Source organism: Arachis hypogaea, chromosome 3 (assembly GCF_003086295.3).
Source record: "Arachis hypogaea cultivar Tifrunner chromosome 3, arahy.Tifrunner.gnm2.J5K5, whole genome shotgun sequence".
Classification (NCBI taxonomy): Eukaryota; Viridiplantae; Streptophyta; class Magnoliopsida; order Fabales; family Fabaceae; genus Arachis; species Arachis hypogaea.
Window position 1 is genome coordinate 460,500 of NC_092038.1, and position 136,284 is coordinate 596,783.

At 32.0% G+C, this 136,284-nt stretch overlaps 12 protein-coding genes and 1 non-coding gene across 16 annotated transcripts; 8 read left to right on the plus strand and 5 right to left on the minus strand.

The window, feature by feature from the left end:
* Nucleotides 1-8,722: 8,722 nt before the first annotated feature.
* On the minus strand, nt 8,723-12,040 carry LOC112784853 (probable 2-carboxy-D-arabinitol-1-phosphatase). The gene is made up of 9 exons (XM_025828187.3): nt 11,466-12,040; nt 11,029-11,134; nt 10,693-10,909; nt 10,469-10,587; nt 10,219-10,317; nt 9,952-10,005; nt 9,785-9,883; nt 9,500-9,607; nt 8,723-9,334 (listed from the first exon to the last, which is right to left on the minus strand). Exons 1-9 carry the CDS (start codon nt 11,798-11,800, stop codon nt 8,963-8,965), a joined length of 1,509 nt encoding a protein of 502 aa, XP_025683972.1. The 5' UTR covers nt 11,801-12,040; the 3' UTR covers nt 8,723-8,962.
* A 3,023-nt stretch (nt 12,041-15,063) lies between these two features.
* On the plus strand, nt 15,064-21,583 carry LOC112784860 (nucleobase-ascorbate transporter 12). The gene is made up of 10 exons (XM_025828198.3): nt 15,064-16,614; nt 16,716-16,813; nt 16,975-17,145; nt 17,360-17,460; nt 18,170-18,305; nt 18,430-18,480; nt 18,603-18,890; nt 19,568-19,802; nt 20,107-20,393; nt 21,001-21,583. The coding sequence occupies exons 1-10, from the start codon at nt 16,107-16,109 to the stop codon at nt 21,220-21,222; spliced, it is 2,097 nt and encodes a 698-aa protein (XP_025683983.1). The 5' UTR covers nt 15,064-16,106; the 3' UTR covers nt 21,223-21,583.
* A 77-nt stretch (nt 21,584-21,660) lies between these two features.
* Nucleotides 21,661-23,781, plus strand: LOC112784870 (arogenate dehydratase 3). The gene has a single exon (XM_025828208.3). The coding sequence runs from the start codon at nt 22,410-22,412 to the stop codon at nt 23,688-23,690; it is 1,281 nt and encodes a 426-aa protein (XP_025683993.1). The 5' UTR covers nt 21,661-22,409; the 3' UTR covers nt 23,691-23,781.
* A 900-nt stretch (nt 23,782-24,681) lies between these two features.
* LOC140181380 (uncharacterized) lies at nt 24,682-25,959 on the plus strand. Its single transcript, XM_072224931.1, has 2 exons — nt 24,682-24,816; nt 25,090-25,959. Exon 2 carries the CDS (start codon nt 25,090-25,092, stop codon nt 25,705-25,707), a length of 618 nt encoding a protein of 205 aa, XP_072081032.1. The 5' UTR covers nt 24,682-24,816; the 3' UTR covers nt 25,708-25,959.
* Nucleotides 25,960-27,842: 1,883 nt separating this feature from the next.
* On the plus strand, nt 27,843-29,911 carry LOC112784886 (uncharacterized). The gene is made up of 4 exons (XM_025828226.3): nt 27,843-28,408; nt 28,511-28,950; nt 29,064-29,138; nt 29,229-29,911. The coding sequence occupies exons 1-2, from the start codon at nt 27,979-27,981 to the stop codon at nt 28,861-28,863; spliced, it is 783 nt and encodes a 260-aa protein (XP_025684011.1). The 5' UTR covers nt 27,843-27,978; the 3' UTR covers nt 28,864-28,950; nt 29,064-29,138; nt 29,229-29,911.
* Nucleotides 29,912-35,026: 5,115 nt separating this feature from the next.
* LOC112784895 (large ribosomal subunit protein mL43) lies at nt 35,027-36,582 on the plus strand. 2 transcript variants are annotated; one of them, XM_025828238.3, is made up of 4 exons: nt 35,027-35,151; nt 35,633-35,796; nt 35,959-36,065; nt 36,182-36,582. In XM_025828238.3, the coding sequence occupies exons 2-4, from the start codon at nt 35,717-35,719 to the stop codon at nt 36,352-36,354; spliced, it is 360 nt and encodes a 119-aa protein (XP_025684023.1). In that variant the 5' UTR covers nt 35,027-35,151; nt 35,633-35,716; the 3' UTR covers nt 36,355-36,582. The 2 variants fall into 2 exon arrangements, with proteins under 2 accessions (XP_025684023.1, XP_025684032.1); XM_025828247.3 differs by having other exon boundaries at nt 35,035-35,151; nt 35,603-35,796.
* A 13,809-nt stretch (nt 36,583-50,391) lies between these two features.
* On the plus strand, nt 50,392-52,010 carry LOC112784899 (uncharacterized). Its single transcript, XM_025828256.2, has 2 exons — nt 50,392-51,265; nt 51,364-52,010. Exons 1-2 carry the CDS (start codon nt 50,857-50,859, stop codon nt 51,549-51,551), a joined length of 597 nt encoding a protein of 198 aa, XP_025684041.1. The 5' UTR covers nt 50,392-50,856; the 3' UTR covers nt 51,552-52,010.
* Nucleotides 52,011-52,880: 870 nt separating this feature from the next.
* Nucleotides 52,881-55,311, plus strand: LOC112784938 (histone deacetylase HDT1). Its single transcript, XM_025828310.3, has 9 exons — nt 52,881-53,327; nt 53,467-53,543; nt 53,617-53,825; nt 53,991-54,034; nt 54,126-54,167; nt 54,251-54,429; nt 54,564-54,623; nt 54,722-54,815; nt 54,960-55,311. The coding sequence occupies exons 1-9, from the start codon at nt 53,315-53,317 to the stop codon at nt 55,094-55,096; spliced, it is 855 nt and encodes a 284-aa protein (XP_025684095.1). The 5' UTR covers nt 52,881-53,314; the 3' UTR covers nt 55,097-55,311.
* Nucleotides 55,312-56,153: 842 nt separating this feature from the next.
* LOC112784915 (splicing factor U2af small subunit B) lies at nt 56,154-59,161 on the minus strand. Of its 3 annotated transcripts, none has more exons than XM_025828289.3 (3): nt 58,241-59,161; nt 57,501-57,951; nt 56,154-57,372 (listed from the first exon to the last, which is right to left on the minus strand). In XM_025828289.3, exons 1-2 carry the CDS (start codon nt 58,771-58,773, stop codon nt 57,519-57,521), a joined length of 966 nt encoding a protein of 321 aa, XP_025684074.1. In that variant the 5' UTR covers nt 58,774-59,161; the 3' UTR covers nt 56,154-57,372; nt 57,501-57,518. The 3 variants fall into 3 exon arrangements, with proteins under 3 accessions (XP_025684074.1, XP_025684084.1, XP_025684065.1); XM_025828299.3 differs by having other exon boundaries at nt 56,154-56,404; nt 58,241-58,859; XM_025828280.3 differs by having other exon boundaries at nt 56,154-57,951; nt 58,241-58,960.
* Nucleotides 58,907-58,989, plus strand: TRNAL-UAA (transfer RNA leucine (anticodon UAA)). The gene has a single exon. It is a non-coding gene; the product is annotated as a tRNA-Leu (tRNA).
* Nucleotides 59,162-59,759: 598 nt separating the features above from the next.
* On the minus strand, nt 59,760-64,020 carry LOC112784906 (glucomannan 4-beta-mannosyltransferase 2). Its single transcript, XM_025828269.3, has 7 exons — nt 63,299-64,020; nt 63,082-63,180; nt 62,727-62,979; nt 61,656-61,903; nt 61,469-61,582; nt 60,555-60,982; nt 59,760-60,419 (listed from the first exon to the last, which is right to left on the minus strand). The coding sequence occupies exons 1-7, from the start codon at nt 63,632-63,634 to the stop codon at nt 60,266-60,268; spliced, it is 1,632 nt and encodes a 543-aa protein (XP_025684054.1). The 5' UTR covers nt 63,635-64,020; the 3' UTR covers nt 59,760-60,265.
* A 22,032-nt stretch (nt 64,021-86,052) lies between these two features.
* LOC112784946 (AT-hook motif nuclear-localized protein 11) lies at nt 86,053-94,438 on the minus strand. The gene is made up of 5 exons (XM_025828325.2): nt 93,854-94,438; nt 87,601-87,668; nt 87,411-87,533; nt 87,171-87,335; nt 86,053-86,474 (listed from the first exon to the last, which is right to left on the minus strand). The coding sequence occupies exons 1-5, from the start codon at nt 94,230-94,232 to the stop codon at nt 86,085-86,087; spliced, it is 1,125 nt and encodes a 374-aa protein (XP_025684110.1). The 5' UTR covers nt 94,233-94,438; the 3' UTR covers nt 86,053-86,084.
* A 6,527-nt stretch (nt 94,439-100,965) lies between these two features.
* On the minus strand, nt 100,966-108,949 carry LOC112784950 (AT-hook motif nuclear-localized protein 11). The gene is made up of 5 exons (XM_025828337.3): nt 108,371-108,949; nt 102,551-102,618; nt 102,358-102,480; nt 102,118-102,282; nt 100,966-101,424 (listed from the first exon to the last, which is right to left on the minus strand). Exons 1-5 carry the CDS (start codon nt 108,747-108,749, stop codon nt 101,035-101,037), a joined length of 1,125 nt encoding a protein of 374 aa, XP_025684122.1. The 5' UTR covers nt 108,750-108,949; the 3' UTR covers nt 100,966-101,034.
* Between the last annotated feature and the right edge of the window lie 27,335 nt (nt 108,950-136,284).

Sequence of the window (136,284 nt, forward strand, 5' to 3'; positions counted from 1 at the left end):
ACTTCTATACTTGTTTGGTGAAGAATGAAGAAACTAGAAAAAAGAGATATTGAAAAGTTAGATATGCTAAATTTTCCATTACTAGGGGCCCCTCAAGTCATCAACCGTGGATAAAACTCTCTCAAATTTGTTGATATTAAGTTGGGAGGGTTCATTATGGGACCATTGAATTGAAGCTAAAAATGTGATAGGGTATATAGATTTGTCATCCCCTTTTCTTTCTTTCTGGTGGCTAAAAAAAACTTTACCTCTTTCTTGTAATAACCACCAAAACAATGCAATAGGGAAGCCATGAATATGTGATGGTGATTATTGGTCCCACAAAATAAATTTGCTAACTCCCCCCTCCTCCCAATGCAAACTCATATGGGAGCATATTTCACTAATTATAAATTAATAAATAATTTAATTTTATTTATTTGTTTCTATCATTATGTCACACGCCTATGATTGATAAGACTTGATCTAATCTTATATTTATTGAAATCAACAATAATGAAGAAACCAAGGACGAAATATTTAATGTGATGCATTCTAAAGAGGTGTGACTATTTTAATTGGTTTCCGGTCTGCTCTCGTTACACTCTTTAATACATAAAAAGAAAAATCATGTGGTTGCAGTTGGAGAGAAAAAAGATAAAGAAAAGCATTTGGAACAAGACATGCCCATGCATGAATTATTAAAAGCTTAGGTCAACACATCCAAGTCCCCCTCTTTCTCCCTATTTTAAGTAGTTTCTCCAACCAAAACCATATATTATAGATCCAACATCATCACTTCTTCGCATAAATAAAAGTTGAGTACTAGACAATTTTATTGGCAAGACTGAATTAATTAAGTAATAATGAAATTTCATCACGTCTATAAAATCTTACTTAGGGATAGTTATACCATTCGAACTCGCAGATACGTATGTATTTATCTGTTTTTATCTGTTTGGGACAAATTTTTAGTAGGACGGATTTTTGGGGGTGTCGGAACGGGGTCGAATTTAGATAATATCCGCTCACTATATATATAATATATATAATTTTAATATAGAATATGTTTAATATATGTAAAATAATTAGTAAATGATTAATAATATTATATCACATATTTAAATTTTTACTTTAATTTATGTTATGTATGTGATGATAATTATATAAATTTTAAAATTTAATTTTATTTATTGAATTTTTATAATTATAGAATCGAATAGAAGCGGGACGGGTACTCGCAGAAACAAATTAAAGTTTAACATTTTACTATTCGCAAATAAAAGTGGCACGGATTTTATACAAAAAGTCGAATAGAGAAAAAACCTGCCCCTACCCGACCGATGCCACTCCTAATCTTACTTAACAATCCTTTTTGTTAGAGAGGACTGGTATGTATGTAATTAAGCTGTGTAGTTTAATTAATTAGAGGGAAAAAATAAAAAATAATCCAGAGAGACAAGATAGGGATGAAAGAGCAGCACACAAGGTGTTATCGTTATTATTATTGATTGAATGCTTTCTCTTTTTGAGGTACAAAGCAGTGTATGAGGGCATATTGTTTAGGTCATGGACCCCATAAACTAAGGACTTATGGTCCAGTTCATGGGGCATGCATGCTCCTTCCTCATTATTCATTTCTCACCCTTGCTTATGCTAAACGTAACTGCATCTAGTACCAATAATCACACTAACCAAAATTATTAGAGACAGAGCGAGGAGGGGTAAATACAAGAAACAAGTGGCTAATAATATTGTGTGCTTATGTTTTAATTATATTTGCACTATTGAGGTTGAAAATTGAAATTAGTCGGTGCTCCTATGCACAAGAAAATTGATTTTTTTTTATTTTAAGAAAAAAAGAAAAACCACATATATATAAATAAAAAAAAAAGTGAATATGAATGCATGGTGCTTGTGAAACTTCCTGGAGTGTAAAAGAAGGCATATGCTAACAACTTTTCTTTTCATTTCATTTCAATATAATTGACAGTTTTTAACTTTCCCCAGACAAAGTGGAATAAATTAGATTCCTTATTCCTTCCCAAGTAGTAACATGTTTCTCTCAAATTAAATTAATAAAAACAAAAAACCATGCATAATCAATTTCATAATTTCATCAGCAGCTTGTGAACCAAGCTAAGCTAATAGCTGAAGCTGATGGCAATGCAAACACATGTATATGTTTTTCACTTCATCAATAAACCATGAATTCATTCCTTCACCCTTTTCATATTACGAAAGTTCGTGGTGGTGCAACTAGCTAGCAACTAATATATTATCGATAGAGACTAAAGATTCATGGTAGGGACTGGGACCTAAACCGCAATCACATCAAATACATCTATCATGCACGATTAACTTAACGTACTATGATCTTAAAATTTTAATTATATATATCATATTAACCTATCTTATAACGGTAGAAATTCAGGTGAAGTCAACTTCACGTGAAGTTGATCCTGAGAGCCGTTAGATAATTTTCCTTATTTGACTAAATTTTCATCAACTTCACGTGAAGTCGACTTCACCTAAGTTTTCATCTCTTATAATATCAATATGAAAAGTCAAGAAATTAAATAGTTATGTGATAATTTACCCTAATTGTAATGTCACATAAATTTATACCGTTACAAAAACAACTTTAATTTGTATGATATAGACCCCAGTAGTCCCTTCACTTTAATTTATTCATCTTTTGAATGTTTTTTTTTTCCTTCTTATTTTCCATCCTATTGGTGTAGAGAACAAAACTTATAGTTCTAATGGATTAGAATTGAAACGGAAGGTGAGGGTGACAATTCAAAAGGGTAGAATGGAATCCAACTGAAAAGTGAAACTCTTTGTGTCTTGGCCTTATGTAATACCCAAGAAATTCTCCACAACAAAAACTGGGAGCATATTATCTTTTACTGAAAGAGAAAAAAAAAGGTTGGTTAAATTCTTTTTTGATGTGGCCATGAGAGTTTTAGAATCCTTTTTCCAATTTCATTTGTTGATGAAAGTTGAAGGAAGCTTGGTACTACCGCGAGAATGTGAAATATCACATGTTGGACCAGCCAGCCAGCTAGATAGATAGATCATCTTCACAATCAATAATAATTAATCTTTTCTTTCTTTTTCTACTTTTTATTAATTCTTTTGTTTTTAATAAGGGACCTATGTTGTTCAATTCAAACTACTTCAAATAAAACGGTGTTCATATCCTTAGCTCTTGTTCCCAAACCAAATGTATGCTAATATATTTTAGTGTCTAATTTATTAAAAAAAAATTAAAAGTTTATCTTAAAAAAAGTTAGACAAATTTGACACTAAAATGATCAAATTGGCCAATATATTTAATTACTACGAAAATTTGAAAACCACAAGTAATTGTGGAAGTAATTTTGAGATGGGTAGAGAAGTAAAAGACTGAATAATCCAGTTTCGTGTTTATTTTGATATTTATGGTTGTTGAATTAATGTAACTAACAATCCTAGACGACTACCAATGAATTCAGTATTAATATTCCATTTAAATGAACTTAGATTATAAATATGCATAGTATTTAATGTCACCACTATTGCTATATGGACCACATTCTTTTAATTTATGAGACGAAGGTTTCGGTCGCAGGTGGCTAACAATATCCACAGTACATGAAACTAGCTATACTATTATTAATCTACCTGTCTATATATCATGCCTGCTTTTTCCATTGAAGTATATATAAATTCAATAAAGCTACGCGTTAAAGTTTTTTTTTTCAAAATTTATTTAACTAAGTCATAGCATGTTTCTTCTTTTCTCTTATTATTATTCTTCAACGTATTATTTTCGTCATTTTATTCTTCTTCAACGTCTTTTATTTAATTTTTTTTCTTTTATTTTTTCTTTCTCATCCTCTATTATTATCATTTTTTTTCTATATATATTCAAAAAATTAGTACATAAAATTTTTGATTCGCCATAGCACAGAATTTTTTAATGAAACCACATATCCAAACGGAAAATGCTATGTGTCCTTTAAAATTCAGCCTTTATTCAGCCTTTAAATTTAAATAATATTATTTAAATAAATTTTAGTTAAAAGATATTCCTAATTTGTAGCTAAACATGTTGTAATTAAAATTAATTTAAATTTTAAATACCAGAATTTCTCTAACTTCCTACCTACTTCATAAAATAGTTATTTTATTAGTTTTTTATTTATTTGCACGTCCTCTTCCCCTCTCTCGTGTACGTTCTTTTTTTTTCTTCTCTCTTCTTTACAAAAATTTTCATAGAAGAGTATTATTTCTCTACAGGTAAATTTATTATTTCATATTTAACATTTTATTATTATTATTATTATTATTATTATTATTATTAGATGAGTCGTGCTATTTTGTTTCTATTTCGAGTGACTTACATACTAACTCAAAACTCATTCATCATTATTTTAATAAGATTATATTAATATTTGAATTAAATAATAAATAATCAGTGTATATATCAGTATTCTTTTCTTCTTCTTTATTTTTTTCTTTCTTTCTTTCTTTCTTTTATTTTTTTTTGAATTTTTTCATTGCTTATTTGAATATTAACGCTTTTAAAATTATTAAAATGTATGTTCGTAAAAATTAATTTTTTTCAATTGTAACACATCTAAAATTATTAAATTATACATAAAATATTTTTAAAACACATCAAAAATTATAAATCTAAAATTTAAATTTAAACATTAAAAATAAAATTAATTTTTTATATCTTATTCGAGAAAAACTCATCTAATATTTCTCTTTTTTTAATACTTAGATTTTTTCGTTACTTATTTTAATATTAATGCTTTTAAAAGTATTAAAATGCTTGTTTGTAAAAATTCGATTTTGTTTTCAATTGTAACACATCTAAAATTATTAAGTGATACAAAAAATATTTCTAAAACACATCCAAAATCATAAATCAAAAATTTAAATTTAAACATTAAATATAAAATTAATTTTTTTTATATCTTATTCGATAAAATTCATCTAATATTTCTCATTTTTTTATTATTTGTTGAATTTTATCGTTACTTATTTGAACATTAATGCTTTTAAAATTATTAAAATGTATGTTTGTAAATATTGGTTATTTTTCATTTATTACACATCTAGAATTATTGACTTATATACAAAATATGTTTGAAACACATCCAAAATTTTAAAACGGTTTAAGATTTATTTTAAAATTTTAAATTCAAAATTTTGAATTATAACTAATTTGATTTTCGGATGTGTATTTAAATTGTAATTATAATATATTAATAATTAAGTATATTAAATTTAAAATAGAAATTTAAAATTTAAATTTAAATTTTAAATTTCAGTTTTATTTAGTTTGTATTTTGAATGTGTATTTAATTTTAAAAAGACACTAAATCTATTTAAAATTTTTAGATATGTTTGTTTTATTTTTTTAAAATTATTGTAATAAAAGGCTGAATATTGTACAACTTTTAAAGGATACCTAGTTGAACTGTATCCAAACACATTTATATCCAACTAAAAAAATAAGAACAGTATAAAAATTTTAATGTACAATACAAAAAATTTATTATACAATACAAAAATTTTAGTGCACAGAACAAAATTTTTAAAAAATTACATATTCAACACATGAATATTCACAATTCAACCAATAAAATACATACAAAAAATTCGGGTGCACAGTATAAAAATTTTTTAAGCACAACACATAAATTTTTGTATGCGCAGTACAAAAATTTTTAAAGAATCATATGTCCAAATAAAGTATTGACTCACCTGACTAACAAATCACATTCGTAACAAAAAATTATGTGTTATATGCAAAAATTTGAGTGTTATGTATAAAAATTTCTATACTATATTAATAAATTTATACTTTATGCAAAAATTTATATATTAGGTCAATAAATTTGTGTATTCTCCAATAAAAATTTATGTGTTAAAAAAATACAAAAAAATGATAATATATACACACTTTTTTTTAAACTTATACCAACTTAATTAAATTTGATTAAAAAAATTTGTAAATATAATATCATCTATATAAATAATAGGTTGGCAATTTTATTATTAGGGTAAAGCTATACTTTCAAAATCTTTATACATACTTTTATCCCAAAACAATTACTACATAAAACTTTTATAAATATATTTGCCTGTTATTTACCAGAATAACTCACATACTACTACTAATAATTAAAACCAAACTCTCATCCTTTTAGAATATAAGATTTCTTACCGATCATATATACCAATCATTTTTGTCTAATCATGAGTGTATATGGAATATATAAAAGTAAAACTTGAAGGAAACTAACTCTTTATTTGTGCTGTGTCAATAATAATGCTAACTGCTAAGTTTTTTCTTGATTTCATTCTTCTATTATACGCTTGTCAGAAGGATATTACCGACATAATTTGGATACTATAGCCAACAGCTTATGAATATGATTTCTCAGAGAGAAAACATGTGATTAATAAATAAGCAATTAAATTAAATGGATGTGGGTGAACAAAAGAAGCCAGAGCAATTTCTTTTGATTATTTATTTTTATTAAGTTTAATGCATGTTTGTTTGCATATGGACACATATGGCTATTTGACAATTACATTATTCTAATCCTGCTTGCAATTGGTGATTCTGACAAGAGATTTTGCTGAATTCATTATTTATGGATATACATAAGGCTTTTGACCTTATAGCCAACTAAGGAGTGACAAATAATTTCTTTTTGTCTTTTAAATTTTCTTTTCCTAAAATATTAAGTCCAGACAAAGGAATAGATAGAGTAAAGATATATGGTAATACAAAAATTATATATATAAAGTCAATTGACCTGAATCTCTTAAACTAATTTTTTTCTATTTTATTTATTGTACTAATATTTTCTATTTTCTTTATATGTATTTTCTTAACTGTAATTACTAAATTGTTAAACTAAAAAATTCAAATAAACTCATAGAATTTAAATAAGTTTGAATTAAAAAACTTTACAAATAACTAAAAGCAAAAGCACACGGCATAGCATGTACAATACAACGACTGCTTGGGGGTAAAAATTCAACTGAAGTCTACTTCATGTGAAGTTGATATCTCAGAACTGTTTGATGAAAATTTAGTCAAATCAGTTAAATCATCTAACAACTCTCAAATATCAATTTCACGTGAAGTCGACTGCACCTGAATTTCCACCACTACTTCGTCTTCTAATTCAATTTCTTACAAAGACGAGTAGAAAACTGCTATATGCACTAACATTGTACTAGGATAATCTATAAATATGAAAATTTAAGAAACATAATCTTTAAAACTATGACATGAGATTTGGCATGGCTTCTTGGAAGTTTGTTGAAGAGTCCAATTTCAGCATTAGAGGGAAAATTTTAATTTTGAGTTTGAATTGATATATCTTCTACAAATTCTTGTGTCAGCACAAAAAGAAATAAAAAAATCTACATGTAATAAGAAGCTGACAATGTCGGCAAGTTCAACAACCAGTTCCGTGTGATGGGATAGATCAAATGATAGACATACTTGATCATTGATTTTTTTTTTCTGAGTTTGTGTGAACTTCCCAACCATATATATAGTTGAAGTGAATTCCTCTGAAATTCTAAGTTTACCAGTTAAAATTGAAAGAACAATTGTACCGTAAGTAAATGAAGATGTTTCACGTCTAATAATAATAATAGAAGATGCGCAATTTGCGCATCATGTCTACTCTGCCACACTCACATGCAGCATCAATGGCAAATAATTCCATTATTTCATATAAATGGTTGGTTAGTAAATCCTAAGGCTACCACTATTATCCAAAGTCCAAACCTTATTATTAGAAATTTAATTAATTGAAGATTCATGCTGGTAAGAAAATTCACCATCTAATTGCTGTAGCACTGTGTATAGTACATGATAAACAGATGAAGAGCTAGTGGATAAGATGGTCAGATGCCTTATCAGCTTTGCTTTAATTAAAAGAGTGCATGGAATTGCTAATATAACTATTCCACCATAAAAGAGCAACAATATCATATCTTAAAATGAAAGGGGGAAAACAGTGCCATAAAGTTCTTCAAGACTTCAACTATGGGATTATATGTGTCACCTTGTTAATGCTTAGTATCTTTGCAGATTTCAAGTCATTATGCAAATTTTTATTGGCGCCCATAATTTTATTGTATGGGGATGTAAAGGAGCTCAATTGACGCAATCACTAAACCTACTTTTTCATTTTTTATTTTGAGCTCCTTTTCAAGTTTCTGGATTTAATCCAACAGCTGTTTGTTTTCAGCACAAAAAACAAAATAGCAGTTTGTTTTGACCTGGAACACTGAGCACTCATCGTGCAAACTTTTGTACTAATATTTTGCAGAAAAAAACTCAGATATGATATTCTTTTTATTCAAAACATATGTACTATTTTTAATCAATCAATTTTCTTTTTATAAAATAGTGCATATCTTATGTTTTTATTGGAAACTAAAACTTACAATAAGTATAAAATAGATGACACAGCCATCTTGAAGTGATACGTATTAACATGGAAACAGTTTTTTTTACAAGAAAAGAATGTCTAAGTAGACAATATGATTATTAAAACAAAATAACGTAAGTAATTATATTCATAGAAATAAGTATATAGAAATTAATTTAAAAAATATAAAGACTTGAGTGTATGATATAAAATTGATTAAATAAAAATATCAATAAAAAAATAATTAAAACTTAAACCTATCACATTATTAAAAATAATTACATATAAAATCATTAAATATTTTTTATTTTATCAATCACATATCTCATATATCTACTTCTTTAATTACATACAAAATCATCCAAGGGCTTAAATATTATTTCCTGTTCAGAGATGATGAAGAGTCTTTACATTATTTTGAATATTTAACCATCTTTAATGCTTGAAAATTTGGATGCTGGGGACATGGGGTCACTTCAGCTTGATAAATGGAATGATGCATTTGCAATAGTATACAGTTAAAACTCTTCACCATCCTCTGTTGATCTTGTAATAGGGATGGACCATCTCCCCAAATGTGCAGTATAATTTATGCACCTTATGACACCTCTTCCTTTAGGGCCATCAGGAAAGTCAAGGACACTAACACTCCCTTCGTCAAGATGAAATGACCCTAACCATTCCTTGGTCAAGTTAAGGCAGTGCCCCATTAGTGCTATGTGGATTGCTGGATGAGCAACCGCGACCAAGACTCCTTCGCTCGATTCATCGGATATTTCATCTAACAGGGATTGCCATGCCTTTTCAGATTGATCCCATAATGTTGTTCTCAACCCATCATCAATCCTATTTAACCATCCAGGCTGAATTGGGGGAAAGTTGGATAGATCCTGCAATAAAGGAAAACTTTAGAGTTTAGACAGAACATACCGATAATGAAGCATAGTTATTAATTATGTACATCAAGATTAGAAGCAACCATCAGTACCATACATTTGGTAAAATACTTTGCTAGTTCAAACACTTGCTATTTTGGTGAGGTTTTTGTTGCTTACCATTTTGGATTGCTGAAAGATTGTTTCAACATCTAGGCTACCGATTTGCTTCAACTCAACATAGCGTGGCACACAGTCTGCACCCAAGCAATCTGCAGCTTCTTGTACCTAAAGTTATATCAAACGAATTAATAATGGAAATCGAAATCGACTAGTTCAGGAATGCAATGCAATACACATATTATAACTAAGTTGGTTCATTAGTAGATATATATACTTTCAATAAATCAATTTAAACAGGAAATAGGCATATGGTTGATGAAACAGGAAATAACCGTAGCATACCTTGGAGATGGTCATGGCAGTCTCAAAACAAGCCTTGTTAGGACTACTAATTATGGAACTCACTTTCAAATCAAGAAGTAGCTCTGCAGATTTCTGGGACTGTTAAATATTTGAAAGGTCAGACAAATAACTTTCTAACACCTAGTTCTGATGATTAAATATAGTACCTGTATAACACCAAGCATGTTCATTGGATGATCACCAGCAAAAGGAAAATCATTCTGTTCAAAATAAGCTAGTTTGTTACAAAACTTGACATGAAAAACGTACTTAAAATAAAGTTTATTGCAAAGTTTTAAAGTTTATTCCTCTGCATATCACCTGCAGCTTTCATAGAAATTGGAACAAATACAAAAATCAAAGTTTTGGGATATTCACTGATAACATTTGGCCAGCTACCTCTATCAAGATAAATTTTAGCCTATGGTTTATACCTCCGTATTTCCCTGTGTAGATCCATTACAAACAAGTATGATCCGCTTATTTGTATCTCTGCCTCCAGATTTTCCACCAGCCACTGGTGAACCAGGGGTCTGCATTAATAAAATAGTTTGATAACAATCCTAAATACAATCTCAAATGTGAAGAAATTCACATTTTCTCTAATTTAAAGCTTTGTCACAACCCAGAACCACAACCACAACCACAACCAAAGGTCCAAAGCCAGTCAAGACTCGGACATACCTGATTTAAGCGATCGAGGCAAATGTCCGGAGATCCGCCCTCAGGCCTAGGAATGAAATCCAGCACACTTACACCACAATTGCTCTGAAGTAAACATCTAAAATACTCCACCCCTAAACCTAATCGTTTGGAACAAAAGAGAAAAGGTGAGAATAATGTTCCAGTTGATAAGATTCCTTTTTTTTCCATCATCAGAATTTTCTTAGAAGGAGAAAAACAGGTACCAATTGCTGTAGCAACAAGAGCCTGATTAACGGCATTGTGAGCAACCACAAGAACAGACCTGCTATCATGTGCTAAGATTTTAGTCCAGCAGTTCCTAGCACGTTCCCATAGCTCTCTCACCGGATAATGACCATCGATGATGAAATTCGCAGCATCCAGCTGCCATTGACGATAAGCAGAACCATATCTCTCTTTCCCCTCATTCTTCAACAGACCCTAAATCACAATAACAACACAAGCTGACCTAGATCAATCTACAATGGACTAAATAACAATCAGATAATGAAAAATTGAATATGTTTTTCATGACTAAATTACATTATTCTAAACCATACTTGAAATGAGTACAAGTCAATCTCCCTCAATTCATACTCTGGAATTATTGGTTCTTTACGTCCTCCCCAAATGATCTCCGCTGTTCTCTTGGACCGTTCCAAAGGACTACAAAAACGAAAAACCACTCTAAACCTTTTATCACAGCTCTCAAGCAAATGACGATCGCTAAATTGTTCACAGTTCATGTTGAGAAATACATCTAATATCAAGTGAGCTGAAAAAATTGAGGACCAAAAAACAAATCTTAAGTTTACTCAGAGATCACCTATAAAAAAATTCAATGCTCAAAAGTCGACTTCACTATATTTATATACATACAACTTTGTCAGGAATCAACCACTACTTCAGTGGCTAGTAATAACTATATGAACTAAGTACAGAATCTGAACTAACCTCTAACAAATTGAAGGAATCCGTAACCGTAACTAAGTGATACCTTGCAAAGCAAGCGTCGAAGTTGTCATCAATGAGCATCTGGCGGGAAGTCTCGGCCTGAGACTCGCCCTTTTTGGTGAGCACAGAGAAGTTAGAGCTCCCTTGGATCCTCCCCTCTGCATTCCACGTGCTCTGCCCGTGCCTCACCAGAACAACCCTCTTCGCTACCTTTAACGGAGGCAACGGCTCCGATGCCCGGAGATCCGAGCTGAGCCCTTCTCCGGGAGGCTTCTGTATCTCCTGCACGCTGGAGGAGCATCGAACGTCGCCGTACCTTGGGGGACTGCGATAGAGAAGACAAACAGAGGAAGAAGAAGGTGTTAGAACCGAAACCATTTGCGTTTTCAGTACCGCTAAGATTGTTACTGCATCTTTTTTTTTTTATTCTATGGTTTCGGTTCTTTCTAATATCACAGTTTCCAGGAGCACGCAATGGGAATGACACGTGGCCCAACAACCAACAAAGCTCTATCTCTAACACAGTAACCATGTCTTTAAAATATGTGAATGTGATTTATAAAATAAAAAATATTTAGTGATTCTATATGTAATTATTTTTAATAATGGTATAGATTTAATTTTTAATTATTTTTTATTAATATTTTTATTTAATCAATTTTATATCATACACTTAAGTTCTTATATTTTTAAATTAATTTTTATATATTTATTTCTATGAATATAATTATTTATATTATTTTATTTTAATAATTATATCGTTTTGTAAAAAATACTAAGTTTTCTCTAAACTTATATGGTTAAGAAAAAAATTTATCTTACTTTTTTAATGATAATTTATTTTAACTATAATTTTATTTTGAGAGTTGTATTTTATATTCTATAAGAGTATTACTATTTTTGAAATAATTATAATTTATAAATTATTTTTAAAATTTTAAAACTTTTAAAAGAATTTAGCTTAATTAAAAGATATGTAACAATTTCTTTATAAAATATACTATAAAATATTGATATCTTATAATTTTATAGAGTACTATGGAGTACTATGTAATTTTTATATAAAAAAATTATTGAAAAAAAATTCTATATTTTTTCGATATATATTGATAAAATTTTTAAAAAAGAACTATTCACTAGTTACCTATTATACATAAATTTATATAATAAAAAAAATAACAAAAAATAATTAAAAAATTTGTATAAAATTCGGTACCGTATATCAAAATTTTTAAATTTGTGTTTGCTAAATATTACAATATATCCTCCATGCTCAAAATTATTGTTTCAAAATTCCTACCATTCAAGAATTCACAATATTATTAGAATTTAATTTTTATTCACTGTGAATGTAAAAGAGTTTTTCATGTATTTTTATATTAATATAAATAACTAATTTTTAAAATTTACTTAAAAAATTATATAAATATATAAACGTAATCACATATTTTGTTATGATATAATGGGCTTTCTTCAGTAAAAAAAATGTAGCGGGCTACTAAACTGCAAACAACTTAAGGCTAGCCTCCTCTCTAATTCTCTATCATTGGCCCATAAATGGATGTCAGAGAAGCTCAGAAAGCCCAGAAAACAAAAAAAAAGACTAAAAAGCTCAGAAAATAAGGCGTATACAATTTCATGGCTCAGATTGAGTGTGTAAGATTCATATAAGTAAATTTATTTATTTGAATTTTGTGAAACGACATGAGATAAATTTGTTTGAAGAATATTCACTTAGTGAGATTGATGGTTGATTATTCCAATTTTGTTAAAGAACAATGCATGGTGTTGATCAATAATTGTGGTGAAAGGCACTAGTGCGGAAAATGTCATGCTTATAGATGCTCCCCATTCTTGATTCGCGGTTACAATGACCAAATAACAATCGATGACCCCTTTGAATATATGTATATAATACTGGTTTTAATGGCAATCTGGCTTGCTACTTCTCCGATTTCTGCTCTTCTTTTCTTAAGCATATCAATGGATAAGTCAATTTTATAAGCCTGAATCTTATTGCAAGCTAAGCTTTAGCAGAAAACCAGAAACAACAACATTTCATTTGAGCTAATACATTTTTCTTTAATTTGTTGTTAACTAATAATGAAGTTCCAACCCATCTACAATGACTGGACGCTGACTCATCATAATGCACAAAAATCAAACCTTAAGCAAGGTTCAAAAATATTTTAGTCACATTTATTTAACAACAAAAAACAACTGAAATTCTCATGAAATGTTAATTCCGATTATATCCAAAATAATAATTATTATGGGGGTTTGGAGGATGTCATTGTTAGACAGATAGACTTAAACACAGTCCCACAGATGTTGCTTTCATTCTTCAAACGGCTACTTGTGCTGTAGTTTTGGGTCATATCCATAACACTCTCTCTCCAAAAACCTCCAAAATTAGCCGTTCCTTTCTTCTAATCCTTTGCTCTTTGCTTTGCACCATTGTTTACAGCTAGCATTTTCTATTTTCTATTTCTTTCATCATTATTATTAATATTATTGTTTACTGTCTTATTTATTTGGGTGCCCCTTTTATCTACTTTTCTTAATAATTAATTATGGTGCCTGATGCATGTCTTGTGAAGGGAACCCCCACACCATTATATATATCAGCCTTTCATTTTCAACATGTGTCACTTGTGACTCATCACACATTAGGAACCCCCCCCCCCCCTCTCTCTTTTCTAAATTCTTCTTAATCAACCACAATTGAAATTACGATGTGTTAGTTTGTGAACTAAAATTTAAAGAGTAATGATAATGATAATATCTATTTTTGAAAACCAAATAAATGGAGTAATACAATGTCATATATACTAGATAGGGAGATAATAATTCTGTTTGAATTTCAGTCAACTATATTAAACTAAATACTATGTCACCAAAACAGAAAAAACTACATACTTTTTCTCATCAGGCTGTGCGTGCAAATCAACAAGCAAGGAAATATATAAAATATAATTCTCTCTCTCTTTAAGTTAGAGAAATTATATTGCAAGATTGTGGGGAAAATGTAGGTTAAACTAAACAATAGAGTGACATTTCAACTCAATAAAAAAAGAAAAGAAACAATGACATTACAATTTTAGTTCTAGATAGGATTATTTATGTTTTTTTTTTTTGAATAATCACTATGTTATTGTATAGAGTTGTAATTTAATCCATTTATTACTCTATGATCACGTAATAATTTTTGCTAAGTTGTGGAGCAACGTAACTAGCTGTGGAGTAAAGGTAAACCTTATTTAACACAGGTGAAGTAACCCATTCCCATCAATTCTCATCCTGTGTATATATATATAATATATAGTAGTCAAGAATAATTCATATAATATAGTTTTTCATTAAACCAATTTAATTTGAGCTTATTAGTTATATCATTCCTTAACCTATGCAGTTGTTGCATGAGAGTGATTTTTGGTACAAAGTGTTACGTAATGAACAATTGCTACCAGTTGAACTGATACTAATAGTTATAGAAAATTATATGTACAGATAGTATAAGCACAAATTAAAAAATGTAGTTAGTGATGTTAAAGGAGTTAATTATCAGTTTGTGGCTAATATTTATTCTCATGTCTTAATGACATGTATATAAGGCAAAATTACCTCTACTTGTGAGTTTTGTGACTTTTATCATTAAATACATTAGGTCTCTCTTGCACTCTTCTTTTCTCTTCCTCTCTCTCGCTCTGAATTCACACTCTAGCTATTCTCGTTGCACCTTCAACCCAAATAATTCTTTATAAAGCAAGTGGTAAATCTCAAATGACATACTCATTTTCATTCACCACTATGCCTAGTAATTTCTACCTAGATGTGATATGTGTATGCGAAAATATTTGGTAACCAAAGAAAATCAACAAAAAATAACTATAACTTACTTTATTTAGATAATTAATGAATACTAAATAAGACAAATTCTGCCTATTTTTTTTTGTTTTCTTAACATTATCTTTTTCTTCCCATATTAAAAATAAATACAGTCTCAATGTTTATTGCTTGAAAAATACAATAAAATAGTAGCTTTTTTCCAAGTCAAGCTATATTGATTACATTTAATTAAATGAGTTGCTGAAAACTCCATTTTAGCTTACTCTTGAGTCTTGAGAAAAGGTAGTAGAACCTAAACATGTAACTGACTATCAAAACTTTTTTCTGTACTTTTGCATATTTCTTCAATTTCAATTGATCTATTTTTAACATAAAATATAAACAAATTAACTAATGAAATGTTGAGAAATTTATGTATTTTGAGTTAATTTATTAAGTAGTTAATTAATATAATAATCTTCCCCAAAGTGACTCCGGGAGCTGAGGGCAGCAGGAATTTAAATGAATTTGTTGAATTCCAGCTTATACTTTTGTGGTTCCACCGTTTCCCCCGTGAGATACAAGACTACCAAACACGAAACAAAATTAAAACACTTAATCATAACGCGCTTTTCAGCTCCAACTAAAAAAAATCTCACCACACACACTCACTTCACTTCACTTGGCAGCTCAAACATACTCTCATTTCATCGCCATAACTTTCATTGGCGCGGAAAACAAAAAACCCTAAAACAGCAACAAGAAAACCACTTCTTGTTCTTCTTCTTGCTCTGCATTGCACCTCCGCTCCCAGATCTGCAAGCTATGCTTCACTGACCTTCTTCTGCTTCCCAACATGTCCAATTCTGATCCCAACCACCGCAACCGTCCTCCCTCGCCGGATGCCAAGCCATTGCCCCCCTCTTCGTGGGCCAAGAAGACGGGATTCAGGCCTAAATTCTCCGGCGAGACCAATGCCACCGACTCCACCCAGCTCGCGCTCCCTCCCAGGCCCTCACAGCCCGCACCCGCTATCGCGGATCTAGAAGCGGGCCGGCCTCGGGCTCCGGCAAACGGTGTAGCGCCGGCCACCGATAAGGTACCTCCAGCGGCTCCTGTTCCGGTTCCGCCGAAGGATCAGACTCCGAAGAAGCGGAGAGATTCCGACGGCGGAACCAAGGGGTCAGTGCCAAGCACCAACGGCCAAGCTCCGCCACCGGCGACGGCGGCTGCTGCGCCGGTGGACCAGCCACAGCATGCTAGGAGAGCGTCGAGGCATGAAGAAGTAGTGGATGTTGAAGACGACGGGTTTGTGCCTCGGCACTCTCACATGAAGTACGAGCTCAGAGATTCACCTGGTCTTGGTAAATTCTTGTTTTGTTTACTCTGTGGAATTATTAGTTTTTTTTAGGGTTGATAATTTGATATATTTTGACGATGATGTTAATTGTTCTTCTGTGTGTAGTTCCAATTGGTGTGTACGGTATTCAGCATTACGTTTCGATATTGGGTTCGTTGATTCTGATTCCACTTGTAATAGTTCCTGCAATGGGTGGCAGTCATGTGAGTGTGATTTGATTTCAGCTTTCAACTTTAGACTTAGTTGAATTCTTTACTTATTTGTTTATGTTTTTTTCTAAAAAAGAAAAAATGTTGAAGTCTATTTGTTTTGCGGCGAAGTTGTTATATGGGGTACTGTTATTCTGATGTGTTAGTGGTTTTAGGAGGAAACTGCTATGGTGGTATCAACTGTGCTCTTCGTTTCTGGTGTCACTACACTCCTGCATATTACTTTTGGGTCCAGATTGCCATTGATACAGGGCCCTTCTTTTGTATACTTGGCTCCGGCTCTTGCTATCATCAACTCGCCAGAGTTTCAAGGATTAAATGGAAATGTATGTATCCTTTGTCCATTTCTTTATGTTTTAAGATAATTGTGTCTGTTTTCTTTTGTACAATTGTTCGTCCAATGAAATTGAGTAGTTTCTACTTTATAGTTATATATAGTTATTGAGGAATTTGAGTTGTCTTAAAGATTTTCTGATGGAATAGTTGAAACAAGTTAAAAATGGCAGCTGATAAGGTTTCTATTTCTATCTCGGTTTGCAGAAGTTCAAACACATAATGAAGGAGCTTCAGGGGGCTATAATCATTGGATCAGCTTTTCAAGCTCTACTGGGATATACAGGGCTTATGTCGCTTTTAGTAAGGTATGCACGTGTTTGTGTATTCTTTTGCATGTGTGTGTGTGTGTGTGTTTGGGTAAGGGGGGGTCTGTTTGTCTTTTTATGAGTACATGCTTCATCGTCTGACCAAGCAGTATGCATTGTTGTGGATTAGGGCTGTGTGCTATTTAGTTCTTAGTTCTAAAGCCTATAGATTTATGAAATTTGAGTAGAAGCAATTATAGAGGATAATCTGTGAAGAAGAATGCTGTAAGAATAAGCAAAAACATTTAGATTTAGTGATGTCATATATATAGTTGATAGTATTCTCGCGGGGGATATTTGAATTGGGATTTATGTTGCAGTTGCAGACCTAAAATTATTTGTCGCCTTCCCCAAAAAATGTTGGGTTGGTTCAATATCATAAATCTGGTTGTCATAAAGGTGGATAAGTTATTTCTTAGGTTGGTTGTCATTAATTAAGGTTTATAATTGATTTCTTAGGTTAACAATATATTCTAATCCAAAATCAACAAGCTGTGATTAATTTAGCTTATCTGATTAATTTTTCCACTTGGCTCCTTCCCGTCTACATGCATCACTCTTCCTAATTTTTATATTTTTAAATAAAAAATATGGAGCTATGACCTGTTACTTTCCTAAGAACTTCAATCACTCTTCCTAATCATTTTATGTCTTAGATTTTCTGTTCTGTGTAGCTGATAATGAACCTCATTTTATGATCTCCTTTCAGATTGATCAATCCTGTAGTTGTATCCCCCACTATTGCTGCTGTTGGACTTTCATTTTTCAGTTATGGTTTCCCAATAGTTGGTACATGTCTTGAGATTGGTGCAGTACAGATATTGGTGGTGGTTGTTTTTTCTCTTGTAAGTTGTTGAGTTCATCTTGAATTTTTATATCGTTATTTTATTATTACTTCAGAATCCCTGTGTGTATGTTCATGTTATTGCTTGAGCATTTTGCCAATATATTATTTCTTGTTCTCTGCAGTACCTTCGTAAAATATCTATTCTCGGACATCGCATATTTCTAATATACGCGGTAAGCTCAATGTTAAAATATCTTTCGGTTACTCTTCAGTAGTTGAAACAAAAGTTTGTGCGACTGCAACTGACTTATTCTAAACATGATGCCTGTTTGCTATTTCTCCCTTTAACTGCCAGGTTCCTTTGGGTCTGGCAATTACATGGGCATTCGCTTTCATGTTGACTGAGGCAGGGTTGTACAACTACAAAGGGTGCGATATAAATATACCTGCATCAAATATGGTTTCACAGCACTGCAGAAAGAATTTTTCAAGGATGAAACATTGCCGGGTTGATACTTCTCATGCACTGAGATCCTCTCCATGGTTTAGATTTCCTTATCCACTACAATGGGGTACACCTGTCTTCCACTGGAAAATGGCTCTTGTGATGTGTGTGGTTTCTGTAATCTCATCTGTGGATTCGGTTAGTTTCTTGTCTCTTTTTAGCTCTGGTTCCTGGTCTGTATTTTGTTATCTTGATTTAGATTAACAATGATTACAATGCCTTTAACCTTTTATTGGGGTTGTCTATATGAATCAAATGATATTGTCCTATCTTAACTTTGAACATGTCAATAGTTTAACTTTCTTGTGTTAAGTTAGAAAAACTAACCATCCACTAGGTTCTATTACTGCAGTGTACTAGCAGGTGATGAAAGTTGCAATTGCTATTCAATTATGTGTCATTTCATTTTAGCTGCAAGCTTTTACAACAATGAATGTAAATGGGAAGGGGAAAAAAAAGAAAGACCAAAAGAGCCTGGTGGTAGGCTTATAATTTATCAGATTGAAACTAGAAAACAGGGGTTGTCAATTTGTAAGGCATTTTTTCAGTCAGTCTCTATTTATTAATTCCTTATTTCGTTCTCATTTGTTTAAACTATACTGAAGAGTAATGTAGTGCTTTCATGGTATGAAGTGTTAGAATTCACAATGTGATCAGTCAAATAATAAGGTGGTACTGATTTATCAGATTAACAATACAGTATATCAAAATTTTACTGTTCTTTTACTCCCCCCCCCCCCCCCCTTTTCCCTGTATACAGGATTAATAAATCATTATACTGTGGTGTTGATATTCATTTGCTTTAAACTTTGTAGGTTGGATCATACCATGCATCTTCTTTACTGGTGGCATCCAGACCTCCAACTCCTGGAGTTCTAAGTCGAGGAATTGGTTTGGAAGGTCTTACAAGTGTCTTGGCTGGTCTCTGGGGAACTGGAACTGGGTCGACAACTATAACTGAAAATGTCCACACAATTGCTGTGACTAAAATGGGAAGCCGCAGGGCAGTTCAACTGGGCGCTTGCTTTTTAATAGTGTTGTCTCTTGTGGGTAAGTCTTTTATCATATTGTTCTTAGATCTAACCTTCACGAAATGTACATTAAGCCATCTCAGAGGCTATTGGTTCTGCACATAAATAGCCTTTTAAGAATAATGTTCTTTGAGAAGCTAATCTTTGAGACTGTAACTATATATATTTTACTCTGGAAAGCAGTTTGTTTTAGTTTGAAATATTCAATGTATCATGTTTGAAATGATGTGCATATAAATATATAATATATATATTTTTTGTTGTCACTTGTAGAACTTCTTTTCATGCAATCTGTGTTTACCTATGCTTATGCTATACAACAGGTAAGGTTGGAGGTTTCATTGCTTCAATTCCTGATGTCATTGTTGCTGGTCTACTCTGCTTTATGTGGGCAATGCTTACCGCATTGGGCTTGTCAAACCTACGGTATAGTGAGGCTGGAAGCTCTCGGAATATCATCATTGTTGGGTTATCATTGTTTTTCTCTCTTTCCATACCTGCCTACTTTCAACAATATGGTCTCTCTCCAAACTCCAACATGTCAGTGCCGAATTATTTCCAGCCTTATGTTGTGGCTTCTCATGGACCTATACAGAGCAAGAATGGAGGGGTATGTCTTTCTCATGTTTTAACAAACCTTATGCTTGCATTCTTGGTGTCAAATTTTGTGAAAAAGATATTCAGAAGTGTCATTGTCTATTTCATCTGTTGGGGTTACTGCAGTAGATAAAATTGTTTCACTGCCTAAATATCTGAGTGATTTGGTGAATGGAAGTAAACTAAAATAATTTTCAATAGGGAATAGTTATTTGCAGTTTTCTGTTATTTGGTTTTGACTGTATATTCCGCATCATTGACATTCTCCTGCCTCCTCTTATTTAATTAGTACTTGCGGCATAATCATCTTTTCTTTTTTTCCTTTTTTATTTCATTTTTATTTTACTGGTACTGCATTACATCTTTGTATATGTTTATATTTTAATATGTGGGTTCATGTGACTTGTGAATTCAAGATGCGTGAAAGCTACTATATATATATATATATATATATATATATATATATATATATATATATATATATATATATATATATATATATAGCTTTAATTTTGCAATGGGCCTGTTCGTTTTGCACTTGAATGCTTTCTCTAAACTACTATGTTCCAGTTCTTCAGGGTCAAGTTCCTAAAATAACACGATATTGGTTCATTTTGCAGCTGAACTATGTCTTGAACACCTTGTTTTCACTACACATGGTGATAGCGTTTCTTGTTGCTTTTATCCTGGACAACACTGTTCCTGGCAGTAAGCAGGAACGTGGGGTATATGTTTGGTCAGAGGCCGAGGTTGCTAGAAGGGAACCTGCTGTTGCGAGTGACTACGAGTTGCCCTTGAGAGTTGGTCGGATTTTCAGATGGGTGAAGTGGGTTGGCCTCTGAAGAACGATGATCTCATGGGCTGAGATTTTCAGTCTTTCAAATGGCTCAACTGAGTCTAAGATTCACATGGTTCTGTTGGGCTAGTGATGGATATTAGTATAGGTCATGTTACAAAAATCAATTTGTGTACATTGGAGATCTCCAGAGGGATCTATCCGTGTTGTAATTTATTAGATTAATCATTGTATCTAGTTTTGATTCATCAAAATCTCCAGCTGGGTAACTTTTTTGTTTTGTTCTTGAAGCGGACTATAACAAATCATTTTGAATGTATATATACACATTTTTTTTTGCCGGTTTCATCCAGCTTCATTGTAATTCCTACAGGAAGCAAGGTTAATATTATTGTTGGGTTATCGTCTCTAGTGGAATCTGGTATATTTGAGGTTCATTCATGGAGCATCGAATGCCGTCTTATTGGATGAAAAGTCACTAAAATCCTCTGTTCTATTTCTTATTTATTGTTCGAAGAATGTGATAGAGGAAAATGTTGACCACACATTCAAATCATAAGCGTTAACTTTACCATTCTTGAATTTTGGTGTAGTTTCTATTTTGTTAGGTGTCGGCTTTCAAATGTTCAAATAATACTGATAATAATACTGCTCCAATCTCCAAGTGATATATGTGACATCACACTAATCACCAAGAGTTCATGTCATCAATAAGCACCCACAAGCCACGTGAAATCCCTTCATTTGTAGAAGAGCCATGTGTGTTTTTATGCTATCAATTCCTAAGAGAGTTTTACACAACTATGATTGAAATCCTGGAATATTTCACCAAAACATTTTGCTTTTTCGTTTCCCCTTTTTTTCCTGGTAAAAGAGGAAACATCCAAGCTTGAAAGCAAATATAAACTTCCCATTATAAGTCAATATAAAATACTTTAAAAAATTAACAACGAAGGGGACCTATTAGTAGTAACAAGGAATAGAAAAGAGAGAAGAGGGGGGTAGGTGTGAGATTGACCAAACCACCTTCACACGCACACACCATACCCTCAAAATTTGTCACGCACCAATATTTAAACCCTGAACTCCGCATCCATTCTTTTCTCAGCTTGAAGTTCCCTTCTCCTAGAGAGAACTCCAAGCTAAAGCTACCTTATTCATAAGATTATCACCTACGTTAGATTTTCCATTTCACCCCTACTCTTTCTTCTTAAGTACCAAATTGGAACAAAAATGCACACTCTCTCACCGCCGTATTCCAACGCACTCAGCTACCTCCACCGGGGGAGTGAGCCCACATTTCGAGTCGTTCCAACCCGAATAACGGTTAAATGTGGTTACGGGTTCGAATCATCAAGCTTCTCGCAGGGAGTCGGGTCAACCCGAACGGACTGGCAGCGCGCATGCGCCATCCTATCCAGCAAGGTCGACTCTCAGAACGAGGATTCAAACCCCGCAGCTGCCGGAGAGAACATAGCCGCCGTGAACGGCCACAAATCCGCAGTAACAGACCTGAACCTAGTCCACGTCAGCGGCGAAAAAACGCTTCCTCCAAAGCCGCTCACCATCTCCGACCTATCGCCAGCACCGATGCACGGCTCACAGCTGCGCGTGGCATACCAGGGAGTCCCAGGTGCGTACTCCGAGGCTGCCGCTGGCAAAGCCTACCCTAACGGAGAAGCCATACCTTGCGATCAGTTCGAGGTTGCTTTCCAAGCCGTTGAGCTCTGGATAGCCGATCGCGCCGTTCTACCCGTCGAAAACTCCCTCGGCGGCTCGATCCACCGGAACTACGACCTCCTCCTCCGCCACCGCCTCCACATCGTGGGCGAGGTCCAGCTCCCCGTTCACCACTGCCTCCTTGCCCTTCCCGGCGTCCGATCGGAGTACCTGACGCGCGTGATCTCTCACCCTCAGGCCCTCGCACAGTGCGAGCATACTCTCACCAAGCTCGGCCTCAACGTGGCTCGCGAAGCCGTAGACGACACCGCCGGCGCCGCGGAGTTCGTGGCCACCAACAACCTCCGAGACACTGCGGCAATCGCCAGCGCACGCGCGGCAGATCTGTACGGTCTTCAGATCCTGGCGGATGGGATCCAAGATGACCCGAATAACGTGACCCGGTTCGTGATGTTGGCCCGAGAACCAATCATTCCTCGCACGGACCGGCCTTTTAAGACGAGTATCGTGTTCGCGCACGATAAAGGGACCTCCGTGCTCTTTAAGGTGCTCTCGGCGTTTGCGTTTAGGAACATCAGTTTGACTAAGATCGAGTCAAGGCCGCATCGTAACCGTCCGATCCGGATTGTTGACGATGACAAGAATGAAGGGACAGCAAAGCACTTCGAGTACATGTTTTATGTTGATTTCGAGGCATCTATGGCTGAGGTCAGAGCACAGAATGCCCTGGCTGAGGTTCAAGAATTCACCTCCTTTTTGAGGGTTTTGGGTAGTTATCCCATGGATATGACACCGTGGAGCCCTTCTGCTTCTCCTTCTTCTCGGGGAGAGTAGAATTTAGCAATTTCTCTATTATTTTTTTTTCATAAAACGTAATTGAACACATAATTGTGCCATATGATTATATATTTGATCATTGTCAAAATTGTGCAGATAATCCTTTAATATTTTGGTTCGATTCGATTTTACAGTATATATTTTTGAATTATATTTGACTTTTGTGTTTCTTTGTTTGAGCAAACAATCTTAGAATTTGGGATCTGAAATTCTTAGTAGAGCTTTTAGAAAGTGGGTTGTTGAAGGATTTAGGAGAGAGTCATTGTAGATTTTCGTCAAATAATAGTTGTTAGGTGAGGCTATGTCCTCCTTATATGATTTTGATGAAAAAATGCACTTGTCAACTAAGACAACCTACATTTTAGGTGGTTGATTATGTTTGGGATGAATACTCAATATTTTATGTTTGGACATTATTGAAGAACAAAATGTAAGTCTAGGCGAGTTGGTCTAATATAACTAAAATTAATTATAGTTAGTATTATTTTAAATTTTATTATTTAAATTAATTAGATTTAATTCATAAAAAGTCTTAGATACGTAATATTATATATACATAAAACTAACGTAAAAGTTTTATGTTTAGGTTAGGGACTGTATTTGTTTGAAATTTGTTAAGGCCTAATTAATTGCTAATATATTTTCTTGAGAAAAGGACAAATAGGTCCCTAACCTTTTGCTTCGCGGACATTTTTGTTTCTGAGCATTTGAAAATACTTTTAAATCCCCGACCTTCACAAATCTTGGACGGATGAGTCCCTCCGTCGAATTGCCCATGCCAGACTCGCCGGAGAAGTCTGATGTGGCTCTCGTGCGGATGACGTGGCATGACTGGTTGACACATGGACTGCTGACTGAAAAGCTACATTACAAAATTGGACAAATAAGTCCCTGCACCCCTAAACTACGTCATTTTGATTTCATCCCTTACAAAGTCCCTTACAATATCCATTACACCCATACCATCCTTTCTGAATTACATAAAACCCTAAGGATACCAACGATCATCATACTTTGTTTCTCCCTCCAAAAATATCACTACCCAGGCTGAGACATTTGCCGTGTGCAGTGATCGTCGAAGAGGCCTCCATTGTTGTCTGAGTTGCTGTCTTCGTCACCGAAGGTAAGAAGTTTGTTGTGTTGCTTAGTTAGTGGATTGTGATGTTAAATACTTATGCAAGTATAAACTCTGTTGTGAAAGGACTGATCGTGCATGTTGATAGAAGTTGTCAAAAAAGTATTGGGGTTTTTCGATTGAAATTGAATTACTATTAGGGCAAAGAAAGCTTCTGCGGTGATTTTTCGTTTCTGTATGTTGAAGGTCATTGCTTGTTAATATGTGAAAAGAGTAATTCTTGATCATTGTTTACAATTTTTTGTTTTTCTTTTTTTTCAGATGGTTGATGTGTTTGTGGTGCCTGTGTTCTACCATGGAGGTAATTTTGTGAGAGAAAGTAATGGCTCTCTGATTTACAAAAATAGAAAGGTGGAGAAGTTTCCAGAAATGGACCTGGACTTCGTTAATTTCGGAGACTTGATCACACTGTTCAAGGGGCTGGGGTACCAATCATACAAGACAGTTTATTGGTATGATCCAAGGAGTCCTGATATTGAGTCTGGGCTGCATATTTTGACAAGAGATGCAGGGATTAACGCAATGCGAGAGAACAAAATGAAGAATACAGAGACGGATGAGTTTTACCTATACTTTGACCACCCTGTTGATGAACCTGAGATTGTGGAGGATGTTGGAAAGCAAAGTAACAGTCCTGATGATGGAGAGATTTTGGTGGATGATCAGAGTTCGTCATCTGATGATGGGTACGAGAGTACGGAGGATGAGCCCTACAAACCTCCACCTCCCGGATTTGAAAGTAATAGTGATGATGATCATACCAGTGCTGATGAGAAAGGTAGCAAAAGGCAGAGAGTAATGAAGGGAAAAAAGAAAGTTGTGTCTCCAAAGAAGACAACTGCAAATAAGACAGGTGCTAAAAGAAACAGGAAGACGTGAAAGAAGATGGGACAAAGTAGTGGAGCCAATGAGCAGCAGACCAGAAAGAATGTTGGGCTTGATCCTAATGTGCAGCCCAACAGAGGCCCAGAACCAAACAGGGACCAACATGTTAGGTTCTATGTGAGCCTGATCTAAGATGATGATGATGACCCGGTATATGATTATGAATCTGAGAATTTACATACACCTATTTCATCAGATGATGAATCTAACAAGCATAAATTTCCTGAGTTTGATGATGATTATGAGCATGGAGAGGGGAGGTTTGAGTTAGGGACTAGGTTTGCCACCATAGAGAGATTTAAGGAAGTTGTAAAAGACTCATTCATTGCTGAGGGTAGGGAGATTTGGTGGATTAAGAATGACAAAGAGAGAGTGAGGGTGGGATGAATGGATGATGAGTGTCCGTGGCTGGTTCATTTATCATACAATAAATCTCTGCAATGCTACCAGGTGAAGACTTACAAAAATGACCATACATGTGCAAGGGACATGGGAAGTAATGCGGCTGATCAACATTGGATTAGTTTGAAGGTTGAGAAGAGAATGGGTACACAGCCTCATATGAGGACAAGTGAGGCTATTGACTTTCTCAGAGAAGAATTCTCACTCACTGCACATCAAAAAATGGTTTACAGAGCAGTTAGAGATGCAAGAGAGAGAATCATGGGTAATGAGAGGAAGCAGTATAGTAATGTTAGAGATTACTTATTTGAGATATTAAGAAGCAATTCAGGGTCTAGGGCAGAGTTGTGTGTCACTCCTGTACCTCAATCCCCCTTGTTTTTAAAAATCTTTATATATGCTTAGAAGCATGCAAACAGGGGTTCAAGAGTGGGTGTAGGCCATTGATACATCTTGATGGCTGTTTTCTGAAGACTTATTGCGATGGACAGCTCCTCACAGCAGTGGCTCAGGATGCAAATAACCAATTTTACGTGGTTGCCTACGGAGTAGCTAGGTCTAAAACTAAGGAGTCCTGGAAGTGGTTTTTGACTCTGGTCCAAGAGGATTTGGGGGATGTGCAGACTCATGGTTGGAACTTTATGTCCGACCAACAAAAGGTAAACTTGATAACTACTTTATGTCTTGCCATAGTGTTATGTAATTCTTTAATGATGAGTGTTATTGAATACTAGGTATTTCTTAGTAGCTGTATACAACTACTGCTTTACTTAATATGAATTAGTGTTGTTTAGCTTAGTATGAATGTACAACTACTGCATAACTTGATATGAATTAGTGCTGTTTTACTTGCTATGTATGTACTACTGCTGCATAAGTATAAAAATTTATAGAGATATGAGTTAAAGTTATAATCAAAGGAAGTTACTGCTGCATAACTTGATATGAATTAGTGCTGTTTTACTTGCTATGTATGTACTACTGCTGCATAAGTATAAAAATTTATAGAGATATGAGTTAAAGTTATAATCAAAGGAAGTTACTGCTGCATAAGTATAAAAATTTATAGAGATATAAGTTAAAATTATAATCATAGGAAGTTACTACTGCATAACTTGTTATAACTTGTAAGAATGTACTTAATATGAATGTACTACTACTGCTGCATAACTTGTTATACTCGTAGTGAAGATTATTGAGATAAGAGTTAATGTTATAATCAAAGCAAGTTAATTAGTTAGTTACCAATCGTAAGCAAGTTAATTAGTTAGTTACCAATCGTGATATGCTATATATGTTGACTTCTTGATGATATAATCAAAGCAAGTTAATTAGTTAATGTTATAATCAAAGCAAGTTAATTAGTTAGTTTCCATTATAACTCTGCTGCACATACTCTCTCTCTCTATATATATATATAGCATGTACTTCTAATTATGTAACTTCTACAATAATTCAATCTATGTAATCTTTATTAGTATATTCCTTTTTTGTACAAACTCTCTGAACTCCTATCAAATAAAATTGTATCGATTAATTTAGATATTTATGAAAATTTTTAATTAATTATATATTATAATTAAAAACTATCTAAATAACAATTAGGTTTCATAAAAATTCAATTTTTAATACTATGTTAGTGGGTAGCAAATGTATCATGACTATTGTGTTACTTGATATGATTGTGCAACTGCTATGTAGGGATTGTTACCTGCATTGAAGTCAGTTATGCCAAATGCCCATCACCGAAACTGTGTGATGCACATTTGAAAAAAGTTTATCAACCGTTTTAAGGACCTCTATATTCGGAAGGTGGTTTGGGACTGTGCTAAATGCACCACCATACCAGAATTTAAGGAGCAAATGGAAAAGCTCAAGCGAATTAACCGGGGTGCATGGGAGTATCTATCGAAATTTGAGCCAGCAACTTGGGTGAAGGCCTATTTCTCACATGGACCAAAAGTGGATAACCTCACAAATAATATGTGTGAGGTGTTCAACGCGAAGATAGTAAACTATAGAATCAAGCCTATTCTCACAATGTGTGAAGAAATTAGGTGCTATCTGATGAGGAGGATGGTCAAACATAAGCAGTTACTAGAAAATTATTCTGGAAAGCTCGCACCTGTTCAGCAGAAAAGGCTGGATCGTCTTATAAGGCCCAGCAAAAAGTGGCTTGCAGAGTGGACAGGTGACGAAGAACGTAAGAGATTTGAAGTGAGTCGTAAGAATACAAAGGTAGATGTGGATCTCATCAAGCAAACTTGCTCATGCAACAAGTGGCAGCTGACTGGTTAGTTCTAATTATATGTTAAATCTGTTCTGAATTATATGGTTTACTGTTCTAAATTATCTGGTTTATTGCTAACTGGTGCATGATATTGGTCTGTTTTAGGCATGCCCTGTATCCATGCAGTAGCAGCAATCAGGAAAAGACATGATCAACCAGAAGAATATGTTCATCCATGGTTATGCATGGAGTCAATCCATAAGACATATTCACATTCTATTCAACCGGTGCCTAGTCAGGAATTTTGGACACGGAGTGAGTATTCAAGACCAGATCCTCCCATCATAAAGAGACCAATAGGCAGACCAAAGGTACACAACAGACAAAAGAATCCGACTGAACCAATGATGCAGCAAAGTGCCAAGCTGAAGAGATCCTTTAAGGTAACTTGCAGTAAATGTGGCTCAGAGGGACATAATTACAAGACATGCAAGGGTGCTCCATCTAACCCCAACTGAAAACCTAAGACCAAGAAGTCCAAGAAAGGTGGGACAAGTCAGTCACTAGTTGTCCTTCCACTATCACAGTCAGCGCCAAAAGATGATGTTAGTATTTTATTTATTCTTAGTAATCTGGATATTTGGTGTATATATATGTTTAGTTCAATATTTGAGGATTTATATAGTAATGATCAACATTGGTCAACTTAATTGGACAGGATGTTCCTAACACCCAAAGTGATCCATCTAGCCAGGCTGCTTCTAGCCAGGCTGCATCTAGCCAGGCTCCAGATGTAAGTTTTATATATTATTGTGAAATGTTGACCCTTTAAACTGTTATTTATCCTAAATCTCATGAATATCGTCTTATGTATCACAAACAGGTTTCAATTGCTGTGGCAGCAACACCAAACCCTGTAGCACTAGCTCCCATGGCAGACCAACTCAGAACCAGAGGTACACCATTTAGGCCTCCACTTCAAGTTCCATCCACAGCTCACTAAACAGTTCAACCAAAAACTTCAAAAATCAGGCCCAAACAGAAGATATTCAGGCCACCTGCCCCACTTTGCCCCAGTTCACTCCCACCTCCAAGTCAGCCTGCACCACCACAGCTTCAACCACAAGGTGCTCCACATAGCCCACAACCATCTCAAGTCAGGCCAGGATCGAGTACAGCAGCTTCCAAGGAGACATTGGCAGCAGCAAGCACAGCAACAACAAGACTGTTCAAATTCATTCCTAATCCACCATCCATCAATCCAAAGACATGAAGAAATATGACACCTTGGGCATCCCACTATGTCTTGTAATAGCATTTAGGAAACTTGACTGTGAGAACAATGTTTTTTTGTGAGAATTGGTTTTTTTTTTTTTGGAGAAGCTCTTAGGATTTTATAAACTGTTGCAAACTTGTTAGGTGTTTGAGGCTTACTTTTGTGATGTTAAGCTTCATAATACTATACACTTGAACATATTTGTTCTTTTTGGGCAGCTTTTACAAAATTTAACTGTCGCAAAGATGTTTACATAACTTTCCATATATGTTATGTGTTCATGTATACAACTTTCATCCCTACTTTCCTCAATCATTTAATGCTTCTTTAGATATTGACAACATATTTTCAACAACCTACAAATATCATAACTTTAATTGCATTTAGATAGATAATATGATACATAAATTGCCTAAACAGCATGTTTCAATACACAACAAAAACCAGGATCAACACATTTTCCTACTCTACTTTCTAAAATTCATTACTCAGTCACTAAATACATAAAAAGTAGCCACAACTGCACATACAATTATAACAACACAACAAGCTTACGGGTTTTTTTTCTTCTCTAGCACAGTAACCTTCTCCTCCAGTACAGCCATCCTATCACGAAATTCCTCTTCCTCTTCAACAACTTCTGCCTCTTTCTCAATCAGAGGTCTTTTATCAAAGATGCAACCACTGCTTCCAATTCTAACAAGATGCTCATCGACCCAAAGAAAAAACTTGCAATGCAATTGGTTTCCCTGTCAAAATTCCCAAAATAATGTACTATATCAAACCATTCAAAAACAGAACAAAATTCCCAGGTTTTTTTATCTTACCTTATAGAATGGGCAACCCAAAAAGACTCTGTTTGGGTTGCTAATCGTCTTCGACATATACATTATCGCATAAACTTCACAGAAGCATCTCGGGGCGACATCGTCCTTCAGGTCTCCGTCGTGCACAACACAAGGGTCTGAGCTTCAAGCAGAATTTTCTTCTCTTACTCCTCTGCGGCTTCTTCTCGACGTTACTGATGCTCCATTAGCAGCCATGGTTGATGCATGTTGAGCTCCTCACACTGGCCTCCAGAAAGAAACGCAATCAATTTAAGGATTAGGGATGAAATCAAAACGACGTAGTTTAGGGGTGCAGGGACTTATTTGTCCAATTCTGTAATGTAGCTTACCAGTCAGCAGTCCAGCTGTCAACCAGTCATGCCACGTCATCCGCACGAGAGCCACATCAGACTTCTCCGGCGAGTCTGGCAGAGGCAATTCGACGGAGGGACTCATCCGTCCAAGATTTGTGAAGGTCGAGGATTTAAAAGTATTTTCAAATGCTCAGGGACGAAAATGTCCGCGGGGCAAAAGGTCAGGGACCTATTTGTCCTTTTCTCTATTTTCTTTTGGTAGAGAAGAATTATAGAAAAACTACCAAAAGTACCCATGAAGTTTACGAATGCTGACAAAAATACCCATAAACTAAGGAAATTAATGATGTACCCATGGAAGATGAGTTTCGTATGACAAAAGTATCTAAATCCTAATTTTTTATTAATTTTTTTAATAAAATTCCCAAACTATCCCCACCCTCAACCTCAACTCACTTTTTTAATCTTCCATAACTCAACATGCACCTTTAAAACTTGCTATGGAATCCAAAACTACTCCTACGACAGATGAAATGAACATTTTATGGTGGAAATTTTGAATAATAACGCAACAGAGGATTGCAGCGCCAAGATTAACAAAAGAATCAATCAATACCGATGAAGAATCAGAGAAAGAATCATAAAGGAACAGTTTTTAATCGTTTCATTTGTTTTTTCCTTTTTTTCTTAATTTGAGGGCTTTCTTTGTGTGAAGGGATTGGCGAAAAAAATGGAAAAGAGCTCACCATACTAAATTTATCTGCTAGGAATCGGTCGAAGTCCTCTACCACCACCACCACCATTGATTTTGGCCTGGTTTATTATAGGAGTAGTTTTAGACTCCATGACAAAGGTTTTAAAGGTACAAGTTGGGTTATGGAATGTTGAAAAAGTGAGTTGAGGTTGAGAGTGAGGGTAGTTTGGGAATTTTATTAAAAAATTAACAAAAAAATTAGGGTTTAGATACTTTTGTCATACAAACCCCATCTTCCGTGGGTACATCATTAATTTTCTTAGTTTATGAGTACTTTTGTCAGCGTTCGTAAACTTCATGGGTACTTTTGGTAGTTTTTCCGAAGAATTATTGACTAATATCTAAGCCAACATGAAACCTCATATAGTATTGCTTTGGCTGCCTCATTTCAAATTAGACACTTATTTTAAAGAACAACGTAGCACACCATAAACAGGTAGTGATTTTTTTATAAACTGTAGTTTCACATGTTGATATGCCATTTTTTTTTCCATTTCCACATGATACATGTTAGTTGTTAGTACATGGTAGGTCCTCTGAAGATACAGCTAGATTATATATATTGTTTACATCCATTCAATTTATCAAATCCTACCCCACCACGAACAAATTCAAATTAAAAGCACATTGAAATAAGAAAAAGAAAATGAAAATGAAAATGAAAAGAACGTATCATAAATCTTTTGTCTTTTGTTACAATAATTGTTTAGAAAGCCATAACATCAAACACTACCCTCTAGTTTCATTTAATTTTCAAGTCAATTCATTCTTGACTCTTGTGTGTGTGTATACACTCTAGACTAAGCTTCTGTTTCTAAGCACAGACTACTCTCTTCTCAGTTATTATTGTTACTGTTGTTGTTGTAGGCTTGTAGGTTGTAGCCAGTTATTATAACTATTATTGATTATTAATCACATTGATTTGGTGCATGAAGATAACTGGTATAAAATTGTCACACTCAAGTTAATTAGTACGGTTAATTGTCACACTCAACTTACACACATGAAAGCAACTTGTATGTTGTATAGTTTATTATTATGGAACGTCATTAAGCGTCTAATTAATAAACAGTGCATATAGTTGTAGAACCATTAATAACTTTTTTATTCATTATGTATTGCAGAACCATTAATTATTCATATACATGTCCAAAGTTTCTGCATTACTAATAACTTTTTTTTTCACTATGTATGTAGTCAATTTTTTTACACAAATGAGAATATGTTTGTCTCGTTTTTCTTTTTAATGTTCGTCGTGTAGTGTGACTCTTTATCCGATTTACAAATTAGTTAGGTGAAGGTAACCATGCTTTATTTAAGTGCGCTTGTGTTTAGTTTTGTAAACCGTCTGAAATTGACCTTATGATTTGTCAATTTGTGAAAACTTTGTCTCACCTAAAAGCTTAATGCATATAGAGACTAGAATTAATATATATAAAGTTTAATTCACAATATCTTTTTAACAAAAAGAATTTTTAAAACCAGGCTCTTTCAGTAGTTTCGTATGAAGTATAGTATATATAAATTATTATACTAAGAGTTTGATCTAGTAATATTCTTGGGAAATGTTACTGAATTTTAAACTTTCGGGGCAAGTCATGTCTAATTATAAAATGAAACAAAATATTTTTGTTTTTGAATTTATGTTAACTAGTTACCTTTGATAAAGAGAATATTTTGTAAATAATAATAATAAATTAATAACAGTAATAAATTATAAGTACTAAATTATCTACCTAGCACATGCACGATTTTAATCTAAATAATACTCGAAAATAGGACAAACCTATATACTAAGTTTATAAATTTTTCAGAGATCAAGTAATATCAACATAATGCATGTAAATGAAAGACCAACTAACGTATACGTAAACATATTCTTGTAAATAGTTATAATAGTGCGGAATAAAAAATAATATTAACTCCTTCAATAGAAATTCTAAAGAAGATCTCGGCTAGGTGTTCACCAACCCAAGGTGATAGATGTTCACATTTCAATTCTAACAATTCAAAATTGATTGCTGAAGAGAAGTAGCATAATAAGTCGAAACCTAAAATGCTTTAAGGACTTGTCTTTCGTGAGTTGATCATCATCATCGTTAATTTCTTACCTTTGTACCAACCAAATGCACTTTTTCTTATTCACGCTTCGAAACTATTTTTTAAATCTCACTATATGTTTGAAATGTTAATTACTCTATTTGAAAAGATTTTACGACATGCATCATTTCTCATGCTTTAATTTACTGCTGTGAAAGTTTTATATATGAAGACTTTGTATAATAGCTAGGGATATATTTTAATAAATAATTTATTGGATCTATTAATGCTTGAATTTGAAATATCAACCCATATATAATTAATCTTTTTATACCATTTCTTTTGTTGGGAACTCATGATTTAAATATGTGTGTTCTATTATAATTGGTGGGGGCGGCAGGGTGGGTCGAGAAAGAGGGTTTGGTGAGCATGATGATGAAAATGGTGGTAGGTGAGGGCATATGTGTTTTTGTTATTTTCATTAATGAGCACGATTAAACTCTTAAATCTTAATTAATTATGTGACGGACACGCTCCCATTACCTTCCGCTTACGTATATGCAGGTATCTCCACTCTTTAATTTTCCCTTATTTCTAATTTTCTATGTACTAATTCGCCTTGTATATAAATTGGGTGGATGATCTTTCATAAATAGCAGCAAGTGAAGTTATTATTGTTTATGATGGGACAACGATATCTTATGATTCTTCATGGGTTGTTGTAAGTGTTCAATCCGCAGAAGATGACCAATAAAGAACTCATGATAGTTCAGTTGGATTCAGTGTAATGTATAGTTTATAAGATATGCCAAGGTTATATTACGATGATGTTTCAAGCTGAATGTTAAATTCTTAATTGGATCACCCAATCATTTAGTATATCATATTAATAAATCAAGACAATTGTACTACCCTTGACACAAATAAGAATTGAAAAGAATATATAAACTAAATATAATATGCTATAAAGAATATATAATATACGTCCTAAAAAAAAAAAAAAAAAATATATATATATATATATATATATATATATATATATATATATATATATATATAATATCTTAGAATTGTACACATATTCTTGGACCATAAAATAATATATATTACCTACTAATTAGTTTTTCTTATAATATTATCTTCCAAATATATTTTATCATTATATTGCACTTCAAAACATTTGGTGACAATGACAAAAAATGTGGTAGTCAGTATATCATAACTAATCTCTTATAAGTTATAAATTAAAACTATTACGTAAATTACAGATAAATAATTTCATGTCTAGTACATCATAAGTATTGGCTAATAATAATGCCCAACATAATTATTGAAACGTCAAAATGGCAAAAGTTTTAACCTTAAGCCCACCATCACAAGTAATGGGCCCAGACCAAGACATTTTGAATCTGAGAAAACAAACCCAAAGACTTGACCAAAAAACCAAAAACTCTAAAGAGAAACCCAGCCCAAAGACCAAAAAAAGTAAACCTAATTCATGAATGAAATCCCAGGCACTGCCTCTCCTCAGTCCTGTCTCCTCTGCCTCTTCTCCTTTGCCGTCGCCGTCGCCGTTGCCTTCCCGTGTTCCCGAGGTACGTCCTCTACTCCTCTTTGATCTCTTTGATCCCTTGCTGTGTTTATTTGCTATGTTCTAATTTGAGTTTTTGGCACAATGATATGTTACTACTTACTTTCAGCTAGAAATGCTACTAAATAATTAGTGCGTGAATCATTACTTGTATGCTGATTGCTGCCTCTCATCTCAACAATTAACTTAAAATTAGTATTATGTAAATTATCCGATTATTTTGTGACTGATTTATATTACGAGATGTAATTTATATAATATCATCTAAATATTATTCAATATATAAGTGAAATTTTGCTATGCTGTTATTGTTGCTGTGTTAGTTGTTCTTGTTATTGGTTATTAGAATTAGATTTAGTTATGATTTTCATTTTCAGTTATGGACAATATTAATAATCAAGCAGCACATGTGGATAGCAATGCATCTTGTAATAATTTGGTTGATAATTCTCCAGATTCCAATATTGGCTATTTCCACTTTTCAGAATATTCATCCCTCGCACAGGAAGAGACACACTAGGACTAAGCTCTGATAATCTCATAGCTGTGTTCATTCCAGTTTTTGTGTGATGGCTCTGAGAGGAGTATGGCAACTTCAGAAGCTCATTGTTAGCTATTGCAATTGGGGCGGAAGCAGTAGAGGTATAAGGTACCCTCCATTTCATCCTTCTTCTTCTTCTTTCTATTCTGCATTTACTAACATAACATGCTGCTTTCTTTCGTTGTTCCTAATCGAAAATCCCTGATTCCTATCACTGTATAACTGTTAGGTTACAGAGCCGATTCTTACTTTTGTTTTAAATAATAATAGGGCTTTTATGGAGTCGGAATTGCCTGTGTTTAAGGAGAAGAATCCTCAATTAGAGGTTGTTACTGAACTCATTCGTGGTCAGCATCCACATTTGAAGGCCTTTTACAGTAAGATTTCTTCTTTGTTAATTAATTAACAATAGTTGGATTGTACAACTCACTCTGGGGATCCTATCTTAGCTAATTACTAAAAGTTGAATGAGTGATTGTGATGGGAATTACAGAGAACAAAAACGAGCGAGTTATATGCGTGAAGAACATGGATCCAGAAGATGTACTTCACCACGCAACGAGGCTAAGGAATGCGTTGGGAAGAAAGGTGATCAAACTGAGGACAAGGCATGTAACCAAGCGCCCTAGTGTGCAAGGTACATGGACAACCGCTCTTCGATTTTAATTTTTAAGAATAATAACAAGTGCAGAGTGTAGTGTTCCAAACTTGTTCTTTTCTTTCTGATGAATTTACCAATGTTGTGTAAACCATATCTGAGTATAAGTCCTCATGCTGTTTGTGGCACAATTTTTATTTTCTTCTTCTTCCTTGTTTGCTGCCTCATGAAGAAGCTAATGAGCAAAGTCATGTTCATAGTTGTTAATAGTGGCAATGGATCGTGTTATAGATACAGATCCTGTTCGAGTTGTTATCTTTTTTTCTTCTTTATCTAAAAATAAGATAGGATTAATGATCAAAATAGCCTCTGAAAGACAACTATCAATTTGGTTATCGAAGAAATTGGTCAGATATAACAGTCAGTCTATGCAAAGACCAATAGGTGGTATCATTTTTTAGGGTTCAATTTGAGGTTCTTGATCTTTCCATGAGAATCAAGACAAAGCATGTATGATTTTTTAAGGATTATTTTAACTATTAACCATCCAAATGATATGAATTAGCATTATGTGTCATCATGGAAGAAAAATGGCATAGGTGCAATAATTTAATTATGTTTAGTGTCCTGTTTACAGTTGAATACGAGATTGTTTCACAGCATTGGTAAGAATATGCTACACTAGAGATCTTAGACGATGCAGAGAAATCTCTTAATACTAGTAGTGCGTTGTAAACGTATTAGGAATAAGAACAAGAAATGATAAAGGAAAAGGTTTTATAAACTGAAGCAACATCTATGCTTATTTACATCGTGCACTTTTTTTTTCTTTTGGGCCAAGTTACATTTGGATACTAATATCTATGAATAGACTGCACTTGCATTTTTTTTTTCAAATACATTATTTATTTTATTCATAATTTGGATACTAGACTGAAACGGGAAATCATTTCTAGAACCCTAAGACTTTGTTTGGTTGGAAGGAAAGAAATAGAAAGGAAAGAAATAGAAAGGAAAGAAGAGAAAGAAAAGGAATTGAGTGGAATTTTATTTTTCTTAGATATGTTTGGATGAAAGGAAAATGAGGAGGAAGGAAATAGTATATAATATTATAAAAAGACAATTTTATCCTTAGATATTTTAAAATATATTAAAAAGTAGAGAGTAATATTGGAATATTGATACAAAACACATTTTCCTTCCATTTTCCATCCATTATTGGAAGGAAAAGTTTTTTAATGGGTCCCACCTATTTTTTTACACTATTCATTTTTTTCCTTTGACTTTTCTATTCAACCAAACAAAAGAAAATAGTTATTTTCCTTCCAATTTCTTTCCTTCCTATTTCCCTCCTCCCATTTTCCCCTCAAACGAACACACCCTAAACAAAGAAACGGTATATTCGGGGAAGGCCTTAACTTATTTATCACTTTATTTTTAGTGGCCTATTTGATAATACTCGTTAAAAGGCCACGAAATGACATCCAATGAGGTTAATCCAATTAAAAGGGGATTGAGTTTTAATCAAATTTTATTAGTGAAGTTAGGAGTTCAAAACTTAGAGGATTTACACTTTGTTTCTTAAACTTTATTATTTAATAATTAATTAATAGATACAAAATTAATGAATATGCAAGAGGTAGTAACAAACTAACAATAATCAACCTCCATCAGTAGACGGTGGACTGTCCCTTCTTGTGATGATTATCAGCAAAGTTTTCTTGACCTCTATCCTCACTTCATCCATGTGTCTCCATTCTCCTCCTAAGATCAAACCATAGATCACAAACAATTTCAATGTAAATACGCAAGGATGTGATCAAACTCCAAATGATATCCCTTATTATTGGTATTATTTCTAGCCATCCAAAAAGAAGAGTCAAACCGACTAAACAGAATTGGTTTTGACGATTAGCATCATCTTTTTGAGAGTAAGTGGCATGTCCATATAATAAATAGTACAAGTGTAAGACACCAAGACATTAAGGTCCACTGATTATATCCAACATTCTGTCCACATATGTTGTTGGGGTCCCAAAGCACAGAGAAAGCATCACTGCAAGAGAAGAATATTCAATGGCCATGAATCATTGCATGTAGTTAGTGTTATAGGCTTATTATAGCAAGCAACCCATGTTCCCAATATTGTAGGAGTGATAAGGATTCAATGCATCCAACTACACTAAAGCTGAAGAGAGTGACCTCTTCAAACATAATTACATGGTTGTATAGCAAGTAGCAACTCGCAATGTGAGTTTGAGAATTTTAGGAAACCAAAATTTTTAGTAAAAATTAAAAAAAAAAGAGTGATTGACTAATAATAACTCAAACATAAGACAGATTTAAAGATAAAATATTGATTAATTACCCAAGAGTTGTGAAAGCAAATTAGGGCATCATATGTGATGTGATGGTATATATATAATGGCACATAAATATTTTTAACCAGCTCATTAAAAACACTGATTTGGATAACTTGGAGCAAGTTTTATCCTTCATATAATCCCAACTTTTTTTTTTTCCCTTCGGATCAAAACTAGTGCCCTTTGAAAATTTGTCTTTAAAACTATGATACGTGGCATATTTTTCTTAAACCAAACAAAATACTGAATAATGACGAATAGTAATGCTTGACTTCCTTGTTATATATTATTTATTTATTTGTTACTTGCATACATGAGAAGGATGATGTAAAATTATAGGTGACATGATCATATAAAGAAGCATGCAATATATTCAAATCCCAAGAGCCATTTGATAAAAGAATAAATATTACTAGCTATAACGCAAGCAAATAAATATAAATAATTGTTTATATGACTGACCTTTCATCATGATATTAAGAGATGGATGTAACGCAAATTGCATACCACGTTCGTTAATACGCCCGAAGGCATATTAGTTATTATTTATGAACAATGCTAGGAAATCAAAAGGGTATTAGCCAAAAATCAACCAAATATTTTTGAGTGAATCCAAAATCTTTATTAGTTAATATATATTAATGTTTCTTCTGCTAAGTATTAGAATGTTTCTTTTTCATACTAAATAGATGTTCTTTTATATATTTTTCGATTTTTTTGTATTGCAAATGTGAATATCTCTATTTTCTTAAGAATTTCATATTTTTTTAAAATTTTACAGATATCTAATTATTTTTGCTAAAATATAATTGAATGTTTCTTTTGTTAAATAATAAGATGTTTTTTTATATTAAATAAATATTTTTTTATAATTCTTCTCATGACTATTCTAATGAGAAGCACGGAAATATGAATGTGCCACCCTGAAAGAACACCGGTAACGGAAGCTTGGAGTTCTGATCCAGTGTTTTGCGGGGTAGGTAGATCCTCGCCCATGTGCCCTTTGATTTGTTGATGGGGAGCTCTTTGGAGAGAACCTTGGTGGGGAGGTTGGGATCTGGTGCGGGAGGGCTCTCTGGGGGCACGGGCCCGTGCCTGACGCTGCCGTTTCTATTCAATACGAAGTTGAGTTGTCTATATGAATTTTTATTGCGCTTGTTGAGGGCGTCCCGGAGAGCATGGAAGTTGTCGGCGCTTCCAGCAGCATTGGTGAGAGAGAGGTGTATGTGTGTGATTGTTGTAGGTGGGTAGGTTAATGTGAGAGAGAAAAAGAAGACTTTTATAGATTTTAATTAGATTTACTTAATTAATTTTAAATTTTTTAAATTTTAAATTCTATAAATTTAAAATTAATAATTATTAATATAAATTAATGTGGTTTTGTTTAATTTTTGGCTGATAACCTTTTGGTTCCATATACTTTTCCATTATTTAATTAAGTTCCTTGTTAAGCTTCACTTATTGAGATATCATAAATGAAGATTCTCATAAGCTTATAACTAAAAAAAGTCTAACAACGATATTTTTTACTACGAATAATGCATGCAAAGCTAACCTAATGTTATAATCATACATTTTAAACAATAAATTATGAAAAAGTATAGAGAATTAACTTTTTTTTAACAACGAAAATAATAAGTTAAAAAATAAAATATAATTTTAATTTTAAAATTTAAATTAATTAAATTTATTTATATTTAGTAAACCTAAAATATAATTTATTATTCACATTGTTCACCATTTCTATTATCTGTCTAGCAGAATTGTAAGTTAATAATAGTATGGTATTTTGAATTTGCGAAAAAACCAAGTTTATAATGACCCTACTCATATAATAGAGGCAAATAGGCAATTGAATGTTAATTGAATATGTCTCTTGCATTTTGCATGCGTCTTTTTCATAGACCCTACGTAACAGATGCCGTCACTTCAATATTGCGTTTTAATTTAGTTTAAAGCTTATGATTGGCTACTGCGTTTACTTAATTATTCAAATGCTGATGGATCGATTCGAAGAACATTACAACAACGATGGGAAAGACACACTTTATAATTTATAGAGTAATGTATATAAATAGAGTATTTGTACGATATATACAATGAAAATTTAAGGATATTCGATTCAATAGGATATCGAATGGTTATTATCTCCTGGTATCCGAATGGTTATTCTGAATAGTATGGGTGTATTGTGTTTGAAAAATTAGTAATATTTTATTCTGGATGTTTATTTTTTAACTTATATTGGGCCAAATAAATAGCCCATTGTACAAATACTTCATTGATTTCCTAAGGAAATTCATATAAATATTATTTCACTTTTTGTTTTAAATAATTCAATTTACGGTTTAATTTAAAATATAAATAAATGTATATATATCTTTTAACATTTTATTTCACAATAAATTCTTTAGATAATTCCAAGATAATTATATATAGCATGTGTAAAAACTATAGTTATACTGCTTACATATTTTTTTAACTATTGAATTATAATTATCTTTGTGTTTATTGTGCCAAAATATAAAGCAAAAATAGTTAATGTTCATTCGGATGTTAATTAGTATAATAAAGAGTATTATAGATTATTAATTCAATATTATTATAATGTATGAATGGAAAATATATGAAAAGAGTTAACGAAAAAAGTTATTCAATTGCTTTGTCCATTATTTACGCACATATTAAAGAGATCTAAATTAAACTCATTATATTTAAAACACAAAGCAAACCAAGAGTTTCACAGTAAGAAAATAAAAGCATCGCTTTAGAAGCACACTTGCTTATATATACAAATAAAGCCTTGATTTAACGAATGGCTCTCCATGCATATATCATATATGAATATGATAAGGTTGCGGTGATTCTTTCTAAAAAAATTAATCAGAATTCATAAGTTATTGTGATAGTATATATAAAAATTTTAACAACTTTGGAATATTCATTTATTATATGATTGATTTAGACCATTCTGGATTAGGCCACTGTATTTAATTTATATATAGCAGCCCTACACAGTGACATCTTTGTCTCATTTATAACCGTCGCTACAGCAACATTTGAATAAACTACGCATTCATTTAGAATTGTGTTTTTTGTTTTTATGTATAAATATATAGGGAAAAAAAATCATATTGCCTGCCTCGCATATTATTTTTTGTGCGATAAAATATAAATTAATTTAAATTAATATTCGCACCTAATAACATATATAAATAACAATTTTCCACTTAATCAATCGCCTTGCACAGCTTGTCTATCTGAAATAGTCATTTATCATAAATAGAGTACACGATACCATAAACCCCACCAATAATTGAGGCTAAGCTTTTTTTTTTTTAATGTTGATTAAATTAGTCATTATTGTGATGAGATACACGGCAAGTTCAATTTTAGTAAACAAACCTATTTATCAAAGTAGCATAACTTATAATCAATTAATCAAGTCCTCAAAAGACATAGTAATTACGAGATTATGGTTAAGTTAGGTAAATTATATATCTCACACACGTGATATGAGAGAATCCAAAGTTTGAGACCCTTGCCAAACATTAATATCTTAAAAATAAATAAATTATGGCCAATACGTATCACAATTATTTTCCCAAAGTCCCAAATAATGCTGCACAAGATATCTCGGTAGCTGGGAGGATATGATTGTATAAAGCATGTAGAATTCTGTATGCTTCCGAAAAAGATATCCAACCAAAGTAAGAACGAAGTTGTTTTCTAATGAGTGTGCATGATAGATAAAGAAATAGGTTATTTTTTTTAAAGTATAATATTAGGTGGAAACTCAAGTGTAATCGACTTCATGTGAAGTTGATAGCTGAAAGCCGTTAGATAAAAATTTAGTCAAATCAGTCAAACCATCTAACGGTACTTAATTATCAACTTCACGTGAAGTCGACTACACCTGAGTTTCTACCATAATATTAACCTAAATGAATTTAAGATATACTAAAATAATATGTACTTTTTAACATACATAGAATTCAGATAAATAGAGGTACCAAAACCAATTAAAAGCATTGGGAAGTGATAGGATTTGAAGAAAGGGAACAAAATAAGAGCATATTTGGATTGTATATTATTAGTGTGGGACAAATTAAACAGTGTGTGGTTGTGCAAGTTGTTTTTCTTTTCTTTGCTATTATGCATGCCTTGTATTTTGCTCTGCTCAATGCTCAACGTTCAACACTTGGAGCACCTCACAAATTTTAGTTGTAGCCTCCCCTATAACAGACAAATAGGCATGGAACTTATGTTTATATTTTTTGTGCTATATATATTATTATTTTACAGCTATTTATTTATTTATTTTTAAGAGGATATATCTTTTTATCTAATAAGTGAAGTGGAGCTACGTATTTGGTGTTAAAACCCAAGAATTTTGGTTAAGCTAAATTTGTTCCTGTAATTGACTTCGATTGCTTATTAATTAGTATCTTAGGTTTATCAAAATAAATAAATAAATGAGAGCATGCAAATGGTTGTATATATTATCTTCAACTACCAATTAAGTAAGGTAAGATAGCATGTGAATCTTTTCCGTTCACCAATCATGTTGTTTTGTTTATTAAAAGCAGAAACGTAAGAAAAATCGTTGAAGTTACTTCTCGTATAAAACTTACAATCTTTGTGGATTTGTTTATCCGAAATTTTGTGATTTGAAAGTATTACATGTGCCACATAGTATGCTTGAAGTGTAGTACTATCCAACCGGATGGCTAATAACTCTGATTAAGAATAATGCTATAAATTTAAATCATTTTATTAATTAAGTTTAACTAACTTAAGTTAATATAAAAAATAGTTATAATTAATATTATTTTAAGTTATATTATTTAATTTAGTTGAATTTGATTTATTAAAAGATTTGATATATAATATTATTTGTTGGACGGTTGTGAAGAATTTTTAATCACCGATTTTAAAGAAAAATCAAGTGAGAGAACATAAAATGAAGACACCATATCCAATTTAAAAATTTTAAGGTAATAAATTAATGAATTTCTTATTTTATAAATTCTTTTTTTTATGTAAGATTAATTTTATACACTTATCACACTTGCAACATAAACATTATTCAACCGTAACTTTTCTTTTTTTTGTTTTTTTTTAATATATATTTACTTTTTTTTTAGGGTTAATATACAGATGTTTGGTACTTCGATCCCTCTATTCTGCTCTTTTCTTGGTAAGTCTGGACCCATCACGAACCATCCTCATTTTTTGTTTTATTTTTTTTATTTAACAAACAAAAATCCACTTGTTCTAATCCATAAAATTCACTCCACATAAATAAACACGTTTTTCTTTTGTAAGAATATATTCCTTTCTTTTGTAATTAACAAACGAATCAAAATTAAGTAATTAACAATGATGTAATCGATGTATTTGTAAAAATGAAACTATATAATTAATATTAATGTAAATTTCTTTATTTAATTATCTCCTTATCATTAACGCACAAAAGAATTTCGCTATCTTAAATGTTCTAACAATGTATAATTTTCAACTAAAAGGTATATTCTTGTTATTTATTAATTTAAATAACACAATTTTACACAACATTAAAATTTAGCAATTAACTATTTAAAGTTTTAAGATTTAAAAGGTTAAAGATTATGGTCTTTTTCATGAGGATACCTAAATTTCAAATGTTTAATCTAAAAATTAACTTAAGGTTTAGTTCAATCTCAGTCGCTGGTGCCCTATTGCGGCAACGTTTGTTACTTCAGCGCATGATGTCCTTCAATTTTTCTAACCTCTGAATACCACAATGCCTATGATAATTTAGGGACTTAATTAACCTGTCAATTTTCTATTTCCATAAAAAAATTGGTGAGTTCTATGGTGCTTTTTATTATGGTGTCTAAATTGTCTAACTTATTTTTAAAGATAAAAAATAAAATATTTAAAATAAAAAGTAAAATATTTAAAATTTATTAAATATTATGTATTTACCTTTTTTGATAAGTTAGGCACAATGTCAAAGGTACCATAACATTCACCAAAAAAATTTTCATTTCTATTTTCAATCTGTTTTTTGGATTGGATTATCATGCCTTGGCTTTATGGCCATTTTATACATTCTCTTTCTCAGTCAATGGGTAGAAAAAAAAATTTCGGGGCCGGGGTTTGATCTAATTTTATTTAATTAAATATGAAAATAGATATTATGAATTTAACTTTAATTTGTAATTGTCAAATTCAAATATAACATTCATTATGATTGGCCGACTTCTCCTATTTTAATTGTGACTTAGAGTAAATTAGAATTTCATAATAATTCATGATATTTACGTGATTACTTAATACTATTTTTGATATTCTAATTTTATTTTTGTAGTTTTCTACTTAGAATTTCTGATATCGTAATAATCCTAAGCATCATTTCAATGATGAATTAACTATAGAAGTCCTGATATGGCATCACTTTGTCATAGAACATTTTCTTCTTCTTCTTTCTCTTTTTCTTCCTTCCGCACCAAAGTTCCATGGCGACAACCTCTACAACTTCTTCTACTTCTTCTATCTTCCGCTCTTCCTTCCCTTTCGCACCAAAATTGCTTCTTTCTTCCTCTTTCCCTCTCTCCCGCGCCAAAGTCCTACGATAGCAACCTCCTATTCTTCTTCTTCCCTCTCTCTCGCACGAAAGTATCATGACAGCAGTCTCCACAACTTCTTCTTTTTCTTTCTTTCTACACCAAAATTCCATGGCAGTCAAAGTCTCATGGTAGCAATCTCCACAACTTCTTCTTTCTCACTCTCCCACATCAAAGCCTCATGGTAGTAGCCTCCACAACTCATACTTCTTATTCTTCATCCTTTCCTTCCACGTATACAAATCTTACTCTTCTGACACCACTACGTGCGTCCTGTTCTCGTTGACCTTTTTCATTATCTTATTTTTTTTGTCTTTTTACACTCTCATAATTCTCATTGTTTCACCCTTTAAGAAGAATAAAAAATAAATAAATAAAAAAAAGAAATTATGCAAAATTTTATTTAATTTTTTGGTTTATTCTTTTCGACAATAAATACAAAAGTTTTTAAAAGAAAAATATATAACTTTATAAATATGAACAGAGAAATTATGCATGAAAGAGGAATAAAAATAAGAAGAATAAAAAATAGTTGCAACATTTTATTTTATATGTCACGGTTAAAAAATTTTAGTGATATTTTATAAAATCTAATCAAACTGTAATTAATTAAGTAATTAATTGAATATGGGCAACAATAGTTAGAAAAAATTCGCAATAAGAATTTGACAATTTAAATATGATATTTGGATTCGATGGATTTTTTTGAGAAAACACACATTGAAAATTTGATCGGCAGTACCAGTTGAGATCTATCCTGTATTGCAGATGAAAAAATAACTTATGAGTGAGAAAGAAAAAATAGTTATAATTTTTTATTTAGAAAACAAAAAAATCTAAAACGCACTTTAAAACGCTAATCTTAAATGTTTTTGACCTAAAATTGGGCCAACGAGTCATATATGTGAACCGGGTCCAAGCGAGACCCAAACCCAAGGTATATAAGCATCATTTATGACATTGAAGCTCATTTAACCCTAAAAATAAGAGGGAGGGCAAATAGATAGAAGAGAGAAAGAAAACTTAGCTTTTCAAATTTCAAATCACTATAACTTTCTCTCTGAAGTTTCGATTGACGAGCCGTTTGTGACCACACGTTTCTCTTTTCATTCTCTTCAATTCTATCTAGGTATTATAGTGAGTATTTTATTCTCCTCTACCCAATTTTTGTTTTTCCTCGTAGTTTCGAGTTTTGCTTTAGATTTTGAGAAAATCTTGTGATTTTGGTTATTTATGAGTTCTCTAGTATAAGCTATTGATGAGTTTCATCAACTATTTTCGTGAGTTAAGGTAAGAATCCTCCAAATCTTGTGATTTGTGAGATTTTTTAAATCCTAACAAAATATATATGTGAAATTGGTTATGTTAGTGTTCTTGGGTGAATTTGGCACACTGTGAGAACTTGAATTGTTTTGTGGAACTCTTGGTGAAGCTTGGAGCTAGTGCTTGGTGAAAAATTTGCAAGAAAAGGGTCAAATTATTGTGACTACAAGAGGTACAGTTTAAGTTTTATTTAAGTACCGTATGGTGTGGTGAAGATTCCTTGGTTAGATGCCTCTAAGATTAGGTTTTGATTGTGTAATTAGTTGGTATTGATATATACAGTTAATATGTTGTAGAAATTAATGATTGGATTGAGAATTGTGTGAATTTGTATGTTTGGGTGTTGAAATATTTGATAAATTGAATAATTATTATTGGTTTGTGGATTATGTATTAAATTGTGAATTTTGGGCCAAAGGCCAGAAAAAAGGTAATGACGGTAAGTGATGATTGAATTGTGTGATGATGTACGTAATTGAATGAAAATTGATAATGAATGATGGAAAAGTAGGCATGATTGCTAGGAAATTGGAAATTGAGGTTTGAGATGTGAAATTGGTGGAATTTGAGTTGAATTGTATAATTGGAAAAAGGTTTGAATTTGGTTGAGTGTAAAAATGTGAAATAGGTTGGTTTGTGGTAAAAATTGATAAGAAATAAATTTGGCTTGTGAACAATTGGAAGGATTGATAAATGTGTGTTTTGGTTAAAAAAAAGATTTTGGGCCAACTTCGGCGAGTTGTAATTCAGTCCTCGAAGTTGGAAAACTTTCAAATTTAGATTTTTATGAAAATTCATTTATCGATCTTTTCAACGGTTCAAAAATGGTCGAAAAAAATTTTTGTAAAAAAAGTTATGAGGTTTTAAAAATTGGACTGAAAATTTAATTTTTGCAACATATCAGATTTTCTTTATATATATATATATATGGATGCGTACGCGGCCTTTGACATGCGTACATGGGCATTGGTCTCTGCCAAGTTCTCCCGCGTACGCGGACACTGCATGCGTATGCGGTATGATTCAAAATTGGGTGTATGCGTACGTGGACCTTTATATACGTACGCGGACACCCAAGTTTCAACCTGTGCGTACGCGTACCACATGTATGCGTACGCAACACCCAAATTTTGAAAAAATGGGTTTTTATGCCTTTCAACCATTCTTTTAGCCTTCTAAACCTTTATAAATTTTGATATGAGCCTAAAGCTTGTGGAATCGAGGATGAACGAGTTAGGGATAAAGTTAAATTGAGTTAGTAAAATTGGGAGCAATGAACAAGATGTTAAGTGATATATGAAAATTATGAATGGATAATGATAAATTAACTTAATTAAGATTGAATATGAATTGAGATGAGATTGATAATGAGGATAATGATGATCACAAGATTGATAACGAGGATGATGGTGAAGTGTGGCAGGAACTATATACCGGGATGAATAAGCGAGTTGAGGTAAATGATTCCCTCTCTCGTGTTGCGATTATAATTAAAGAGGTAATAAGATTTGCGTTGTGAGGACGGTGGTGTTATCCCGCTCACGTAAAGACAAGTTGAGATTGAGGATTCTCTCACTTGCTGTGATAAACAAGTTGAGGTCGAGGATTCTCTCTTTTGTTGGGGTGGGCAAGTTTGAGGTTGAAGATTTTCTCACTTGTCGCATCAGAGGATTGGATTAAAGGTCGAGAATTCCCTTCGGTTTAACTCTTTGATTATTAATTTGAATGTTGGGAAAGGTAAGTTGAGATAGAGGATTCTCTCTCTTGCTATGATGAACAAGATGAGGTTGAGGATTCCCTCTCTTGCTATATCGGGAAATTGAATGGAGAATGTTGAGGATTCCCTTTGATTTGATTCCTGGCTGTGGTGTGAATAAGTTAGGTTGAGGATTCTCTATCATTACATCACAGTCTCTCTCTAAAATGGGAGGTTGAGGATTCCCTTCGTGTTGAAAGATGATATCTAAGTTAGTTACCGGGTGTGTCGGGTTGGCTGTATAACCGACGATGAGCTCGTTGGCTATAGGACAGGTATACATGATTCACATATGTTTGATTTGTTTGGGTTTACTTAATTATACAAGTTTGCCTAATTGAATATGTTACATGCTTAACTGCTACTTGCTTACTTGCATTAATTGTCTTACTTGTGTATTACTTGTTTACATTGTTTGTATTTGTACAATTGAGAGGTCCCTCATGCTGATATTAGTTGATGTTGAGGGTTGTCTTTGTTAAAATAAAATGATGAGATAACTGATTAACAATGATAAATACTGAAAGAGATTATTTGAGTTCCCTATGTAGATACAGGGAAGTGATTTCACTTACTTCAAGTAAAAATGTGAAGTATTGATATATAATCACTGAGTCGAATTAGTTGGTGTTGGTTCTGGTCACGGTTCTGTAATGAATTGGAAGTTGAAAAGTTTAGAAGGTCAGAAAATATGAGAGATTGAATTAGATTTAATATCCCTTAGGACAATTTCCTAAGGTATGGATTAGTGAGAACCTAGGGTGAATAATTGATGAAAGGGATATTAGGATACTTAGTGAGTTCATATTATAGTGCATTATATTTATTTGACACTTTTACCGTACTGAAAACTCATGGGTCGGAAGTTCTCATTCTGTATATAATCTCTGTTTTTCAAATGTAGGTTCAGGTGCTTAGCATTGAACGGTGGTTTATCTGAAAAATAGCAAAGATCATTGGATTCTCTGCTTATTTTATTTAGATTTCTCTCCATATTCATTTTGAAAAAACTTATGCTATGTATCTATTTAATCTTTTTAAAAATTTACCTATAGAGGTATTGATGTATATTTTTTGAGAGATAGAAAAATTACTGTTGTCAACTGATTTTATTACTGTACCTTAATTGGCCTAGAATCCTAGACTCCGCAGGTTGCGATTAGTGGCTATTATTTATACTCATGTCTATATACATATATGTACCTTGTCTTTATTCTATTCTTCCTTATTGTTATACCTTATCCGAATACATTTTATCTTCTTTTCTTCAATACGAGAGTGTTTCCGATCTCGATTTTATTTTGCTCATTTTCGCTTCTCGTTAATTAACTCCTTTCAATTATATATATATATATATATATATGTATTATAATACACTTTGAGAGTCGTACCACCTTACTATTATTGATTTATGACTTGAGTTTAAGGATTTGAATATTAGAATGTAACATATTTTATGTTTTATGTTTTTCTCAAAAAAATTCTTTCTCTTCCTCTTTCTTTTTGTTTTCACAGTTCTTTTTATTTCACATTCACACAATTTTTATTATTTTATCCTCTAAAAAAAATAAAAACAAAAAAATAATAATAATAAAATTATCTAATTTTTTATTTTATATTTTAATTTATTTTTTTGATAATAAATACAAATTTTTAAAGAGAAAACACATAATTTTATAAATAAAAACATGAAAATTATGCATGGAAAAAAAAAAAAGCAAAAAAATTACAACATCAAATTTAAAATTTTAAAAATTTTAGTGTCAAAATAAAAAAAATTATGTTAAAATTAAAAAATTTTTGTATCACAATTAAAAAATATTATTGTTATTTTTCGTGAAAATAAAAAATGTGATTTCACATGTATGTCTGTAAACAATTTTTGTTGATAAAAATATTTAGACGTAAAATAAGATTAAAAAAACAACTGAAATGATGAACTATAAAATTTATTATTATTTTTTAATTTACATTGGTTCATACTATAATATTTAGTATTTTTAAACTATATGATAAATAAAAGTAGTCAATTGATAGGTTATAAAGTGGGTAATAATAATAATAATTTATAAGAAAAATAAAACAGCAAAAGAATAATAGTAACCCAGTGAATCTGGTCCATACACGTGTAGCAGGGTTGCCTAACCCAAGAGTGTACCCAACCTAAACTGGCAACACACGATAATTTCTTCATTTTTTCTTAATTTAAAAACAAACTCAACTCTTCCATAATTCCTCATCTTCTCTCTCTCTAATCTATCTTATATAAACCCACAGAATCTATCTTAAAGCCCGCAAAACTGTACCTCACTCTTCTTTCATCGTTCTTTCAAGCTCACTCTGGCGTATTTACGGTTCTACCCTTCTGGTTATGATAGCTCCCAACCACGCGCCGCCTTCTCCCTCCCTGGGCTTCCCCCGCCCCAGATTCGTTAGGTACCGCCGATTGAGGTAACTGCTAACCAACTCCAACCAATTAACCACAGTCGAAGAAAAAACAAGCTCTTATATTCCATCATGAAGAACCAGCGGAGTGCCCACGTCGACTCTCACCGCCGTGGAAGGTTGTTATCGGAGAAATCTTCTTCTTTTCACGTTGCGGCCACCGCGTCCCCTGCTACCATGTCCGCTGGGGGACAGATTCGGAGGCCGAAGACGATGCCGGACTTAGTGTCACACAGGAAACGTGCCGAGGCGACGGCGACGGTGCCTGAATTTGTTCGAAGAGAGCCACCGAAGATGCTGGTGAAGGTGACGATGATGGGGAGCCTTGGCCCCGTGCAGGTGGTCATGCCTCCGGAATCCACGGTGGCGGATTTGGTTGCGGTGGCGGTCCGACAATACGTGAAGGAAGGCCGCCGCCCAATCCTGCCATCCCACGACCCGTCCCACTTCGATCTCCATTATTCTCAGTTTAGCTTAGAAAGTAAGCAAATTATATATTCCTCCTTTTATCTTCATTTTTTTTGGAGTCCATAATAAAAAGTGAATATAGTATTTATTTATGATTATTTTGTGGTTTAGGTTTGGAGAGGGATGATAAGTTGAGGGAGCTTGGATCTAGAAACTTCTTCCTTTGTCCCAGGAGGTGCGGTTCTGGCATCACCGTGGAAACCGGAGGGAAAACGGCGTCGTTTGGTTCGTGTTCGAAAGAGGTTCAAAAAGGAGGAAAGGGGGGTGGTTGGCTTAGGTTCATTGATTTCTTGTTCTGAAACCGTTTCCTTTTTTGGTTGGTTGGCTCAGAACTTGAGGAATGCTGTTCATTTGGATTTTTTGCAATAAAAAATCTTTTTGTTTCCCCTTGCATAATAGAAAGTATCATATATAATTGGCTGGTTGCTTTGTAAAAATTATTAAAAAATTAGGTCGGCGATTTAGTGGGGTGCTAGTTTTAGATATGTTGGCATGGGCATGCCTTTATGCATTAGCACAAGTGAGGGAATGCATTATGCGTGTATGTCTGTTAGATTCATAAAAAAAAAAAAAACTATTTAGTTCATTAGATTCTTTTCCCTTTTGAGTCACTCTTTCTACTTTGCATTTTTTTGTTTTCTGTTCTTTTCCTTGGTGCCAAGTAAAGCCCATCTTGTAAGTCTTTGTATTATACCATCTACTACTTTGGTGTATTTTACTGGGATTGTAGTAACATAGTTGACAATCGCACTTGAACATATTAAGGTCTATTTTGCAATGGTAAAGGTTTATTATTATTGTGAGAATTCGTACCCAGACTATATGTAACCTCCGTTGGGAATTGGGATGTGTGGATCTAATTTCAAGAGGAATAATGCTTAACAAACAACTCTAAACATACAATTACCTAAACAATTACGGTTTTTAATTTGTATTTCACCTACTTTCAATTACAATAATTCAATGGTAAAAATTTACATATAATTGTTTTCATGTGAAGTTAATAGTGAATAATCATTAAATGATTTGACAGATTTGATTAAATTATTATCTAATCATGATCGATTATCAATTTTACTGCATGTTTGTGAATTTTCGCTTAATTCGATACCTCTCTATACTTTTCAACTGTTTTTTTATTATAAAAAAAAGTCTATAATAGTTATTGAGACTGAAAAGAAAGTCGACATAAAAAAGAACCCAGTGAAGGCATATGCTAATTCGAAAGATAAGAGGCCCTCAACTTCATATATTTATCATAGTTGTTTACCTGCATAGCTAATTAGCTATTATAAATTTATAACGAGCAGAACTATAACTGCCATAAGAAATACCATAAAAGATACTAGATTATCTATAACAAGAGTTGTTGTAAACTAAAAGAGTAAGAGATAAACGATGATTTGAAGATATATATCACCAATAAATTTGTTTACACAAAAAATCGTGTACACCCTACTAGTACTAGTGTAGAATATGTATTAAAATATAAAATACATATTAAAAATGAATTAAATTATATATATATATTTAACTATTTATATAAAAATATATTGTGATTAATTTTAATATATAAATAATATTTTTTTATTAAAAATACAATCAAACCATCTTTGTTATAAGACAAGTTTTTTTTTTTTTTTTTATATTATAAGACAAGTTTTTAATTTTTATACTTCATACACATCCAAAATACACGAATAAAAAACTTTTTTTGTTGGTTTTTGGGCTATGGAAGAGTATTCCCTCTAATTTTTGTAAGCCCACTTATTGGTATCACCAGCCAGCAATGAGGAACAAACTCACCCACCCAGGAATTCAACAAGGCCCAACTACGGAACAGAAAGAGAAAAAAAAAATAATTGATGTATTTTTTAAAAGAACAAAGAAAAAGGAAAGAGGCGGGGGGAGGAATAGAATGAGAAAAACCCTAGTAGCTAGCAAGACCCTATAAATACTAAACCCTTAACTCCATTTCTTGTCTCAATTTTTCAACCATCACATATTGCCGCTCCCCCCTCACACTCGCTCCTCTTTATCACGCGTTTCAATTTCAATTTCAATGGAGTTCTGGGGTAAACTTCTCTCTTTCAATGTTTTGTGCTATGATTTTACTTCAAAGCCAACCAAAATTCATTTATAAACTGTCATAGATGAAACGTTTTATGTTTATGGCACTGTAATCTTTGTTCTAATTTGAATAAAATAAAATAGGTGTTGAGGTTAAGCCAGGGGATTGCGTTAAAATAGAGGAGTTGGAAGTAGCTAATGCCTACATCCACATCTCTCAGGTTCGCTTCTTTTCATGGTTATTGTTTTCTCGTGTTTTTTGGAATAAATCTTCTAAAGCGTTTCCCCTCTCAGGTTGCGCTGGGAGAGGCCTCAAAGAATGAGAAATCTAAGGAACCTGTGGTTGTCTACCTCAAAGTTGGAGTGCAAAAGCTTGTTTTGGGAACTTTGAACAGGGAGGAAATCCCCCAAATACCCTTGGATTTGGTTCTCGACCAAGGGGCTGAGCTTTCCCACACTTGCAAGAGTGCCAGTGTCTATTTCTGTGGATATAGGGCTGATCGATATCCTTTACACCACTAGTATATGTTAATTTATTCGTTGTTTTTGAATTGGTCTTGGTTCCCTGTCATTAGAAAATTTTGAATATGAAAAGTGCAAGTTTGAGTGATGTGTGTTGTTACTTGTGAATGTTTTTTCCTTGACTTTTGATGTGTTCCCTGTGGCACTGATGAGGATGTACCTGGTGATTTTGGTTCTGATGACTATTCAGGTATGGCACAGACCTATGTCTTAAATTTAATGAATTGTTATTGATTTATGATTCACTTGCTCAAACATTGTTGCATGTTTGATTTGTACAGAGAGTGATGAGGAAGAGGCTGCATTGAATCTCAAAGATAATGGTTGATAGTTCTGATCAATCCAAAATGTACTATTTACTTGTGCATTCTATGATGTGAGTAACTAATTATTAATCTTCATTCAGGAAAAGTTGAAACCAAGTCTGAAAAGGTAAAGATTGCTGAACCAAAAAAGGATGTGAGTGGTGCCCCAGCAAAGAAAGTCAATGTTGCTGTTCCAAAGAAAGATGAAGAGGACGAGGACTCTGATGATGACGACGACGATGATGATGAGTCTGATGATGAGGATGAATCTGGAAGTGAGGTAACACAATGACTTTGTCATCTACTCTCTGTTGCAATTACTTTTTAATTTTATTTGAAACTTAATGGCAAAATAAAAACACTGCGCTTCTTTTCAAGTATTAATTTTGTGGAAACCTTTATTGATAATTGTAGATGGATGCTGATAGTGATGAGGACGGGAGTGATGAAGATGAAGAGACACCTGTGAAGAAGGTAACATTACTGTGTGGTCCTGTTTCCTCATATATTGTCTTGTGTTTATTATTATTGGACATTAAAAACTAAATGCATACCTTTATGTGGTCTTGAAGGTCGACCAGGGCAAGAAGAGACCAAATGTGTCTGCAACAAAAACTCCAGTTCCTGCTGCTAAGAAAGCTAAGAATGTAACTCCTGAAAAGTCTGGTGAGACTATTAGCTATCTTTACAATGCGATATTGCATAACTTGGTAGTGTTGGAGGAAAATAGTCGATATTGCGACATGTCATGCATGCTCACTTGATAGCATTCCAAGTGCACCATCATATTTAATGTACTTTGTGTTGTAGGTGGCAAGAAAATTGCACATGCACCAACCCCTCACCCCGTGAAGAAAGGTGGAAATCCGAACAGCGCAGGGAAGTTCCAGTCACCTAAAACTGGTTCACAGCAGCAGAAAAAGGGTGGAAAGAAGGGTGGTCGTTGATCATGAAGTTTCTAATATGTACTAATTTTTGCTTTTATTGCATTGGAATGTCGTAATCGGTGTAATGGTTATAAGGTGAACGCTTGGATAGGATGTTTACTAAATTTTGTTTGCTAGAGGCTACTAGTTCGATGAGTTGAGTTCTCAGAAATTTTGTTGGACAACTATTTTGTTTTAGTTGAGTTAAAATATATTAATTATCTTTATTATTCAAATTTGAGCTACTCTCTAATGCTGACAACGTCCATGGCGCACCACTTGTTTTGACTATTTTCTGATTCCCCTTGATTTTCATAACGCAAACTACATGATTTCTATTTGTTTTCTTGGTATTTCTAAAGACAGTGTTAAGGCTATTTTATGCATTGAACAATGAAAGATGCTTTGTGTCAGGATCAAAACTTCGTTTTAAATTTGGGCCTTAATCTTATTGGGATTTGGAACTTAGTTGTTTAAAACGACATGGACGTGAGTCTCGCTCATTTGGAAACGATATTTTGGGGCTCGCATGGTAGTGAACCCAATTCTACACCATTCAACTCCAATATTGTGATAGGCAGTTGCAGCATGTATAGGGTTCTAGTTTTTTGGATAAATCCAAGTATTGGGAGGGAGAGAGAATACGCTGTACTGTTTTGAATTTTATTGGAGTTTTTTTGGGTAGGGCCTGTTTCAGGCCTTCTCCATGACCAAAAAAAAAAAACTACGGAACCGTGGTTAGATTCATATTTACATAGTTACATTCATTGTCTTCCTTTGGCTCCCTCCTTCAATATCCTAGTTTTTTTCCCTTAAAATCTTTTCGTTTTGTAAACCACTCACATGAACTAATCTTCATGCTTGACCTTGCATTGAATCATCATCACCATCATTAACGAATGCCACATAAACTCGCAAACTCTTCCTAAACTTGCCAGTTTAACCTAGTTTTGATCAAGTCTACTTAATCTAGTTTATATCCGAGTTAACTCAATTCCACCACCTAATACGAGTACAAAGTTTACAAATTAACTCACTGAGTTTGACAACAATGCCTCTCTACCAATGCAAAAACAAATAAAAGGGAAGCTAATCATACATTTTAACCATCCACGGTAATTTACAGTCACAACATAACGAAATAATTAAAGTTCGAAATCCAGCCTCCAATTGAACTCTGAACCATATATATCCTAATAAGCTAGGAAAATAAAAAGCCATTTCAAATAGCCTGCCATTACAAGAAACCAACATGCCAGTAACGGCTTCACCCGAGATTGCTTGTTGAAAAGATCACCAAACCAGGAACCTGCAGCGCACTCCAAGAACCTGTACACAATTCCACGGTAAAATTGCATTAAATCAATGGTTCGGTTCATAGAAGGAAGGATACCCTGAACCTGCAAAACTTGTAAATAATGTAAGAAAGTGACTTTTTAGAGAAAAATAAAGCTTTATAGAATACAAAATCCATACAGAACCATTGAATTGGTCGTTCACTAGCCCTTCATGTATGATGGAGATCAGTCCCTGACTGTAAAATAAAAGAATTCATGCACACATGCAAATCAACCATAATAACAAGCATACATGATCAACTGAATGGTAAAACTAATAACCGATCCCTTGTAAAAAAGATATTTAGGTTGAAAGAAAGAAAGGAATCTGGTTTTGTAATGAAAGGTTTTTAAAAAATAAAGAGGATATATCTTTAACATGACAAAGTATGTTTCCATTTTACACTAACAAGATCCAAGGCTTAACAAGAACTTGTGTTTGTTGGGAGATGAGACTGAGGGGTGTCTGCTTAATTCTTGTGAATATGGATTAAGAAAGTAACTCTAAGAACATTGGACAAAATGAACCAAATCGAAATAATTGAGATTTGAGACGAAGGTAAAAACAAAAAGGGGGCCAATAATTTGCGACAATCTTGGACAGAGTGTATGAAAATTTGTAGGAACACAAGGGAAACAGGAAATGTTTACACATCATTTACCTATAGAGCTACCGAGTACATACAAGCAGTGTAAACAAGAAATAGGGGGCTCCCTATGCAACAAAAAGCAGCTTTGATAATGTTTTTGGGAGATTAAAAGAAAAAGAAAAAAAAGAAAAAAACACTTCAAAAAGAATTGTGCTGAATCAAGGAGTTAGTAGAAGTTGCTGAAAAACCTAGCATGAAATAGAACAAGCAAACATACAATCAAATCAAGCATCATGTATACAAAATGAAAAAGGGGTGGGGGATGAGAAGAGAACACATTCCATATCACAGAACAGTGCACCTGTACCACCTGCACAGTGGAAAATGGGTGATAAGCTACATTTATTTTGTGGGTGGTCTAGTTTCGAATTAATTTTTTTTTCCCTACTGCTAGGGCAAGAGAACATGCATAAGAGAATTGAGAGAGACGACACAAACCATAACAGCATCAAAAGTTCAGTATCCATATCCTTCGTCATGGAGCTGTTGCTCATGCTGTTGATGTTCACTACTACCATTCTGAATGTGGCCACCATTATTTTCTTCAGAATTAACCTTGCTAGGATTCTCTTTCTGTTCCTTCTCCCTGTTCCATTGCTCAATTCTAGCACGCCTCTCTTCACTACTATCTCTAACTGGACTGCGCTTCCTCCTTCCTCCGGGACTTCGGCTTCGAGTGTGGCTTCTCCCCCTCCTATGTCCAGGGCTGTTGCTCCGGTGTCTCCTGCTTCGGCTCTCATAATAGTGATCCCTTTCATCATACTTCCTGCTGTGGCTACGGTGGGACCGCTCCTCATGGCTCCGATGCCTAATAGGGCTCCTGCTTCTGCTTCTGCTTCTGCTGTGCCTGCTGCGGTGGCTCTTACCAAACAATTGACGCCTCAAGTCCCTGATGGAAACAAAATCTCATCAGAGTTGAGTGGACTAACTCACTAACCCAATCCCAAAAAGCTTCAGTAATAGTGCAAAATAACAGATACCAACTAACTTATATGTCGTCCTCGAGGGACCTAATTGACCTATGTGCAATCTTTCAAAGGAGCATTCTGATCATTAACCTTATTTTACATAAAACTAATAAGATTATTCTGATCAAGGGTATGTATCATAGTCATGGCAGGCTATGTCCTAAGCAATGTTAAACTCGATAGATAGCAAAGGCAAACATAACGAAGTACCTGCTGATTCGTTTCAAGTGCATGAAGTTGCAATAACCGCCGCGGTTGCAAGTGTTCTCCTCATACTGCCTGCAAGTGGCCTCACGGAAGTCGGTGACAGGAGAGAAATCGACGATAATGGGGCGGCCGGCATAGAACCTTCCGGTGAGGTTGCGGAGGGCATTAGCGGCATGCTCTTCCTCGCGAAACTGAACGTAGACGTTGCCAACCATGTGATCGGCGAGGTTATCACAGACGTTGAGACTCTCGATGTCGCCGTACTTGGAGAGCTCGTCGAAGAGATCCTCGTAAAACTCCTCAAAGTGCTCCTGGATCTTGCGGGGGTCGATGGGCTGGCCCTGGGCGTCGACGCCGGGGGTAATCATGTCGGGCCTCTGGTACATGTTGGAGAGCAGCAACGTCGGGCTTATGCTGGGCTTTGTGTGCAAACGGGAGCACCTGTCGCCGTGCCTGCAGGCCCCTATCTTGAAGTAGAAGGGGCAGTTTACTCTGTCCTTCTCTGTCCCGAATATCGATGCCAGATGCTCCGCCATTTCGATCTAGGGTTTCTGCTGCTTTCTTCCCTGGCTTCGGTTAAGAAGACATCGCTGCATGCACCTTCTAGAGCCTTCGAGTTCTAGTTCATTTAACAGATTCTCATTTTATCTTAAAAACACTCATCAGTCAGCTGGTTTGCCCGAGAGGTTAAGGGGGAAGACTTAAGATCTTCTGCACATAAGTGCGCGTGGGTTCGAACCCCACAGCCAGCATTTTAAATCATGTTCTTCTTCCAATCCTCTTAAGAAATTTATTTTTATGACATCCATCTTGTTATACTAATGTTATGATCCAACTTTCAAACTGGACATTAAAGAGTAGTGATTGGCTCAAGCACGTTTTTACTAGGGTCACACTGTCCTGTAAGACGAAATTTGAGGATACAAAACTAAAATCAAGAATGTTTGGATTAGTATTGCATGTGGGGACAAATATTTTTCTTCTTATTAACAGAAAGTTAAAGCTACCTAAAGAGAAAATGAAAGGTAAAGTTGATCATACAAAACTTTTGTATTAAGTAACCAAAAATTGACAATTCATGATACCCGGGATCACAAGTGTCATATGATTGGGCACAAGGCATGCTAAGATACGCAAGAATGTCGCCAAAAGGTACCCTTTTTACCCTTAATTAGCTTAGCTGTAAAAATTAATACCATGCCTTGATTAAAAAACAAAGGGGGTGTTTTGTGATTTTGAAACAAGGTTGTGATGGAGTTATGATTGAGCCTTTTGCATTGATAATATTGGTCAGTTGATGCATAAGTCTAATGATGATAGGAAAATATGATTGATAGTAAGGTTTAAACAACAAAACAAAGCAGCACATGCTCTAGTTGCATCTCATCCCTTATCTTAGTGTTCACTTTTCTAAGGAACAAAAATTAAAAATATAGTATCCCATGCTATTCCTTCACAAGAAGAAAGTAAATAAATAAAAGAGAGAAAAGGTAATCTAAGTAAATATTACCAGATTATAGCATATATAACAATAAAATTTCATTTCTTAGGGAATCAGCAATGACAAATAGAGAATAACAAGTGCAACCCCTCCTTTTTTTTCCCTATTAGATTACTAACCTCAATCAAACTAAGGAAAATTTTTAAAAAGAGGATCCCTCTTCAACTATATAATAACTGTAAAATTTCACAAAACCTATGAATGAAAATCACACTATCTATTTCTTGTCTAATACTAAGACTATTAATTTAAGAGCTTTTTGACTAAACTTCTTGTCTTTCCTCAAGACACTCTAATGCAAATTCTACTAATCACATCACTTTTCCCTGTGATTTCTCTGGATCTTCTTTGACAGTGAAATCATGGGAAGAATTTGTCTTTTACAAAGTGAAAAATGACTTTCCTCTAGAACTAGCTCCAGCTCTGGTACGCCTCTTTGTTTTAAATCAACCCTCGCTTTATGCAATTCTTTTTAAGGAGCAAAACTAAGTAACTAACAGAGATGTGGACACAACAGTGTACATTTTTTACACAATGGTGCCAACATAGCCAAATCCTACAATGGAGAATGTTATGGTCTGAAGGAAGAGGTATATGAAGTAATTGTTTTTGCCATGCACAAAATCATAGCATCCACATATGAAGAGGAATGCTGCAAATCCCAGCTCCAATGTATTAAGTCTGTTCATGTTCAAACAAGATTATAAAAAATATATTAGATGAGGAAACTTTTCTAACCAAGACCAAAACAGAAATTGATACAATTATTTTTGCAATGAATATGGATAAAGTTAAATAATAATAATAAGAACAAACCTTTCGACAAATTTGGATCTAGTTCTTTTGGGGGATTTGACATTAGTCTTCTTAGCAGCATCTCCTGCTGTTTTGTTCTTGTTGTTGTTGACAGAATCTCCAAGTTTTTCAGTGACAACCCATTCATTGGCTCTGCCAGCTTCAAGCAAACCAATAAATGTAGCCTTGGTTCGGTGCAAAGACATGACATTCTCAAAAAGGATCCAATAGAACAACAAGTGAATGGACCTCGGTGTTCCTACTGAATTGAGGATGGTGATGATGGAAGGAATATAAACAGCACCCCAAATTGGAACATGAACCTCAGGGACCAGAATTGTCAGGGGAAGCACCACACAGTAGAAGAAGAATGTCACCATGTGAGCTATGATCTTACGTACAAAGAAGAAGCTGTATATCACGTACACTTTCTTCCAAAACTTCACTCTCTGCATAAATATTTAACTAAATTATCATCTAACCATTCTCAACTAAGTAGTTATGACTCACATGAAGATATCGGTATATATGAAAGGTTAAATTATACAGTTAATCCCTACACTTTTAGTGAAATTGCAAATTTTCCCACACTTTAAAAGTTTGTAATTGGATTTCTAAAGATAATTTAAATTTACAATTTAGTCCCTGTCGTTCAAAAAATATTTTATTTAACAGAATATTCTCTGTATATTTTCTATTTTAACAGAATATTCTCAACATATTCTGAGAATATTTGGTTAAATCAACATTTTTTGACCGGCAAAAATTAAATTACAAATTTTAATTTTCTTTAGGAATCTAATTACAAACTTTTAAAGTATAGGGACCAATTCACAATTTTACTGAAAGTGTAGGACCAACTATGTAATTTAACCTATATGGAATTATGGATGGAAAGAGAAAAGTTGAGTGCAGGTGAATGGAAAAAAGGCAACCTTGTTTCTTACTATCTCCATGACCATTTTGCGGAAGAGATTAGCAGGACCACAAGACCAACGGTGCTGCTGGAATCTAAAGGCTCTCAAAGTACTTGGAAGCTCACTTTTGGCCTGAATGAGTGTAACATACGTGTGATGTAAGAGACAGAATGAAATTGGTTACAAGAGAAATGAAGGCAGGTACCTGAAGGTCACCAAGGTACAAGAATTTCCAGCCCCTAAGACTAGCACGAACAGCAAGGTCCATATCTTCCACAGTGGTCCTATCTTTCCAGCCACCAGCCTCATTAATTGCTGCTATTCTCCATACACCCGCTGTCCCATTGAAACCAAAGAAAGCATGTGTTGCTGACCCAACTTCTTGCTCCACCGTGAAATGGTAATCCAACGACATCTCTTGCATTCTTGTCAACAAACACTCGTCCGCATTCACTGTCACACATTTTCATCACCCTTTAGTACCATTCTACTATACTTCTTGTTATTGAATTGTAAAATGTAAAAGAAGATAAATAGTCAAGTGTAGCAAAGTTTATTAGTCATAAGAATTTTTGAGTTATGGTTACTGGTTAGCGTGCATGTGACGTAACAGTGATCATCCACATGCTACTACCGTCTCTTGTTCTTCCTCTGAGAAAGCACGTGGGAAGTGAGCTTTTTGGATTTGTAGCTACGAAATTTAGCATCATTTTATTACTATTTTTGAAAGTTGAAACGACCAAGTTGCCACTTGCCGCTGCCATAAAGTCTTGGTTTTTCTTCTTTTTCTTTTTTCACTTTTTATTTTACTTGTTTTGGGGGTGGTCCCTACCCGTGATTGAAGGGTTTGTCTACGTGGGTCCCTCTTTTCTTCTTTTCAATGCTAAGTCAGGTCAACCCATCATAGATGAAAAACAAGTCCACACTACTACACAACTATCGAACTTGAAATTCCACAAAATTATTATTTCATTCAAACCACTTTACATAATGATATGCCACCGACACTATCAATACAAGGATTTCATAAAAGAAAAAATTGTGTGAATAATCTTAGAATATTACTAGTTAGTAAAAAGAATAGTGAAGTCTTTAAGTCAAAGTGAAAATCAAGGGAAGTAAAAAATGAACCATGTGACCTTTTAACTTTATCACCATTCACCAGAACAATAAGTACGTTCAGGTAGTTATTAACTTTTGACTAACTAAATTTACTAAGCAACTCATTCCAAAAGGTAATTGAATAAAGAAAGCATGAGTTTGGGATTTTATTTACCAAATCTCCAACGAGCTTGAACAAGAGCTATGTCAGGATTGCCAACCAAGAAGGGAATGGCTCTTCTCAAGAAATCAGGTTCAGGCCTGAAATCAGCATCGAATATTGCAACGTATTCACAGTGTTTGACATAGCTACGCTTTAAACCTTCTTTAAGTGCACCTGCTTTGTATCCTGTTCTGTTCTCTCTTATTTGGTATGTTATGTTTATGCCTTTACTTCCCCATCTCTGGCATTCCATCTCCACCATTTGCTGCATTATTTTTCATTTCTTATTAGCAACACATATTACTTTCTACTAAAAAATCACACAATTTCTAATAAAAGTAATTTACTATATCAATAATAAGAGTACCTTGATTGCAGGGTCAGTAGAATCATCAAGAACTTGGATGACAAGACGATCAGCAGGCCATGAAAGATTACAAGCTGCACCAATTGACACCTTGTATACCTATATATACACACAGAAAAAGAACTCAAAAAACCAACCAAATTTCACAGAAATAAAACAGAGGAGGCAGAGGAAAACAGAGAATAGAGATAAGCAAATGCAAGCAAATTAAGAAGACCTCTTTCTCATTGAACATTGGAATCTGAATGAGAACTACAGGGAAATTGGAGCTTCCAAGTTCAAGATCATCTTGGATGGGTTCATACTTGTAACGCTGCTCTGGTTTCTTCCAGAAGAGCTTGACCAAGATGATGACGATTCCCATGTATAGTCTCTCCATGAACAGCATCAGCGACATTGCAAGGCAAATGTACACTCCAAGCTTCAGCATTGGCACTATCAATGGCGCTTTCATCACTTCCCATATCATCTTTATCTGCCCAGCTATGTCATAACTCACCCCCTGGATTCTCTCTGGGATCATGAACTTCGGCTGCAAATCAAACTCACCCATTCTTAAAGCTACGTTTATGCTGCAGAGTGCACCTCTCTCTCTCTCTCTCTCTCTCTCTCTCTCTCTCTCTCTCTCTCTCTCTCTCTCTCTCTCTCTCTCTCTCTCTCTCTCTCTCTCTCTCTCTCTCTCTCTCTCTCTCTCTCTCTCTCTCTCTCTCTCTGGTGCCTAAATCTATATATGGAAAGAATAAAATGATTTTGGTTCTTCCTCTTTCTTTGTAATGTGGTGTGTGAATTGGAGTAACTCTTTTTTTCAGAATTGGTGCAGATGAATAAATGCCATTCTCTTTGTTGAAACAGAGAAAAACAGAGGCATTCACTCTGAGACAGAGAGAGTGAGAAAAAAAGAAAGGGGGGGGGGGGGGGTGTGATTTGTGAAGGGCAATAAATGAAGAGACAAAGGGCTTTCTTTATAGTCCCGTCTTGGTTACACATTTTCCTTTCTTACAGGTGAAAACTAGATAGTTAAAAATAGTTGATAATTAAGAATAATTACATGATAATTTAATTAAATTTGTTAAATTATTAATAATTTGTAACTATAATTTTATTTAATAATTTTTAATTATTAATTTTACGTAAAAAAAATGCATGTGAAATTGGAGTATTTACGGGTTTTTCTTTCTATAACAAGAAAGAAATTGCCAAACTTTTTTTCTATATTAATGAAAGAGTTAAAGAGTTTTATTTTAAGTCATCCAGCCAATAAATTCAAAATACTTTTTAGCAAAATTTTTATATGACAAGTATAATACATAAATTGAGTTTATGTAGTTATCCAAAATAGTTTGTTTGCTTGAGTTGATAGTGCATTACTATTACTTTTATTTTCATTTGTAATTTTGGTTAGATGCACAATTATAAAAGAGATGAAATATTGAAATAAAGTATAATTTAAAAAAATTTATACACAATAGACTAGTAGAATAGTTTTTTTAAGACTATTGTAGTAAATTTCTCCAATCATATTTCATAGTCTTCAGGATTGTAAAAGCTACTTAGAACACAAACTTTCATAGCATGCATATTATGTTCATTACTTTACACTGAGCTGAAATCCTGCACATTACTAATATGATTATTGTCGTTTTAATATTTGGATAATGTGGTAGCAATTATGAGTTCAATTAAGGAATATTTATTCCTATACTCTTCGGTCTTCACTATGTGTCTAGCTAGTCACACTGACCAATGGCAATCTGTCATAAGAGTTAATGTCTAACACAAAACACTACTTTAGTACATTATTCTTTTAAATTAACTTTCAACTATGTACTAAATTCGTTTTTTTATGGGAGTAAAAATGGTGAAGTATTTTAATATCGTAATTTTTGATATTTTTAAAATTATAAAAAGTTTACAAATTAAAAAATTTAAATTTTGTATTTTAAATTTTTTAATTTTTTAATAGAAATCAGACAGTCGATTTCTGCACCTCTATAAATCGAATAATTTAATATTTATATCTTTAATAAAATAGACTTATTTAATTTTATATTTAAAAATAATATTTAATAATCTACATTTTAAAAAAATATTGTTACCACTCCAATATCAAAAACAAAAGATTTACTAAATTCAATGTATAAAGACAATTAATTATTATGTTTTTTTATTTAAATACATACTTATCTATTGTTATATTATATATGGTCCTAATGTGAAAAATTAAGGGTGTGCTAGGATTGTGTTTTTATTTTTAATGTTTTATAAGAATTTTGTAAAAGAAAAAAAAAGATAACAATAAAAAATACCATTTATTATTTTGTAATAGTTTTATCAGTGGCGGAGTCACGTTAGTGGGAAGGGAACAATGCCTTCCAAATTAATAATGTGTATATACTAAGTCTCTAATTTTCCGTTTGGTCCCTTTTAAATTTTCAATTTTTTTTAATGTATATTTTCATGTTAGTCTTTTTTAAAAAAATTTCTAGTTCTACCCCCTGAGTTTTACGTTTTTCTCGTAAAATTTTAAAAATAAAAAACTCTAAAATAAAATTTAAAAATTAAATTATAAACCAAAGAAAGTATAAAGATATATGTATTTGCTTTCGAATTTCATGTAGGTATGGTTATTTACTTATTTTAGATTTTTAGTTGCATGGAAAGGGAAGAAATTCATGTAGATGCAATCGCTCCGCGTGTAGTGCCATTCTATGAGGCAATTTTCCCATATTTTATGCGTTATAATAATTCCAAAAAAATCAGTAAACTTGAAACTATATAATTGATAAATTCTCATCTTAAAACCAGGGAGGAAAAAAGTAGCATGATTCAACGGTGAAAAAAAGAAGGTCCTGTTATGTGATTGTGGACGCTTATCGTAATTTGACTTCACACTTGAGACTTGATATGTTATTTCAATAGAAGTAACAATGGAATATTCCCAAATATTATTCTACCTAGGTCCCTAAAATAATAACTCTCAATTTATTAGATTGCAATCAATATTATATTCTTTTTGTTCATTCCGGCATTTCATTAGAACATACACAATTCTAATTTTGGGATTAAATCATTAACTCTTCGCATGTTATCTTATCCAAACTGGTTTTGTTTTGCACAACTTAGATGTTATATGCGACGATGATGTTCTAAAATTAAAGCCAATTTTGTGCACTTTAGCATATAGTCGTATGTACACAAAGTAATTTTAATTAGCTCATCTCATTTTTCTAATTACTATATATATATATATATATATATATATATATATATATATATATATATATATATATATATATATATATATAACGAGTCATAGATATCAGGCCCATGCACAATGCGGGTGTTAACTTAATCTTAATTATTAAATTATATTTATATATGCATATTATATATAGCTAGCATGATGAGTCAATTACTAGCTACTAGTACTTGTTTATTAGTTAAACTCAGTCATTTTAAAGGAAATAATACTTACCTACTTCACAAATGCAAGTTAGAAGAACTGATTAATCACGTGAGGTTATTAATGAGTGACATAAAATTTAGCGCTCTAGAAGATTAATGTTAAGTAAAATACTCCGTATTGAAGTATTGATTTTTCAAATTATGGACCTCTCTATCTAATTAGGTAGGCATATTCACCTCACAATTAATAATAATCCTTTGATTAAGGAACTATGTCTATCATCTTGTCAAAGTAGTTAATTTTGTGCTTTTTTTTTATGATTATTATTGTCTCCTTTTAGCAATATGAGACAATCATTGATCGGAGATATATAGAATATTCTGTTATTTTGCGGCAGTTTAAAATTGCCATGAATTCATAAAAAAATTATCGCAAATTTTCAATCTCTTTGCAATGCTGAAAAAGAAGAAAAAATTACTTTCATTGCAAAACTAATGAAATATAATGGCCAAATTACAATTTTAGTGAAAAGTATATTTTAGTGAAAAATAAATATTATTGTTCTTTTTACAGTAAAAAAATAAAAACATCATATATAATACACAATATTTTAAACATTTTAATTATAATTTTTACTTTTCACTTAATTTTACCTTTAAAATAATTTCTAAAATTTAAGCTTATTTTGCACAATATACCAAGGTATAATCATGCCCTATTTTTTCCTTCTAAAAGGTAGTAGGGAATGTCTAAATAACTTTTATTATTATTATTATTATTATTATTATTATTATTATTATTATTATTATTATTATTTAACCGAGTCCCAAATTTGGGGGCGGGCAGGCATTTGAGCTTAGTGAAAATTATTTATACATTTTGAATTTGTATATTCTAATATACCTAGAAACTATAAAAGTATCACTTCTATGTGGTTATTTAACCTTTTATTTGGCATCTTAATTTTCGGCTCTATTGTTGTTCATCACAGATCAGATGGTAACCATATATAACTAATTCATGTGAAAAGAAAGATTAAAAATGTGACCTAGCTATCGCATTGAGTGTGGACTACACTATACACATCTATGGATCTACCCTACCTTCTTTTAATTTGTTTCTTGCATTCTTTTCCTTAATTGGAGTAGTAGTCATCTTCTTCTTTTTTCCTCCCCATGATATAAGGGGGGAAAAGGGTATATATATTAAAGCTAAGAATTAGTCAATTTCAATCTTAAAAATTATTAACTCATCAAATTGAAGATAAAAAATTATAATAAAAGAATTATTTAGCCTTTATCTATAAGAAATATGAGATTCTAATACATTACCAAATAGATTAAATAATATCATGTTAATTAGAATTAATTAAACAAAAATATATGATTGTCAAATATTATTTTTTTAGGTTAATACTTAATCAATAATAATTTGTACATATATATTTACAAAGATTTATACACATCAAATATATAATTTACACATATATTTATCAGAATTTACACATATGAATTAACATAATTTGCATCCTACAATTATCAAAATCTACACGCATAAATCAATAATATTTATTTATTAAAGATAATTTAGTATTTATACTAACTAATTACTGATCAAAATTACTAAAAATGATTGGTCGCTAAGATTTTCTATTAAGTAAATCTAATATAATTTTAAATAATCGTTCATAATTAATTTTTAGGATCGGAGACTCTAAACTTATAAGACAAATAAGCTAACTTTCTAATGTGAAAATTGAAAAATGTGAATGAAACAACGTTAGTCAAGGAATAATACATGAAACAAAGTCATCTAAATCATGGGTTTTTGTCCCCAAAGTTAACACTCAAAACAAATATCGAAATGAGTTAAACCCTACATACAACCCTTCTTGAGTTCTGATCCTTTGAACTATATCAATTTATAATCCTACCTTTTTTAGACCCCAAACTTTGCTTCTTCTTTTTTTTTTTCCATATATTCTTATATAACCTTTCGGCTTAATGACCACGTTTACCATAAATATCCAAAGTTTGACGAATATCAAGAAAATTTGGAACAAGAACAACTTTTGCAGTCAAATTGGACAATTCCATTCTTCTTTTTCTAATAATGCTCTTTTCTTTTTCTTCTCATAAAAACTAGTAAGAAATATAAACGAGACACACAAGTTATGGCTACAGAGTAACTAGTCATGATACACCAAAATACAAAGAAAGGCATCGCTTTCAAAACAACAAAAAACTTAGACAAGTCTTCATTTGATTGGTTATGGGTATTGTTGTATGTATCTCCATTTTCCCAGTAACATGCGCATTATTTTGCGCCAAGCTCTGAATTTGCACTCTCTCATGCACCCTGATGACCTCGTGTATTGCCTCCAAATGTAGTTGCTATGATTTCAATATTTCACCCAAAACCAACAATAATCAATAATATTCAATTGGTTAGTTGTAGAAACTATTATTAATTTTGTCATATATATACATACTTAGTCACAACCCACTTTCACAAAGTCTTTACTATCTTAATTCTACAATAATCAATCACAAATAGAAACAAGACTTTAATTGTTACAATGCTATTTAATTAACAACAATGCTAAGGAACCAACTCTATATAAGCCAAGAATCAGCCAACTGGTAAACCAGAGGCACCGGTGACTTTAACCGGATGTTGCTACTGATAGACACACGGATGTTTCTTTTTCTTGTAAATTGGATGGTTTTGGATATAATTTCTATATTTCATATGTTATGCATTAATAAAAGATAATTAATTATATGGACCCAACTAATTAATGATCAAAGCATCTGTTCCATAATTCTCTCCTATCACTAGCGTATCTTTCCTCATGTTTTGAACGTGATCAACAATAATTTAAAAAATAAATTAAATTATAAATTAATAAAATTAATTATAATTAATTATGTTGTTCCATTCTTGGCTGATTATTAGTTGGTTCCATATACTTTTTCTTTAATTAAATATTAGTATTTATAAGACTTTAGTATGTTGTTATATAATTAAGTCAAATATTTTAATTGATGTGATAATATATATTGATTACATGTTTATATAAAGTGTTTTCATTTAGCGAATTTCTTATGTAAAAAATTCACCATTCTGAGGTCTTTTTTTTGCCGTTAATAACGGTCAATTAACCAACTACCACCTCTTCAACAATATGTAGTATTAGTATATAACTGTATAATATATAATGTAGGCCCTTTTCTTTCTCATCACTTGGCCCTTTAATACAAGAAAAATGGGCTTAAGGATGTAGATAAATAAATAAATAAATGAAGCCTGAAAATACACCCTACATATCTTTTTTCACAATATGTAGTTTAATTATTAATAATCAAAGAAGAAAGAAATGAGTGACCAAATCTGATTACACGGACCTACTATGTCTGTTGAAGAAACACAGCTTACATTAAACTATTGTATCTGATTACTTGGTCCTACAATATAGCTTTATATTTATTTATTTTTAGGTGCTATAGTTCTAGTTTGAATTGATTTTTTTTTAAAAAAAGTATTTTTTTAAATAAAATATTTTTATTTAATTTAAAATTTATTTGGCTACGTCTTTTAAAAAAGTACTTTTATTAAAAAAATATTTGTTTTTTTTTTAAACTAGCAAAACCTTGTTTTTAAAAAAAGAAAAAAGTAAAAGACATTTTTAATACTTAATTTTTTAAAAAAAATTCTATTTAAATGTAAAATAATTTATTTCTATTAATTTTTTTTAAATAAATATTTTTTTGAAAAGCGAATCCAAATTAACCCATAGTTTTACATGCTTCTATATAGTCTTGGAAACCATGTCCAAGTAACCACATTAATGAAAGTGTCGGTAGCCAATAGAGCCATAGCTTCTATAGTAACTGTGCTTCAATTGATGGCTTAACAGTGATAATTAACAGTGCAATTTATAGTAACTACAGTTATTTTTATTTTATTTTCCTACTATTAAACTAATTAGATGCATCATGAATTGAAAGCCATGTAATATAGAATATAATAAAGGAATTGAGGAGATAGATCAAGCTTTAATTTGCTTTTGCAATATGTATATCCGAAATCCAAATTTTCAATTCAAATTTCTTAGGTGTAACGGACCAATCATAACACAAATCTATAGTAGAATAGAAGAGAATCCCACATGGACCATATTTTTCTTCTTTATGCTGATCAAGAAGGGTGGAATATAATTATCAATGCCCTCAAATCTACTTGGATAAATTTTTGGATGCATGTAGATATGTAGCACAATATATATAATATAGTCTTAGTGATTTCTTTTTGATCGAAGAATGCTCTAAAATTATACTGATTATAGTATATAGTAGCTGATTAGTAATAAAAAATATAGATATAATAAAACTCAAAAAATCTAGATGCATGTATGTCTTTTTTATTATTTTTTAAAAATTAATATAAAATAAGAAACACTCAATTAATCCTTGATATTTGGCACAAATAATGTTTCAGAAATTTAGACCGTGATTTAAGATAAATGCGCTAGTCTAACGAAAAATATGTGTAGACAAGGACATTAAACTGTCAAGGGATTTTGTGGAGTAGGATATATGGTTGCGCATGCTAATAATTAATAAAAACAATGTGATAATGGTGGTCATATTTATCGATTTTGAAGGTGATAATTGTCGGAAAAAGAACATACATACATGTCCATGAGAAAATGGAGGGATTATTATTCGGCAGCGGAAGATCATTGAGACAAGAGTTTGAAAAAAGAAATATACTATAATTTATGCCAATTAATTACATACGTAGAATTCATTACATAAGCTATTGAAATAAACAACATGACATTTATTTTATTTGTTGTCTTCATTTGAATAATAATGTTGTTTCAATTGAAGGAGAGGAAAAAAAGGAAGAAAAATAGAGATCATGGGCTGATAGTGGAATCCAAATTGAAAATCTGTATGCCCTAAATTTGAGGCTTTATTTAGAGGAAAACCAAAGTATAATTAACCTCAATTGTAGGACAAAATTCTGTAATATTAGTGAAGGGAATGCATGCCTCTCTGTAATATTAGGACAAAATAATTTTATGATATGATATTAAAATTTTTATAATTTAAAAAATTTGAATTTTTGTCTAAAAAATTTAAAAATAAAAATATAATTATTTATGCGTATTTTTTTATTAATTTAAATTTATGATTTCATCACACAAATAAGCCCTGAATCCCTCTAAGATTCTTTACTATCATTTACAAATTATTAGACCAACATGGTTATAGTTCTATCCGATATGCAAATTTTGTACTCAAGTAATCATAATAAGCTATGGAGCATTCAGCACATGCCCATGCCCATGCCCATTCCCATGTGGTGGGAGCAAACTCAAATAGTTTAGCATGTTATTTGCCAAACTTTGTATTGTAATACTATAATATATGGTTTCTAATTTTGTATGTATGGGTCATCTGCTAGTTGTCAACGTTTGATTAGAAACTAGAAATATCTAAGCGACAATCACAATTCACAAGTGACACAAACATTTTACATCCTGTCAGAACTCTTCAATGCAGCTTTTTGCATGATCTTTCTAGTAATAATGCATCACTAGATAAAGTTGTAAAATTGAATTAGATGATGAGTTGGAGCGAAATGTCACGGCCCTGGACACACTCCAACGCTACCGTGTCGGCACTCGGACTTACTCAACTTCTTGAGCTAAGACCAAGTCAGTCTAACCCTCAATACTTAGCAAGAAAGCTAAGAACACAAGAGAACACAAGAGAAAGGAAGCTTGGTGGAAAGAACACTTTATTGCTCAAGTGTGGTTACAAATGATTCACACACCCCCAAACTCTAACTCTCACCCCTATTTATAGCCATCCACTTCCTCAATGGATGGTTAGGATTAAATCTAATCAACGGTCCAGATTAATCATCCAGAACCTTCTTTACAAATATCTATCCTACCACAACTCTCTAAATGTTTCTAGATTATTCCATATCACTCTTTATACTTCTATATACATCTATACTCTTCTAGAATACTATATGACCTTCTAGAGTCTTCTAGAACCTTCTAGAGTATTCCGGAACCATCTAGAGTATTCTCAAACACTCCAGAAAACTATACAAACACTGTTAAATTTAACCTTCTAAAAATTTACCGTGACATTCTCCCCCACCTAATGCGCAGACGTCCTCGTCGCGTTTTGTTCATGGTAACGCTCTAGGTGTTCTTGGAATTGCCACAGATCTTCACGAGCTTCCCAGCTAGCTTCGGTTATCGGGAGTCCTTTCCACTTGATCAAGTATTGGATACTTGGTGGTACTCCTCTTCGTCGCACGACGCGATTAGCTAAGATCTCTTCGATTTCTTTATCAAAGGATCTAATCACCACAGGCGGAGCACGACTCGAATCACCTCTACTTGGTTCATCTTGGTTTTCGTGGCATTCTCTCACTAATTTTCTTCTTGGATTTTTCCATTTAGGGACGTATAGTCTTCTCCCTTTTGTGCAGAGAAGGTCGTTTTCTAACCAAAATCTTTTGGTCTTACCTTCTCTAGCCAACTCCACCAACTTCTTGGCTAATGGATCGTGATGCAACCCTTCCTTGATGGTATGCACAATATCTCCTTCAGCCATAGAAATGGCCACCAACTCAGCCTTGCGACTCAGCGCATCTGCTACCACATTAGTCTTGCCTGACTTGTATTCGAATTCGAAATCAAACGCAGCCAAGAAGTCTTGCCACCTAGCTTGTTTGGGGCTTAACTTCTTTTGAGTTTGGAAGTAGCTTGTAGCCACATTGTTTGTCTTGACGATGAAGTGTGAACCAAGCAAATAGTGACGCCAAGTTCTCAGACAATGCACCACCGCGATCATCTCCTTCTCTTGGACAGTGTATCGCCTCTCTGTATCATTCAACTTGCGACTCTCAAAGGCAATAGGATGTCCTTCTTGCATCAGAACTCCTCCAATAGCGTAGTCAGAAGCATCAGTGTGGACTTCAAACACCTTTGAGTAGTCGGGTAGTGCTAGTACTGGTCCTTCTGTGATAGCAGCCTTCAACTCATCAAAAGCTTTTTGACACTCCTTTGACCATTCCCAAAAGTGGTTCTTCTTGAGAAGATCAGTTAATGGTGCAGCCTTGGCGGAGTATCCCTTGATAAACCTCCGATAGTAATTAGCCAACCCAAGGAATGACCTCAATTCAGATACCTTATTTGGAGGTTCCCACTCTTTGATAGCCTTCACTTTTCCTTGATCCATGCAGAGAGTTCCATCTTTAATTATGTGTCCCAAGAAGTGGACTTCGTCCCTTGCAAAGGAACACTTTTCCTTCTTCACATATAGGTTATTCTCTCGCAAGATCTTGAACACGGTTCGTAAGTGTTCTACATGTTCCTCCAAAGTATTGCTATAGACAACAATGTCATCCAGGTAGACCACTACAAACCGATCAAGGTAAGGTCAAAAAATCTCGTTCATCAAGGTACAGAAGGTCGCAGGAGCATTGGTCAAGCCAAAAGGCATCACCAACCACTCATACGATCCATACCTCGTGACACACGTGGTCTTAGGTTCATCACCATCGGCAATTCTCACTTGGTGATATCCTGACCTCAAATCTAGCTTTGAGAACCACTTGGCTCTACCAAGTTGATCAAACAAATCGGCTATCAAAGGAATGGGGTATTTGTTCTTGATGGTTACCTTGTTCAGTGCTCGATAGTCGATGCATAGTCTCAATGAACCATCATGCTTCTTTTGGAACAAGAAGGGTGCGCCATAAGGTGCCTTCGATGGACGGATGAATCCAGCATCTAGCAAATCCTTGAGTTGCTTCTTCAATTCTTCAAGTTCTGGCGGTGCCATCCTATAAGGTGTTGAGGCGGGCGGCTTTGCTCCTGACTCCAATTCAATCTTGTGGTCCACCTTCCTCCTAGGTGGTAGTTGTTTTGGCAACTCGGGGGCATCACATCCTTATTTTCTTCAAGGACTTCCTTGATTTTGGGAGGAACGTCTTCTCTTTCTGATGTTGACTCCTCTTGTAATAGAGCCAAATATGTAGTCTCTCCCTTCTTGAACCCTTTCTTGAGTTGCATGGCAGATAGTATCGGTGGTCCGCCAACTTTAGAGACTGTAGGGACCATGCATGGAGACCCTTTCTCCATGACGCATACTACGTCGTAGTATGGCATAGGTATTATATTTGCCTTCCTTTGCAAATCGAGCCCGATGACTATTTTAAAATCGTCCATGTGTGCTACTGAGAAATCCACAAGGCCTTTCCAAGAACCAAGAGTCATCTCAACCCCTTTTGCTACTCCCTTAAGGGGTTCACCCTTGGTGTTCACGGGTTTGAACCAGCCATTCTTTTCGGTGATCTTCAACCCAAGTCTCTTTGCTTCATCAGGCGTGATGAAGTTGTGTGTAGCACCAGTGTCGATCATAGCCATAACGGGTTTTTCATTGATAAAGGCTTTGACATACATCAAGCCTTTCTTTTCTGTGGTGCTTGCCTCTTTGCCCTTCACAGCATTTATGTGTTGGATGGATCCAACACACTCAGTTACTTGAGTTTGAGCTTCTCGTTCCTTGGCGATAGATGCCAGAGTCCCTAGCTTGGGACAGTCCTTCATTTGGTGTGGCTCCTTGCACACGAAGCATCCTCCTTTGGGCACGAAAGCCTTCTTCTTTTCCTCGTACTCTTTCTTTGAAGAGTATGTTCCTTCCTTCTTAATTGAGAAACTCTTCCCCTTGTCTCCCCCACCTTTAGCAGAACTAGGCTTGGAGGAAGACTTGGGTTTAGAGTCTCCCCTATGATACTCAGTGAGTGATTCGGCCACCACGATGGCCTCATCGACATCCTTAACATTCCTTCTTTGTAGTTCTTGCTTTGCCCAAGGTTGGAGTCCATCAATGAAGAAGAACAATGCATCCTCTGATGCTAAGTTGGGGATTTGAAGCGTGAGAGTAGTGAACTCCTTTACATAGTCACTAATTGTACTCTTGTGCTTCAACTCCCTCAACTTCTTCCTTGCTTCATAAACCACATTCTCAGGGAAGAATTGTCTTTTCAATTCCCCTTTTGAAATCTTCCCATGTGGCTATGTTGCAAGTACCCTTTTCCATATCTACGCACTTTCTCCTCCACCACAAAGTAGCATTATCAGAAAGGTAGAGAGCTGCAGTGCGTACCTTTATTGCTTCTTCGACCACCCCTTGGCCTTCGAAGTACCTCTCCATTTGCCATAGGAAGTTCTCCACCTCGCGAGCGTCCCTTACGCCCTTGAACTCCTTTGGCTTGGGGAGATCAATCTTTGTTGTCTCCCTTATAATGGTTGGTCGAGATTTCGCCTCCTCGAACCAAATTCGAACTTCCTCAAATAGCTTCAAGGAATTTTCAAGCTTCTCTTCGATTTGGAGCATGCTTTCTTTGAAAGCATCTAATTCTCCCAACACGTGAGCCTCGAGGGTCTCCTTTTCATGTTCTATCCTTTGGAAGCGCTCCTCCATAGAGGATAGAACATTTTCTAACATAGAAACTCTTTCTTCTAAGAAGTTAGAGTCCTTACCTCTAGGCTCACTTGAAGAACGGATCTTCTTACCTCCCTATTGAGAAGGAATAGCATCCCTTCCCCTTTGAGACTCAACATGCTCCACGGTGATATTTGAAGCCATACCCACAAACCACTTGTGCTCCCTCTCGAACCTTGCTCTGATACCAAATTGTCACGGCCTTGGACACACTCCAACGCTACCGTGCCGGCACTCGGACTTACTCAACCTCTTGAGCTAAGACCAAGTCAGCCTAACCCTCAATACTTAGCAAGAAAGCTAAGAACACAAGAGAACACAAGAGAAAGGAAGCTTGGTGGAAAGAACACTTTATTGCTCAAGTGTGGTTACAAATGATTCACACACCCCCAAACTCTAACTCTCACCCCTATTTATAGCCATCCACCTCCTCAATGGATGGTTAGGATTAAATCTAATCAACGGTCCAGATTAATCATCCAGAACCTTCTTTACAAATATCTATCCTACCACAACTCTCTAAATGTTTCTAGATTATTCCATACCACTCTTTATACTTCTATATACATCTATACTCTTCTAGAATACTCTATGACCTTCCAGAGTCTTCTAGAACCTTCTAGAGTATTCCGGAACCATCTAGAGTATTCTCAAACACTCCAGAAAACTATACAAATACTGTTAAATTTAACCTTCTAAAAATTTACCGTGACAGAAAGCTTTGATGGAGTGGCAAAATATAATGTCTTTTAATATTTTGCACTTAAATTGAAATTTTAGTAATAGTCAAGTAGTGGATAAAACTCTTAAATATGCGTGTAAATATGAAATATAAATGAGTTTGTGATATTTATGATTGAAAGTGTTGAGTTTAAAATACAATTAATTTAATGATGATGATAAATATTAAGTTATTAAATTAAATATTCAATTAGGTTTAAATTGTTTCATTTGAGTGATATCGGCTTAAATGATTATGTAGCAGCTCAAAATAATGAAGCTTAACGGACTCAAATATGCTGAATGGAATATTGATCCACAAACTAAGTCCAATTATTATCAAGTATCATTGAATCAAATCTCGGCAACAGTTCACAAGTGCAGTTCGGGCATCCTCAAGTTCATACACCAAAGAAAAAAGAAAGAAAAATGTTAACCAAGAAAGCAAGGTCCAATCACATAAATCAGAGGTTAAAGATAAATAATTTTCATTTACATGCAATTTGATTTCTTCACTTCATCTCCTATTCTCTGTAATGCCATTTAAAGGAAAATGAAGAAAATGGTGGTTGATAATCTCTGCTGTGAATCAATGGTTGAAATGATTACTTGGAGCCAAAGCACATTTTCAAGGGTTTGGATTTGGAATTATCACTGAGCAAACTCAATCTCTGCTGCTCTGTACTCCTCGATCAAAACAAAACCAAATTTAAAATTTCTAATTTTGGGGGTTGATTGAAAAAAGAGAATGGATGAATTCTGAAAGCTCAAGGTCTAAGAAGTTGACTTGTGAGAAATCTTAATCTTGGCTCAGAACAAGGTATAAAAAGAAAAATTGAATTTGTTTGGAAAGAAAGGAGAGAGAACCCGAGAAAGAGAGCAAAGAGTAAATCTTCACTACTGAGTTTGAAGTCTTAGAAGTATTGCACCTACACTATATGGAGTACTCCACCAAGATGAAGAACAAGGTTATGAGTTCAGATGCTGGGTTCAGTGCATAAAGTCAAAGCTGATATTCATCATCTCTTTCATGTTTTACTGTTTTGTATTTCTGTTTCAATGTATATCTTTCTTAGTTTTCTTTGAGATGTATTGAGAAAAAGGCATAGAGTGAAAAAGGCAGAGAGATACAATTGAGAGAAAAGCCAAGAGCGATTTCAGATTTCTTTTGGTTGTATTTTCTGTCTTGTGTCATGTACATGAGAGGTATCTCTTGCTAAGTTGGGTAAGCACTTAGTGTGGTGAGTCTAGGTATTAGCATAACCAAGTCAAGTTTATGTTGAAGCTTGTGTGCCCAGATAGGATTATGCTGAGTCCTAGGAAATTGGTGTATGTAATACTTGGATCATAGTGAAAATTCCACAAAACTTGTGGTGGAGACTGGATATAGATTGCATTGCACAAGGTAACTGAATCAGGATACATGGCTGTGTCATCTTCTTCCTCTCTACTTAAGTTCTGTTTTCTGGTTTTTATGAGATAAAATGAATTTGTCTCCTGAATTATCCGTTGCACAAACTTAACAGAAATCAAGTTCAAAGATCTGTGTTTAAGGCTTAATTATTCAAAGTTAAAGAAAGCCATAGATTCAACTCCCCTTCTCTAAGCCTTCTGGAATCTTCAATTGGTATCAAGAGTCTAGGTCTCAAGAATCAAGCTTAATAGATTAGAGTAAAGGTCCAATGGAAAATAACTTGGGCACAACCACTGTGGCCTACACGCTAACAGAGGGTCAATAAAACAACAGGTCTCCCTTCTTCAACGGGAAGAACTATGCCTACTAGAAAGAGAGGATGAGGATCTTCATTCAATCAAAAGATTACAATATATGGAAGATAGTGTTGAATGGTCCTAAAATCCCAACAAAGACTAGTGCTGATGGAGTGGTGACTCCAAAGGAGGAAGCCGAATGGAACGATGATGACAAAAAGAAGGTGGAACTGAATGCCAAAGCTATTAACCTGCTGCATTGTGCTATCAGCTTCGAGGAGTGTCGAAAGGTGTCTAGATGCAAGACCGCCAAATAAATCTGGAAGAAACTCCAGGTTACACACGAAGACACCAAACAAGTCAAAGAAACAAGGATTGATATGCTGCAAAAAGAATATGAGATATTTACAATGAAGGATGGAGAAAGTATTGATGAGATATTTGAGAGATACTCAATCATCATCAATAGCCTTGATGCTACAGGCTTAACACACACTGAACAAACTCTAGTGAGAAAAGTCCTTAGAAGCCTCACAAAAGAATAGAAAACAAAAGCCACTATCCTATTTGAGAGTAAAAGCTTGAGTCCAAAAACCTATGATGAGCTAAGAAAAAAACTTCTTACTTATGAAACCACACACACAAGCCAATACTCAAAGAAAAAGGGAATAGTCTTAAAATCAAAAGTAGAACCAAATGAGAGTGAGTCTAGTGATAGTTTTCAGATGATGAATTTGTGTTTTTTGCTAGGAGACTATGGAGGCTAATGAGGAACAAAGTCAGGTACAAGGGCTCAAGTTCAAAAGAATAAAAGAAAAATTTCAGCAAAGTGATATGCCATAACTGCAAGGAAGCTGGACACTTTAAGTACAATTGTCCAAAGCTCAAGAATGAAGAAAAAGGGAAGAAAGAAAAGAAAAGAATGCTCATGGCCTCTTGGGAGGATCTTGAAAATAATTCGGATGAGGAAGAGGACTCCGAATACTAAGCTCAAGTCTGCTTCATGGCTAGTGAAGATCAACTAGATGAAGTAAATCACTATGACTTATCCATGGATGATTTACATGTTATTGTTGATGATACCATCCACTACTCTGAGAAACTGTTGAATAAATATAATAAATGCAAAACTAAAAATGAAAGATTGAAAGCTAAAAATGATTTCTTGAAAGAAAAAATGAAAGAGACCGAATGGGCTATCGATATCATTGAAGAAAATTGATTTTTGAAATCTGAAATAAAAAACTTAAAGGAAAGCACATTGTTGATCCTTCACAAAAACTTGTTGCTGAAAATGAAAGATTAAATAAAATGATTAAAAGGTTGAACAATGACTTAGCAAAGCTTGCTCATAGTTCAAGTAATTTGGACAAATTACTTGCAAGTCAAAAACCATTGTTTGAAAAATCAGGTTGGGCTATGTGACAAAAGAGGATGCAGTTTTCGAAAAACAAATTGCTAAATTCATGGCCTCTTCTTCAAACAAAAAAACCTCTTTTTATAAATCTGGTCTTGGATATTTTTTCAATGATGATGTCTCTTTTGAACAGACATATTTCGGTGAAACTACATCATCTTCTAAAATCAAACCAGTTCGAAACAATTCTGGTCAGGGGCGCTTCTCAAATAATGAGGCTGCTTTCAAACAGCCACATTTTTACAAAAAAGCCTCTTATTCAAGTAGACCATTTGCTTTCACTAATTTTGGTTTGAGGTCTTTTGAAATAGGGGGTGTAAATACAAAAATGAATTTATCAAAAGAAACACACCTTTTTTAAGAACCAGAAAATTTCAACATCTTAATCATTACCAACATCAAAGTTTCAATAAATTTCAGCAACATGCACACAGAAATCATTGTTTTAATTATAAGAAATCTGGTCACTCTTACTCCCAATGCTTTATTGACAAAAGAAGAGTAGAAAACCAAACTTATAATATTGTTTGTGACTTTAATGCTCTTGTACAACCAAGATGGGTTAACTTCAAAGGATCTAAATTGGTTTGGATACCTAAAATCATTTAAGAGTGTTCACAGATTTGCCTAGCATCCAAGAAGAAAAAAGACATGTAGTACTTGGATAGCGGATGCCCTAGACACATGACGGAAAGGTCAACATTCTTCATCAAACTCAAAAAGTATGATGGAGGATTTGTGACCTATGGAGATGATAGAAAATGTAAAATCATAGCTATTGGAAAAGTAGGTAAAAATTACTCTACCTTCATTGATGATGTCTTTTTGGTTGATGGATTGAGGCACAATCTTTTGAGTATTAGTCAACTATGTGATTTGGCTTACTTGGTGATATTCAAAAGATTGGAATACCGAGTTGTGAGTGAAAAGTCTAATGAGGTATTGTTTGTTGCAAATCGTTGTGATAATGTGTATGACCTCACTCTTGATGAACTAAATAATCAAAATGTAACTTGTTTCTATTCTAAAAAATCTGAAAAGTGGTTATGGCACAAAAGATTTAAAGATTGTTTCTATTAGAAGTGATCATGGTAAAGAATTTAAAAATCAATCTTTTGAATTATTTTGTGAGAAATTTGGAATATCACAAAATTTCTCTTACCCAAGAACACCATAACAAAATGGTGTTGTGGAAAGAAGAAATAGAAGCATACAAAAAATGGCAAGAGCTATGCTGTGTGAAAGTAATGTTCCAAAATTTATTTGGGCTGAAGCTGTTAATATTGCTTGCTACATTTTAAACAGAACAATCATTAGAAAGTTTTTAAAGAAAATCCCTTATGAGCTTTGGAAAGGTCACCCACCAAATTTAAATTATCTTCGTATCTTTGGATGCAAGTGTTTTATTTTAAATAACAAAAAAAATTGGAGAAATTTGATCCAAAGGTATATAAGTATTTGTTTGTAGGTTATTCCACAACTAGCAAAGCTTATAGAGTTTACCATCAAGATGCTAGGCTTATTGAAGAGTCTATACATGTTACTTTTTGTGATACTAACATGGTTCAAAGTATTTTAGAATATTGTGATGCAGGAAATCAGGTAAAAAATAATGCCAATGAATACCAAAGCCATGAAAAAGAAAATTCTGGACAAACTGATTTTGAACCTATTGCTGCAGAAGATTCTGCCAGGAGATAATCCCATTTTATCTCCTAAAGCTAGTGAAATCTCTGGGAATACCAACTCCTTAGATCCCGCTGTAACCAAATTTATTCCTAAGTCCACTAGACCCCGTGAGAGGAGATTTTTGAAGAATTATCTACAAGAATTTGTTATAGGGGATGTGTCTCAAAAAGTCAAAATTTGGTCCTCCACTAGGAAGGATTCAGAAGAAGCAATGGCCACAGACTTAGAGGAACCACTTGTTTATAAGGAGGATGGCTCTCGGATGCCTAAGAACGTCTCTAGCTGCTGTTTAATGTTCTTTTAAACTCTATGTTTTTGAACTATTATGTTTCTTTTGGTTTTTGGACTGTTTGTGTTTTGGCTTTTGTTTCAGTAGGTTTCGAATGACTGTAAACATTAACTACTTTTCTAGACTTGGTTTAATCAAGATTATGTGGTCTTTGTGAACTAACCATTTTCTACAGGTCGCAATGTGCCTATGTTCCTCCCTTGATGACAAAAAGGGGAGTAGTAGAAAGAATAGTAAAAGAATAGTAGTAATATGGTTGAAAATAAATGTAGGCTCTGTTTTGAAATTTCTGTTGATGGCTCTAATACCTTGATTAGTTTTGCCAAATGAGATATTGGTTTGACAAAAACAAGGTTTTTGAAGGAAAAGTTGAATTAGTGTTGATATATCACTTAAATATTGATCTGATGCTTGAGTTCATTGCTTCTATTTTGTTTAATGCATGAAGGATTTATCAAGCTGTTGAAAATATTGCATTACAAAACTTTTGTACAGCTCAATTTCTTCTTGTATTGTATGGTTCTCTGTGTGCACATTAACAGAAATTGAAAGATGAGATGAGTTCACATTCAAGGAGAGCAACACTTGTAAAAGAAAAGGGGAGCACATCAAAACCATTTGGGGTCATCAAAGGGAAGTATTTTAATTTCATCTAATTCAATTCCTTTGATTACTTCTTTTGAAACTATGTTTGTCATCAAAGGGAAGATTGTTGAGTTTAGAATATAATTAATTTAATGATCATGAAAAACATTGAGTTATTGGGTTAAACACCCAATTGGGTTTGGATTATTTCATTTGAGTGATGCAGGCCCAAATAATTATGTAGCAGCCCAAAGTAATGAAGCTTAATGAACTCAAGTATGCTGAATGGAATATTGATTCACAAACCAAGCTCAATCATTACCAAGCATCATTGAATCAAATCTCAGCAAGAGTTCACAAGTGCACTTCGGGTAAACACACGAGAGAGAGAGAGAGAGAGAGAGAGAGAGAGAGAGAGCTTCATCCTCAAGTTCATACACCAGAGAAGAAAGAAAGAGAAAGGTTAACCAAGAAAACAAGGTCCAATCACACAAATCAATGCATGTTAAGCAAAGTCAGAGGTTAAAGGTAAATAATTTTCATATGCATGCAAGTTGATTTCTTCACTTCATCTCCTATTCTCTGCAATGCCATTTAAATGAAAATAAAGAAAATAGTGGTTGATAATCTCTGCCGTGAATCAATAGTTAAAATTATTACTTGGAGCTAAAGCACATTTTCAAGGGTTTGGATTTGGGATTATCACTTAGCAAACTCAATCTCTGCTGCTCTGCAATCCTCGGTCAAAATAAGAACCAGATTTGAAATCTCTAATTTCGGGGGTTGATTAAAGAAAGAGAATGGATGAATTCTAAAAGCTCAAGGTCCAAGAAGTTGACTTGGGAGAAACCCTAATCTTGGCTCAGAACAAGGTACATAAAGAAAAATTGAATCTATTTGGAAAGAAAGGAGAGAGAACATGAGAAAGAAAGCAAAGAGTGAATCCTCACTATTGAATTTGAAGTTTTGGAAGCATTGCACCTACACTAACGGGAGCACTCCGCCAAGATGTAGAACAAGGTTATGAGTTCAGATGCTGGGTTCAGTGCATAGAGTCAAAGCTGTTATTCATCATCTCCTTTATGTTTTACTCTTTTGTATTTTTGTTTCAATGATATCTTTCTTAGTTTTCTTTGAGAGGTAAAAGACAAGAAAGAGAGGCATTGAGAAAAAAAGTCATAGAGTGAAAAAGGCTGAGAGATATACTTGACGAAAAATCCAAGAGAGATTTCAGCTTTCTTTTAGTTGTATTTTCTGTCTTGTGTCATGTACATGAGAGGTATCCCTTGCTAAGTTGGGTAAGCACTTAGTGTGGTGATTCTAGGTATTAGCCTAACCAGGTTAAGTTTATGTTGAAGCTTGTGTACCCAGATAGGATTGTGATGAGTCCTAGGGAATTGGTGTATGTAATACTTGGATCATAGTGAAAATTCCACCAACTTTGTGGTGGAGACTAGATGTAGGTTGCATTGCACAAGGCAACTGAATCAGGATACATGGCTGTGTCATCTTCTTCCTCTCTACTTAAGTTCTATTTTCTGGTTTTTATGAGACAAAACAAAATTGTCTCCTGAATTATCTGCTGCATAAACTTAACTTAAATCAAGTTCAAAGATCTGTGTCTAAGGCTTAATTATTCAAAGTTAAAGAAAGCCATAGATTTAACCACCCCTTCTATAAGCCTTCTTGAACCTTCAAAAAGTTATGAAATTATTTGACAAATAAGAAAATAAACTAGATGATGAATTCAGACGTCTTTGTCAGCACCGTCTATCTCCTTTTCATGTTGATACTGCTGCCACCGTCTATCTCTTTTGTATGTTGCTGTCATCGCTACCATCTATCTCCTTTGCATGTTGTGCCGCCGCCTCCGACTATCTCCTTTACACTTCGCAAGATCTGCAGCTGTTTGCCAATATTTTTTGCCGTTGCTGCCTCTACAAGAATCGTTGCAGCCTCCTTTGCTTAATGTCATGTCTATCGTCCTCTCTATCTTCTCTGCTATCTTCTAGATGTACATTTCTTCCTCTCTTTCTCTGGATGTACATTTGTTTTTGCTTCTCTTTGATGACATCATATTCTTCTTCCTCCACCTCTATTTCCTACTACATCTTCCTCCTTTGGTTCTCTATTTTTTTAATGTATATTTTATTGTTTATTTATATGAGTTTTTATTAGTGTTTGTTAGATTGATCAATTATACTATAAAGACTAAAGAGCCTATTAGATATTGTGTTGTCTTATATGATTGATTTTTTATTAGTTGAATGGCTGTAGGAAAGTAGTGGTAATAGTAGTGGTTGTAGAAAAGAAGGGGACAATGGTCTTTTTGTTATGTGTACATAGTATTTTTGTTGTTTTTTATTAGGTCTTATTAATAAAAGACTCGAATCCACAAATTTTTAAGAATAAACTTTATCACCTGTATCAATTATTCTTGATTCACAATTTTCAGAAGTTTCAATGTAAATGCACTTATGTACTAACGGTAGTCTTTGTCTTGTTGTTTTATGTCATTATTGTATATAATCTTGTGAAAACAAATAACATGAATTATTATTTGATTTTTGTTGGCTCTATCTTCCTTCGTTTTGCCACCATCTATCTCCTTCGCAAGTTATGCTGGTGCCGCCGACTATCTTCTTTGCACGTCGCAAGATCTGCAGCTGTTCATCAGTCTTTTCCACCATTGCTACCTCTACAAGAATTGATGCAGCCTCCTTTGCTCAATGTGGTGTCTGGCGTCCAAATCTCTGTCTTCGTTGCCATCTTCTAGATGTACCTTTCTTCCTCTTCTTTTCTAAATGTACATTTATCTTTGCCTCTTTTTCATGACATCGTGTTCTTCCTCCACCTCTATTTCCCACTACATTTTCTTCCTTTGGTTCTTTACATTTTTTATGTATATTTTATCGTTTATTTATATGAATTTTGATTAATGTTTTTTAGATTGATCAATTATACTATAAAGAGCCTATTAGATATTGTGTTGTTTTATTTGATTGATTTTTTTATTAGTTGAATGACGGTAGAAAAGCAGTGGTGATGGTAGTGGCTGCAGAGAATAAGGGGGCAATGATATTTTTGTTACGTATACATAGTATTGTTGTTGTTTTTTATTAGGTCTTACTAATAAAAGACTCGAATCCACGTCTTTTTAAGAACTAAATTGTAGCCTAATCAGATCAAGCTCCAAAGTTGTTAACTTGAACTAGATGATGAGTTGGATCTAAAGCTTTTAATATTCTACACCTAATTTGGAACTTTAGTAATGGACAAACAGTGGATAAAACTCTTTAATGTGCGTGTAAATTCAAATTATGCGTGAGCTTATAATATTTAGGATTGAAAATTGATCAATTTATCTCAAATAAAAAAATAAACTAGATGATGAGTTCCGCCGAAGAAAATAAAAAACAGAGCCGTATTTTTTTTCCTGAAAGAAAAGAATAAATTTTACTTACACTAAAAGAGTACGAGAAATATCATTAACAATCATAAAAAGAGTTGATAAAATAAAACGAATTACAACATTTGTAATTATTAAATTTATTTATATCACATAAATAGTTCTCTGTTACCTACAAAAACTAGATAAACAACTCAACTTTTCAGACTCTATAAAGTTTTTGGCAGATAACATTAATTAGTATCCACATCTGCTGGTGAGGCTGTTTGGTCAAGGTCAATAGCATCCTCGATTGAGGAAGAATGCATGTTGAGATCTTCAGCAATGACATTATTTGTCACCACATTTGTTGTTGTAGGAATCACATTATCTGCTATGTCATTAGTTGTTACAATTGTGACACCATCTTGAATTGCATTTGTTGTTCGTGGTGGTGAAGGGAAACTCTGTTCATGTAATGATAACTTAAGAACTTTGTGGCTACCCCTTGAGGAATCCGGAATATCCGGCACGACAGCGATGGCGGCAGCAGCAGTATAGGGGACACCATTAGAAGAAGGGTCAGATGAGTACCTCTTCTTGATTTGGTTGCTGATATTTTGCTTGAAAGTGGCCAAAACAAGCTGCAATGTTACATTAATAATTAATAATGACTCAAAGTATATAGTTTATGCTTTGAACAATATGGTACATCATTGAGCTAACAAGTAATAAAATGTTTTTGGATATAATGTATGTATTTTGGACAAGAATGGTATATTGAGAATCCGATTAAATGAGAATAGTACGCTACCAACTCTATTAATGGATAATAGATATATCATTAAAATAAGTAGAATGATTATCTTAGAAAGCTGTTATGACATCGAAATATAATTTAAGGTTGTAAATGCCTAACGGTTACGGACAGACTGGGCCGTTCGAATGAACTGGACCGCCCTGGCTGTCCAGGTAGTCCGAAAGGTATAATATAAGAAAAAGGGAAACTCATGAGGTAAGGAATAATTCACTACAATCTTACTAAGTGCACTACTGACTTAAGCATCAAAGTGCTATGTAGGTTGCCCTTCCGACCTGGTGTAGACATAACTCAAGTTAGGATCCCAGAATCTCGTAAGCTCGTAACCACACCAAAAGGTACGAATAGTATACAAACACCACAAATCCAAGTTGCTTCTATATATGGAAAGCTTATTACTACTAGACATTGGCATAAAGCATTCTTTGAATCCTATCTTTGATTGAAAATTAATAACATTACTTTAAACATAAGGAACAGTAGTGAAAAAATATGAACATGTTTATATGAAATGGTTTACTTGAATAGGGGCAGCAGCAATCAAAGAGTTCTCAATGCCACCACCAAAAACCCTGCCATCAGGTTTAGCAAGAGAAACACTCAACATGCCATCTTTGCGATATGCATTACCATTGCCATTGGTGTAGGTGCATGATCCAGATAAAGATAAAATCTCAAACCTACCCTGTATATATATGTAACACAAAATCAATTGGGAAAGAATAAGAAAAACAATGTCTTTTTTATTGTTGATAGTTACCTCATATCTCAATAGACCACCAGGTTGGCGAATTACAACACTAGACACAGAACCAGTAGCTGAAAGTATGCAAATAGCACGAGGGCCTTTTTGGAAAAATGACAATATCCTACTTACCACATCCTGAAATATCATAAATATATCAACAATTAATCGTTTTACAGTGTCTAATTTTTGTGTTACCACTTACCTCTCCAGTACCAACAATCATCACATGAGGTGTGAAGCTTCCACCAGCTGTTTCTACAACAAACCCACCTACATCACAAATGACATTGTAAATGCACTTACATATTGACGGTATTCTTTGTCTTGTTTTTTATATCATTATTGTACATAATCTCATGAAACAAATAAAATTAATTAGTATCAAGAAAGTAGTAGTGATGGTGTCATAGTGGTGGTTGCAGAGTAAAAGGGAGACGGTGATGTTTTTGTTATGTGTACGTAGATAGTATTTTTGTTTTTTATTATGTCTTGTTAATAAAAGAATCGAATCCATGCCTTTTTAAGAAGAAATTTTATCACTTGTGTTAGTTATTCTCAATTCACAATTTTTAGAAGTTTCAATATAACCACGCTTACGTATTGATGGTAGTTTTTATCTTGTTATTTTATATCATTATTGTATACAATATCGTAAAATAAATAACATTAATTAGTATCAGAAACATAGTGGTAATGGTGTCATGGTGGTGGTTGCAGTGAAAAGGGGGACAATGATATTTTTGCTTTGTATACAAAGTATTTTTTACAATTTTATATTATTTATTACGTTACTCTTGTTTGCTTGTGTGACATGAGGTTGCGTTTGTTTATAGAGACAGGACACTGAGACAGAGACACTGAGCCACAAAATCGTGTTTGACAGTAGAGACATGGACAGAGACAATGTGTCTAGGGACACTGAATTGAATTAGTGTATTTTTTGTCTATCCTGATAGGAATGACACGGAGACACTAATAAGGAACACAACTTATATTTTATTTTTTCTTTCATTATTCTTGTTAATTTTTTATAATTATATTTTTTATTATTATATTTTTTTGTCTCAAATTTTTTGAATGAAAAAAAAACGAGAATAAATTAGATTTTCATAATTTGTTCTAATTTATCACCAAATAGAATACAAGAACACAAAATTTTGTGTCTCTGTCCTTTATGTCTTGTTCTCAATGTCTTGTCTTATCCTGTTCTCAGAAACAAACGCAGCCTGAATGTCCTCTCCAACTTTGACTTTTGAGGTTAAAAGGACAAAATAATATGGGAATAGATTCTCTCAATTTTTTTCTCTTAATTGTTTGGTAAAGTGTGATCTCTCACTTTTCATTCTTTAAGTAGGACTAAAAAAAATATCTGAGATCACACTTTATCAAATAATTAAAATAAAAAATTGAGAAAATCTACACCCAAAATAATATTATTACTGATACTAATTATTGTTTAGTGGTATGCCAGTAAATCTTATTTCTTATTAGTTATTATTACTATTATCATATGTAAAAGACGGTATGTGTGGATTTTGATACTGTCAATTAAAATTTAATTTATTGTGATTAAAAAATTTAATAATTTTAAATATTTTTTATACATTGTTCTAAATTTTATTTACCACCTAAATATTGATTAGATTTTAATATAACATCCGTTTTTATATTAGGAAAATAATTCTCCTCGACTATATGCATCAATTAAAAATTTTAAGAAAATATATGTTATTTTATATCATTATTGTACATAATTTCGTGAAATAAATAACATTAATTAGTATCAGGAAGGTAGTCACGATGGTGTTATGGTGGTAATTGCAAGGAAGAAGGGGAACAATGATATTTTTGTTATGTGTACATAGTATTTTTTGTTTTTTTTATTATGTCTTATTAATAAAAGACTCGAATTCACATCTTTTTAAAAAGAAACTTTATCACCTGTGTCAATTACTCTCGATTCACAAATTTTAGAAGTTTCAATATAAATATACTTACATATTGACGATAGTCTTTGTCTTGTTATTTTATATTATTATTGTACATAATATCATGAAACAAATAACATTAATTAGTATCAGGTAGTGGTGATGGTGCCATAGTGGTAGTTGCAGAGAAGAAAGGGGACAGTGATATTATTGTTATGTGTACATAGATAGTATTTTTGTTGCTTGTTATTATGTCTTGTTAATAAAAGACTCGAACCTACGTCTTTTTAAGAAAAAACTTTATCACATGTGTTAATTGTTTTCAATCCATAATTTTTAGAAGTTTCAATATAATATAAATGCACTTATGTATTGACGATAGTCTTTGTCTTGTTTTATATCATTATTGTACATAATCTGGTGAAAACAAATAACATTAATTAGTATTTGATTTTTGTTGGGTCTATCTTCCTTCATTCTATCGCCACTGTCTATCTCCTTCGCATGTTGCTGCCGCTGCCACTGTCTATCTCCTTCGCATGTTGTGTCGCTGGCTCACCATTGCCGACTATCTCCTTCGCACATCGCAAGATCTACAGCTATTCGCCATTGCAGTGGCCCTCCCCTGCTCCTTTACTCCTTCCCTTTAAACCTCCTTCCTTTCTACTCTTCCTCTTTTTTTTTCCTATCGTCCATGCCCTCCCACTACTTTTTCTTCCTCTCACTCGTCTTTCTTCTCTCATCATTGCTCTTTTTCTTCAATTGTTGTTTCTGGTTTTTCTATTTTTTTAGATCTGATCTGAGATCCTGATCTAGATAAAAAATATCTCTTCTGTGATTATTCTCTCCCTTTTGTACTCCTTCTCTTTTTTTTTCTTTTCTCCTTCTACGGTTCTCACCGCAGATAATGTTTTGGACCTGAGCTTAGCTCTGTGTTCTTTTTTTAATAACCCATCTATGGTGTTTTCATTTCATTTTTGTGGTGGTGTTTTTGGTTTTCTTTTATGGTTGCTGATGGTAGTTGAATGTTACAGATTTTTTCAGATCTAAAAGAAAATACTTTGAGAAGATGTTATTGTTCATAGAAAAATATTATGATCTTAAAAATATTTAGATTGATATGGAGAAAAAGAAGATATATCTTACTGTCTTGTAGCACATATGTGTAGATTTAAAAACAAAAGAGATTTAATTTTGTCTTTGTTTTTATCTTTTAAGATTTTTAATAATCAAATATTGTATTTTCTATCAATTTATAGTTCAATATATAGGATATTTATTTTTTTGGTATCAATAAAGAATTAATGGTATCAAGTAGTGCTAATGGTACCATGGTGATGGTTGCAGAGAAGAAAGAAAACAGTGATGTTTTTGTTATGTCTACATAGATAGTATTTTTGTTGTTTTTTATTATGTCTTGTTAATAAAAGACTCGAATCCACATATTTTTAAGAAAAACTTTATCATCTGTGTTAATTATTTTCGATCCATAACTTTTAGAAGTTTCAATGTAAATGCACTTACGTATTGACGGTAGTCTTTATCTTGTTTTATATCGTTATTGTACATAATCTCGTGAAAACAATAACATTAATTAGTATTTGATTTTTGTTGGGTCTAACTTCCTTCATTCTGCCACAGTCTATCTCCTTCGCATGTTGTGTCGCTGGCTCGCTGTTGCCGACTATCTCCTTCACACATCGCAAGATCTGCAACTGTTCACCATTGCAGTGGCCCTCCTCTGCTCCTTTGCACCCTCCCTTCAAACCTCCTTCCTTTCTTCTCTTCCCCTTTTTTTTCTTATCGTCCATACCCTCCTACTACTCTTTCTTCCTCTCAATCGTCTTTCTTCTCTCATCCGTGCTCCTTTTCTCCGATTGTTGCTTCTTGTTTTTCTGCTTTTGTTTTTTTGAGATCTTGATCTGGATCTCTCAGATCTAAAATAGCTCTTCTGTGATTGTTCTCTCCCCTTTGTACTCCTTCTCTTTTTTTTCTTTTCTCCTTCTACAGTTCTCATCGCAGACCGTGTTTCGAACTTGAGCTTAGCTCTGTGTTCCTGTTTTAATGACCCATCTGTGGTGTTTTCATTCATTTTTGTGGTGGTGTTTTTGGTTTTCTTTTATAGTTGCTGACGGTAGTTGAATGTTACACATTTTTTCAGATCTAAAAGAAAAATATTTTGAAAAGATGTTGCTGTTCATAGAAAAATTTTCAAATCTAAAAAATATCTAGATCGATATGGAGAAGAAGAAAATATATCTTACTATCTTGTAGATTTAGAAATAAAAAAGATTTAATTTTGTCTTTGTTTTTATCTTTTAAGATTTTTAATAATCGAATATTGTATTTTCTATTAAATTATAGTTCAATATATAGGATTTTTTTTTTTTGGTATCAATATAGAATTAATGTTTCTATGATCTTTGTAAATGTTGTTTGATTTTTCTATGAATGAAAAATGGTTTTTCTTTTGTCAAAAAAGATGTGAGATTACACTTTACCAAATAATTAAAAAAAAATAAGAGGATCTACACACAAAATAATATTATTACTAATACTAATTATTATTTCGTAGTATGTTAGTAAATCTGATATCTTATTAGTTATTATTATTATTATCATATATAAAAGATAATATGTGTGGATTTTGATATTGTCAATTAAAATTTAATTTATTGTGATTAAAAATTTTAATAATTTTAAATAATTTTTTAGATGTTATTCCAATTTTTATTTATCACCTAAATATTGATTTGATTTTAATATGGCATTAATTTTTATATTAGAAAAATAATTCTACTCGACTATATTTAAATTAAAATATTTAAGAAAATATGTTATTTTATATCATTATTATACATAATTTCGTGAAATAAACAACGTTAATTAGTATCAAGAAGACAGTGGTGATGGTGCTATGGTGGTGGTTGCAAAAAAAAGGGAGACAATGATGTTTTTGTTATGTGTACATAGTATTTTTTTGTTTTTTATTATGTCTTATTAATAAAAGATTCAAATTCACGTCTTTTTAAAAAGAAACTTTATCATCTGTATCAATTATTTTGGATTCACAACTTTTAGAAATTTCAATATAAATACACTTACGTATTGATAGTAGTCTATCTTGTTATTTTATATCATTATTGTACATAATCTCATGAAACAAATAACATTAATTAGTATCAAGTAATGGTAATAGTGCCTTGCCGGTGGTTGCAGAGAAAAAAAAGAACATTTATGTTTTTGTTATGTGTACATAGATAGTATTTTTGTTATTTTTATTATGTTTTGTTAATAAAAGACTTAAATTCCCGTCTTTTTAAGAAAAAAACTTTATCATCTGTGTCAATTATTCTCGATACATAACTTGTAGAAATTTCAATGTAAATGCACTTACGTATTGATGGTAGTCTTTGTCTTATTTTATATAATTATTATACATAATCTCGTGAAAACAATTAACAATTAACAATTAACATTAATTAGTATTTAATTTTTGTTGGGTCTATCTTCCTTCATTCTGCCATTGTCTATCTCCTTCGCATGTTGCTGCCGCTGCCACTTTCTATCTCCTTCGCATGTTGTGTCGCTGGCTCACCACTGCCGACTATCTCCTTCGCACGTCGCAAGAATTGTAACTATTCACCATTGCAGTGGCCCTCCTCTGCTCCCTCTCATTAAACTTCCTTCCTTTCTTCTCTTACTCTTTTCTTTCCTACCGTCCATACCCTTTCATCACTCTTTCTTCTTCTCACTCGTCTTTCTTTTCTCATCCTTGCTCCTTTTCTTCGATTGTTATTTCTAGTTTTTCTATTTTTCTGAGATCTATGATAACTCTTTTGTGATTGTTCTCTTCCCTTCATACTCCTTTTTTTTTCTCCTTCTACGGTTTTCACCGCAGATCGTGTTTCGGATCTGAGCTTAATTCTGTGTTCCTGTATTAATAACCTATCTGTGGTGTTTTCATTTCGTTTTTGTGGTGGTATTTTTGGTTTTTTTTTTATGGTTGCTGACGATAGTTGGGTGGTACAGATTTTTTCAGATTTAAAAGAAAAATACTTTCAGAAGACATTGCTGTTCTGAAAAAAACTTTTAAATCTAAAAAATATTTAGACCGAAATAGAGAAGAAGCAGATATATCTTATTATCTTGTAACACATATGTGTAGATCTAGAAACACAAAAAAATTTAATTTTGTCTTTGTTTTTATCTTTTAACATTTTCAATAATTTAATATTATATTTTTTTATCAAATTATAATTCAATATATAGGATATTTATTTTTTTGGTATCAATATAGAATTAATGTTTCTATCATCTTTGTAAATGTTAGTTAGCTTTTCTATGAATGAAAAATGTTTTTTTTTTTTCTCTCAAAAAATATATATATTTTACATTCATGATTTCAACCACTTGACTACCCCTCCTTCAATAAAGTCAAACCAAAAAATCATGCAAAGCCGATTTTTAAAGGAAAAAACTAATGAAATAGTAGTAATAAGTAGTAACAGAAAGAAACACACTCACCAATGGAGGCCAGAATCTGCAGTTTTCCGGAACCACGTGGCCTTCCTCTTCCCCTCTTTACCGCAGGGCTCTCAAGTGGGGACGCTACCGCTTCCGCAAACCCCGAAGGCGGTGGCTCTGACGTCAGAGACGTCATCATCCCTCCCCCGCTGCCATCTGTGTCGAAGTACTTTCGAGGTCTCCCTCTCCCCCTCTTCACAACCACCACTCCATGATGCTGCTCCCAACCTCCAGCTTCGGGTCTTGACACCGAGTCCGAGCCTCCAGAATCAGGCATCGCCACCACGTTTGCTTCGTTCGGCACGATAGTGTTGTTGTTGAAAGAGCTAGTGTGGTCCAAAATGGGGTTAGAGGGTTGTTGAGGGTTTTGTTGCTCCATAAATGAGACACCCTTTTAGATTTTGATCTTGTTTCTGCGACAAAGGTGTTAGCTTTTTTTATATAGCTTGTGTTTGAAGAGGAGGAAGAATATTTAAGAAGAAGGAGAGAATGGAGGTGCTTGAAGGAACAGTAGTATGCAGAAAGCGCAAGAAGAAAAAGAAGAAAATATTGCTTTTTATTGCGTCTTTTTAGCAGAGAAAGGAAATAAAAAATAAAATCAAATGTTATTTGCTCTCTTTCTCCCTCGGCAAGAAAAAATTGGAATTTCTGAATTATGATGCTGTATGAATAATAAAACTTATTATTCATTTATTATAATTTAATTTTATTTAGAGTAATACTACATGTTTACTAAAATCAGTCGCTAAAATCAGCAATCAGTATAAATACATATTAAAATATAAATACATGTGTGGTTTAATTTATTTTCAATGTGTCTTTTATATTTCAGCATGTATTTTATATTTGTAGCTGACTTTAGTAGTTGATTTTAGTATACACATAACATAACTCATATAATATAAATTAAAGTTCTAACAATAAACATTTATAATTCATTATTTTGTGGAATAAATATTTAATACACATAAATACCATTTATTCCATTAAATATATACATTAGAATATCTCTAACCGAGTGTTTTTAGAAAATTAATTTTGATATTTTCAAAAAATAAATTGAATAATTGAAATTTGTATTGAAATTGATCGATGAAATGACACCGGTATTAATTTAGAGATACAATATCACCCTGATAAAAAAATCTAATAAAATTTTGCTACTCATATAATTATGTTGATGAAATAATTAAAAGTAACATAAAATTCTAACTAAATTAAGACTAAACATTGGAAAATAAATTTTATTTTTAATTTTAAATAATTATTTATGATATATAGTTTCACAAATATTTATATGATATTTTATAAAATTTAAATAAAATTAAAATTAAATCTAGTATTAAAAATGCTCTTAATATTAATATAAAAAAAATGTTATCTGCTATTATGCAGCAGGAAACAAATCAAGTTAGATAGAAAATAATTTGGTAATCAATATTGTTTTTTTTGTTATATTTGTTTTGTATTTATTAGGAAAATACTGTCCAAATTTTTTCCTAAATGTTTGCTAATAAGTTATAATAAATAGAGTAATGTTACATGTATATTAAAATTAACCACCATAATTAGCTACCAGTATAAAATACATATATATTAGAATATAAATAAACATTGAAAATAAATCAAGTCACAGACGTATTTATACACAAATACATTGATAGTTAATTTTAATTTAACTTACAAGTAACATTTTTCTTTCATTTATGTTATATGTGTTAGAACTTTATGTTATATGAATTATGCTATGTGTACATTAAAATCAGCCACAACTATAAAATCATTTATGTTGTATTTGTTAGAACTTTATGTTATATGAGTTATGGAGGTGCTTGAAGGAACAGCAGTATGCAGAAAGCGCGAGAAGAAGAAGAAGAAAACACTGCTTTTTATTGCGTCTTTTTAGCAGAGGAAGGAAATAAAAAATAAGATCAAATGTTTTTTGCGCGCTGTCTCTCTCTACAAGAAAAAACTGAAATTTCTGAATGATGAGGTTGTATGAATAATAAAATTTATTATTCATTTATTATAATTTAATTTCATTTAAAATAACACAAATACCATTTATTACGTTAAATATATATAAAATAGAGCATTTCTAATAAAGTGTTTTTCGAGTAATATTTTTGATATTTTGAAAAAATAAATTGAAGGGATAAGTACTTTTTTCGTCCCCAAGGTCTGGGATCGAAATCAAAATCGTCCCCGACCTTTTTTTCTTATTAAAATCATCCTCAACGTTACAAAACGTTATAAAATTGTTCTTTTTTACTTCAATTTTATTTTTTATCAAATTATCCTTTATTATTAAAAAATTATAAAATAAAATAAATATAAAATAAATAAATAAATAAAAAGAAGAAAAGGGGGTGGGGACTGGGGAGAGAAAGAAAGGGGGGAGGCCGCGAGAAAAAGGGGGGAGGGAGAGAGAAGGGGGACCGCCGCCCTGCCCTGCTGCTTTGCCGTCCTGCCGCACCACACCGCACCGCACCACCGCACGACCATCTTCTTCTTCTTCTTCTTCTTCTTCTTCTTCTTCTTCTTCTTCTTACCACCGCACCACCGCACAGCCGCCCTGCCGTTATGCCGCACCGCACCACACCACCGCTTCTTCTTCTTTTGTGAACTAGATTTTTGATGAACTTTGTTGTTGTTGATGAAATTTGTTGTTGTTGAAATTTGAATTTCTGGATTTTTGATGAAATTTGTTGTTGTTAATGAAATCTGTTGATAATGATGATGATGACCATGAAGAGAGGGGTATGAGGAAGGGGGTGGGGGTTACGGTGAGGGAGTGGGGTGAGGGGTGGGGGGTTACGGTGAGGGGGTGAGGGGGTGAGGGGATGAGGGGTGGGGGGTTACGATGAGGGGCTTGATGCTGTTGGTGGTGGTGGTGGTGTTGGTGTTGATGGTGGTTGTGGTGGTATGGTGTTGGTTGCTGTTGATGGTGGTTGTGGTGGTATGGTGTTGTTGCTGTTTGGTGGCAGTGGAGGTGGTGGGGTGAGGAAGGTGAAGAAGAGAATGATGATGATGAGGGTATTTTGGTCCAAAAATTTGAGAAAGGATGATTTTAAAGCGTTTTTAAACGTTGAGCATGATTTTAATAAAAAAAGGTCGGGGACGATTTTGATTTCGACCCAAACCTTGGGGACGAAAAAAGTATTTATCCCTAAATTGAATAATTGAAATTTGTATTAGAGTTGATTGATGAAATGACATCAGTATTAACTTAGAGATACGATATAACCTTAATAGAGAGAACTAATAAAATTTTGTTACTAATATATTTATGTTGATGAATAATTAAAAATAACATAAAATTTTAACACATATATAAGTAATTATTTTATATATACACAATAAATTTTGAATAAACTTTTCTAACTCATTATTATGTGGAATAAATATTTAATACACATAAATTTCATTTATTACTTTAAATATATATATATATATATATATATATATATATATATATATTAGAGCATCTCCAATAAAGTGTGTTTAGAGTATTATTTTTTATATTTTTAACAAATTGAATAATTGAAACTTGCATTAAAGTTGATGATAAAATGATACCGCCGGTATTAACTTAGAGATACGATATTACCTTGATAGAGAACCAATAAGATTTTTCTACTCATATAATTTTATTGATAAAATAATTAAAAATAACATAAAATTCTAACATATATTTAAGTAATTAATTTTTTGTGTACACGTCAAGTTTTGAATAAACTTTTATAACTCATTATTCTGCGGAATAAATATTTAATACACATAAATACCATTTATTCTGTCAAATTTTTACATTAGAGTATTTCTAATGGAGTGTTTTTAGAGTATTATTTTTTATATGTTCAATAAATAAATTGAATAATTGAAATTTGTATTAGAATTAATTGATAAAATGACACTGATATTAACTTAGTGATACAATATTACTTTGATAAAGAACCAATAAAATTTTTCTGCTCATATAATATGTTGATCAAATAATTTAAGATAACCTAAAATTCTAACACATATATTTAAGTAATTGATATTTTGTGTACACATCAAGTTTTGAATGAACTTTTATAATTCATTATTTTGCGGAATAAATATTTAATACACATAAATGCCATTTATTCCGTTAAATATATATATATATATATTAGAGTATTTCAAATTGGGTGTTTTTAGAATATTACTTTTGATTTTTTCAAAAAATAAATTAAATAATTGAAATTTGTATTGAAATTGATCGATGGAATAGTATTAGTTTAGAGATACAAACTTGATAAAAAAACTAATAAAATGTTGCTACTCATATAATTATGTTGATGAAATAATTAAAAGTAACATAAAATTCTAACTAAAGTAAGACTAAGCAATGGAAGAATAAATTTCACTTTTAGTTTTAAATCATTATTTATGATATATAATTTCACAAATATTTATATGATATTTTATAAAATTTAAAATAAAATTAAAATTAAATCTAGTATTAGAAATGCTCTTAATATTATTATAAAAAAATGTTATCTGCTATTATGCAGCAGGAAACAAATCAAGTTAGATAGAAAATAATTTGGTAATCAATATTGTTTTTTGTTATATTTGTTTTGTATTTATTAGGAAAATACTAACCAAATTTTTCCCTAATGTTTGCTAATAAGTTATATTAAATAGAGTAATACATGTACCCTAAAATCAACCACCAAAATATGTATTTAGTTAATTTTAATTTAACGTACAAGTAACATTTTTCTTTCATTTATGTTATATGTGTTAGAACTTTATGTTATATGAGTTATGTTATGTGTACACTAAAATCAGCCACCAAAGTCAGTCACAAGTATAAAATTATTTATGTTGTATGTGTTAGAACTTTATGTTATATGAGTTATGGAGGTGCTTGAAGGAACAGTAATATGCAGAAAGCGCGAGAAGAAGAAGAAGAAAATACTGCTTTTTATTGCGTCTTTTTAGTAGAGGAAGGAAATAAAAAATAAAATCAAATGTTCTTTGCTGTCTTTCTCTCTCTGCAAGAAAAAACTGGAATTTCTAAATTATGACACTGAATGAATAATAATATTTATTATTCATTTATTTTAATTTAATTTCATTTAGAAAATACTAAAATTAGCTATCAAAATCAATTACTAGTATAAAATACATATTAGAATACAAATATACATTAAAAATAAATCAAGTCACACATATATTTATACACAAATATATTAATAGCTTATTTTAGTAGCTAATTTTAATTTAATGTGCAAATAACATTTTTTTTCGTTTAATATAACTTATTACTTATTAGCAAACATTAGGGGAAATTTTGGTTAGTATTATTCTAAATACAAAACAAATATAACAAAAAACAATATTGATTACCAAATATTTTTCTATCTAACTTCTCTTGATTTGTTTCCTGCTGCATAATACCAGATAACATTTTTTTATAATAATATTAAGAGCATTTTTAATACTAGATTTAATTTTAATTTTAATTTATTTTATCTTTTATAAAATATCATATAAATATTTGTAAAACTATATATCATAAATAATGATTTAAAATTAAAATTGAAATTTATTCCTCCAATACTTAGTCTTAATTTAGTTAGAATTTTATGTTACTTTTAATTATTTTATCAACATAATTATATGAGTAGCAAAATTTTATTAGTTTTCTATGAAGGTGATATTGTATCTCTAAGTTAATATCGGTGTCATTTCATAAATCAATTCCAATACAAATTTCAATTATTTAATTTATTTTTTGAAAATAGTAAAAGTTATATTCTAAAATCACTCAATTAGAGATAATATATATATATATATATATATATATATATATATATATATAATGGAATAAATGGTATTTATGTGTATTAAATATTATTCCGCAAAATAATGAATTATAAAAGTTTATTCAAAACTTTATGTGTACACAAAAAATCAATTAATTAAATATGTGTTAGAAATTTATGTTATTTTTAATTATTTCATTAACATATTATATGAATAGCAAAATTTTATTGATTTTCTATCAAGGTGATATTATATCTCTAAGTTAATACCGGTATCATTTTATCAATCAATTCTAACACAAATTTCAATTATTCAATTTATTTCTTGAAAATATAAAAAATAATACTCTAAAAACACTCAATTAGAGATACTGTAATATAAAAATTTAACGAAATAAATGGTATTTATGTGTATTAAATATTTATTCCGCAGAATAATGAGTTATAAAAGTTAATTCAAAACTTGATGCGTACACAAAAAATTAATTACTTAAATATGTGTTAGAATTTTATATGTGTCTGGCGTCCAAATCTCTATCTTTGCTGCCATCTTCTAGATGTACCTTTCTTCCTCTTTTTCATGACATCCTGTTCTTCCTCTACTTGTATTTTTCACTACATTTTCTTCCTTTGGTTCTTTACATTTTTTTAAGTATATTTTATTGTTTGTTTATATGAATTTTGATTAATGTTTGTTAGGTTGATCAATTATACTATAAAGAGCCTATTAGATATTGTGTTGTTTTGTTTAATTATTTTTTTATTAGTTGAATGATTGTAAGAAAGTAGTGGTGATGGTAGTGGAAGGGGCAATGATATTTTTGTTATGTATACATAGTATTTTAGTTATTTTTCATTAGGTCTTACTAATAAAAGACTTGAATCCACATCTTTTTAAGAACCAAATTGTAGCCTAATCAGATCAAGCTCCAAAGTTGTTAACTGGAACTAGATAATGAATTGGATCTAAAGCTTTTAATATTCTGCACCTAATTTGGAACTTTAGTAATGGACAAATAGTGGATAAAACCCTTAAATGTGCGTGTAAATGTGAATTATGCTTGAGTTTATAATATTTAGGATTGAAAAATGTCTAATTTATCTCAATTAAAAAAAATAAACTAGATGATGAGTTTCACCAGAGAAAATAGAAAACAGAGCCGTATTTTTTTTCCTGAAAGAAAACAATAAATTTTACTTACACTAAAAGAGTACGAGAAATATCATTAACAATCATAAAAAGAGTTGATAAAATAAAATTAATTACAACATTTGTAATTTTTAAATTTATTTATATCACATAAATAGTTCTCTATTACCTACAAAAACTAGATAAACAACTCAACTTTTCAGACTCTATAAAGCATTTAGCATATAACATTAATTAGTATCCACATCGGCTAGTGAGGTTGTTTGGTCAAGGTCAATAGCATCCTCAATTGAAGAAGAATGCATGTTGAGATCTTCATGAATGACATTATTTGATACCCCATTTGTTGTCGTAGGAATCACATTATCCGATATGTCATTAGTTGTTACAATTGTGACGCCATCTTGAACTGCTTTTGTTCTTCCTGGTGGTGAAGGGAAACTTTGTTCTTGCAATGACAACTTAAGAACTTTATGGCTACCCCTTGAGGAATCCGGAATATTCAGCTCGACAGCAACGCCTGTCACAGCAGCATAGGGGACACCATCAGAAGAAGGGTCAGATGAGTACCTCTTCTTGATTTGGTTGCTAATGTGTTGCTTGAAAGTGGCCAAAACAAGCTACAAGGTTACATTAATAATTAATAATTACTCAAAGTATATAGTTTATGCTTTGAAGAATATGGTACATCATTAAGCTAACAAGTAATAAAATGTGTTTGGATATAATGTATGTATTTTGGACAAGAATAGTATACTGAGAATCCGATTAAATGAGAATAGTACGTTACCAACACTATTAATGGATAACAGATATATCATTAAAATAAATAGAATCATTATCTTGGAAAGCTGTTATGACATCGAAACATACATTTTAAGGTCGTAAATGCCTAACGATTACGAACGGACTGGGCTGTCCGAACGAACCGGACCGCCCTGGCTGTCCGGGCAGTCCGAAAGGTATAATATAGGAAAAAGGGAAACTCGTGAGGTAAGGAATAATTCACTACAATCATACTAGGTGCACTATTGACTTAAGCATCGAAGTGCTTTGCAGGTTGATCTCCCGACTTGGTGTAGACATAACTCAAGTTAGGATCCCAGAATCTCATAAGCTTGTAAGCACACCAAAAAGTACGAATAGTATACAAACACTACAACTCCAAGTTGCTTATATATGGAAAGCTTACTACTAGCCATTGGCATAAAACATTCTTTGAATCCTATCTATGATTGAAAATTAATAACATTACTTTAAACATAAGGAACAGTAGTAATGAAATATGAACATGTTTATATGAAATGGTTTACTTGAATAGGGGCAGCAGCAATCAAAGAGTTCTCAATGCCACCACCAAAAACCCTGCCATCAGGTTTAGCAAGAGAAACACTCAACATGCCATCTTTGCGATATGCATTACCAGTGCCATTGATGTAGGTGCATGATCCAGATAAAGATAAAATCTCAAACCTACCCTGTATATATATGTAACACAAAATCAATTGGGAAAGAATAAGAAAAACAATGTCTTTTTTATTGTTGATAGTTACCTCATATCTCAATAGACCACCAGGTTGGCGAATCACAACACTAGACACAGAACCAGTTGCTGAAAGTATGCAAACAGCACGAGGGCCTTTTTGGAAAAATGACAATATCCTACTTACCACATCCTGAAATATCATAAATTAAATATCAACAATTAATCATTTTGCGGTGTCTAATTTTTGTGTTACCTCTTACCTCTCCAGTACCAACAATCATCACATGAGGTGTGAAGCTTCCACCAGCTGTTTCTGCAACAAACCCACCTGCATCACAAATGACATTGTAAATGAACTTACGTATTAACGATAGTCTTTGTCTTGTTGTTTTATATCATTATTGTACATAATCTCATGAAACAAATAACATTAATTAGTATCAAGAAGATAGTGGTAATGGTGTCATAGTGGTGGTTGCAGAGTAGAAGGGAGACAGTGATGTTTTTGTTATGTGTACATAGATAGTATTTTTGTTTTTTATTATGTCTTGTTAATAAAAGACTCGAATCCACGTATTTTTAAGAAGAAATTTTGTCACCTGTGTGTCAATGATTCTCGATTCACAATTTTTAGAAGTTTCAATATAAATACGCTTATGTATTTGCGGTTGTTTTTATCTTGTATTTTATATCATTATTGTACATAATCTCATAAAATAAATAACATTAATTAGTATCAGAAACGTAGTGGTGATGGTGTCATGGTAGTGGTTGCAGTGAAGAAGGAGACAATGATATTTTTGCTTTGTGTACATAGTATTTTTTACAATTTTATATTATTTATTACGTTACTCTTGTTTGCTTGTGTGACTTGAATGTCCACCCTAACTTTGACTTTTGAGGTTAAAAGGACAAAATAATATAGGAATGGATCCTTTCAATTTTTTTCTCTTAATTGTTTGGTAAAGTGTGATCTCTCACTTTTCATTCTTTAATTGTTTTGTGGTATGCCAATAAATCTGATTTCTTATTAGTTATTATTACTATTATAATATAAAAAAGACAATATGTGTGGATTTTGATATTGTCAATTAAAATTTAATTTATTGTTATTAAAAAATTTAATAATTTTAAATAATTTTTAGATATTATTCTAAATTTTATTTACCACCTAAATATTGTTAGATTTTAATATAGCGTTAATTTTTATATTAGGAAAATAATTCTCCTCGGTTATATGCATCAATTAAAAATTTTAACAAAATATGTTATTTTATATCATCATTGTACATAATCTAGTGAAATAAATAATCTAGTGAAATAAATAACATTAATAACATTAATTAGTATCAGGAAGGTAGCGGTAATGGTGTTATGGTGGTGGTTGCAGAGAAGAAGGGGGACAATGATATTTTTGTTATGTGTACATAGTATTTTTTGTTGTTTTTTATTATGTCTTATTAATAAAAGACTCGAATTCACGTCTTTTTTAAAAGAACTTTATCACCTAAGTCAATTATTCTCGATTCACAACTTTTAGAAGTTTCAATATAAATGCACTTACGTATTGAAGGTAGTCTTTGTCTTGTTATTTTATACCATTATTGTACATAATCTCATGAAACAAATAACGTTAATTAGTATGAGGTAGTGGTAATGGTGCCATGGTGATAGTTGCAGAGAAGAAAGGAGACAGTGATGTTTTTGTTATTTGTACATAAATAGTATTTTTGTTGTTTTTTATTATGTCTTGATAATAAAAGACTCGAATCCACGTCTTTTTAAGAAAAATCTTTATCATGTGTGTTAATTATTTTCAATTCATAACTTTTAGAAGTTTCAATGTAAATGCACTTAGGTATTGACAGTAGTCTTTGTCTTGTTTTATATTGTTCTTGTACATAATCTCGTGAAAACAAATAAGATTAATTAGTATGACTTTTGTTGCGTCTATCTTCCTTCATTCTATCATTATCTATCTCCTTCGCACATCGCAAGATCTACAACTATTCGCCGTTGCAATGGCCATCCTCTGCTCCTTTGCTCCCTCCTTTTAAACCTCCTTACTTTCTTCTCTTCCTCTTTTTTTTCTTATCGTCCATACCCTCTCACTACTCTTTCTTCCTCTCACTCGTCTTTCTTCTCTCATCCTTACTCCTTTTCTTCGATTATTGTTTCTGGCTTTTCTATTTTTTTTAGATCTAGATCTGATATTCAAATCTAGATCTAAAATAGCTCTTCTATGATTGTTCTTTCCCCTTTGTACTCCTTCTCTTTTTTTTTCTTTTCTCCTTTTACGGTTCTCACCGCATACCGTGTTTCAGACCTGAGCTTAGCTCTGTGTTCCTATTTTAATAACCTATATGTGGTGTTTTCATTTTATTTTTGTGGCAATAATGCTAGGGAACCAAGATGATTCTAGCAAAAAATCAGCCAAATGCCTCTGGATGAATTCAAAATCTCTACGTGGATGGTGCTTATGGTAGGCATTAGGATTATTCTTTTCTTTATAAATTGGATGGTTCTGAATCTATTTTCTCATTTATCATGTTTTAGGCATTTAGAAAGGGAAGGAGGGTGAAGAGACGGAAGCTAATTGAATCAGTTTCCGTAATTCACGTTGCAATGATACTAAACATATCTCCTAATTTGAATGTGGTGAAACATTTAATAACTAATATTTTAAATCATAAATAAATAAAATTAATTACTATATTTACAATTAATTAAATTGTTCCATTCTTGACTGATTTAGAGTTTGTTTCATATACTTTTCTTTTTTGTGGTGGTGTTTTTGGTTTTCTTTTATGGTTGCTGACGGTAGTTGAATGTTATATATTTGTTCAGATATAAAAGAAAAATACTTTGAGAAGATGTTGCTATTCATAGAAAAATTTTCAGATCTAAAAAATATCTAGACCAATATAAAGAAGAAGAAGATATATCTTACTGTCCTATAGCACATATGTGTAGATTTAGAAACAAAGGAGATTTAATTGTCTTTATTTTTATCTTTTAAGATTTTTAATAATTGAATATTGTATTTTCTATCAAATTATAGTTCATTATATAGGATTATTTTTTGTATCAATATAGAATTAATGTTTCTATGATCTTTGTAAATGTTGTTTGATTTTTCTATGAATGAAAAATGGTTTTTCTTTTGTGAAAAAATATGTGAGATCACACTTTATCAAATAATTAAAAGAAAAAAACTGAGAGAATCTACACCCAAAATAATATTATTACTGATACTAAGTATTGTTTCGTAGTATGTCAGTAAATCTGATATCTTATTAGTTATTATTACTATTATCATATATAAAAGATAATATGTGTGGATTTTGATATTGTCAATTAAAATTTAATTTATTGTGATTAAAAAATTTAATACTTTTAAATAATTTTTTAGATATTATTTCAATTTTTATTTATCACATGAATATTGATTAGATTTTAATATGGCATTAATTTTTATATCAGGAAAATAATTCTCCTTGACTATATGCATCAATTAAAAATTTTAAGAAAATATATGTTATTTTATATCATTATCATACATAATCTCGTGAAATAAATAACGTTAATTAGTATCAGGAAGTTAGTGGTGATGGTGTTATGGTGGTGGTTGCAGAAAAGAAGGGGGATAATGATGTTTTTGTTATGTGTACATCAAGCTAGTCAAAATTGCGACTTTACTCGCGAAATCGCACACTTTTGCGATTGTGCACCTCCTCTCCATTCCGATTTTATTGTTCGAGTGATAGCAGTGTTGTTTACGTGGAATCCCCGAGCAAAGTCGCAAAATCGCTAGAATCATGATTTTGTTGGCGACCCCGTGTAAGAGGAAGAAGACTGATCTATAAGCAGTGTTCCATTGTTCCCTAAGCTAGTTTGAAATTCGTCCGAATCCAGGCCCAACACGTACAGAAGAAAGCTGAAAAGGAACCCTAGATTGAAGTAAAGTTCTTGCAGTAGGGGCGTTCTTCAAACCAAAACCAGAAAAAAGCAGAGGCATCACATACAGTGCGACTGACGCTGTCTTCCTCCTCCGCGGAGAAGGGCTAATTGGGAGCTTGAACAGAAAAGCGAGGAAGGCGAAAGAAAATGCAACACCAACATCTCCTTTATGCAGCAGTTTTGCGGTGTCTCTTCATGGAAATTGAGTGACCAAAAACCTAGGAGGGGAGTGTGGAGAAGATATTCCAAAGAAATTTTATGGACAATATGCTCCAACACGCCAAAGGAGATGAATTTGCCATTTGAAGGAGCTTCGTAAGCACGTTCATGGAGTATTTGGGTTGCAATGAGTGTTGGGGATCTAGGTTGGGGGAAAACGGGTTGGAAAAGGGTGTCTGATGGTCATGGGGATGGGTAGCTTATGTTGGGTTCGGTCCAATTGTGGACTTGGACCTATGTAAAAAAAAAAAGAAAAGAAAAAGGAACACTAGTGAATTTGCTTGTTCTGAAACATTTAAATTAGTGAATTTGCTAATGTGTGGTTTGAATGTGTAATTCTTTTTTTTTATGAATATATACTCTATTGTAATATTCTGAATATGATTATATTTTTAAATTATTAAATAAATATTTTTTTTGAATTGTTTAATGAAGCTTCTTTAGCTAGTGTTATATTCAATTATGTGTAATTTTGTTGTATTTCTTATATTTTTCAGATTTTATGATTTATGAGTTAGATTTACGTTTTGTCAAATGATTTTACAAATTAGGATTTTGCATTAGTTTTTTGAGTCAAAGTAAAAACTATGATTTTATTACCTTGGTGTACATAGTATTTTTTGTTGTTTTTTATTATGTCTTATTAATAAAAGACTCGAATTCACGTCTTTAAAAAAAAAAGCTTTATCACCTGTGTCAATTATTCTGGATTCACAACTTCTAGAAGTTTCAATGTAATTGCACTTACGTAATGACGGTAGTCTTTGTCTTATTTTATATAATTATTGTACATAATCTCGTGAAAACAATTAACAATTAACATTAATTAGTATTTGATTTTTGTTGGGTCTATCTTCCTTTATTCTGTCACTGTCCATCTCCTTCGCATGTTGCTGCCGCAGTCACTTTCTATCTCCTTCGCATGTTGTGTCGCTGGCTCACCGCTGCCGACTATCTCCTTCGCACGTCGCAAGATTTGTAACTGTTCACCATTGCAGTGGCCCTCCTCTACTCCCTCTCATTAAACTTCCTTCCTTTCTTCTCTTCCTCTTTTCTTTCCTACCGTCCATACCCTTCCATCACTCTTTCTTCTTCTCACTCGTTTTTCTTTTCTCATTCTTGCTCCTTTTCTTCGATTGTTATTTCTAATTTTTCTATTTTTCTGAGATCTAGATATGAGATCTAGATCTAGATCTATAATAACTCTTTTGTGATTGTTCTCTTCCCTTCATACTCCTTTTTTTTTCTCCTTCTACGATTTTCACCGCAGATCGTGTTTCGGATCTGAGCTTAATTTTGTGTTCCTGTTTTAATAACTTATCTGTGGTGTTTTCATTTCATTTTTGTGGTGGTATTTTTGGTTTTTTTTTTATGGTTGCTGACGATAGTTGGATGGTACAGATTTTTTCAGATCTAAAAGAAAATACTTTCAGAAGACATTGTTGTTCTGAAAAAAACTTTTAGATCTAAAAAATATTTAGACCGAAATAGAGAAGAAGCAGATATATCTTATTATCTTGTAACACATATGTGTAGATCTAGAAACACAAAAAAATTTAATTTTGTCTTTGTTTTTATCTTTTAACATTTTCAATAATTTAATATTATATTTTTTTATCAAATTATAATTCAACATATAGGATATTTATTTTTTTGGTATCAATATAGAATTAATGTTTCTATCATCTTTGTAAATGTTAGTTAGCTTTTCTATGAATGAAAAATGTTTTTTTTTTCTCTCAAAAAATATATATATATATATATATTACATTCATGATTTCAACCACTTGACTATCCCTCCTTCAATAAAGTCAAACAAAAAAATCATGCAAAGCCGATTTTTAAAGGAAAAAACTAATGAAATAGTAGTAATAAGTAGTAACAGAAAGAAACACACTCACCAATGGAGGCCAGAATCTGCAGTTTTCCGGAACCACGTGGCCTTCCTCTTCCCCTCTTTACCGCAGGGCTCTCAAGTGGGGACGCTACCGCTTCCGCAAACCCCGAAGGCGGCGGCTCTGACGTCAGAGACGTCATCATCCCTCCCCCGCTGCCGTCTGTGTCGAAGTACTTTCGAGGTCTCCCTCTCCCCCTCTTCACAACCACCACTCCATGATGCTGCTCCCAACCTCCAGCTTCGGGTCTTGACACCGAGTCCGAGCCTCCAGAATCAGGCATCGCCACCACGTTTGCTTCGTTCGGCACGATAGTGTTGTTGTTGAAAGAGCTAGTGTGGTCCAAAATGGGGTTAGAGGGTTGTTGAGGGTTTTGTTGCTCCATAAATGAGACACCCTTTTAGATTTTGATCTTGTTTCTGCGACAAAGGTGTTAGCTTTTTTTATATAGCTTGTGTTTGAAGAGGAGGAAGAATATTTAAGAAGAAGGAGAGAACGGAGGTGCTTGAAGGAACAGTAGTATGCAGAAAGCGCCAGAAGAAAAAGAAGAAAATACTGCTTTTTATTGCGTCTTTTTAGCAGAGAAAGGAAATAAAAAATAAAATCAAATGTTATTTGCTCTCTTTCTCCCTCTGCAAGAAAAAACTGGAATTTATGATGCTGTATGAATAATAAAACTTATTATTCATTTATTATAATTTAATTTTATTTAGAGTAATACTACATGTATACTAAAATCAGTCACTAAAATCAATAATCAGTATAAATACATATTAAAATATAAATACATGTGTGACTTAATTTATTTTCAATGTGTCTTTTATATTTCAGCATGTATTTTATATTTGTAGCTGACTTTGGTAGTCAATTTTAGTATACACATAACATAACTCATATAACATAAATTAAAGTTCTAACAATAAACATTTATAATTCATTATTTTGCGGAATAAATATTTAATACACATAAATACCATTTATTCCATTAAATATATACATTAGAATATCTCTAACTCAGTGTTTTTAGAAAATTACTTTTGATATTTTCAAAAAATAAATTGAATAATTGAAATTTGTATTGAAATTGATCGATGAAATGACACCGGTATTAATTTAGAGATATAATATCACCCTGATAAAAAAATCTAATAAAATTTTGCTACTCATATAATTATGTTGATGAAATAATTAAAAGTAACATAAAATTCTAACTAAATTAAGACTAAACATTGGAAAATAAATTTTATTTTTAATTTTAAATAATTATTTATGATATATAGTTTCACAAATATTTATATGATATTTTATAAAATTTAAATAAAATTAAAATTAAATCTAGTATTAAAAATGCTCTTAATATTAATATAAAAAAATGTTATCTGCTATTATGCAGCAGGAAACAAATCAAGTTAGATAGAAAATAATTTGGTAATCAATATTGTTTTTTGTTATATTTGTTTTGTATTTATTAGGAAAATACTGTCCAAAATTTCCCCTAAATGTTTGCTAATAAGTTATAATAAATGTAGTAATGTTACATGTACACTAAAATCAACCACCATAATTAGCTACCAGTATAAAATACATATATATTAGAATACAAATAAACATTGAAAATAAATCAAGTCACACATGTATTTATACACAAATACCTTGATAGTTAATTTTAATTTAACGTACAAGTAACATTTTTCTTTCATTTATGTTATATGTGTTAGAACTTTATGTTATATGAATTATGCTATGTGTACATTAAAATCAGCCACAACTATAAAATCATTTATGTTGTATGTGTTAGAACTTTAAGTTATATGAGTTATAGAGGTGCTTGAAGGAACAGCAGTATGCAGAAAGCGCGAGAAGAAGAAGAAGAAAATACTGTTTTTTATTGCGTCTTTTTAGCATAGGAAGGAAATAAAAAATAAGATCAAATGTTTTTTTAGCGCTCTCTCTCTCTGCAAGAAAAAACTGGAATTTTTGAATTATGAGGTTGTATGAATAATAAAATTTATTATTCATTTATTATAATTTAATTTCGTTTAGAATAACACAAATACCATTTAATAGGTTAAATATATAAAATAGAGCATTTCTAATAAAGTGTTTTTCGAGTATTATTTTTGATATTTTTAAAAAATAAATTGAAGGGATAAGTACTTTTTTCGTCCCCAAGGTCTGGGATCGAAATCAAAATCGTCCCCGACCTTTTTTTCTTGTTAAAATCATCCTCAACGTTACAAAACGTTATAAAATTGTTCTTTTTTACTTCAATTTTATTTTTTTACCAAATTACCTTTTATTATTAAAAAATTATAAAATAAAATAAATATAAAATAAATAAATAAAAAAGAAGAAAAGGGGGTGGGGACTGGGGAGAGAAAGAAAGGGGGGAGGCCGCGAGAAAAAGGGGGGAGGGAGAGAGAAGGGGGACCGCCACCCTGCCTTGCTGCTTTGCCGTCCTGCCGCACCACACCACACCGCACCACCGCACAACCTTCTTCTGTGAACTAGATTTTTGATGAACTTTGTTGTTGTTGATGAAATTTGTTGTTGCTGAAATTTGAATTTCTGAATTTTTGATGAAATTTGTTGTTGTTAATGAAATCTGTTGATAATGATGATGATGACCATGAAGAGAGGGGCATGAGGAAGGGGGTGGGGGTTACGGTGAGGGAGTGGGGTGAGGGGTGGGGGGTTACGGTGAGGGGCTTGATGGTGGTGGTGGTGGTGGTGGTGTTGGTGTTGATGGTGGTTGTGGTGGTATGGTGTTGGTTGCTGTTGATGGTGGTTGTTGTGGTATGGTGTTGTTGCTGTTTGGTGGCAGTGGAGATGGTGGGGTGAGGAAGGTGAAGAGGAGAATGATGATGATGAGGGCATTTTAGTCCAAAAATTCGGAAAATGATGATTTTAAAGTGTTTTTAAACGTTGATCATGATTTTAATAAAAAAAGGTCAGGGACGATTTTGATTTCGACCCGAGACCTTGGGGACGAAAAAAGTATTTATCCCTAAATTGAATAATTGAAATTTGTATTAGAGTTGATTGATGAAATGACATCAGTATTAACTTAGAGATACGATATAACTTTAATAGAGAGAACTAATAAAATTTTGTTACTAATATATTTATGTTGATGAATAATTAAAAATAACATAAAATTTTAACACATATTTAAGTAATTATTTTTTATATACACAATAAATTTTGAATAAACTTTTATAACTCATTATTATGTGGAATAAATATTTAATACACATAAATTTCATTTATTACTTTAAATATGTATATATATATATATATATATATATATATATATATATATATATATATATATATATATTATAGCATCTATAATAAAGTGTGTTTAGAGTATTATTTTTTATATTTTCAATAAATAAATTGAATAATTGAAACTTGTATTAAAGTTGATGATAAAATGATACCGCCGGTATTAACTTAGAGATACGATATTACCTTGATAGAGAACCAATAAAATTTTTCTACTCATATAATTTTGTTGATAAAATAATTAAAAATAACATAAAATTCTAACACATATATTTAAGTAATTAATTTTTTGTGTACACATCAAATTTTGAATAAACTTTTATAACTCATTATTCTGCGGAATAAATATTTAATACACATAAATACCATTTATTCTGTTAAATTTTTACATTAGAGTATTTTTAATGGAGTATTTTTAGAGTATTATTTTTTATATGTTCAATAAATAAATTGAACAATTGAAATTTGTATTAGAATTAATTGATAAAATGACACTGGTATTAACTTAGTGATACAATATTACTTTGATAAAGAACCAACAAAATTTTTCTGCTCATATAATATGTTGATCAAATAATTTAAGATAACCTAAAATTCTAACACATATATTTAAGTAATTGATATTTTGTGTACACCTCCAGTTTTGAATAAATTTTTATAATTCATTATTTTGCGGAATAAATATCTAATACACATAAATGCCATTTATTCCGTTAAATATATATATTAGAGTATCTCAAATTGAGTGTTTTTAGAATATTATTTTTGATATTTTCAAAAAATAAATTAAATAATTAAAATTTATATTGGAATTGATCGATGGAATAGTATTAGTTTAGAGATACAAACTTAATAGAAAACTAATAAAATGTTACTACTCATATAATTATGTTGATGAAATAATTAAAAATAACATAAAATTCTAACTAAAGTAAGACTAAGCAATGAAAAAATAAATTTTACTTTTAGTTTTAAATCATTATTTATGATATATAATTTCACAAATATTTATATGATATTTTATAAAATTTAAAATAAAATTAAAATTAAATCTAGTATTAAAAATGCTCTTAATATTATTATAAAAAAATGTTATCTGCTATTATGCAGCAGGAAACAAATCAAGTTAGATAGAAAATAATTTGGTAATCAATATTGTTTTTTGTTATTTTGTTTTGTATTTATTAGGAAAATACTAACCAAATTTTCCCCTAATGTTTGCTAATAAGTTATATTAAATAGAGTAATACATGTACACTAAAATCAACCACCAAAATATGTATTTAGTTAATTTTAATTTAGCGTACAAGTAACATTTTTCTTTCATTTATGTTATATGTGTTAGAACTTTATGTTATATGAGTTATGCTATGTGTACACTAAAATCAGCCACCAAAGTCAGTCACAAGTATAAAATTATTTATGTTGTATGTGTTAGAACTTTATGTTATATGAGTTATGGAGGTGCTTGAAGGAACAGTAATATGCAGAAAGCGCGAGAAGAGGAAGAAGAAAATACTGCTTTTTATTGCATCTTTTTAGTAGAGGAAGGAAATAAAAAATAAAATCAAATGTTCTTTGCTGTCTTTCTCTCTCTGCAAGAAAAAACTGGAATTTCTGAATTATGACACCGAATGAAGAATAATATTTATTATTCATTTATTTTAATTTAATTTCATCTAGAAAACACTAAAATTAGCCACCAAAATCAATTACTAGTATGAAATACATATTAGAATATAAATATACATTAAAAATAAATCAAGTCACACATATATTTATACATAAATATATTAATAGTTGATTTTAGTAGTTAATTTTAATTTAATGTGCAAATAACATTTTTCTTTCGTTTAATATAACTTATTAGTAGGGGTGGTAATATGTACCCTATCCGCGGGTACCCAACCCGACCCCACCCGGACGGGTAGGGTTGCCAACCTGATCCGCAGTGGGTAGGGTAGGGTGCGGGTAGTGTTTTTGTGCGGGTCGGATAGGGTACGAATTGAGCCTTAACCCTATCCGAGCAACCCGCATCCTATATATGTATATGTTATATACTTATATAAAAATATGTTTTAAGTGGATGTTGAACCAAATACCTCTCACTAAATGCAAAAGATCCTTAGTCATTAAAAGAATATCATTAATTGATAACTTAATAAACTTTTTTTATATAAAAGTCACTTCTATTTTAAATTATCATCAAGTAATATAATAATGTTGCATCTATTTTTGTAACCCGCGGGTATGGTCAGGTACCCGCGGGTTAAGAGCGGGTAGGGTTAGGGTTGAGATATCCTCAACCCGCGGGTAGAGTAGGATTGAGTTTATATAAAAATCTCAACCAGCGGATAGGATTAGGGTTGGCTCTAAACCCTACCCTACCCTACCCATTGCCACCCCTACTTATTAGCAAACATTAGGGGAAATTTTGGTTAGTATTATCCTAAATACAAAACAAATATAACAAAAAACAATATTGATTACCAAATATTTTTCTATCTAACTTCTCTTGATTTGTTTCCTGCTGCATAATACCATATAACATTTTTTTATAATAATATTAAGAGCATTTTTAATACTAGAGTTAATTTTAATTTTAATTTTAATTTATCTTTTATAAAATATCATATAAATATTTGTAAAACTATATATCATAAATAATGATTTAAAATTAAAATTGAAATTTATTCCTCCAATACTTAGTCTTAATTTAGTTAGAATTTTATGTTACTTTTAATTATTTTATCAACATAATTATATGAGTAGCAAAATTTTATTAGTTTTTTATGAAGGCGATATTGTATCTCTAAGTTAATACCGGTGTCATTTCATCAATCAATTCCAATACAAATTTCAATTATTTAATTTATTTTTTGAAAATAATAAAAGTTATATTCTAAAATCACTCAATTAGAGATACTCTAATATATATATATATATATATATATATATATATATATATATATATATATTTAATGGAATAAATGGTATTTATGTTTATTAAATATTTATTCTGCAAAATAATGAATTATAAAAGTTTATTCAAAACTTTATGTGTACACAAAAAATCAATTAATTAAATATGTGTTAGAAATTTATGTTATTTTTAATTATTTCATTAACATATTATATGAATAGCAGAATTTTATTTCAATTAATTGGTTTTCTATCAAGGTGATATTATATCTCTAAGTTAATACCGGTATCATTTTATCAATCAATTCTAACACAAATTTCAATTATTCAATTTATTTCTTGAAAATATAAAAAATAATACTCTAAAAATACTCAAATAGAGATACTGTAATATAAAAATTTAAAGAAATAAATGGTATTTATGTGTATTAAATATTTATTCCGCAGAATAATGAGTTATAAAAGTTAATTCAAAACTTGATGCGTACACAAAAAATTAATTACTTAAATATATGTGTTAGAATTTTATATGTGTCTGGTGTCCAAATCTCTGTCTTTGCTGCCATCTTCTAGATGTACCTTTCTTCCTCTTCTTCTCTGGATGTACATTTATCTTTGCCTCTTTTTCATGACATCCTGTTCTTCCTCTACTTGTATTTTCTACTACATTTTCTTCCTTTGGTTCTTTACATTTTTTTAAGTATATTTTATTGTTTGTTTATATGAATTTTGATTAATGTTTGTTAGGTTGATCAATTATACTATAAAGAGCCTATTAGATATTGTGTTGTTTTATTTAATTCTTTTTTTTATTAGTTGAATGATTGTAAGAAAGTAGTGGTGATGGTAGTGGAAGGGGGCAATGATATTTTTGTTATGTATACATAGTATTTTAGTTATTTTTCATTAGGTCTTACTAATAAAAGACTTGAATCCATATCTTTTTAAGAACCAAATTGTAGCCTAATCAGATCAAGCTCTAAAGTTGTTAACTGGAACTAGATAATGAATTGGATCTAAAGCTTTTAATATTCTGCACCTAATTTGGAACTTTAGTAATGGACAAATAGTGGATAAAACCCTTAAATGTGCGTGTAAATGCGAATTATGCTTGAGTTTATAATATTTGGGTTGAAAAATGTCTAATTTATCTCAAATAAAAAAAATAAACTAGATGATGAGTTTCACTAGAGAAAATAGAAAGTATTTTTTTTTCCCGAAAGAAAACAATAAATTTTACTTACACGAAAAGAGTACGAGAAATATCATTAACAATCATAAAAAGAGTTTATAAAATAAAATTAATTACAACATTTGTAATTTTTAAATTTATTTATATCACATAAATAGTTCTCTGTTACCTACAAAAACTAGATAAACAACTCAACTTTTCAGACTCTATAAAGCATTTAGCAGATAACATTAATTAGTATCCACATCGGCTGGTGAGGTTGTTTGGTCAAGGTCAATAGCATCCTCAATTGAAGAAGAATGCATGTTGAGATCTTCATGAATGACATTATTTGATACCCCATTTGTTGTTGTAGGAATCACATTATCCGATATGTCATTAGTTGTTACAATTGTGACACCATCTTGAACTGCATTTGTTCTTCCTGGTGGTGAAGGGAAACTCTGTTCTTGCAATGACAACTTAAGAACTTTATGGCTACCCCTTGAGGAATCCGGAATATTCAGCTCGACAGCAACGAGGGCCTTTTTGGAAAAATGACAATATCCTACTTACCACATCCTGAAATATCATAAATTAAATATCAACAATTAATCATTTTGCAGTGTCTAATTTTTGTGTTACCTCTTACCTCTCCGGTACCAACAATCATCACATGAGGTGTGAAGCTTCCACCAGCTGTTTCTGCAACAAACCCACCTGCATCACAAATGACATTGTAAATGAACTTACGTATTGACGATAGTCTTTGTCTTGTTGTTTTATATCATTATTGTACATAATCTCATGAAATAAATAACATTAATTAGTATCAAGAAGATAGTGGTAATGGTGTCATAGTGGTGGTTGCAGAGTAGAAGGGAGACAGTGATGTTTTTGTTATGTGTACATAGATAGTATTTTTGTTTTTTATTATGTCTTGTTAATAAAAGACTCGAATCCACGTATTTTTAAGAAGAAATTTTGTCACCTGTGTGTCAATGATTCTCGATTCACAATTTTTAGAAGTTTCAATATAAATACGCTTATGTATTTGCGGTTGTTTTTATCTTGTATTTTATATCATTATTGTACATAATCTCATAAAATAAATAACATTAATTAGTATCAGAAACGTAGTGGTGATGGTGTCATGGTAGTGGTTGCAGTGAAGAAGGAGACAATGATATTTTTGCTTTGTGTACATAGTATTTTTTACAATTTTATATTATTTATTACGTTACTCTTGTTTGCTTGTGTGACTTGAATGTCCACCCTAACTTTGACTTTTGAGGTTAAAAGGACAAAATAATATAGGAATGGATCCTTTCAATTTTTTTCTCTTAATTGTTTGGTAAAGTGTGATCTCTCACTTTTCATTCTTTAATTGTTTTGTGGTATGCCAATAAATCTGATTTCTTATTAGTTATTATTACTATTATAATATAAAAAAGACAATATGTGTGGATTTTGATATTGTCAATTAAAATTTAATTTATTGTTATTAAAAAATTTAATAATTTTAAATAATTTTTAGATATTATTCTAAATTTTATTTACCACCTAAATATTTATTAGATTTTAATATAGCATTAATTTTTATATTAGGAAAATAATTCTCCTCGGTTATATGCATCAATTAAAAAATTTAACAAAATATCTTATTTTATATCATCATTGTACATAATCTAGTGAAATAAATAACATTAATAACATTAATTAGTATCAGGAAGGTAGCGGTATTTTTTAATTATTTTTAATTATCAAGAAGGTAGCGGTATCTTATTTTTAATTATTTCATCAACATATTATATGAGTAGCAAAATTTTATTGGTTCTCTATCAATGTGATATTGTATCTCTAAGTTAATAACGGTGTCATTTTATCAATCAATTCCAATACAACTTTCAATTATTCAATTTATTTTTTGAAAATATAAAAATTAATACTCTAAAACACTTAGTTAGAGATACTCTAATGTAAATTTTAACAAATAAATGGTATTTATGTGTATTAAATATTTATTCCGCATAATAATGAGTTATAAAAGTTTAAAACTTGATGTGTACACAAAATATTAATTACTTAAACATACGAGTTAGACTTTTATGTTGTTTTTAATTATTTCATCAACATAGTTATATGAGTAGTAAAATTTTATTGGTTCTTTATCAAGATAATATCGTATCTCTAAGTTAATACTGATATCATTTTATCAATCAACTCTAATGCAAGTTTCAATTATTCAATTTATTTGTTAAAAATACTAAAAATAATACTCTAAAAATATTCAATTAGAGATACTCTAATGTAAATATTTAACAGAATAAATAGTATTTATGTGTATTAAATATTTATTCCGTAGAATAATGAGTTATAAAAGTTTATTCAAAACTTTATGTTCACACAAAAAAATAATTACCTAAATTTGTGTGTTAGAATTTTATGTTATTTTTAATTATTCATCAACATAATTATATGAATAGCAAAATTTTATATGTTCTCTATCAAGGTGATATCGTATCTCTAAGTTAATACTGATGTCATTTCATCAATCAACTCTAATGCAAATTTCAATTATTCAATTTATTTCTTAAAAATATAAAAAATAATACTAAAATAAAATAATTTATTAAAGATGCTCTAATGTATATATTTAACGTAATAAATAGTATTTATGTGTATTAAATATTTATTATGTAGAATAATGAGTTATAAAAGTTTATTCAAAACTTGATGTGTACACAAAAAATTTATTATTTAAATATATGTGTTAGAATTTTATGTTATTTTTAATTATTCATCAACATAATTATATGAGTAGCAAACTTTTATTAGTTCTCTGTCAAGATGATATCGTATCTCTAAGTTAATACATATGTCACTTTATCAATAAACTCTAGTGCAAATTTCAATTATTCAGTTTATTTTTTAAAAATATAAAAAATAATACTCTAAAATATTTTATTGGAGATACTCTAATGTTTATATTTAACAGAATAAATGATATTTATGTGTATTAAATATTTATTCCGCAAAATAATAAATTATAAAAGTTTATTCAAAACTTGACGTGTACATAAAAAATTAATTACTTAAATATATGTGTTAGAATTTTATGTTATTTTTAATTATTTCATCAACATATTATATAAGTAGCAAAATTTTATTAGTTCTCTGTTAAAGTGATATTATATTTCTAAGTTAATACCAGTGTCATTTTATCAATCAATTCCAATACAAATTTTAATTATTCAATTTATTTTTTTGAAAATATAAAAAATAATACTCTAAAAACACTCAATTAGAGATACTCTAATGTAAATATTTAACGGAATAAATGGTGTTATTTGTATTAAATATTTATTACGCAGAATAATAAGTTATAAAAATTTATTCAAAACTTGATGTGTACACAAAAAATTAATTACTTAAATATATGTGTTAGAATTTTATGCTATTTTTAATTATTTTATCAATAAAATTATATGAGTAGTAAAATTTTATTTGTTCTATATCAAGGTAATATCGTATCTCTAAGTTAATACCGGTGTCATTTTATCAATCAACTCTAATACAAATTTCAATTATTCAATTTATTTGTTAAAAATATCAAAAATAATACTCTAAAAATACTCTATTAAAAATGTTCTAATATATATGTTTGAAGTAATAAATGATATTTATGTGTATTAAATATTTATCCCGCATAATAATGAGTTATAAAAGTTTATTCAAAATTTGTTGTGTATAAAAAATATTAATTACTTAAATATGTATTAGAATTTTATGTTATTTTTAATTATTCATCAACATAATTATATGAGTAGTAAAATTTTATCAGTTCTCTATTAAGATGATATCGTATCTCTAAATTAATATCGGTATTATTTTATCAATCAACTCTATTACAAATTTCAATTTTAAAAAATAATACTCTAAAAACACTCTATTGGAGATGCTCTAATATATATATTTAACATAATAAATAGTATTTATATGTATTAAATATTTATTCTGTAGAATAATGAGTTATAAAAATTTGTTCAAAATTTGATGTGTATACAAAATATTAATTACTTAAATATATGTGTTATTTAATTTTTTTAATATTATTTTATATTTTAACATGTATTTTATATTGACAATTGATTTTTAAAGTACAACTTGCACATTAAATTTTAGTTTATAATTATCTTTAGAGGAATAATGAAAATTACCTGTTCTCGTTTCTTTTATTGTCATTTTGTGTGTATTTAATTATTTTTTATTCTTTAAAAATTATTGTTAGATGATCAATTATATTATTAATTTATGTAAATGTTAACATTTATTGTTATTCTTTTTTTATATTAGTTAATATTATGATATATTATTTTTAAATTATATTTAATTTTATTTTTATAACTATAATAATAATAATAATATATAAGGGGTAAGTACTGTTTTGGTCCTTAAAGTTTAGCGCCAGAATCGAAACCGTCCCTGATGTAATTTTCGACTTAAAATCGTCCTTAATGTTGCATTTCATTTTAAAATCGTCCTTTTTAATAAATTTTTTTAATTTATTTCAAATTTACCCTTACTTTAACTTTAATAAAAAAATATATAATTAAAAAAAACGCGTTTTGTGGGGGAGAGGCAAAGGGTATACGAAGGGGGAGGGGAGGGGGGACGGCGCCGGCGGCGAAGCTTGGAGGGGAAGGGAAAAGGACGTGGGGGTTCGGGGTTGGGGGAAGGGGAAAGGACGTGGGGTGGAGGTGGGGGGAAGAGGAAAGGCAGAGGGGGGAGGGGAAGGGGATGGCGGCTGTCGCTGTTGCCTCGGCTGTTTCCACCGCCGCTGGATCCGTCGCCGCCTCGCCGTCTCTGCCTCTGCCTCGCCTCCACCTCTGCCTCACCGCGTCTGCCTTTGCCTCACCTCCGCCTCTGCCTCGCCGCCTTGCCGACCCCACCGCCGCACCGCCGTCTGCCGCTTATTATTATTATTGTTGCTTATTTGTTGCTTATTTGTAAAATATTATTGTTACTTTCTGTTTTTGATTTGTTGATTTGGGGAAGGGGGAGACGGGGAGGGGTGGGGGTGGGGGAAGGGAAGACGGGGAGGGGGTGGGGTGGGGGGAGGGGGAAGGGGTTTAGGGGGGAGGGGGATGGCGACGGTGTTGGTGGTGGTGTTGGTGGTGCTGGTGGTGGAGGTTGTGACGGAGGTGTTGGTGTTGGTAGTGGTGGTGGTGATGGTGGTGATGGAGGAAGTAATTATGTTGGTAGTGATTAGGGTATTTTTGTCCAAAAAAAATTAAAATGACAATTTTAATACGAAAAAAATGTTAAGGACGATTTTAAATCCAAAATTAAAAGAGAGACAAAAGCGCTAAACTTTAGGGGACCAAAATCGTACTTAGTACTAATTAATTCAAGCAAATTAATATTAGAAGGAGGAAATATTTTCTTTTTCCCTTTATTTTTTTTATGGTTTTATATTATTTATTACATTACTCTTGTTTGCTTGTGTATGTGACGTGAATGCTCTCTTTAACTTTGACTTTTGAAGTTAAAAATGACAAAATAATATTATTACGTACTGATTCTAATTATTGTTTCTGGTATGTCAGTGAATCTGATTTTTTATTAATTTTTATTACTATTATCATATATAAAAGATAATATGTGTGAATTTTGATATTGTCAATTAAAATTTTATTTATTGTGATTAAAAAATTTAATGATTTTAAATAATTTTTCAGATATTATTCCAAATTTTATTTATCACCTAAATATTGATTAGATTTTAATATGGCATTAATTTTTATATTAGGAAAATAATTCTCCTCGACCTTATGCATCAATTAAAAAAATTAAGAAAATATATGCTAAAAATCTTAGTAGAATAAATTTCACAAGATGTATTTTTATTGTGAAAATATTTAATTCCTTTTTTTGAGAAGAAATATTTAAAGTATTAAGCGACATAGTATACAATTATACATAGTATAAAAGAAAAACAGAATATCATATGGAAATAAATCCTAAATTTTTTACTTACAAATATGTACCAAAATAATGAAATTAATAAGTTTCCTTGATGAAGCCTAAATCAGAATATACGAGCTTTAATTATGGTCAATGACAATGAGGCTCCATCATCAGTGGTTAAACTCATGGGGATTAGTGGTTTTTTTTTAAAAAAAAAACCATCTATATTAATTAATTAGGATTTTATTATTATGAATTTTGGATTCCACTAATTCCATGTGACTATCTTTTCTCTTCTCTCATCAAATGTTTTTTAAATGTTGCCAAACAGAGAAATTAGAAAAAAAAAGAGCACATATATACCAAATCAAGAGGATTTAAAGATATAATTATTATTTGAAAATATTTTACAAATTCTAAGAGGATATAACATACATGAATATATAACGGGGTTCGTTTTAAAAACAAATCATTTATTTTTTAAAATTTCAGAAAGAAAATAATATAATAATCCATAACAGTTAATTATATAGAAGAATGCCTTCTTGAGAAATGTCATGTGCCCTTTTCTAATACGATTATTTGAAATTGCCAATTTCCCATTTCACATAGTAGACTCATGAAATTATTCCAAAGTTTTCATTCTCCAAAAATGGCTCCTCTTATTAAACATAACCGATACCGGTTCATTTATAAATTATAATTCACGCTCTTTTATCAGTGTAGCGCATAATATACGTTTTCTTTAGGACTCCACTTACAATACATACATACTATATTAATATGAATCAGCATTAAACATATAAAATAAATAACTAATAAATATAAATTACATTTTAAACGCACGTCATAAATTGTTTTACTAGGAATTTTTCAAACCACCATCGGAAGTTTTAATGCAAAAGAAAAAATGGGAAATACATGATATGGAGCTATAATATTTATGCAGAAGTTTTAATGAGAATATAGACACAAATTTTTTTATATCTCATAAACAAAAAAAGATGGTTGTATTTTCTATTCCATATATATATATAATACTTATGAGTATTTTAAGACTGTATTTGATTCGAAAATAAAATAAAATAAAATATAAAAAATAAGACATAAAAAATAAATACGTATAAAAATTAACATTTTATATTTTATTTAATCATGAACTAAATATAAAAAAATAAATTATAAAAAAATTAGAAAAAAATATAATGATAAAAAAATATAAGTATAAAAAATAAATGAAAATAAAAAAAGAAAAATAAAAAAATATTGAATCTAAATGTGAAAATTGAAATTAACTAAACCTATTTAGAAGTAATTAAAAGTAGGAATCAAAACAATAACTTAAATACCATCAACTCCAGGTTGTAAATTTCAAAATCAATATGTTTCACAAAGCTGATATTTTTTATGAAACAAAACATAACTATCACCTTAGCAGTACAAAAAATACCAAAAATATATATATATAGGTGTTAACAAAAATTATTAATGGGACCCATTTATTACGTTACTCATTCGGCTAGTAACTATAACCACATAATGTGTATATATTGGATCAAAAATCAAATATTGAGATCCAATTTTTAATTTCCACGAGACAACAATAAACATAATCACAAGCCTAAGTTTCTTGTTTTGGGAAAAGAGAATTAAAAAAATGCTGAAGTGGGTGTATTTTTTGTTGTTGTATAGAGTGAAATACATGCATGATGTAAAAAGTTCCAAGAATGTGTTTCCAAGTGGTTTATTGAATAGAAAAAAAGATAAATTGATTCCTGACTTTTTAGTCCGCAGATATTTAAGTTTTTGAGAATTTAAAAATATATTTAAATTTTTAATTTCTTCAAAATTTAGACATATTAATTCTTGAGTCTAATTTGTCCACTAATTTTAAAAACTCTCTTATGTGTACATCCATATCAACTAGGTTAATACAACGGGAGTCATATTTGATTTTTTCGTTGAGTCTGACAGACCCAAATAAATATGAGAGATCAATTTGTCTGAGTTATTTGGACAATTTATTGCGGTGATTGGTTGGATTTTTTGTGGTCATCTGGACAATTTAACTAGAAAAAAAATGATAGAATCTTCAAAAATCAAAGTTCAAGTGTAGTGGACATCATTAACAGATCTTTTATAAGTTATGATGAGTAGATTGGTGGTGAACTCTGTCCCTGTGGTTGTTGATGGTAATATCGGAGATGATTAGAAATTGTTATTTTAGTGTTATGAATTTTTATTTCTTTTCTTTTACTCCACCTTGTTGTGTTGAGCTTTTTGACTTAAAAAAAATATGTTTGACCATACAAAAGCACTTTTGAAATCAAAGGTGATTGGGCTCCCTTTTTCAAAGCAAAAGTAGAGTTCGAAATGTATAAAGCTGAGAAAACCTGCTCAAAGCTTGATAAGTTCAAACGGAGAGTTTATCAAAGCCTTTACAGCACTAGCTGACATTCCAGCCAAAAGAACATCAAAGTAGAGACATAATTATCTTCCATCCCATATGCCAAAAATGTAATTGAGCACCAAAATTATTCTCCAAGAAGAATGTGTTACAATAATAACAGTATAATTATATAATTCACAAATATCAAACTGTTACCATGGTACAAAGGGTTTAAGAAAGAAAATAAGAATTATTTAAAAAAAGTATCATTTGTTATTTCTTCATTTGTGATTACAAGGTTCTTAACAATATATAGATCAAGAGTACGCTAATGAGTACGCTAATTATGGAATAATATCCTAATAAATTACATTATTTTTTTCTGATCCTTTTTGACATTTTCCTGATTTTTTTCCCTAATCATATTTTAATACTCTCCCTCAAAGTGAGTACTGGGATCACCAATACTAAGCTTAGTTAAAACTTTAGCAAGGACTTGTCTTGAAACTGGTTTAGTAAGAATATGAGACAACTGATCTTCTGGTCTCACAAATGGAAGCTCAATAATTCTATTCTCAATTTTTCTTTGATAAAGTTTCAATTCACCTCAACATGTTTTGTTCTATCATGTTGTACGAGATTCTTTGAAATGCTAATTGTGGCTTTCTTGTCACATTTCAACTGGCTTGGCAATTGTGATGCAAACCCAATCTCAGTCATCAATTTTCTTATCCACAATACTTCAGTTATGCCTTTAACGATTTCTTGAAATTCTGTCTCTATGCTTGAAAGTGCTACAATTTTCTGCTTCTTACTTTTCCAAGTTATCAGGTTGCCTCCAACAAGTGTAAAGTAACCAGCTGTTGATCTTCTATCGTTACCCGCCTAATCTGCGTCAGTGTATGCCTCAACCTTCAAATGGTCATTCCTTTTGAATATGATTTCCCTTCTTGTGGTTTATGCATAAACTGACTTACTATTCCCACAGTATAAGCTATGTTAGGTCAAGTATATGATAAGTAAATTGGTTTTTCAACTAGTCGTTGGTACCTTTCCCTATTTGCTAGGGTGGCACCTTCTACTATCTTCAACTTGTGATTAACTTGCATGAGCGTATCTATTGGTTTGTAATCCACTATTCTTGTTTCTGTCAGAAGGTCCAAAATATACTTTGTTTGGGAGATAAAGATTCTTTTGCTGGATCGTAGAACCTCTATTCCTAAGAAATATTTTAGTCTTCCCAAATCCTTTATTTCGAAGTTTGTAAATAGGTTCATTCTCAATTTTGCAATTTCTTCAGCATCACTTTCCGTTATGATCATATAATCCACATAGATTATTAGCCAAATGATTAAATCTCCCCATTTAAAAAAAAGGTAGGATCAGAGTTGCTTTGCTTGTACCCATACCTTTTCATGGCCAATGTAAATCTTCCAAATCAGGCACGTGGCCCATAAAGAGCATTTTTTAACCGGCAAACTTCATATTTTCTAAATTCCGTTGAGAAATCTGGAGGAACTTCCATGTACACTTCTTTCAACTCTCCATGCAAGAAAGCATTCTTGACGTCAAATTGTTGGAATGGCCAGTCTTCATTTGCTGCTATCGAAAACAACACCTTGATGGTATTAATCTTTGCAACCAGTGAAAAAGTATCAGTGTAGTCGATACCATAGGTCTGTGTATAATCTTTGGCCACCAACCTTGCCTTGTACCGTTCAATGGTGCCATCTGCCTTGTGTTTAATGGTGAAAACCCATCTACACCTGACTAGCCTTCTATTGGTAGGATACATTTCTCCCAAGTTTCGTTCTTCTCTAGAGCTTCCATTTCTGTATTCATGGCTTTTCGCCATGCAGCTTTCTCATTGGCTTTTCGGATAGTTCTTGGAATGTCTTCTGTCAAGAGTGTGGTATAAAAAACTTTTGCAATATTTTCTATTCCTTCTCTAGCCACCTTTATCGGGTATCTTCAGTTATGGAAAATATGTTCTAGTGAGTACTGATCAAGAGGCATCCCTCTGTTTCTTCTTGGAGGAAGAATAAAGGTAATGAACTCTGGTTCATCATGTTCCAGTGCGATACTGTTATTGTTAGTGGCCTCATTAAAAACAGGGAGTAAATTATCAGATTGGCAATTACTTACCTCTTGTTTGACATTCTCAAAAAGACTCTCACTGGTTGTATGTACTAAGTTATTTTCTATATTGAGTGATGTATGCTCAGTGACTCCATTTACTTGCTCTGTTTGAATAGTTTCTGGACAACAAAGGTTATTTAGCCAACTTGGTGGTTCATTATTGTTCTCCCCCTGAATGCCATGTTGGTGGTTGAAGTAAAATTTGGATTCTAAAAAATCACAATCCATGGTCACATGAATACGACGAGTGATTGAATTGTAGCACTTATATCCCTTTTGGTGTGTAGCATACCCAACGAAAACACATTTTTTCTGCATACAGATCAAGTTTGGTTCTATTGACTTTGGGGATATAGACAAAGACGGAACATCCAAATACTCGAGGTGATAAGGTTAGAATAGGCAGGATTGCAGTCTGAGTAGTCAAAACTTGTAAGGGTATTTTATGGTGGAGAACTTGGGTAGGTAGGCGATTTAGTAAGTAGGCAGAAGTCGCTATAGCTTCATGCCAAAATGTTTTTGGAACTTGTGCATCAAAAAGTATGGCTCGAGCCATCTCAAGTAACTTACGATTTCGCCGATCAGCCACACCATTTTGTTGGGGTATATTGGGGCAGGAAGTTTGATGGATAAGACCATTTTGCACAAAAAAAATCATGCATTGATTGGTGTATAAATTCCTCACCATTATCTGAGCAAAGTACTTGGATTTTCTTGTTGAATTGAGTTTGAATCATTTAGTAGAAGCAAATAATTTATTAGGCACTTCAGATTTGTGTTTTAAAAAATATACCTAAGTCATGCGAGAGAAATCGTCCACAAATAACACAAAATATTAAAAATTATTATGATAAATAGAGGTTGGGCCCCACACATCAGAGTGTATTAGAGAAAAACTGGAATTGACTCTAGTGTTGGTTGGAGAAAAAGAAACTCTGTGATTTATTGCACGAATACAAGTTACATATTTGAGGGTTCAGTGCTACTTGTAAAAAGACTAGGAAATAAAAACTTGAGGTACCTAAATGAAGGATGTCCGAGACGCCTGTGCCATAATCAAAGTTGTCTAATAACCGTTCCGTGAGCAAGCATAGCATGACCTTGTTATGCTACTTTATCAATGTAGTAAAGGTCTTCTCGCTTAGCACCATGCCCAATGATCTCCTTTGTAAGAATGAATGTAGAGTACATGAGTACCACACAATTTAGTTTCTTTGTTACTTGACTAACAGACAAAAATTTTGATGATAGTGCAGGGACATAGAGGCAATTTTTTTTCTTTAACATCAATTAGTTCTCTACTAGCAGTTTCAATATGGGCTTTTGAGGGTATAGTCAAGCTTTTAGAATCATGGAGGTCATAAGTCATAGTATCAGTAGCCCCACAATCGAAAATCCATTCATTTATTTTTAATTTGATTCTGGTTTTGGGTCTCCCTTTTATATTGAGTTGCAGCCCTGGATTGAGCAGCTAAGGAGTTCAGTAGTCCTTGCCGTTACCACTGCTGCTGCCTTGTCATCGCAACTTGCTTCCTCTCTTCTGGTCTCGCCACTGCTGCTGGTGACCTTTGGAATGCTCACAACGACGGCTCCCTTACTCTGATTTCTCGATGATTTGGGATTATTTTTTCACCAATTTGGGTAACCCACACTCTTAAAGTAGTTTTCTTTGGTGTGTTTCTTTTTTTCTTCTTCCACCAATTACTTTTTTCATCAGAGTTGCCCATAATGGATAATTATCTCTATTTAATTTAAAACCAATTGACAAATTGTCAGAATTGGTTTGTAGTTATCGCATTCCAAGACTATTGTATAGCATATTTGCAATTTATAATGTCAATTCATTAGAAATGGTTGATTTTGAGTTTCTAGAACCTAACTCTGCTCTGATACCATGTTACCATGGTACAAGGGTTTAGGAAAAAAAGAGAAGAATTATTTAAAAAATTATCATTTGTTATTTCTTCATTTGTGATTACAAAGTTTTTACCAATGTATAGACGAATAGTTCGCTAATTATAGAATAATATCCTAATATTACATTGATTTTTTCCTGATCCTCTTTGATATTTTTCTTATTTTGTCCCTTAATTATATTCTAATACAAACTCAAAAAGTTACTGTTAAATTTTGAAAATCCAAGTCCATTTTTTTAATCTCAATTTTAATAACAATGATTCCAAGAATACAATTACCATTTATATCCACATAAAGGAACATACAAATATTCCTCCATAGATTCTCCATTAACACATTTAAGAGTCGGTCTTCATCATGTGAATTGAAGAAATATCAATGACTTAGTATTTACAAGCTAAAACACAAACACACTACCAAAATCTCGCAACACATTGAAAAACTAAGTTAAGGTGTCAGCAAGATGGACAGTCACATAAATATGCCCTTTCTTTGTGGATTGGTCTTCATCGTGTGAATCGAAGAAATATCAATGACTTAGTATTTACAAGCTAAAATACAAACACACTATCAAAATCTCATAGTACATTGAACAAATAAGTTGAGGTGGCAACAAGATAGACAGTCACATAAATATGCCCTTTCTCTATGAACTGCCAAATAATTGCATAATCACTTTTCATCATACTTGCTTTACAAATATACCATATATTTCAATTTTCGATTTACCTTAATTGAATTACCCATAAGACTGGTAATTATCTGTCAAAACCTTCCTGCATCACCTATTAACAGCTCAGGAACCTCATCTGATACATAAGCTGCCAAATATGCAAGTTATATATATAATGATAATATATCATCCAAAACAGCACGCAAGACAAATAGTGAAGCTTCAAGATCCAGCTTACTAGCTTCAATCTTTGCCTGATCCAATACCTCATTTATAAGTGACACCAACGCTTTTTCACTTCCCTGCACCATTCTCACATACTCCACTTAGTATTTACAAGCCAAAACACAAACACACTACCAAAACCTCACAGCACATTGAAAAAAATCAAAATACATAGTTTCACTTTTCTCCAATAATAACAAATTTAAAACAGCTTAAAAATCAGTACCAAATGAATAACAACAAAAATCACAATGAATTTATATCCACGTATTCATGCACTCTCATGTATCAATCGAATTGGCAAAAAATAAGCAAAGTAGAGAAATAATTCGTAACTTTAAACCCTAGAATGTGAAAAAGTAGCAGGCTGACCTGCCGATCCAGAACAAAAGGGAGACACTGAAGATTTGGCAGAGAGGACACATAGGACGACAAGGAGGAAGCCAGAGGAGATCGTCGTTGGAGCAAACGTCGCATGGGGAGATCGTCACTGGAGGAGATCGCTGTCAGAGGAGATCGTCGCCGGAGGAGATATCACCGAAGAAGATCGCCATTGAAGGAGAACGCAGGAGGAGATTGCGTAGTGTTTCAACTTTTTGCTCGAACACAGTGATACAGGATAGAGTTTTTGAAATAAGGGTTTGGTCGATTTGTGCATTTTAAATATAGCTAATGACAATGGCGGTTCAAACCCGCTAGAATTACCAAAACCGCCACAAAATACAAATCAATTATGGCAACAACAAAAAAATGCCGCAATATCTAAATATTATTAAAACCGCCGTAATACAATTGCCATTTTAAACTCTTTTTTTTGTAGTAACTCTATTAAAAGTGAGAAAAAAGTAACTAGTTTTCAAATAGTATGATCTTTGTTGGGTGTCCTCAAAAGAAGTGATGAGCTCGAGTTTTTCACGGGTGGCTGTTGTGGAGCTATTGTGGCTCACCTCCTCCTGTCATCTCCTCTTATAATGAACTAGAAACCAAATCTATAACTATCTGATCTTCCCAGGCTGGAATGTCTTAAAATGAAATCTCATTGGATGGAGTTGATAGAAAGTCTTTAGCTACGACTGGTGTTTGCACCTATCTTAAGGGACCGAACTGCTCAACCAAAGAATCTAAGGGCTGATAGTCGAGCATCGGTACATCTGGTATCACTGGCTCAGGCGCTGGATCAACCCAATACGGATAATCGATGTAAACCCCGTAAAATTAGCGAATAATTAATAAACTAAGTTTTTATAAAAGAAATTAGAAATGTGAATTTTATAGTGTAATAAGATAGAGCTAATTAAAATAAGAATTTTGATAATAATTTTAAAAAATTTAGCCCAAGATTGGGTCGAAAAGGCCGAACCGGACCCGTATTGGGCCTAAGGCCCAACCCACACTCCATTAACCCAATAAGCTTCAGCTCATTTCATCCCGAAACCAAAGGAAACACGTTCTTGGGTGGGAGAACAAGGGAAAAATAACTCAAACCCTTGCATTGATTCCAAATCCACATTTCTTCCAACTCCGAGCTCCGATCACTGCACCGTTTGCGGCCACACGTCCAGCACGTCGAGCTCTACAAAGCCCGGTAACCAATTTCGATAAGAAACCTTCTTTCTCATCTCAGCCTCTCAATTCCCTTGATTCTCAAATTTTTGGGGGTTTGTTTGTTAAAACTTGATGTTTTGATGTTTATGATTAGATTAGCTTGAGGAATTTGTGAGTTTTTGTTTAACCAAGTCACGTATAAGGTAAGGGCTCTCAAAACCTTGCAAATTCTTAGTTTTTGTGAGTTTGGGTATTGAAATTTGGTATATAAATGTGGCAATGTGAATTAGGTGGTATATGTATAAGAATTGGAGCATATTTGTGAAAATTGGAAGCTTGGTTTTGGTATTGGTTGCTGAATTTTGGTGTTGAAGGCTTGTAGTCTTGCCTAATTGTGTTGTCCTGGGTTACACGAGGAAATCGGCCAAGGTATAGTTTTGGTTTCTCGTATATAATATATAATGTTTTGTGAAAACTTAGGTTACTTAAGATAAGTTGAATTGTATGTTTGATGCATGTTGGATGGTTTTAGTTGATGTCATGTTTGTTGGGTTGTATGTGAATAATTGGGAGTGATGTTGGATGATATGAATGTGGTGGATGGTTGATTTGGTAATGTGTGAATAATGTTATGTTAATGAGTAAGTTGAAGATTATGTTGAGTTTTGAATTCTTGAGGTTGAAATCAAGGTATATGTATGTTAATGAGTAAAGGAATGATTGAGAAGGATTGAGATTAAATCTAGTTTGTTTGTGGTTGGTTTGGAGACTTGGAATTTCGAATTGAGTTAGAAATGTGGTAAAAATAGAGGTTTGCTGTTTTAGATGAAAACTTGATTTTTAACAAATTTCGGCGGTCTATAAATGGAGACTCAAATTTTGGATGGAAATGAAATTTGTTTCAAAACAAAGATGTTTTACAAGCTTTAAAATGATATAAATTTTGTGGAAAACGAAATTTTGTAGAGGAAGTTATGGACATCGAAAATCGTGCAAAAATTGATTTTTCCAAGTTACAGCAAAACCAGAACTTCTGGTTTGTGTGTATACGCACACTGATGTACGCACGTGCCGAGCAGGGGCTATGTTTTTGCTTGTGTATATGCACACTAGTGTGTACACGCACACCCTGTGATTTACAGCAAACGTGCGTACACACACACAAGAACATGCTTGCTGTTGAGAGCGTCTGCACACGTTGGATTGTATGGATACCTTTGAAAGTTTGTACAAGTGTGCGCACACACGCACCTTGTTTTTCAACAACTTATATTTTATGATTTAAAACATGGTTTCGAACATCTGAATATTTATTTTTACTTTTGTAGCCCCTAGATCTTAGTAGTATGTCCAGTAATAAGATAAAACTAGAAAAAAGTGATAACTTGGGGATGAAGTAAGAATTGAAATAATGAACTGTGTATGAAAGTGCAAAGATATGAAGTATATGTGTGATGTCATGACTATAATGAATGATTATATATGAATGCTTATGCGGCTTATGCACTCAAATTTATCTGAGATACGAGTTTCCCTAGGTAAAGACAGTGGCTTGCCACCACGTGTTCCAGGTTGAGACTCGATACTCTGTTGACCCAAAGTCGTAAGGGTGACTGGGCATGTATAAATTCCTGGGAAGGATACCTCCGATGAGCAAATGTTATATATAAGAAAAAGCTATGTATAGACTCTTAGGGATGCGCGACGGGGGACAGTCCAGGGTTTAGCAGCCGGACTTGTCAGGTTGGCTTGATAACCGATAGATGAGACTCATCAGCCATAGGACATGCATACATCATATGCATATTGTTTGAATTGTTTGTTTGTGCATTAATTGGGAATGCCTAAGTGAATTTAATGTGCTAATTGTTATACTTGCAATCTATATTACTTGTATTCTACCAGTGTTTGCCATTGTCTGCTTGTTTGTCTGTGTGGTTTTATTGGAGTTGGAGGATCGGATGGAATGCGGAGAAATTGAGGGTTTTAGTTAGGCTTTGATTAACTTTAGAACCTTAGAGGACCACCTGTTTATGGTTTCTGCTTTAATTCTTTAAGTTTTATAATTTGAGTGTCGGAATTCTAGGATTGTCTCTGGCTTTCCCGATACCTTATATTTTATATATGCGGCACCTTTACCATGCTGAGAACTCCCGGTTCTCATTCCATACGGATATTTGTGTTTTTCAGATGTAGGTCGAGAGGCACCTCGCTAGGCGTCTAGAGTTCTGCAGCGAAATGGATCTTTTGGGACATTATTTTGTGTACTGTTTATATAGAACTCTTAGAGAGAACTAGGGTTTCTTTTGTGTATTTTGGGTTATGGATTTTATACATTGTAAATATTCTCCGGTCAGCCTTAGCTTCGTAGGCTGAGTTAGGAGCTTATTATTTTGTACACTTGACCCTCTATTCTCGCTTTATGTATATATATGTTTATGAACCTTAGCTTTCTTCGTACTCAAGTAATCTTTATTCCTGAACGTTGCGCTTTTAATTTTACGATTTTGCTTTACCTATTCTTCAAGACTCCTAGTATACTACGTTCTTTCAATTATTATATATATATATATATATATATATATATATATATATATATATATATATATATATATATATTATAGAGATCGTAATATCACACTACCTTTGTTTTATGACTTAAGCATATAGTTCTGTATGGTAAAGTGTTACAGTTGGGCTGAAACACTAGTGGTTGAGGATGGATACGATGAAACTATATAGATAAACTATTAAGAAGCTTTTGTTTCTCATCCCTTTCCTTGTACCATTTTCAAGAATGACACGACACGAAGTAATACGCTACTTGATTGAGTTAAAAAGACCAATACACTATAAGATGATTATGAGCTAAATATCAAAGACCTAGACACAGAAAGTCAAGTACTTGCCCAAATTTATATTAAAAATGGAGAATAAGTGAATTGTTTTAGTCATAGTTATGCAAAGTAAGAGAGTTAGGATTTTCTATGTGTCTTGCTTGATCTTTATTGAGCGACTACAATTGTTAGCCATGATGTTTTTTTTTCTTTTTGAATAAAGTTTGTCATTATTTTTGTCTTTATAGTTTAGTACATTCATATTCTGCATTAGTATCACCATATTTTTTTATATTTTTCAACTAGTTACGATTCTAATGATCATGACTCTCATTATTCTTCAAATGACTTAAAAAAAATTAGTTATCCACAATTTTTATAAATTATTTTATATAAATATTTTATATTTAAATTTTTGTAAAAATTTGAATATCAACAACAAATATAATCTAAATAACTTAAGCATAATTTTAAAAAATTAAAATGTTATATTAGCATATATTTAATATATAAAAAATAGATTAATAATTACATTAATGCTTATACACTAGTACATATAATATTAATGTATTCAATGTATCAAGATTACGAATTATTGTGGCCTCATCATGTCTCCTAGTTCGGACATGAGATCATATGATAGCCAATGTATCTTGGTAATTTGCTAAACATCTTTAATGTCTAAAGATTATGTTTTTCTTTTCTATTAAGCCAGAAGTTCAATGATTATGTCTCAAGTATTATAAAAATATAAAATAAACGATTTTTTTAAACAAATAAGTTCTATTTCCATCTTTTAATAAATATCAAACTCGAAAAAAATGGTTAAAAAACACAAATCCTCATCTATTTATACCAACTTGTGTCAGTAAAGATTATAAAGATTATGGTATCTAATTTTGAAATTTGAGCTATGTAACCGTTTTTTTTTTGTGTGCATGCATTGACTTAATTAAGAGTCAAAGTTCTGTATAAACACACCTCTAAGGCATGTATTTTGTATTTTGTATTTTGAGTCAACAGTGTCATTGATAATTTTTAAAATGTTTGACAAATGTTGAAAACAAAAATAGCACTTTATGCTTCACCTAAATAATGAAAACACATTAAAATTCTAATCATACTACTTTATTCTACTTGTCTTAGAGCTACATTTATATCATAGTAATGGAAGTTTGGCACAGGACAACTTTATTCTAACCGGTCTTGTGGATGTTGAATTTACAAAATTGAAGATTTAGTTTCAATTATCTATATGAATGAATGAATGTAATCTTTCATTCGTAGTGATAATCGTATGATTGCTCAAATGCACTCAAGCAACGATGTTGGATCATATAATTAATTAATTATGCATTGCTCAATTTACATCCTGAGGCAGCAACAGCTAACAAGTGATTCAAAAGGACCAAAGCGTGCATTGCGGTTGCATCATTATTATTTTTTTTGTCTCTATAAATTGAACCGACTCACATTATTTGAAGAGTTCGCGCGAAAATAAGATTGAGTTGAGTGGCGAAAATTATATTGTTCCCGCCATAAATTAATTCACATAATTTAGTAATAATTTGACACGCTATAGAACTGTGACCTTCCCACTTCACAGTTACGTTCAACTTCACCATGCTGCTACTATTTTGACTCACTTCGTTCCGTGTCAACTCATTTCGTTCGGTTTTTGTTAAAGAATTATGTTACCGCTTAATTGCAATATTTTCTCGTGGTATATTCATTATGAATAAAATAAAATGGTAAACAAACCAAGAAAATAAATGAATATATCCATTACACTTACTCGCAGTTATTAGTTAACCCACCGGCGAGACTTATGCAATAGAGTAACAAATTATTGTTTGATGTATATTACCCTAGATTCAAAATTTATTATAAAATTAAAAGTTTCAAAAGATAAAATTAGTGATTAGTCTATTGAATTCGTTCTCAATGTTATTTTAATTGGACAAATTTATCTATTAGAAACAAAGTATACAGTAAAAAAATGAAGTAATTATCCTTTTCAAATGGTGTAACATATTAACAATGTCCAATAACTATAAGGTATGATCTATACTTTACTGAATTCTTTAACCAAATGATATGTGCTTTATATCCCATTTTGTAAATAATTAAATAAAAATTATTAACAAAAAATCTAATAAACAATTATATAAATTTAATATAATTTTATATTTATCTTCTTAGTTGTTTTTTGATCATCAATCAGAGTTTTACATCATACCAATTTAGTACAATTATATTTTGGGTAAAGTATATTTTTTGTTTTTAAAATTTGATAAAAATTTTAAAAATATACTTAAGTTTTATTTTGTTTTAATTTTGTCCTTAAAATTTTTTATTTGTATCAAATATACCCCTGACGGCTAATTTTTCAAAAAAATTTAAGACCAATTCAACAACAATTTTATAAGAATAACCCTCAACACAAGCAAATCAAACATAATTTTCATGCATTATTGTTAGATTTGTTTTAAATTTTTTGAAAATTTAGCTGTCGATGATATATTTAAAGTAAATAAAAAACTTCTAAAAAAACTAAGACAAAATAAAATTTAAGTGTATTTTTAAAACTTTGACAAAATTTTAGAAATAAAAAATATACTTTACCTTTATATTTTATTTAAAAGTTCAGGAAACATTGAAAGACTCGATAGCAAAAAATAGTTTTATTAAATTAGTATTCTTTTTCTTTTATCCTAACTTGAATTTAGAACTTTTAATTTTGTCAATACTTTTTTTTGAATTGAATTTACCATTTGATTAGAAAGTCAAATGCTTAAAATTTGTCTTATGAATAATGATAATTAAATATAAATTTTGAATTTA

Bases quoted from the DNA above. Each gene is read 5' to 3' on its own strand.
- LOC112784915 (XM_025828289.3), bottom strand. From the start codon at position 58,773: ATGGCGGAGCATCTGGCATCGATATTCGGGACAGAGAAGGACAGAGTA. The intron at 57,952-58,240 runs GTACTTCGTTAT...TGTTTCCATCAG, and splicing joins CACTTGAAACGAATCAGCAG to GGACTTGAGGCGTCAATTGT.
- LOC112784950 (XM_025828337.3), bottom strand. From the start codon at position 108,749: ATGGAGCAACAAAACCCTCAACAACCCTCTAACCCCATTTTGGACCAC. The intron at 102,481-102,550 runs GTAAGAGGTAAC...ATGATATTTCAG, and splicing joins TGATTGTTGGTACTGGAGAG to GATGTGGTAAGTAGGATATT. The intron at 101,425-102,117 runs GTAAACCATTTC...GTAACCTTGTAG, and splicing joins TTGCTGCTGCCCCTATTCAA to CTTGTTTTGGCCACTTTCAA.
- LOC112784886 (XM_025828226.3), top strand. From the start codon at position 27,979: ATGGAAAAGCTCAAGCGAATTAACCGGGGTGCATGGGAGTATCTATCG. The intron at 28,409-28,510 runs GTTAGTTCTAAT...GGTCTGTTTTAG, and splicing joins CAACAAGTGGCAGCTGACTG to GCATGCCCTGTATCCATGCA.
- LOC112784853 (XM_025828187.3), bottom strand. From the start codon at position 11,800: ATGGTTTCGGTTCTAACACCTTCTTCTTCCTCTGTTTGTCTTCTCTAT. The intron at 10,318-10,468 runs GTATGTCCGAGT...TTATTAATGCAG, and splicing joins GCCTCGATCGCTTAAATCAG to ACCCCTGGTTCACCAGTGGC. The intron at 9,608-9,784 runs GTATGCTACGGT...ATATAACTTTAG, and splicing joins CTGCCATGACCATCTCCAAG to GTACAAGAAGCTGCAGATTG.
- LOC112784938 (XM_025828310.3), top strand. The intron at 53,544-53,616 runs GTTCGCTTCTTT...TTCCCCTCTCAG, and splicing joins CCTACATCCACATCTCTCAG to GTTGCGCTGGGAGAGGCCTC. The intron at 54,430-54,563 runs GTAACACAATGA...TGATAATTGTAG, and splicing joins AGGATGAATCTGGAAGTGAG to ATGGATGCTGATAGTGATGA.
- LOC112784906 (XM_025828269.3), bottom strand. From the start codon at position 63,634: ATGGGTGAGTTTGATTTGCAGCCGAAGTTCATGATCCCAGAGAGAATC. The intron at 60,983-61,468 runs GTTGCCTTTTTT...ATATTTATGCAG, and splicing joins TGGAGATAGTAAGAAACAAG to AGAGTGAAGTTTTGGAAGAA. The intron at 60,420-60,554 runs GTTTGTTCTTAT...GAACATGAACAG, and splicing joins AGATCCAAATTTGTCGAAAG to ACTTAATACATTGGAGCTGG.
- LOC112784899 (XM_025828256.2), top strand. From the start codon at position 50,857: ATGAAGAACCAGCGGAGTGCCCACGTCGACTCTCACCGCCGTGGAAGG. The intron at 51,266-51,363 runs GTAAGCAAATTA...TTTGTGGTTTAG, and splicing joins TTCTCAGTTTAGCTTAGAAA to GTTTGGAGAGGGATGATAAG.
- LOC140181380 (XM_072224931.1), top strand. From the start codon at position 25,090: ATGGTTGATGTGTTTGTGGTGCCTGTGTTCTACCATGGAGGTAATTTT.
- LOC112784870 (XM_025828208.3), top strand. From the start codon at position 22,410: ATGCACACTCTCTCACCGCCGTATTCCAACGCACTCAGCTACCTCCAC.
- LOC112784860 (XM_025828198.3), top strand. From the start codon at position 16,107: ATGTCCAATTCTGATCCCAACCACCGCAACCGTCCTCCCTCGCCGGAT. The intron at 16,814-16,974 runs GTGAGTGTGATT...TAGTGGTTTTAG, and splicing joins CTGCAATGGGTGGCAGTCAT to GAGGAAACTGCTATGGTGGT. The intron at 19,803-20,106 runs GTAAGTCTTTTA...GCTATACAACAG, and splicing joins AATAGTGTTGTCTCTTGTGG to GTAAGGTTGGAGGTTTCATT.
- LOC112784946 (XM_025828325.2), bottom strand. From the start codon at position 94,232: ATGGAGCAACAAAACCCTCAACAACCCTCTAACCCCATTTTGGACCAC. The intron at 87,534-87,600 runs GTAAGTGGTAAC...ATGATATTTCAG, and splicing joins TGATTGTTGGTACTGGAGAG to GATGTGGTAAGTAGGATATT. The intron at 87,336-87,410 runs GTAACTATCAAC...ATATATATACAG, and splicing joins GTGGTCTATTGAGATATGAG to GGTAGGTTTGAGATTTTATC.
- LOC112784895 (XM_025828238.3), top strand. From the start codon at position 35,717: ATGGCTCTGAGAGGAGTATGGCAACTTCAGAAGCTCATTGTTAGCTAT. The intron at 35,797-35,958 runs GTACCCTCCATT...AAATAATAATAG, and splicing joins GGAAGCAGTAGAGGTATAAG to GGCTTTTATGGAGTCGGAAT. The intron at 36,066-36,181 runs GTAAGATTTCTT...TGGGAATTACAG, and splicing joins ACATTTGAAGGCCTTTTACA to AGAACAAAAACGAGCGAGTT.